Source organism: Salvia hispanica, chromosome 6, assembly GCF_029641045.1.
Source record: "Salvia hispanica isolate PSC_SH4W2 chromosome 6, Shi_PSC_v1, whole genome shotgun sequence".
In the NCBI taxonomy this organism is placed as follows: Eukaryota; Viridiplantae; Streptophyta; class Magnoliopsida; order Lamiales; family Lamiaceae; genus Salvia; species Salvia hispanica.
Window position 1 is genome coordinate 24953430 of NC_142697.1, and position 115703 is coordinate 25069132.

A 115703-nucleotide genomic window follows, 5' to 3' on the forward strand; every position below is an offset into this window, starting at 1 on the left:
TCTTTTCGGATTGTCCTATTAAAAATAATATTTCATAAAATAAAAATATCATTTCTATTTTTCATTACTCTTATTTTATTCTCTTATTATTAATTTAAAAAATAATATTACATAAAATCTCATGCTAAAAATGAAATATTTTATTTATAATGAAATGGATGGAGTACTTTTTTTCACTAGCTCGGCTCTTAAAAATAGCATAGTCATCAACTGCTTATAGGATTAGGGTATGGTCTGGTTCCTAATATTTTGGTCCTAGTAGGCCGTATATCACATTAAGACGAATACAATATGGAGTGTTGATTAAGTATATAGAAATAAAGTGATACAAATATCATGCACAAAGAAAGCGCATAAGAAAAGTTGGTGCAACAGCATTAACATTAAGGGGTTTAAATAATTGTGTAATGTCTCAAAATGTGCTTATCTTTTTAATTAAATAGTACTCTCCCTATTACGCTATAAATGTTATAAGTGCGTTAATTTTTTGTCATAAAATTTAAGAAATTGATATTTAAAAAGTTGAAATAAATAGAGTAAAGTATTCTTGAGAGAAGGAAAAGTATACGAGTGAAAAAAATAAAATATGTGGACAAATAAACTAAAGAAATGTTTTTTTCATTTAGAAGGGAAATAACGTATTTACAGTGGGACATCCCAACAATAAAAGTGACTCGCTTATGGTCCCACTCCCAAAAATAAAAGTGACTCGCTTATGGTAATACGTAAGGAGTATGACTCAACTAGGCCCATTTACTTTTGACACGTTGATAAACTAGGTAAGTCTTGCAAATCAAACAAATCGAAACTAATATATATGGTACAAATCTGATTGAGTTATCATAAATAAATAAATTCCTAAAATCATCATAATATTAAATAAACCACGACCCTAACTATATCCTTACGAATATTTTGTGTGGATTAAACTTTATAAAGGCAATATCACGAGCCTAGGTTACATCATTAAGAATACGACTTCGTGTTGGGCAATAATTGAACAATTGAATTTATAATATAAAAAATACGAATTGAAGGTTCGTTAATACTCCATATTTAGGATCGATAAGAAATATGTATATAATGCAAAAGATATGAATTTATTGTAGGACTATTAAATAAGCATAGCCGATATAACGTGTCGAATGAATTCGATTAGGTTTACTATAAAGTAAGAATTAAATATATTTTCGATGTGAGGGTATAACAAAAGTTTGAGTTAGGTGCTTGGGTAGGACACGTAGCAACAAGATATAAAAATAGATACAAACTTTTTGTTGGGTGTGGAATACTTCTCCAACAAATTCTTTTTCGAGTCAAACAAATATTAATTGAAATTGGGATATTCAAATTACTGAAAAATTGCCCAAATATAGAGATGGCCCATTTTGGGGGTTACATCTCCCTTTTTTGTCATAATTTTTAGCATAGCTGTCACGCTGCAGCTGGTGACACAAAATGGACTCATTTATTCCAATCATTATTTCATCCTACACTTTTATTAAAAAGGTTGGTTCTCTTTATGGAGTTGTAAATAAATTAAAAATCCACTCCTAACAAATTAATATTTAATTTGAACGTGATAATTATATTACTACTAGTTAATAGGAGTATATTAGTAGTAATATATTTCTATTCGTTTTCTTATCTCTAGTTTGATTTTGATGAAGACATAAGTTATTTAAATGACAATTTCAATCTATTTATGTTTGATATAAAATATATGATACTATTGTTTATCGCATAAAGTCGTGTGTGTGACGGAATTTTAAAGTCGTATGTGAATAGAAAATGCGTAAAAACGGATGCTACTCTATGCATAATTCAATCTTATAGAATAAAATAATAGAAATTATTTACGCATTTAAGACTCGGTGAATCCGATACCTAATAATAGTACCTTTCAATTTTCATCGTATTTATGATATGATTTTGTGGACTTCTTTTTGCAACACGTAGATTGGAATCCTTAAAAAGACACTATGCTACATCGCCATTTGGATATGTAAATCTAAATTCATATTCTTTGGTGTATTTTATATTTATGTTTGATGAGTATTATGCATAGATTGCCAAAGTGCTCATATTATTGTGATTTTCGAAGAATAGTATCTTGGATTTGATTTGGTCACTTAGAGCATCTCCAATGGTCGGCTAGCGACCGGCTAGCCGATTCTTCGCGCTGGCCGATCGGCTAGCCGAACCATTGGAGGCGGCAAGCGGCTAACCGGCGAGCCGATCGGCGTGGGCTGGCCGATTGGTGGGCGCTGGCCGATGCGCTAGCCGATCGACTAGCCGCCATTGTGGCGGCCCGATCGGCCAGCGCCGATTTTTGTTTTTTGTTTTTTTTTTTTTTTTACAAACCTATATAAACGCGATTTTCGTTTCATTTTCATTTGCACCACTTGTTTTAACGAGTTTTCTCTCTCTCTAACTTTCTGTACAAGAGCATCATCGCGCGATGAGTAACGCGGGTGGTAGCGGTGGTGGTAGTGGTGGTAGTGGTGGGGATGCTGAGGAGTACGAACGGAGGATGAACGAGGCTATGAATGCCTACATGAACCGCGAGATGGAGCGGTACATGCGTAGGGTGGAACAGCAGGCGATACCTCGCCCTCCACGAGTTGTCCACCGCCGAGCAGTGATTGATCGGGATCACGTAGCTGCACATCAGCGGCTGTACGACGACTACTTTACAGAGAACCTGCGGTTTCCCGCCAACATGTTCCGGCGGCGTTTAGAATGCGCAGGGAGTTGTTTATGCGCATCGTTGGGGCATTAGAGCATCAGTATCTGTGTTTCCGCTTCAGGCACGATGCGGCTGGCAGACCCGGCCACACCCCTATTCAAAAGTGCACGGCGGCAATAAGGCAGTTGGCCTACGGAGGCGCGGCAGACATGTGGGATGAGTATCTCCACATCGGTGAGTCGACAGCCCTGAAATGTCTGAAGGATTTCTGTGGGGGCGTGATAAGCATTTTCGGTGAGCAGTACCTTCGAAGCCCTACTCCCGAAGATTGTCAGAATTTGATGCAGATGCACGGGGAGAAGCATGGGTTCCCCGGGATGTTAGGCAGCATAGATTGTATGCATTGGGAGTGGAAGAACTGTCCGACTGGTTGGAAGGGGGCCTACACGACCGGCTACAAGTCAAAGAATCCCACGATAATCCTCGAGGCCGTAGCTGATTACCGGCTGTGGATCTAGCATGCGTATTTTGGGGTAGCCGGGTCGAACAACGACCTCAACGTCCTGAACTCATCTCCCCTCTTCAACGAGAAGTGCCAGGGCGTCGGTCCAGCCGTCTCATTTGTGGCCAACGGCAACCGGCATGATATGGGCTACTACTTGGCGGATGGGATATACCCTCGGTGGCCGGTCTTTGTGAAGACGATCAGACAAACAAGTGATGAAAAGAAGGCCTACTTTGCGGAACGACAGGAGTCGGCGCGCAAGGACGTGGAGCGCGCATTTGGTGTGCTCCAGTCTCGATGGGCGGCAATTAAGGGTCCAACGCGTTTCCCAGATAATGTACGCCTGCATTATCCTGCACAACATGATCGTCGAAGACGAAGGCGTACAACTGACTAGTTGGGTCAATGACAATGAAGCCGGTCCAAGCCACGGAACGGCCACCCCTAGTGTACAACAGGGGGTACCTCTTGATGAAGCCGGCCGCCTCAAGGAATTTGCCAACATGCGCCAAGTGGATGCTCATATTCAACTCCAAAAGGATATAATTGAAGAGTTGTGGGCACGGAGGATTGCACGGCGATAGTTTTTTTTTCTTTATTATGTACCTTTTTAAATGTAATTTTTTTTTATCTATGTACCTTTTTTATAAGCAATTAATGAATTTTCCCGTATATGTCTCGTAAATTTAATTCCGTAATTTAATCGTAATTTTAATTCCGTAAATGTAGTATATTTTGAATTATTTTTATTGCGGCTGGCCTATGGCTGACCTAAATCTGATGTGGCAGGTGGATTTTTTAGTGTTGCTGACGTGGCAGGGGAGAGAATGGCTAGCCTATTGCTGGCTATGTACTATTGCGGATGCTCTTAAGGCATTCGCAATATAGCCTCGTTCTTGAACATTATACAATGATCGGATGAGATGCCGATTTAACGGACGCTGCCTTCATAAGAGTTGGGTGGCACTAGGCCATTTTGCAGATTGTCTGATTACATTTCCAATAAAGTTATATTTTAGTACAAAATGTTTAATATTTTTTTAACAAGTACTGTTGTTAATTTTAAGTGGATGATAAAAGCTAGTGTTGCTATTTCAATCATGGATGAAAATAATAGAATAAAATTGTATAATAAATAAATAATTGTAATAATAAGAGCATCCGCAGCGGTGAACCTTTTGGTGTCCGTCCGTTCCGCTGAGCAGGCGGCGTCCGTCCGCCGCTGAAGCTCGTCCGTCCGTGCCGCTGAGCAACCCTACGTGGCACGTCCTGATTAGCCAACGGCTTAGCCGTTGGCAAATTCGATTTTTATTCTTATTTTTAAAAAAAATTCATAAATAATTCGAAATAATACCAAAAAAAATATTAGATTCCCAAAAAATAGAGCCGTTTATGGACGTTTTTTTTGGATTTTTGTGATTTTTTTTAATCCCAAAATCATCTATAAATATATACATTCATCATCCACTTTTCACATCAAATTATCTCTCATTCATATTTTTTCATACTAAAGCATCTACATCTTCCTCTCTCACCCAAACCCTCTCTAAAAATTCAAAAATGGATTTCACCAATCTCATTGCGGAAGCGGAGCGCGAAGAACAAGAATATTATGAACAATATCGTGCCGCCTATGTCGCCGCCAATACCCCCGCCCCTCCTCCTCAACCAACTAGAGCAAAACGTCGCTACATCCCTCGTGATCGAGAGGGAGCCCACGAAAGGCTCGTTGCTGCCTATTTTTCCGACTAGCCGCGGTATCCAGAAGATTACTTTCGGCGCCGTTTTCGCATGTCAAAACGGTTGTTTATGCGTATTGTCAACACATTGTCCATCCGCGTTGAATACTTTTAAGAAGGTGCAGACGCAACCGGTCGGCAAAGTCTCACGGCGTTGCAAAAGTGTACTTGTGCCATCCGACAACTTGCTACTGGGCAAACGGCTGACCTCTTCGACGAGTATTTGCATGTCGGTGAGTCAACTGGAATCATATGCCTCAAGAGTTTTTGCGACGGCGTTCGTTCTGCTTTCGACTAGGAATTCCTTCAGGCACCCACCACCGACGATTGTCAACGGTTGCTTCGTCTTCACGAAACAGTCCACGGTTTTCCCGGTATGCTAGGCAGCATTGACTGCATGCATTGGAAGTGGAAGAATTGTCCGACTGCTTGGAGGCACAAAGGCGGCGGCCCAACGCTTATCCTTGAAGCGGTCGCCGACTACTGCCTATGGATTTGGCATGCATATTTTGGTGTTGCCGGATCCAACAACGACTTGAACGTGCTATATTCTTCACCAATCTTCGATGATGTTTTGAATGGTGTAGCACCGGCGATCGACTTCACCGTCTTCGGAAATGCATACCACATGGGTTACTATCTCGCCGATGGTATCTACCCAAGGTGGTCGACTTTCGTGAAGTCGTTCAGCAATCCACAAGAGCAAAGAAGGATTCTTTTTCCGCAGCGTCAAGAGTCTGCTCGGAAAGACGTCGAAAGAGCTTTTGGTGTCCTTCAAGGCCGATTCAACATTGTGAAGTCCCCTTCTCGGCTTTGGTACGTTAAGAATATCGCCGACATCATGTACACGTGTATTATCTTGCACAACATGATTATAGCTGACGAAGGACCGAGGGCGGCTAACTTTTACGACGAGGATGAAGCCGGAAGCTCAACCGCGAGGTCTCCCCCGCGCCGAGGTGTGCATGCGACGGTGAACGAGAGGATCGAAAGAAGACACACAATGCGCGATACAAGAGCCCACACTGAGCTACAAAAAGATCTAATCAATCACATTTGGGCGAAATTCGGCAACGAGTAGTGGGTCTTTTTAATTTTATGGATTTTAATTGTGTAATTTTTAATTTTTAGGATTTTAATTATGTAATTTTTAATTGTTTTGTATAATTTGTAATAGTATTTCGGGTATTTTTAATGCATTTTAATATTGTGGAAATGTTTTTATTTAAATTGAATAATAAAATGGTGGGACCCTTGAGATTGTCCTTAGCTAAGAGCACGGATGTGGGTGTTGCGCTCTTAGCTAAGGACAAGGAGTAAAAGTGGGTCCGGGCCCACTTCCGGTCTCTTAGCTAAGAGCACGGATGGGGATGCTCTTAGTAACTGAGAGTTGTTGGCAATTGAAACTAAAAATATAACATATAACTGTCCCACATCGGTGTCAAGAGAAAACTGAAACTAGTATATAAGTCTTATGGGCCCTCCTCCTATCACCAATTGGTTTTAGGATGGAACCCATGGATTTTTATCATGGTATCAGAGCGGGTCGCCGACTGTGGGTTAAATTTGACTGATCCAGCAGTATATCTGGACTTAAAAATTTGGGCCAAGTGGTCTAGCCGATCGGAAAAAAAAAAAAATGGGCCGATTGTCCAATCGATTAGAAAAAAGTCCAACCCCTCCAAGGTTCACCCTGAAGGGTTTGAGGGAGAGTGTTGGCAATTGAAACTAAAAATATAACATATAACTGTCCCACATCAGTGTCAAGAGAAAACTGAAACTGAAACTAGTATATAAGTCTTATGGGCCCTCCTCCTATCACCAATTGGTTTTAGGATGGAACTCATGGATTTTTATCAAGAGTGATGGATAAAAAATGGTTGATGAACTGTTAGTGGAAAATGGAAGCAGGGAAATTTAATGATATATGGAGTTACTTTAATTTGGATAGACGATTCAAAATGAAAAGATAAAATATACTCCCTCCGTCCCACTTAAAATGGAACATTTGGAAATCGGCACGAGATTTTATGTAGTGTTGTTTTGTGAGTTGATGAGGAGAGAGTAAAGTAAGAGAGATGAAAAAGTAGAGATAGAGTTGTTTCTATTTTAGGAAATGTTTCATTTTTAATGGGACAAACAAAAAAGGAAAATGTTTCATTTTTAATGGGACAGAAGGAGTATTTTTTATGAATGGAGTCTGGGAAGAAACTAATTAAATTATAAACATTTGAATTTTTTTACTTGGGCGAGAGGAAGTAGTTTGATTTGATCCCTAGTCGTACAAGACATGATCTTATGGTCATTTTAAAATATATTCTACTAGTATATCCCTTCAAAAATATTTCTAATGAATATTGGTAATAACTAAACAAGGGCATTTCTTCAAATCAGCGTATGTTTCATTATAAACGAATTAAAGTTTAGGACAGAATAGTTATAAGGCAAACTCTTTTAAATTTATTTTTCCTCTACAAAAATAAGCAAAAAAAAAGATGGGAAAGGCATATTCCATTAAATTTCATTTTCCTCTACAGAAACAAGAAGGAAAAAGAAAAGTTATTAGGGGACACGTCAGTGATTAGGACATAGCTGCCATAGATTCCTGTGTACAAAACGTGTAGGAAAAATTTATTAAGGATAGGCGTGGGTCCCATTTGCTCTTTGTGGGGCCCTGGCTATCTACGTGCCCTTCAATGGATAACCATAAATCCTTTGATTTGGATTTGTGTAAAAAATTCTTAAATGTTTATATGAAAAGTAAAGGTATATTGCCCTTTCAATTAACTTTATAGTACTAATAAAATTAGGCAGGTGAAATTTTTTATGTTTGCGTAATATTTTATCTATTGGATTTCTTTGTATGTGTCAGGCTATTATCGAGTGTCCGTCATCATTGTTGATATTATTGAGGCATCAATTATTAAAGTGAAGATGTTGGATTCTTTTATTTACTTTTTCAAGCAAAGGTTTTTGTGTGATTTGAAAAATAAAATAAAATTAGAAGCTTCTGCAAAACAAAGCTTGAATATTAAAGAACATCGAGATTCAAGGGAAAATGAATAATCAATGTGACCCTTATAATTAGAAGAAAAATATTTCCTACAATAATGTAAAATCAATAAATAAAAAGGAAAGGGCACACAAACCCAAATTAACGCACCAAATCGGCCCACAATCTTGAATAGCTCAAAATGAGCCCAAATATCAATCAACATACTATTTTCTATGTCTATCACAAAATTGGGAACAAATTCAATCAAATATTGCAAACTTATTGCAAAAAATAAAATTGTTCAAAAGATTGTAGTTAAATGATATGTTGCACCATAAGGAATGAATGCGGCTCTATAAGCATATGATGTCAAATGGTTATGGATCAATGCTGGCGATCTCGACTGGCCTGCCTCGGCCGCTGATTGTAGTTAATCCAATCTCCGTTCCCTGCTACACTGGAATTGACATTGCGCGGCCCTTGCCTCCTTGGTGACCTCGCTCTAATGTTGTTACCTACCAAAGAAGAACAACATCAATGTTGCAGCTACAATGTGCTTATATATAATCATCTCAAATTTATTAAATATATTAGGGAAAAACAAAGTATTGTATGTAAGCCAAAGATATGACAAGTAAATTGAACAGCTGAAAATAGTATTGTGAGATGGTGAATATGTTTGTTCTTTTACCTCGATTATAAGGTTTCTTGTACATGATATAGGCCTCCTTAAGCCCGAACATCACATGATGTGCCTGCAAATAAACGAAGCACAGTATTTAAGTTGTCGATATGTTGAGGAAAAGGTATAAAGACATGATGTTCTTGGGAAATAAATGTTGTTACTAGTTAGAAATTATAGAAAGATAGAAAATGAGTACACGCACCTCCACTGCACGACGTGCAGAATCTGCAGTCTCAAATTCCACGAATCCGCAGCAGAAACCATCCTGAAAAGAAGCAGAATCGAGTCATGGAAATTTTTTGAGTGGGACAAAGATGATGTGAGAAAATCTTGAAATGAACCTCGTGTCTTCTGATCTGAACAGTGTCCGAAGATGTGTTAACTTGCCCGAATTGTTTAACAACGTCAACAATTCCCTCTTTCGTAATGTCATAAGGTAATCCACCAATATATATACCTTTAGCTGCAATGATCATCAGATAAATCAAAAGCCACAATTTATTTATAGCTATGAAACTTGTTGGCTTAAACAGAAAAATCACCTTCTGGATAGGCACTAGTACTAGGTATGCGTTGGCCACCACTTGGAGACTTAGGTGCGACTTTGCTTGAGGAAGACACGCCGCCACTAGGAGGTGCTGATGCCTTCTGTGAAATGACATCACGAGGAGATGATGGTTTAGCCGTTGGCGATGCCACTGCTTGTTTGCTAATATGTGGAGTAGCTGCGGCGACTCTAGGAGAAATAGCCGGAATCTCCTTTGCAAGCTTTCACACAACATCAGAAATATTTTTTATTATACAAGTCTCATTATCAGAATATGAATTCAAAAAATGATAACCATCGTCTAACATACCACAGAAGCATAAGTGATTTTCGGGGCTACATTTACAGCATGTGTGACAACTGAGGGAATTTTCTCAGTTGTAGCCGGTTTGACAGCTGAGCTCACTTTTTCATTTGTAGCAGGTGCATCAACTGACAGTGGTGTTGCACCTTTTGGCAGTGAAGCAGCTTTTTTTTCACCTGAAGGAATAATAGAAGGTGTCGAAGGAGCAACAGCAGTACCATTTGCAAGCTTTTTCGGTGAGACAGGAAGATCTGATGCTTCCTCAACTTTCTTATTCTGAATCGCTGCTTTGAAGTTTAAGGCTGTATTGCCATCAGAAATGTTGCACAAAGCTGCACAGTTAAAGGCCAGAGTCGAAACATTTTACACATAACACAGAAGAATAAATCAATCTGAGTAGGAAATCAGCAAATCGAGTAAGATTGTAAATGTACAACACTAGGGAGCACGATTCTACCAGAATCCGTAGTCGCAGCAGCCTTAGTTGCTGACTCAGACACATCAGAAAGCCGAAGAATATCGTTCAAGACGAAGAATCCTTTTTCCTGTTTTGCCAAGAAAAAAGTCTGACTAAAATTGCATTTCACATTATTATCCTTTCTGGTCAAGCAACCAGTTACAGCAACAATGATCCCTCCCCCCATAGATTCTTGTGCATCTGTACTTTTGGCCTCCACCGAGCAATACTTGTAATTGGAAGACATGACCCTTTCACTTATTCCCTACACAAACAACAATCGTAGCACATTACAAAATCAGATCGAGTGCATTATTAATGTTAAGAGGAACAAAATCAACCATGAAGAAACGTATTTTGCACTTGGCAGCGAGCAATAAGATGCTTACACTTAAGGTTGTCACAGGCCTCAGAGAACCGTCCGCCTCAGCCCAGCCTTGCAGGCTCGACTCTTGGTAGAACTTATGGAGATTCTCAGGACATTGATTGAGTATCACATAAAATTGCTTCACGAAGGCATCTGCCACGTCAGCAGGACTGGGATGTTGTTTATCTTCCATTACTGCACAAACATATACCAAAGAAACCAACAAATAATTAGGAACAATTTATTCGATAACGACAAAGTTTCGCACGTGGATTGTGCGAGTTAATAACTCTAGATAATAAGTGCATAACAGAACAGCACATGTAAGACATCATGTAGGATTTAATGTAAACAAAGTCTAACTCAATGGAGACAGATAAGCGAATTCACAGAATTTTAAATCTCTGTGCAAATAAAACTAGTAAGCCACAGAACACAGCAACAATGGGATCAGAAAAAGTTGATCTCCATTGAAGCCTTCTTGGATTGACGAACAAATGAATACTCACATCAATGGCTGATATCAGAAATGCTTGATTATCAATTTGAAGCAAGAGAATGAAAATTTTTTATTGGCAGAGTAGCTGAAAAGAATTATTTAAACAAACAAGGTATTCATTGGATCTATTAAGGACTTTTGGTGATTGCAGAAATCAAATGAACAGGAACATACAAAACACACACATAATGTAATTTTAGTTAAAAAAATCAAGTCTTGCATAATCAGATGCGAGAATCAGAAGCATGAATCCATCAGTTATTCAGTTAATGAGTAAAAGCAATCGAGTAAGAAACATTCCGATTTGAGAAAAAAAAAACAGGATTTTACAACCAGTGAACTCACACAAACTCTACTTCATGAATCAATAGAAGAATTGAAAAAAAAACATGAACGCCCAAAGAGGATCCACGAACTCGTATCTCCTCCATCAACTAGAATCGAAGTTGAGCAAATTCAAGACAAAAACGAACAGATGCACAGCAAAAAATAATAAAAAAATGACATAAAACGTGAGGGAATGAGAGGCGTCAATCACGAGGCAAAATATTATAAAAAAAGAGTTCAACTGTGCACATACATTGAAGAAAGAGACAGCGACGCCGCAAATAGAAGAAGAGAATCGTCCCACGGCGAAAAGAGAGAGGGTTTGTAGCAGCTCTTACAATTCCAAATACAAAGGCAAAAATGCATATAAAGGGGAAGAGAATCCTAGAGCCATATTTCACAGTAGCGGAGAATTGGTTGCGGGTCAGGGTGGGTCACACTTCCGGATCCGGGTGGGGCCCTTCTGTCTCTTGCATGGATTTGACTAGGGTTGACGTTTTTCTCTCTCTTTTTGACTTGTTTCCTTATTTAAATCTTTTTATATTATTTCTCGGTGGCATATTTTCCCCGCTCTTCACCCAAATCATTTATTTACTTACTATTCATAGGCCCATACCATTTCTTTAATTTTTGTAATTTTCAATTTCAATCAATGTTATTCTCTGCATTTAAATTTTAATCAGTCTTATTATTTATTTCAAATTTTAGACATTTTAAGTTGTAGCTGAAAATGAGATTGCAATGAAGTTGCTTACATTGTAATGTTATGGTTGAAATAAAAAATGTTGATTTGGCTGAAAATGAGGTAGGAATGAAGCTGATTAAATTGCATATGCTGTGTTTGAAATAAAAAAAAAATACTCCCTAGTAACTGTATAATGGAGTACATTTAAGATGTTTTAGTTTGGTCAAACATGCATTTGTCACCTATTATAATTATTTTGTGGGTAAAGTGTCACACTATAGGCAGTTCAAAAATAAATAGTAAGATAATTATGGGTAAATTTATACCCTGAAAATATCTATAAACTAAAATGTTAATGAATTTTAAAATAATAATTATTGTAATTCAACATGTCGCAGTTGGGTAACAAAACTATGCAGTACTATATGAACTTAATAAAGAGTTAATTAGCAGGTTTCATGCGTGATTATTCTTGATAGACGTGCGTTAATAATATATTGAGAAGTGGGTTTCGTGCTATAAATTTATCACCTCTATCATCACTATCGAATGAGCTATTAATAATATTAATTACTATAATTACTAAATTAGGTGTGCAATTATTTGCCTTGCACATGGCGTATATATTTAACTATATATTGATAAAATAATAATATTGCTTGAGAGAACTTGATAGTGTTTGAGGGCTGCCCATGCTGCTTTCATTTATATTTTAATTAACAATGCTTATTATAGTAGCTTATTTTTGTAGTATAAAATTAATAGATATAAATAACATTTGTTATAGCGATAGATTGATATTTTTAACAATAGATTCAAGATTTACATATTCGAATCAATAATTATTTTCGTAAAACCCCAAAAACAATAATTAACCAAGACAATTTTGGAAACAATTATAGTTGACCTAAAAATGATATGGAAAAACTGATTTAAAAAACATATTTTCAGTTAATACGACAATCTTTCATTGATTGTGGGTATCCAGTCATATTTATGAAATAAATCCGTAGATATTGCATATTAATTGGTATAATGTCATGAATATATTTATCCAGATTATCACGAATCTGGCAGCATACTATGTTATACTTGTATTGTATGCATCATTTCATAAAAATAATTATATATACAGAAATTATATAAATGTATTTTATGCATGTAGAAACAGATAATGAAAATCTAATTTCTTGTATACATACAGATCAACTAAATAGAAATACTTTTATGGTATATTAATTACGAATTATTTTTAGCAATTTGATCGTGAAGATCCCAAGGCGAATTATTCATTCTTCCAGACCAATGCAATGTAAAGCTTTTGACATTAAATACATACACAAAACATGTAGTGTTGTTCTCATGTATTGACGGTTGAATTATTGTATATTGATAGATCCACTTATAAGTGTTATATATATATTGAAAATGAAAATATTGAAATGTGATAATGTATAATGTTATATTGTTAGCATCGAATATATTATGGCTCATATTATATTGATACTTCAATCTAATTTTGTGTGCTTTATTATAATTTTTTGTTGATATTGGTAACGCAATAATAAGCTTCTTAATTTCATTTTAATGGACGTATAGTGACAAAGTTTTATCCATCTCAACACATCTATTAATATTTATAATACATAGAATAAAGATATATTGAAGAAGAATGTAGTTTTGCATTATTTTGTTAATAAAATTTCATCTCTAAATAAGTTATCTCCCCTACCATACATGCCAAGAGAATATTTTAACTGTTACTACATTTTACCAGAAACTTTTTACTCTTTAAAAGAATAGTACTCATATCAAACTCAATATGAATATATATTAAAGATCTGAATTTGAGGTAAAAATGGTCAAAAATAAAAGAATCTAAACGCCTAGACATACTTATTTTTCTTTCCAAATTTTATTCACATGCATTATTATTCTGAAGCCACATGAATATATTTACAATTTTTTATAAAATAAACTAAATAATTAAAACAGCTAGCCCCCGGCGAGGATCGAACTCGCGACCTTTCGCTTACGAAGCGAACGCACTACCACTATGCTACGGAGGCAACTTCTTGTTGTCAATTAAATCGCATTTATTTTTATAGCCTTGTCACAAATTAAATTACTTATTTGTAGAGTAAGATTTTTTGACAAAAATTATCTCTTACATCTAAACAATATATAAAAGGGGAGTTTTGGGAGATTTTGAATAATTATTTTATATGAGGGATGTAAATGCAATTAATATAAAATTTAGAAATTAATTCTAATAAATATATAATCTACTTAGTTGGTTTAGTGGAGATTAGTTTTCCATGTTTCATATATACGTGAGTGAGTGGGAGGTTATCAAAGATAATTCTTTTGGTTGCACTACTTCATTTTTATATAAACGTTACCTCTGCAAACTGCAGAGATGAGTGCATCTCCATTTTTCAATATCTACTACACGTATGACTGTACAAGATGGTGAGATTCGAAGAGCAGCTTTAGAGAATGTGCCGGCTACTAGATGAGGCAGAGCAAAAGTGGAAGGAAAAGTTTCAGAGGATGAGTGGTGAGAAAGAAAATAGGGAGAAACAAAATAAGAGGTAGGCGCCAAACTTTTCTCAAGAATAGGGCTACACTGTCAATTGTAAAAAATATTAGGAGTACAAAAATATGGGCATAAATATGGTGTAGATTTTTGTAGGGCTTTTCCTATTTTGCTCTCATTTCTCATTTTATCTTATTTTATAGGTCCAACAATAATTCATTATCACATATTCATCTTCCTCTCCGATTCTCAGGTAAATAATTATTTTTATTCTTTATTTGTCACTTTGATTGATGTTAATTTGTAGTCACTATAGCTTTATCTTCTTGATTTAGATGGCTAGAGAAGCCTCCACAAAAATATGTGGAGTGAATTGTTCGATTGTGTACTTTCACGGGTCTCATACATCTTATGCTTTGCTCTACAGATGATCGTTTTAATATATATTGATATTGATTTTGTGCATTGCAATTTGATTTTGTTCTTTATTTTATTGTAGTTTTAGGCGAGACATGCAGCTTTACCTACGGGTTCTATTGAAGAGTGACAAATTATGGAGAATTGAAGGTTTTAGTTTATAATTATGAGAGTTTTAAAAATGACGAGTAATTATCCATTATATTGAATTCTTAATTGTGATAGATTTTTATCTTCCTACTCCATAATTTATTGTTTAAACATTATATATTATGTGATTTGTTTCAAATTTATTATGCTTCAATGTTGATTTGTATAGATTTTTTATTCTCATATAACTAAAATGGTTACTCATATTGTTCATTGTTAATATTGATTCTAATTTATTTAATTAATTTAAATTTAAAATTAATATTTTAAAAATATATTAATCTGTGCATAGCACAGGCGTGATTATGCACAGGCGTGATACTAGTTATTATAATATTTGTCTCTCCACGATAAATTCTAACTTACTAAATACCACTGTTCATACAAAAAATATTTCAATTAATTTAGAAAATAGGTAATCAGTACATTAAAAAGAGAAAAATATCATTTAAATTTTTTGTCATAATTTATAAAAGTAGCTAATTAAATCATAATTTTCGTATATTTTTCAATTGTTCTATATAATTAAAATTTTGACGAAATTTATTATTTAAATCATAATTTTTGGTTAAATTCTAAATAAATTTAATATATTTTATATTATAATGGTCAATTTTCTATGATTATTATATATTTGGCGAAGTATAATAATGAAAAAGTACAAAACTCATTATATATTTTCTCAAAAATTGAGATACACGAAAAAATTATAATTTAATTAGCTAGTTTTGTAAGTTATAAAATTAATTAAAAATTGTGTTTAAGTAATTTATTTCTAATAATATGTTAAGAGAAAGCAAAGGGTGAGAGAAAAAGGAAAAAGCGTTGCTCCACAATTAGCGACTAGGTGGACTGGCGGGTGTGAAAAATAAGCTATAAATAAAGAGCGAGTACAAAATTTACAATTCCATGGCTGTTCAAAGCAAAAGTAGCGGCGCCGCCGCGTGGAGGGCGGAGGAGGCTATCGCCGGAAATTCTGAAGCTTTACAAGCGCTGAGGGAGCTCATTTCCTATCCTATGCTCTACTCTCGCGAATCCAAATCACTCGGCTTAAAAGTTCAACTCTCTTTCTCTGTCTCGATAAATCTATGAAGAAATCACTGTTGGTTAATTAATGTAGTCTTATCTCCCCGATTTTTCAGTGGCCTCGTGGTTTGCTGCTCTACGGTCCACCGGGCACGGGGAAGGTTTGTAGTTTTTTTGTTGCTTTTTTGGTTGTGTTTACAAGTAGGTAAAGATTGAACTTTTGATTAATTGATGAAAATTGGGATTTATAGACAAGCTTGGTTCGAGCCGTCGTTCGCGAATGTGATGCGCATTTGAGCGTTATTAGGTAATTTTTTGTTTCATTATGAGTGTCAAGTGTTGTGGCCATTTTGTTTCCTTGTTTGTTGGATTATTTATGCTTTTACTGGCTTGGTGAAAATGAGAACCAAATTGGAATTAGGTTAACTCTTTGAGATTTATTATTTCAATTCTTTATGGGAACTGATTATGTTAGCAAACTAGTAATTTTGAATGCTTTTCTGATGAAAATGGTCCAAGTTTGAAGGGTGAACAATCTTATTTATTTGCATTATCTTGCAGCCCGCATTCTGTTCACAAATCACATGCTGGAGAAAGCGAGAAAGTTTTGCGTGAGGCTTTTGATGAAGCGGCATATCATGCAAAATCTGGAAAACCTTCAGTTATCTTTATTGATGAAATAGATGCACTTTGCCCTCGTCGAGACTCGAGGTACCATTGATTATAAGATGGTTAAGAACTCCTTGCTATTTAACTGGATGCTAGAGTTACTAAGAAATTATTGTTTAGTATTCATTAACAGCTGCAATTAGTGAAAAGTAACTCTTTGTGGCACTGTATCCTTACTTTCAGGAGGGAACAAGATATTCGTATAGCTACTCAGCTCTCCTTGTTGATGGACAAAAACAAATCTTTGTTGGCGTCTGGATTGCATGTTCTGGTTGTTGCATCTACTAATAGGTACATCTAGGAGATTTCTTGTCGAGTCTGCAGTTTTGTGTTACCATGTCCTCAGTGGAATTGATAGTTTTACTTATTTTCTGGCTAGAGTTGATTCAATTGAACCTGCTCTGAGACGTTCAGGACGTTTTGATGCTGAGGTTGAAGTCTCCACTCCCAATGAAAATGAACGCATTCAAATCCTGAAGGTATTATATGTTAATTCTGTTAGAACTTATCTCAAAGTTGTTCTGTTCAAGTTTCTGCAGTTTATATATCCACCTATATTTAGTACTACTATAACTAATTGTATTAAGATGGTTATTTAACTTGAAATTTCAGCTTTATACAAAAAAGCTTCCTTTGGATACAACTGTGAACCTTGATGGGATAGCTGCATCTTGTAATGGTTATGTTGGGGCAGATTTAGAAGCTTTATGTCGCGAGGCTGCCATGTCTGCTCTGAAGAGATCCTCCAATATAGACCAAGATGCTAGTAAGTTTAGTATTACTATGGATGACTGGAATCTGGCTAAGTCTGTGGTTGGCCCCAGTATAACTAGAGGTGTTACTGTGGAAATTCCGAAGGTCTTCTGGGATGACATCGGAGGGCTAAATGACGTGAAGGTGAAGCTTATTCATCACAATACTGCTTTGCCTCTAATGTTGGCTGAATTTGGCAATATTTTTCATCGTTGTAACAGAAAAAGCTTCAGCAAGCAGTTGAATGGCCCTTGAAACATTCTTCAACATTTTCAAGGCTTGGGGTATCACCTGTCCGTGGTATACTTCTTCATGGGCCTCCAGGGTGCTCAAAAACAACCCTTGCTAAGGCTGCTGCTTGTGCTGCGCAAGCTTCTTTTTTCTCTTTGAGGTTTGATCTTATTCAACCACTCTTTGACTCTTTCCTGACCAACTATGAACATAATGGTTTAAAACGTCAGGTTCTTAAATCCATATTTAAATCCTATTTATCATATTCTATATCAGTGGTGCAGAGCTATATTCCATGTATGTTGGCGAGGGTGAAGCTTTATTACGTAATACATTTAGGAAAGCTCGATTGGCTGCACCAAGCATAATATTTTTTGATGAGGCTGATGTGGTTGCTGCAAAGAGGTGATTTCCATAGTTTATTTGATAAAAAAAGTGATGGGACTTCAGCGAAGTATATTATTTCCTGATACATATATATTTTTATTTGCAATGACAGAGTAGGGGCCTCAAGTGGCAGTTCAACAGTTGGGGAAAGACTTCTCACTACTATGTTGACTGAAATGGATGGTTTAGAGCAGGCTAAAGTGAGCTGATGCGATCCTTATGTAAATTACAGACATGATTATAGGCAAAAGTTTTCTAACAGCTCCCCCTTAATATGTATGTTCTTTTGCAGGGGATTCTTGTTCTGGCTGCTACAAATAGGCCCCATGCAATTGACGCTGCACTTATGCGTCCTGGGCGCTTTGATATAGTAAGTTTTCCACGCGCTGCACTAGATTTAGCTTTTAATAAACCTTCCAAAATAGGATGATAAGTTCCAACTTTAGTCCCTATTTCCTAGATTTGTGTTTGATTACATGTTGCTTTCACGTTGCACCAGATACTTTACGTACCACCACCAGATTTAGAAGGTAGGCACGAGATCCTTCGTGTACATACACGAAAGATGAAGATAGGCAACGACGTTGATCTCAGAGAAATAGCAGAAGATACCGAGCTGTTCACTGGAGCGGAGCTTGAGGGGTTGTGCAAAGAGGCAGGAATTGTTGCTCTGAGGGAAGACATATCCGCCACAGACGTGTGCAGCAGACATTTTGAGGCCGTGATGAGATCTCTGAGGCCAGCTCTTAGCCGAGAAGACGTCGATTCTTATGCCTCATTCCGAAAGAATCCGCCTGTAAGACTTTCTGCTGCATCTGAATCTGAGCACAAGCAGCAAAGCAGAGGGAGCAAGAGTCTACTGCTTGCTGCAGTTCCTGCTGCAATAGCTGTAGTTAGTATAGTTTTTTATAATAGTCTCAAAAATATTGTTACCTCTAGAGAGCAACGAGCTACTTGAACATGTGTTATATTTATTCTACAAGCTAAATTATTTATTCACTTTATTTTTGGAATTATTGGAAATTTGGAAGCTTCACTTTGTCATCCTCTTTATCTACTATTCATTTGAATATAGAGATCTGCAGCCATTTCATTGTTATACAAGCTGCCTTTCTGGACTGTAATGGTCAAGATTGGCTTTTTCTTACTTCAACTATATTATTTTATTTTTGTACTAAAATCTTTTTTTATTTCACCATAACTCACGCCAATTTTGAAATTATTATTCAATTGCATTACTTGGTCGATAGAAGCACACATATACAAGAAACAAGTACTAGTACTAACTATATCTTTCTATAATTGGTTCAATAATGGCAAAGACTAGCACTTATATTTGTTAATAAAATGGTACAATTATTGTGGCAAATATATGTATTTTCGCCTTAAACTATGTATTAACAAATCAGGTAAAGTATTAAGAAATAAATCAGCATGTATATAAGTCAACTGATACTTTGCTGATTTACATTTTTTTCAACACATATTTTTCAAACAAGAATAGTCATACATATTTTTCTATTTCCTTTTCATTAGATGATAGTTACTGGTATTAATACTATCATTAATAACATAGTCAGGCACATGTATTATAGCTGTGGAAATTCATTGGGCATGCCAAATATTACAGATATGGCCTCTTCCATTTAATTTTTATATTGCTCTCAGCCACCATTTTCTGAACAAATACAATCCACCACCTAATTCCAAATTTATAAAGTGGTCCATTCATCATAAATACAACATACAGAGAGGTGCTGTCCAAACTCAAAGATTATAAATTGATGTCCAAAAACACATTTTTTATCATTTGTTAGCATCTCCCACACTCATGCAATAAACAAGAGAGAGAAGAAACAAACATGGGAAACTCTCTTGCATGCTTCTCTCCCTCATCAGTCTCCAAATCTCCTCCAAAGGAGCTTCACCCTCCATGGATTTCCCCCTCAGCCCCCCACAGAAGATCAAGAAAATCGGCCACATCGTCTTCTTCTCCTCCGGCCATGAAAGCCTCGAACGTCTTCGATGAATCCTATATCAAGCAGCAAGCTCAGATTGCTTCCATGCTCTACCACCATCACTTGCAAAACAATGGAGGTGATCTCCTCCTCCAGTTGGACCGCTCCGTTTCGACCAAGAATCCACCTCCTTCTTCCTCTTCGAAGAAGCTTCCTAGGCGATCTCGCTCTGTCTCCAGTTCTACCCCTCTCTCTTCTATGCACCTCCCTAATCTCCAGGTTTTTTCATATTTTTTTTTATATTTTTTTAGTTATTGTTTTTGGATTTGATGGAGTAAAGTTTCTTTGTTTGACATTTTCTTGGATTTTCTTTGGATTGAATTAGTTTAGTATGAGACGTGTTCAATGAGATTTTAATTTTAGGCAAAGCTATAACTCAATCTAGACTAATGGAAATATTTATTATATAAAATTTTTATTGACTTTTGAGGGAGAAAATATGTGTAGTTTGGTTTGTAGTAACATCATAATTTAATGTCAATAACTTGCTTAGTTGCCTTTTACGGCCATTTATTTAGTTGCAGGTACATCTTGACCCTATGACTATTCACTTTAACCAAAAAAGAAAAAAGTACTGTGAGTAATTTTTAATCATTCCAATAATTTCAGGATGCTGCAAGAAATGATGGTAAAGAGAAGAAGAAGCATTTTGTGCTGGTTCATGGTGGAGGTTTTGGGGCATGGTGTTGGTACAAAATCATAGCCCTTTTGAAAGAAGCCAATTGTGAAGTTGATGCCATAGACCTCACTGGCTCTGGTGCTAACTTTTGTGACATCACTTCTATTAAAACTATAGCTCAATATGCCAAACCCCTCATTGATTTCCTAGCAAATCTTGCTGATGACAAAGAGGTATGGTTTTGTTTCTTGGATATGATATTATGCTGTGGTTTTCTTGAATGATTATGATGATGATCGATGCTTCGAAATGCAGGTGATTTTGGTGGGACATGATGTAGGTGGAGTTTGTATATCTTATGCAATGGAGATGAATCCTAGCAAAGTTTCAAGAGCTGTGTTTGTTGCTGCAACTATGCTCAGCAATGGCCATAGCGCCCTTGATGTCTTCTCCAAACAGGTTGGCATATAATCGCCTTTTCCACAAATCTGCAATGCGTTTTTTTAAAGCTTTTTTGCTGATCTGAGAATTTGTTCTGCAGGCATCCTTAACTGAGCTGAACCAACGTGCACAGAAGTTTGTATATGGGAACGGGAAGAAACAGTTGCCAACTGCAATGGAGTACGACAAATCCCTCCTCGAAGATTTCTTGTTCAACCAGACTCCATCAAAGGTAATCTTATGGTATTATTTCTGATTCATTTCTTGATATTGCATTCACCATTTCAAGGCTTCTCATCTTATAATTTTCTGCGTGTGTGTGTATTTATGTTATGCAGGATGTGGCATTGGCATCGGTATCCATGAGGGCTGTGCCGTTTGCACCAGTGACAGAGAAGCTCTGCCTTTCTGCAGAAAAATATGGTTCTATTCCAAGATTTTATGTCAAGACAGACTATGATTTCGCCATTCCTGAGCCACTGCAGGAGACGATGATAAAGTCAGATCCGCCTAAGCAAGTCTTCCAGCTCAAGGGCGCGGATCATTCGCCTTTTTTTTCGAAACCTCAGGCGTTGCTCAGGCTCCTGTTAGAGATATCAAACACCCCACATGTAAAGCAGGGGAAGGAGGCTTAGAAAACCTTTTTTGTAGCAGCCCTTCATTGTAATTAGATCTTATCACACATTGTTATGTTATTTTCACAATAAACTAGAGTATTGAACAGAAAATATTTCATTGAAAATGTTTTGATGCAACAATATGTGATGTCACATTATGTTATTTGTAGCAGTAAAGAGTATCAATAGCTAAGCACCTCAAAAAATCAACATTTTGAGCAAACCAAATCAAACAAAACAGAGATTCAACTGAAAACGGAGGCATGGAAGCCGTATATAAACGTCTCTCACAGGGTTTTCCATTCATCACTTCTTCCTCGGAATTTCAAGCCTCTTGCGGAAATCTTCTTCCATAAGAGGGATACCATCGCGCAACTTGATCTTCGGCTCCCAGCCCAACAGCTCATTGGCCTTCGTGATGTTAGGCTTCCTCTGGCGAGGATCATCTGGAGTGTTGTCAACGGTTATGATCTTCACGTTTGGATTGATCATCTGCAACACAACTTTCATGTTAGATTAGTTGAGAAAAAACCTATCGGGCTGAAATATGGCATAAACAGTTTTACAGTTAAAATTTCTGAAGGGTATAATCTAAAATGGCTTCAAAAGTCGAAAACTCTACCTCCTTCACTGTCTCCGCGAGCTCAGTCATTGTGAATTCACCTGAAAATGATGCTCTTGGTTAAGACCAAAAAAACCATCGTGGTCTAATGTAATCATGTCGGAATTTTGTGTACCTGGATTGCCGATGTTGATTGGCCCGGTGTTGTTTCCTTCCATCAGTCTGATAAGACCATCGACCTTACCAAAAAAAGCAAATAGAATGAGATGAAAGAGAATTATATGATGCACTTTTGATTGCATAAGAACATGATTCTCAAATACCATATCAGAAACATAACAAAAGCTTCTTGTCTGAGTTCCTGGTAACTGAACTGTCAAAGGTTCATCACTGGACACAACAACATTTCAGAAAGTTAATCTCTCATCTTAAACACATACAAACACAAGAAGAGAATCGGGATTAGACAAGCAACCGAGATTCATAGGATATAATTATTACCGTATTGCTTGAGCTATGAAATTGCTCACAACGCGGCCATCATCAATGTTCATTCGGGGTCCGTAAGTGTTGAAGATCCTTGCAATCCTTATCTCTATTGCAAAATCAACGTTTCGTGGTGGTTAGGAATACATGAAGTTGTTGCGTTTAACATCATTTTGGACAAATTACATTGTACTCAAAGCGAGAGAGGAAAATACCAATCCCATGCTGTCTGTGATAATCAAACATCAGAGTTTCTGCTACTCTTTTCCCCTCATCATAACAACTTCTAACACCTGTAATTTCATAATGGAGATCAAAACGGCCAAATCAGCACTTGTCTCATTCCAAATGCCTCACAATAAACACATGACGGTTCATCAACACATAAGTACCTATAGGGTTCACGTTGCCCCAATAGTCTTCGGTCTGAGGGTGCACCAAGGGATCGCCATAAACCTCTGATGTTGAGGTCAATAAAATTCTACACAAAAAGAAATGCAGAATAAATGAAGTCGTTCAAGAGAAAATGCTGGGAATTAAAAGAAAATGTAAACAAGTCTTGTTGAACCTTGCTCCCACACGCTTGGCCAGCCCCAGCATGTTTAGTGTTCCAATCACATTAGTCTTTATCGTCTGTTACGCCAAAAATTTAAATATCAACAATCAATGCATCTTTGTTGGTGAACTATATACATGCTTCTTCTGTGACACTTACCTTGACAGGGTTGTATTTGTAGAAAATCGGGGAAGCTGGGCAGGCGAGATGGTAAATCTGATCAACTTCAACTAGTAAAGGCTCCGTGACATCTGCAACGAAGAAATTAATGGACTTAAAACCAGAAGAGCAAAACCAAATAAAAGGCGAGAACGTAAGAAGAAAATGCGAAAAATGCGCACCATGTCGAATAAGCTCAAATCGCGGATGGCCAATCCATTGTTTTAGGTTGTCCTTCGATCCAGTGAAGTAGTTGTCCACAACAATTACCTAACCAAAACCCCACAATCAAACTTGGTTCACATATGTATAAAAACACGCACGCTATGTATTTTGTAAGAAAGAAATGCTCACTTCGTTTTTCTCATTCTGCATCAGCTTGTCGACCAAGTGAGAGCCAATGAATCCAGCTCCACCCGTAACCAAAATTCTCATGTTTGCCTGCCAATCATGTTCTAATTATGTGAAACTGAAAACGAAAGTGATTATAGGAACATTTCTTTATTGGTAATAGAAGATTTAGAAAAAAAATCTTGAATATTAAATTCAAAATGATCATAACAACAGCAAGTCCAAAAAGATTTATCAGTTCAGACAGAGTATATTTTTATAAAGAACACATTGCAAAGCCTGAGAGACGGAAACGCATAGCCACATTAAACACCATCGTAGACTACCTGGAAAAATTTGGCTTTTCTCAAAGGCGAAGGCTCGGGAGGTGGCTTGGTGGACACATGGTTGCTTCCATTCGATACTTGATTAGCCATTATGAGGTGCCTTCTTCAATTAAAACTCAAAGGCCAAATCTATGCACATAAAACAACAATCACCAAATATCCAAAATATATGAATGTTTAAACTGAGATACTAATAGAGGAAACCAAATAAAAACATAGTAACAATCCAATTCAAAATTCTTATATTCTGGTGCAGATGTTGCACACTATAATCATCCAATCACTCATAAACAGAAACTATCATAACTTGAAAAAAAAATAAAAAAAATTCAACAGCAGATCAAGACCAGATCAAAAGTAAACACTTGAAAAACACACAACACATGTAATAAAACATAATCTCATGTCAGAATTACTTCACTCACCAACATTAAAACTATGTAAGAGGAAACTAATCTACATAAATAGAAAATAAACATTCTCAAAATCCAATAATTGGTGGCTAACAAGAGTCTAATCTCTAGACAGAATCAAATCAGCCTGCATTTAAAACTAAAAATAAATGAACCGGCCTTCAACCAAATCCATAAACAAACAAATCAGCTTCACACCATTCATCAAAGCATACACTAAATCAAGATCTAACAAGGAAAAAAACTTAAAAAGGAAGAATCTTTGAACAAAATCAAGAGGTGATCACCTAGTAATTGCTGTAAGTATTTTGAGTGGAACTTGCACACTCTCTCACAGCAAAAACTTCACCTTTATATACTGAACAATTTGAAACCCATAAATTCACTAAACAAACAAAGGACGTATATTTAATTAATTCAATGAAAAATTAAATCAAGGAGACTCCTGAACCAGAAAAAAAGAGCATGCTTCATCATTATTCTATACCAAACGTACCAACAAGAGAGAGGGGGAAATCTTGAAAGTGAAGTAAGATTACACCAAATATTACTATGATTTTAAGCAATATTTATTTTTTTCAGCGTACCTTCAAGGTCACTCCACACCAGAACAAAACCAGAGGCAGCTTATTTTTTTCAAAAAATTAACCAAAATGGTAGCAGTAATAAATACAAAAAAATCTGCTCTAATTGTCCTTTCTTTCTCTTTACTAATCTTTTAAATATTGTTGATAATCCCCAATTTAAAAGGTTGTTATCACTTCGGCCGAGTTATGTGGGCTTTTATTTCTTGATATAGTTGACTTCTTGATATTGATGAAATATTTAAGAGTTCTTAAATACTTTTAATTCTGAAACCGAAAAAAATAATACTTTAAATTCTAGAGAAAAAGAGGGAAACCAAATATTTTGAACATGGCAGTAAATCTCATAATGATAATAGCGATGATTTGATTTGAAATTATTAATTCTTTTAATTATTTATCATTGTAGATTTGTAGCTAATACTCCAGGTAAATTTGCAATGGAATAAAAGAAACTAGTGGAGTACTACTATTTTGTTAGTACTTTATTATGAAGTGAATTTCTCCTTTTGTTACCCATATTATATATTTTCACATATTTGTAATTGTTCGTTATATTTGTAAACTGTTAAATTGAGAAATACGTGAATTGTAAAATTCATTATCGCCCCACGTTAGTCTATAGCCTTTGTTGCTAATTGTTGTGTTTATTACTTTGTTTTCGCTTTCAAATTTTTTTTTTAGTATTTTACTTTATAATTACGTTTAAACTTTAAACTATGAGTTAGTTGACTAATTGCTTTGAGCTACGTGGTCATGAATAGTATTTTATAAAGAACAATATGAATATGGAGGATTTGATATCTATATATAAGTGGAGTGGATTAGCCTTATGTTAATAGTGGATTAGGGTTGCTTTCTTATCCACATCAACATCTAATGAAGAGATATTTATATATTTGATTTGATCAATTGCTAAATAATTAGTAATATCATACTAAGACTAAATCTTAGTCATTAGATTAAAAGATCTAGTGATTTAAATAATGCCATATATTTAATTAAGAAAATTAATAAATAAAATTAGTGGGTACTGATGTCAATTCTTTCCTATTAAAATCATATTAAACTTTAAATTTACGCGACTCTCTCGATTTAAATTATTTTTTCACAAAAAATATATCAAATTAAAGATAATTTTATAAGGATTCCAACAAGATGTCAATTGCATATGTTCTGACGACGTTCGGATGATGAAATTTGATATTTTTATTTTAATTTTCGTAAATATAGATAGCCAGATTTTTATCAACAAATACATCAAAAAATCTCAATAAAACCATGTAAAAATCTCAATAAATATGTGTTGATATTTTCTTGTACTAGTGTTGATATTTTTATGTCATATTGTTGATATTTGTAATACACTATGTTGATATAAAAAAAACATTCACGAAAATTATCATATGACATCATAATGACGATATTACCATTTTGTTGATATTTTGTCTACTATTTATTGAGATTAGTAAGATTTAATCTTATTCACTCATTTTAAAATCTAGAGGGAACATCTTTTTTGGTCCACAAACTTTGCCAAAGTATCATTTTAGGTCTGTGAACTTTGAAAATATCATTTGAGGTCCATCAACTATGAGTTAATATCATTTGAAGTACTTTTTTACTATTTCCAAGTTTTTCTGGACGAAAATACCCTCAATATCTTTAAGGGTATATATTTTTAATAAACTTATCATATACTCATATTTTTTTATAAATATCTTTACTATATATTTTTGATGAATTTTCTATATATAATTTGAACTTCAATATTAGCACTTAATTTTGTGACATGCAAGAAAATATCCTAATTCAATTTTTTATCTTAAAGAATTTTAAAATTGAAGAAGCAATTTTACTTGCATGTCACAAAATTAAGTGATAATATTGAAGGTCAAATAATATTTAGAAAATTTGTCATAAATATATTGTAAAGATATGTATAAAAAATATGAGTATATGATAAGTTTATTAAGAATATATATACACTTTAAGGTATTGAGGGTATTTTCGTCCAGAAAAACTTGGAAATAGTAGAAAAGTATTTTAAATGATATTAACCCATAGTTGATGGACCTCAAATGATATTTTCAAAATTTACGGACCTAAAATGATACTTTGGCAAATTTCGTGGACCAAAAAAGATGTTCCCTCTAAAATCTAAAGGTGGAGATTTGGTCTTGATTTTGGATTAGGGTGCTATAAGCATTAGAATATGACCCTCCATAAAATACTTAGTGAATATATTTATATGGAGTATATACAAAAAAAAGTTTAATTCGTTTTATATAATAAAAAACATTATAAGAGCATCTCCAAGGAGAAAAGATATATAGAAAAGGTATATCATCTATATATCTCCTTAGAAAGTGAAATATACCCTTCCAAAAAGAAACATACTCCAAAGGAAAAAGGTATATGGAAAGGTAAATGATTGTTTAAACATAAAATAATAGTACAAAATACATTAAAGAAATATAAAGTATGATGCCTTTTCAAATATCTTATTCTTTAGAGAATGGTTTTTCATGAAAAGAAGGCAAATGTGGTAGTTATAAAATTTTACCTCTCTATTAATGGAGAGGTAAAGATAGATACCTCTTCAAAATCAAAATGAGAAAAATTTAATACCTTCTCAAATACCTCTCTCATTGGAAAATAATTTTTCATAATAAAAGGTAAATATAGTAGTTATAAAATTTTACCTCTCTATTAATGGAGAGGTAAAGATAGATACCTCTTCAAAATCAAAATGAGAAAAATTTAATACCTTCTCAAATACCTCTCTCATTGAAAAATAATTTTTCATAATAAAAGGTAAATATAGTAGTTATATTAATTTATATCTCCATTTACCTTTCCCTCTCGTAGATACTCTAAAAGTATTAATTCCGATTTTTAGGTTGGTGAGAGGTCCTCATCATATTTTAGTATATTATGAAAGTGATTATGTTGAAGCATCATCTTTGACACTTTTTGGTAAAAATACAAAGTGCGCTACACAATTTGTAATTATTTGAGTATGTAACTAAGAGATTTAGTCATTTTTCATTTAAGTCGCATTCAATCGAGAATATCATTGAATAATTGAAGTTTTATGGAACAACTAACCTGCATATCTCAAGTCTGATTGAAGTATGTCTATATAGTATATAGTCCATATTTAATAAATTTCTACCGAAAATAAAAATCTTAAATTAAGAACTTATCATACATTTTTTTTAATACAAAGCTGACCTCCCCGATAATATCATTATATCAAGATATAAAGATTCACTACGTACTGAAGATCATGATGTTATGACATGAAATCACAATGCCAAATACTAAAATTAATTAAAAATCTTTCATTCACAAAATGGCATTTCTTCAGTTACAAAAGTTAATAGCTCTTTTATCTTTTTCATTTATTAAAAAACATTTTATTGTGTATACACCTAGAATATGCTAAAGTATATGCCTCGTAACCTAAGTACTCATATTTGTATGCATAATACACCGAACAAACGAGCATAGATAATAGATCCATTGCATAATTACCAATTACTCCCTCTATCGACCAATACAAGGCCAATTTTAATTGGACACAAATTTTAAGAAATGTAATAGAAAGTGAATGAAAAATAGAGTAATAATTTTATATTGAAATGTGAGTGGAATAAAGTTAGTGGAATATGTGGTCCATAGATAAAAGCAGTAAAAAAACAAACAAGACATTTATTGGTGACGAACGAAAATGGCAAAATGAGACACTTATTGGTGGACGGAGGAGGGAGTATATGTTTTATTATAATCTATTATTCCAAAAGTGTCTATTTTTATAAGACGAAAAGAGTATATTTAAAATTAATGAAAATCCTGGTTTGTATAGTCAGTTCATTTATTTCATAAATTTATTTGAACTTAAAACTATAGAGTAATTATAGTTAGGGTTTATAAAATTATTGCTGTTTTGAGAACTTTTCTTTCATAAGAATCTCATGATTTAATGTAAAATTAGATGCATAATATTAGTACTAGACAAAACAAAGAGGGCTGAGGTTAATCTTTGTGAATTGGTTCAGTGGTAGTGTAACAATTCGTGGAGCCAAATTTCTCCGGATTTGAATTTAATGTGACATAATATTTAAATTTATATTTAATTGACTGAAAAAGAGAGAGTTGAGATTAATGAGATAATTAGTCTCGGTTATGAGTAATTCGATTTACTCCCTTCCCGCTATTAAATGTCACATTTTTCTTTTTTTAGTCAATCCATCAATAAATGTCTCATTTCACTTTTGCTATATTTAGTAAGTGGATTCTATGTTACATTAACTCATTCTACTCATATTTTATTATTAAACCAATAATATGAAAGTATGATCTACGTTCCACTAACTTTTTTTATCACTTTACTTTACAAATTTAAAACAATTTCTTAAAATCTGTGCCGATGAGATATATATGGATTTTAATCATGGATGGATGGAGGGATTACTATTTTGAAGCGAATTTGGTTATTTTCACATAGTTTAGGGATCTCTAAAAATAAAATCATATCCCTCACGTTTCTTTTAAAAGTGAGGCCCACTTTATATGTATTTGCATCTTGGTGCCTCCAAAGAAATCAGCTATAGCCAATCCGAAACTGCTAGCTCCACTCGCGCACGATCACTCATTGGCTTTCCTTCCACTAAATTCCGAATTCTACACTGCTAGCTCACCTGGAAGATTTCATAAATGTCTGGAAGAAGTAATCTCATTCTCCATAATACTTTTCATGGCTCCATACTGTAGATCTGATCAACAAAAAAGTGAAGGTAATTAGAAAAGTATGGTCTTGAATTCAACTCATTTCACTTCACTGATGCGTGATTTGATTTGTTTGCTCAATTGTATATAGAGGTGTTGATTTGATTTGTGGACTATGATCTTTTTTGGTGGAGGGTTATAGGGCTGAGATGATTTATGTGGAGTATCATAATTAGGGAATTGTGATTGCAATAATGGCTGATGCAATTATTTCAATTCATGAAGAATAATTCAATTCCCATGATTATTGATGTTGGTAGCTGCTGCTCTTCCATTTTTGTATTAGGTTAACACTAATGTTTGAACAGGGAAATATAGTGTAGGTTAGGAATTTGTCTTGGAGCTTCATTGGATTATTTGTCTCTTGCAGCCTTGGATTGAAGCCAAAATGTAGTTTAAGAAACTGAAAGTTGATAACCTTTTTTAGATAATTATAGTTGGAGGAAATTTGATTCTCTACATAGTTGAAATCAGGCTATCTATTGGATTTATGCATAGACATACAGAATTTAGTGATGATCAGGTTCTGATTGTCACTTCTATCTGCATTGCCTGGATTAAGATGGTAACTTTTGATTGATAGATATGGGTCGTGGCGTTAGCAGTGGTGGAGGGCAGAGCTCGTTGGGTTACTTGTTTGGTAGCGGTGAGGCTCCAAAACCAGCAGCGGAGAAAGCACAAGCTTCACCGAGTGAGAGTAGGGTTGCTAGTAAAGAGCCTTCGCCAAAACCTAATGCCGGTCCTCAGCCAGTAGACGTTAGCAAGCAGATTCCGGCTGGGATTCACAGTAGCACCACAAACAACTATGTTAGAGCAGATGGTCAGAGTACTTGCAATTTTATCACGGTATGTCTCTGGGGAAACAAGATTCTGTGTTTGGTAGATTTTGATGAAGTTACTTGATTTTGGTTTTTTAACATTATGAAGTTACTGATATCTTTTGTTATCTTGATTGGATTATGATATGTTCTCTTACAATCTGATTACTATGTGTGATTCAATTATTGGGATTGGTAATGACACTTCCTTTTTATTAAAGAAATATCAACTAAAATTTAGTTCTCACATGAAGGATGAATTCAAACTGATCCTTTTGATATCTGATATATGAGAGTTGTATGTTTCCTTATATAGTGATTGGTGAGAGCATACTCGTCATCTTTCTTGTATCATTTTGCATTCAATTGTTCGTATTTTGTGTGATTACAACTTCTGTTTTGTCTCAGGATCGACCATCGACTAAAGTTCATGCTGCTCCCGGAGGAGGCTCTTCTTTGGGTTACCTTTTTGGTGGCGGCAGCAGCAACTAAGAAACGACCCCAGCTCTGTGGCTGGGATCACCAAGTGTGTTTAGAGAAATTATTTGTAAAAAGAAGCAGCAATATATTTTGCGCCTTTGCTGCAAGCCTTGTGAGATGATTCTATTAGAGTTCGAGGTTCTGGCTTATTTGTTTGTAAATGTAGCAGCAGAGTATGGTATTGTGTCTCTGCTGCAAGATTTGTCGATTGTTTTGTTACAGACAGATATGAATTCGTTGGTAAATTTGAAGTGTGAATCGAGAGATCTTTGTTGTGTTTGGATGCATAATAAGCATCTCTCATAGTGACTTTTCTGTAAAACAACTATACGATATTCTTCTATTGTACTTTTGTGTGTTCATGACATTTTCATTTGTCATTATTATTCTTAAACAGGTAATATTACTCTTTGCTGCCTGAAAAAAAAAAACTCCCCAAAACCATAACCTATCACAAAAGAAGCTATCAACACATAAAATTACGATTACAAAATCAGAAAGGATACTAAATTTTGTTAAAAAAGAAAAGCTCTTTGCCTTATTTTAAATGGGAAGAACTCTGGTGGTAAGATGCAGCACATGTTGATTTCAGGCTGCACGTGGTGGGGGTGGAGGAGCGGGAATGATTCCCCATCTCCTACGAACATCTTCCAAGTCCTCATCAAAATGGCGCTCATAATACAAACACATCAGATCAGTGCATTTCACGCCTGCCCGGAGAGCCCAAGGGAAGTAATGCTGGTAGAACAAACTCCTCTGACTTGGGCTGAATCGAGCAGTACCCCCTGCAACAGATAGGGCACACATGGGGAGAAGCATCTGTTCAAATTCTATGACCTTCAGCGCTGATTCGCCAATCAAATTGGTAGGTAGGTCAAACAGGGTGTGCCAGAAGTCATGCACTTCACGAGCGCGTGCTGCAACATACGCTATCTCTTCTGTTTCCATGAACCTGACAGGTGGCCTGTCATCAGGAGAGAAATTTCTGGATCCCATAAACTTAGCATATGCAGCACCAAATGTGTTTGGTGGAAGGTCCCATGCATGCCCTACGTTAGCAGAGATGACACGAGGGCGCTCCAGTAGTACAGCCTGTGGAGAAGATCAGGTAAAGCTTATTCATCAACTAAGCTAAAAAGAAGACTTTGTCATAGATGCCCAGTGGTAAGTGTATTTTCATACATCCCATTTGCACGTCATGTCTAATCAAACTTCTAAGCCGAAATCAATAGGAGCAAATCTAATGACATTTGCATTGCATGTAGTATGTTAAACTATGTTTAGATGCCTAAAGATAGAACCTCCTATATGGTGGAATTGAATTTGAGAATGCCAGACATTCTTTCTCAAAGGTGCCAAAATGATCCTCCAACAGAGTCTTGCAACTAAAAGTTTCTACACCATCTCTATCCAGGTAATGCTACTTAACTTGGTGGTAAGGCCATATACGTCCAAATCCATTGCACTCATATATTCATATTTCCAACATTCCATATAATATTGAATAAGATCCAACCATATTTAAAACTGAGATTGCAGAAAAAGCAAGGTATACGTTGTCGCTTTGTCTAAAATATAAGCCAAGTAAGGGCATTCCACCTTATATGAATATCTCTAGATGTGGTGAAAACAGTTTGCCACTTATATCACTTTTAAACAATCTGATCTAAGCACAACGAGCCACATATGTACACTCTGTACGTCAAAGGAAGCCATTTGAGAAACTAAAATCCTCGATAAGCGAAAACAATGTAAAAGTTCTGAGAGTAAATATAACAGCATCAAAAAAATACCAGCAATGTTGTGATGAATTAAAAGCTCACCCTGCCTTCTGGGCTCCTCTTCATTCTCTCAAGAACCCTTTCAAATGCAGGCTTTCCAGTCGTCTCCCCGAGAGCAGCTATCAAATCAGCTCTTCGCGGATCCAACAACGCTCCAACAGCTGATCCAACTGCCACAGCAGCCTGCTGCCATCCCTTCAGTTTAACTCGACCACCTGTCATCATATCCCTGCTACATCAAAAAACTTCATCAAACTCAAGCACAAATGAAATGTCCAAACAACCGCAAAGAGAAACATATGCAATTGCACAAATTGGTTGTTTTTTTCCCTACAGTGAACCAACATTTGTGATTGTACTGGAGAAAACAATCCTGGGTTACCAAAGAAAAAGGATTCGCGCTTTGAGCATGAATGCGATGCACCAATTAATTAGTAAATCGCCACACACAGTGGTAACAAATTACAGCTAATGCAGACTATCCAAACATAATCAGAAAAAAATCGAGCCACATGTGCGATGTCTTTCTGCAACCAGCAACAATCAGCAGAAAAAATAAATTGAATCAAATTGATAGAGTCCCCCTATTCCGTGTATTCAGTAATTTGAACCCTAATCCAGCATAAACCCGAGCTCCTAATTCAATAACAGAAACGGATGAAATTCGAGCCCTAATTTCAATTTGACACTCGAGCCCTAAATTTGACCATTTGAGTAAAACAAGAACAGCTAACCTGAAAGATGAAGAGGGATCAGAGGTTGGCGGTGGGGTTGATGGGTCGTGATCGTCGAGGACTTAAGGCGGCGGAAGTGGCGCCGGCGACAACTGCTGTGAAGTGAAGTGGGGACACTTGTTTTACTTAATTTTCTCTTTCGATCCTTTCTTCTTTAAATACTGTTCTGTTTTTACATTAATTAAGTGCTAATTCTGTAATACAAATAATTTCCTTTAATTAAGTGCATAAATTTTAATTAATTAATTAATTAATCAAGATTGTAGTCTACAATCGTTTTCAACGTTTTAGCTTCGGATGCAACTGCTTTGAAGCTTCTCCTCTCTCTCTCTCTCTCACTCAAAGAGAGAAAAATGGACTTCTCCCCCAAGTCCTGGCGTGCTCGGAAGCCTCCGCCGCCGAAAAATTCCGACCTTTATTCCACGGTGGTGATCCACGACAAAGACGGCGCCGCATCCAAAGAGCCTGAGCCCGGAGCGGACATCTACGCCACGATGTTGTACAAGGACGACGCCGCCGAGGACGAGGAGGAATCGCTGCCTCCTCTATTGAAGCGCCTCCCCAAGGACTTCGGCGGCGGCGGGGACGACATCGACGACTCCGACGACGACGCCTCTATCTCCGGCACGATGATTGTCAAAACCGATCGGAGGAAATCGAGCTTCTCCGGTAGGAATTCCAGTGCCTCATCTTCCTATTCTAAGCCGCGGAGCGTGGCTGCAGCTCCGGTTTGGGAGAGGAGAAGCCCTAGGGGAGGAATTGGGAGCGACGAGGAGGAAGAGGAGGAGGAGGAGAAGGATGGGGATTTCTCGACGTTTGTGGTGAGGAGGAGAGATGAGGACGGGGAGAAGGAGGATGAAGATGAGGGTATGGGGACGATTGTGAGGAAGGGGGGTGGTGGTGGAGGCGGGGGGACGATGCGGAGGGCGGTGGAGAGTATGCAGAAAGTTGGAGATATTGGAGGGATGGGATATGGGAGAGGGAAGAAGAGCAGCGGTGGTGGTGGAGATGGGGTTGGCGGCACGAGGACTCACGGAAGTGGGAAGATTTCATCAAGCTCGATAGCCGAGTGCATTGCCAGAGAGGATCCTTCTACCAAGTATGAGTTGCTCCATGAGCTCGGTAAAGATTCAAATGTTTGAGTTTTGCTTGCTTGGTTCTTCTCTCTGGTTGAATTATGATTATTGAAGTGATTTACTGCTATAGATTTTCCGACCAGGTTGACGCATTATAAAGTTTGTCGCTATTTATTTCATTGCAACAGAGGAAGGAAATAAGCTTTGTGATAAATCTTATTCCAGAATCTTCACTCAAGAAATGTCTGGGAATTGCAATATTTGAATTACTACTTGTTTAGCAGTTACTACCATAGAAGAAATATGAGCCTATATGCCTTACTTTAATTTTCATTGCAACAAATGGTTTAGCTACTTTAAATTGATATTTTATCAGGGAAGGGCTCATATGGGGCAGTCTACAAGGCTCGAGATTTAAGGACCTCAGAATTAGTTGCTGTCAAAGTGATATCATTGTCAGAAGGGGTATGAATGCAATATGTCGTCACTGAGGTCTTACCTTGTTTGTGGAATTTTGCTTTTTAATCATGGAATATTATTGCAGGAGGAGGGTTATGAAGAAATTCGTGGGGAAATTGAGATGTTGCAGCAGTGTAGTCATCCTAATGTTGTTCGTTATCTTGGGAGCTATCAAGGAGAAGAGTTTCTCTGGGTATGAGGAAGAGCATCAGCTTTTACCATTTTTATTATATGCTGTTTGTGGCTGCACTGTTTTTCTTTTGGGTGGGTGCTGAGAGTAGCATCCTTTACATCATGTGCTAGTTGCGCCCAAGGTTTTGATATTGATGATAACCACACATATTTAGTGAATTTACGGATTTGCTGGCAGATAGTAATGGAGTACTGTGGGGGTGGAAGTGTTGCTGACTTAATGAATGTTACCGACGAGGCTCTTGAGGAGTATCAAATAGCATATATTTGTAGAGAAGCTTTGAAGGTACTTGTGATTTGTTGATTGTTGTTTGCTAATAAAAAGTGTATGAAACACTTCATGCTTGTTTATATATCACAAACTTCACTTTCACTTTACTATTATCACTATTTATCCATTTCCAAGTCCATTTGCTGTAAAGAGCTATATTACAAGAAATTGCTTTGTTGGCATCCAAATGGATGCATGGATCTGGCCTCTGATTATTTATTGTCAATCAGGGTCTATCATATCTGCACTCAATTTTCAAGGTGCATAGAGATATAAAAGGTGGTAATATTTTGTTGACTGAGCAAGGAGAAGTCAAGCTGGGTAAGTCTTACCATTATCTCTTCTTGTACTAGTTTTTCGGCTCCTCTTTCCCAACTTTGGGCTAGTTAATGTCGACGGTTGGCTTCATGGATTTCAGTTTGGACTTTGGATGTATAGATTTAGCATTCTATTTCTTGAACCAGTGAGATAATGATATTTACAGGTGACTTTGGAGTGGCTGCACAGTTGACAAGAACTATGTCCAAGCGCAATACGGTATATGCACCTATTTGCATTTGTCTTCCTAATCAGAATTGGTTTAATTATCTCCCTCATAGTTGTTTCTCCTTCTTTTCTTTAAAGAATAGATATTGATAGGTAAATTCCAACATATTAAATGAGCCATCTTGAAATTTGATGATGGTTAAGCAGAAAGATTTTTTAGCATTTTGTTTGATCCACTGGTCAGATTAATTAATCATCTGATGAATGACTATTTTCAAAGAATGTTGATCCAGTCGGGCATGTGACACATGCCACAAATAGTAAGACCCATTACTACTAGTTGATCATCTGAAGAATGTCTTTTACCTAGCAATGCTGCATAGATTCTTGGACCTTATGTGAGACCATCACTAAAGTGTGCTTGCCATTTTAAGATATTGAGACTTTTTGCAATAATGAAATGCTAGGAATGTAGTACTCCGTATATGATACTGGGTGGCCCATGTTAGTGAAGGGAGCCTTTTTAAGTTAGTTGTGTTCTTGGAGAAAAGCTAAATCCACTCTTGATTTATGTATAAGGATTTACCCTGTGGGAGATCTATCTGAGACAAAACTATAATATATAAAAGCACTTCCTGCATTTGATATGTCATTTTATGCTGTCTAACCAGAAAATAATCTGTAAAAGAATTTTATTTATCCCCTTTTCAAGATTTTTTTCATCTCAAGTTTTTGTTACTTAGTTCATCGGTACGCCACATTGGATGGCCCCTGAAGTTATTCAAGAAAGCCGTTACGATGGAAAGGTATATTCTCTGGTTTCGTGCTCATAAAAGTTTGTTGATGAGAAGTCTTAGACCGGTCATTATTTACTAGTAATTTAATATCATGTCATTTTTTTCCCAGGTCGATGTGTGGGCTCTTGGAGTGTCTGCAATTGAAATGGCCGAGGCATGTTTCATTAATTTTTTCTCTTGTTCCTGTCAGTGACAATTGCAAATCCTACAGATTGTGTTGTTTCACGATATTATTGCTAACTTCATGGATGCTTAAATTTGGTTTCCAGGGACTTCCTCCAAGAGCAGCTGTTCATCCTATGAGAGTAAGTTCACAGACTTCAATAAATGGTTATGCTAAACTGACCAGTACAATTCAGTCCGAGACCTTTCATTGAGAAAATATCTAAGGGAATAAGTGCGTCATTAGCTAAATTTAGGGGCTAATACAGTTATAGTTATTCTTGAGAAACTTGCTTGTAAACCACCATTGTTTACCCATCTACCCATATCCCTTCATATTTGTGGGACCTCATGATTGTGTAGGATCCAGATTGATACTGCAAGTGCTCTAAGGTTATTGCCAGTGGTGCATTTATTCGGCACCTACATGTACCAATATACTTAGCATAAAATGTGAAGACAAGATTTAGTTAGAACATTCTCTTTTGTGATTCTTGAATCCTTCATAACGCATCTGTGCTCAAGCTATTGTAGTCGTTTTGTGGATGTTATTATGTGCTGGTACCTACAAACAAGACATTACTTTTATACTTGGTTCCTTTTTATAGCAATATATTACTTTTGGATGCTTACCTAATCCAACGTTGTGGTAGGTATTGTTTATGATTTCAATTGAACCTGCCCCAATGCTTGAAGATAAAGAGAAGTGGTGTGTCTTCTATTCTCTTTACTTTCAGCAACTGTTGAGGACTTTCGTCATTAAGTGTTGATGGTCCATCGTTTATTTAGAACTATGCTGGTAGTTACATCATGGTCATATTTTTTTGGAATTTTGAGACTTGAGTATCCCAATATAGTAAATACATGGACTGCATTTTTTTGCTTGCAGTCTGTAATGTTTGATTATTCATTGTTGCAGGTCGCTTGTATTTCATGACTTTGTTGCAAAGTGCCTGACGAAGGAGCCACGACTCCGACCCACAGCAGCTGAAATGCTGAAGGTATGGTGTCGCTTACTTACTCTCAGTGCTAACTGAATCCAATGCATAATCTTTATGAGTTCAGATGTTTCACGTTGACTCTTAGATGTTTCTGGTGTGTCTTAATTCTCTTGGGGAAAGTTTTCTATGGCGCTTGATATGGAATCCACTTTGAACAATTGGATCTAGTGAATTGAACCTCTCTTTCATTTTTCAAAGAAAGCTGTCACGTGTTTTGATACGCTGATGGATGTTTATTCTCTTATAATTACTGTTATATTTTGCGCAACCCTGATAGTAACGTTATTCAAATGTTGCCTTTCGAAATGTACACATTCCATACTCGGATTGAAGTTATTGTAATTTATTTGTATCCATAATACATGGTTTACTTAATCTGTATCATGCTTTATTCTCGTTTAATTCATAGGTATGCAAAATTATCTCTTCTACTTCAATTCTTACATCATTTTCTCTTTTCCTTTTGATCACATGAAGCACAAATTCATTGAAAAATGTAGAAGTGGAGCATCAGCAATGGTCCCAAAGATTGAGCAGGCAAAGCAAGTTAGGGCATCAATGGCATTGCAAACACAAGAAGTACCTTCAGATAGGACACTGTCGAGAGAAGGGGTATTTATAGTATTCCCTTTTGGATTATTTGTGTCGGCAGGACAACTGTCAATTCACAATACTTTCTCTTTTACAAAACGTAGAAGTGGAAAGTTACTCATTTTCTATAATCACAATATCTATTCCGTCTATTTCAGCCGGCAGGAGATTCAAGTGAACCAATACTAAATACTGTTCCATCAAAACGTCCGGATGGGCAGCAAGCTTCTGCACCTGGCATAAATGATACAGTAAAAAAAGCTGTAGAAGGTAAAATCCCTTGTTGATATCAATAAAAAATCTGATAGCTCTCTTTTAGAGCATTTTTCTAACATTTTTTGTAACTCGTCACCAAGTATTGCATAAATAGCAGAAGAAAGGGATGACAATCTTAGACATGAATGATCACTTTCAAATAAAATAATATTATACCATAGTCTTGATCGCATTTGAATAGAAAAGGCAACATAATTTGAAAATTGTGGAAATTTTTGATGAAATTACTGAGTGATAGTATTAAATAACCTCTAATATGGATTTGGCTGTTTCAACTAGCTCCTGAACCTGGTGAAGTCAGCTAGCATTTGCAAATATATCTATGATAGTTTTTAATTGTAAAATCAGCTCACCGTTGCATGTTCAACTTGTATTATTAGCAACTTTGGGCGCTACTTTACTGGAGAACTTTTTTTAGCAAAATCATAAACCCGTTGATTTTAAATTTTCTTATCAGGTGATTTTGGAACTGTAATAATCCATGATAGAGCTGATACTGGAAAAACTGCTACTGTGCCGCCATCTACACGAGCAGAAGATTCCGGTCCTGCTACGGGACATGTTGGAAAACCCCCAGTCAGTGGACCTGGTGATAAAACTAAAGACTCTCGGTAACTTAATTTCTTATATTTCTAATACAGACATAGAACTGATGCTTGTTAGTGGAGGGCGTTGTCATTTTTACTTTTGCCTTCTGATATGGAATCACTGTTAACACTTCACGTGATTCTTTAAATATTTTCGTGTAAGGAGGAAAGACCTCTTTATGTTTGCTTATATGGAGGATGGGTTGATATTTCTCCTTTAAACAAAGTCATCATGAAACGGCCTTACACTCACTTACACTGTTGTACAGACGAGTGAAATATTTAAAAATGGAAGAAAAGAAAGAATACCTCACCTCACTCCCTTCAGTATCAGTATCATGAACTCTTCCTTATCCCGATTTTCTTGTGTTTTGCCTACTTTAGGCAGAACTTTCTCACTTAGATGTTCTCTAGCAGTCATCTCTATCACTAAGGTTTCCAATACACACCGACTCATGCATCATAACTTGCCAGGATTGGGACTCCTCCCATCACTGGAATCCCGACAACGGAGCAAAATACTGAAGTAAATAGCATATCACAAGTAGCTGTTGGCAGTAGCTTGAGCGATCCTTTAGCTGCTAGTGAAACTGTCAGTAGAAAAGCATTAGACAAGGTAGTTTGATCTTCCAAGTTCAACTTCCACATTTAAATAACCTACGGTTGTTTAATTTTTGCTTATTTGGTCATCTTTTTGAGCAGCTTTGGTCCATATACACTGCTGGTAATACAGTACCGATCCCATTCTTAAGGGCAACCGACATATCCCCAATTGCACTCTTATCCGACAACGTGCTTGGGGGATGGCCTGGGGATAGCAGCGAAAGCATAGCTGTGGAGGCAATGCATGAGCTCTTTTCTGGTGACACCCAGCCTAAGAAGGGTAGAAGCAGACAAAATGAGGTCCTCTTTGTCCTAGTCTTGATGAAATCATTCCTATTTCCAGTAATTTCTTCGACATTCGGGTAATATAGCTAGCTCCTCAACTTGTTACAGGTGCCCCTGCCCCCAGGCGTGTATCAGAGATTGAATTCCAGTCCGACTCTGATGAATCTTGCTCAGGCATTATCATACCACAAAATGTATGTATTTCAGTTAATCCCTGGTCTCATTGTCGACAGATTCAGCCTTCTCGCCTTCTTAGATTCGTTGTGATGTTTCGTTGCAGGTGCTATGAGGAGATGCCGCTTCAAGAAATGCAGGCAGTGCAGGAACAACAGACCATTCAAAACCTTTCTGATACCCTTCGGACTATTCTACGATTGTAGTGTTTCTAATCTTTTTTGAAATAGAATCTTGATTGTGTGCTGTTGCAAATAGTTTTTCAAGGTTTACTGACTGAATTCAATGCACACCATTTGAAATGATTGTAATTCTGAAACAGTAATTTTTTTTTGCCAATTTTGTAATTGTAGAACCTTCCATAAAATGAATGTGAAAGTAAACATCAAACTGAGTGCAACTGTAACATAAACTAGAAATTTGAAAGTAAACATCTCTTAAATAAAATTATAATTTGTATTAATCTTTTGAAGTGAGAAGGAACATTCAGACAAGTAAAATTTTGTAACTTTCTTGAAACCATTAATTTATCTTTGAATTCTTATTATAGAAGGCAGTACTATAAAATTAGGCGAGAAATAAAAAAGAAAAAGAGATAAAATCCGGATTCAAAAGTATAAAAGAAAAACTATGGCCTCGTCTGTGCGTGGAAATTGAAGAATCTACGCCATATTTTCTCATCCTGCTTTGAAAATATGAGAGCTTATAGGATTTACAGCTGCTTACAACACAGAGGTGTAAGGAGATTATGTTCTTCTTTTACTGTTTTTTCTCGCATTCTTGAATACGACCCCTCATCAAAACCGGGTCTTTATGCCATTCTTGGCGCCATCAATGCTACCTGCATTTCTCCCAAACCCACATGGTGGTTTGCGTCTATCACCGCTTTTCGCCACTTACACGCCACTTCTTCTATTCATAACCACGACGGTGCTGATGGTAAGCTCTTCTGTTCTATTTTGTTGGTTCGTTTCTAGTGCCTGTCATGTGTTTGATGTATTGTCTCCAGTTTTTTATGCTACTTTGTGCTTTATTTGGGTGGAAATTTGTGTTCTTGAAGCCAGAGTTATTTAGTCTACGCCATATTACTTTAGGGCTTGTCCTTGACTTGGATCATGGCCTTCCGGCATTTTCTGGTTAGTTTTGATAATGTTCGCTTGCATTTTATGTATGGGTGAAGAAGCGTCAGATGAATCTAATGGAGAAGTTGAACCAATTGATTCGTGGGAGGAAGAGGATGAAGCTGAGCCTGAGGTGTGGTTTGAATTTGATGATCATTGCTATTTAGCTGGATAGTTTGCAATCTTGATTCTTTGTTAACATGAAAGTGTGGAAAAACTGTAGGTTGGTGATGGAGGTGATGGTGGTGGAGTTGTTCTTAACAATTGCCCTTGGGGTGAGAAAGCATTATCTATAGCTCAAGAAGTTCTTCGGGAGTTTAGTGAAGAGATGCAGCTCTATGCGTTCAAAACGTCTCCTCGAGGTTACATCTATGTGAGACTAGATAAACTTTCAAATGAGTAAGTCTCGTGTCGTGTTAGTCCTAGTAATCTTGGAACAAATGTTAGAGTATGATTATCGTTTACTGTTTTCTGTCCTTGATCAGATACGGGTGTCCCAGCATGGATGAGATTGAGGCTTTCAGTCGCCAATATAAGAAATCATTGGATGAAGAAATCCCAGATGATTTAGCTCTTGAAGTAATATTTACTTGTTTTGACTGGCTCTACTACTTTCATGTTTGTACATCTGATTCTATTTCCTCGATTTCTTTTTGGAGGTATCGAGCCCTGGTGCAGATCGGTTGCTGAGAGTCCCAGATGACCTGCTGAGGTTCAAGGATATGGCAATGATTGTCAACTATTTGGAAGATTCAGATACCAGATCCCCAGAAAAGGAAGCAGTGTACCTTCTCGACTCCATTGAAACAGAGTCGGAATGCTGTGTTTGGAAGCTGGCAGACGTGAGGGAGAATCGAGACCCTGCAGCTAAGGGAAGGCCAATGAGTCGCAAACAGAGAGATTGCAGGCTAAAACTACCGTACCATGTGATAAAGCGGGTAAAACTTTACATTGGTTATTAGTGAAGGCAGTAAGTCTCTCAGTACACAATTTTTGAGTGAAAATATACCATGAAATGTTTAACAAGATTCATGGGGAACCCTTCTTCCAGTTTTGAGTTGTAATCCCTCAAATTCCCGTCTCATGAATTGATCAATGAAAAGTTTTTAGTAGCAGTATCTTATAGTTGTTGAATTCTATATTGCACAACTGTTATTCCTCTCATCTCTCTCTCTCTCTCTCACACACACACACACACAGCATAGTCAGTCACCAGATAGGAAAAACGAGCCATGAAATTGGCAGTTGAAAATAACATAGTCTAACTGGATAAGTCCACAAACGATATATACATTAGTTTTATACACACCAAATCTAGTAGTTATGCTGCATATTCACACATTGCAGCAGAGAGAGGCAAAAGGGTATTCGGTAAACACTAAATACTCATCCCAGGCTCAAACCTCGTCTGAAATGCCTATTAAGTGAATCCCTCTTGATCTGGACAAGCTTGTCGTAAACACACCATGGAAAGCTGATGTAGTGATCCCTCCTATTCATCCCCACATTGTAGCAGCCGTAGAAAGAAGAATCATAAGTCACGTGATACCAAGCCGAAGCCATTGCATAGGCATCCCGCGATTCGCTTCCGTTCTTAAACCACGACCTAGCCTCACTCCTAAGGGCCCTCACGGCTGCCCCAATAGCATCTGCATCTTTCCTCCGATCAAAAGTCTTTGACGTCTTCATGATGGCACCGCTCAGTATCTCAGCCTCAGTCTTGATGCCATAGTAGTCCATCAAGTTCCCCAGCTTGTAATCATACTCAGTCTTATACTCAAAGGCTTCGTCAATGTACTCTCTGAATCCTTCGACTTCCATGTCACTATCGTAAGATTTTATAGCCACTTCTATGGTGAAGCTCTTCACAGAAGATGTGTGAGGGGCGATATCCTTCACCTCGCGGTAGAGCTTCCCGATGACCCGCTCCGATTGGTACGTCGTCTTGTCGGGCTTGTCCATAAAATCTGGGTACTCTTTCACACGAAGGTAAGGAGGGATTTCTGCAGGGATTCCGGTCTTGGGAAAGTCGACTGCAACTGAGAAAAGTCTGGCCAGCTCTACACATGGACTGCTTAATGCCATGCTAAACTCTTTGTCAGCAAAGACAGTATGTGCATTGGCTATGATCCCCAAACTGTCGTTAACAATGTAATTTGTGAAGTATTCTTCAACTTCCTACACCACAAATTAACATTTTATTTTAGAAACATAGCTTTGTATCAAGTATTGCAAATGATGATTATTACCTCAATGGTGACATCGTGATCAAGTTGTGTGTTAGGAGCAGGATCATAAGTCATCGGAGATTCTTGACGAGGTGGAATCAACTGAGGATCCCAACACACGAAGTATATGTCTCCATCCAAATCACTCCCAGAGCACTCATTTGGATGAGGTCTGATTAGCAACGCAGTATGTTTTAGAATGATTAGATGAAATTGAACACTGTGATGCTGTGAAGGAGTCAGTTCTTACCTCTTTCCTTTTTGTGGGAAGACGACACAGTCCACCATGTGGCTTAGTTCTGGCACGTTGACAGCTCTGAGAACACGGACGTCGCCCGGGTGCAGACACGGGTTCTTAGCCACAGCTACCTTTCCTGTAATGGTGTACTTGAAGCCAGTTGAATCCCCACTGCTTCCGGTGCCTGAAAATTGCACAAACACCTGTCCGTATTCCAAGGTGCCAGTTTCATCCATACATCCCATCATTTGGCGAGCTTGTGGGACGAATATTCTTGCCTTCACCCGTAAATCGAGCAGCTTTGCTGAGCGGAAATTCTGCAGCATCATTGAGAGAAACGGCTCTTCATCAGGCTTGTAGCCGCATTTCAACATTTCTTTCAAGATGTTGGTATTTTCTCCGGGAGCCATCAAGTCCAGTGCTTCCTCAGCTTTTAGTGGATCGACTAAGATAGCATCGAGCTGAGCTACTGCCTCCCTCTGCTTCACCAGAAAGACGCGATCACTCACTCCAAGGGTGGACAAGAGTGTGATGATCTGGCGATTCATGAAACACGGTTGATACTTGCTCCATGATAGAACATCTAGCTTCGTGTTGTCTGATTGATACTTCAGCATACTATCCCTCAATGAGAGCTTTACCCATGAAGTGGGATCAACTGCAACGACACCTTTGTAGCCACCGTACCTGATCTGAAAGGCAGATGGAACACTACCTCTGATTTTACATTTATTAGCAACCCTTCGAGCAAAATCAGATGATATTTTCCCTATCCCATCAGAAAAGGTATATGTGGTCCCATCTGTAACAACCTTAACATCAGGGATTCTTTCAACCTCTTCCCGAGCAACACTTAGTGTTTCTGTCGACGAACCAAAGGACTGACCAAGCCTTGCAGCATACTTTGCGACATTCCGTATGGAACTGAAATCACCCATCCACTGCCTTATATAATCAGCATTGAGGTTTCTAGCTGAAGCAGCAAACATCCAGAGGGAATTCTCCCTCAACTGACTCGAGGAGAATGCAAGAAATTCAAACTTCTTGTCCCCTATTCTTATGCCATTCCTCAAGGTAGAAAGTACTCTCTCGTACAGCTTTGTCCTTCCATTGCCAATAGAGGTGGCTACCCTTGGGGATAAATCAGTCGAATACATCTTATCCCACTCCTCGTCAACGAACGAAACACGAAGGAAATTGTCAATGTGGCCAGAAAATTGGCGGAGGACACGGTTTGACATGTTCACTTCAGGTCCAGCGAAGTAGACTTTGGTTGGAGTAACTTGAACCCGGTGAACATACACCAGACCATCATCCAAACTAATGGTAGGAGATTTAGGTAGTTCCTCGGATGTTTGGTACTTACGGTATTGCTCACGAAGCCATGCCACAGGATCATAGCAGCATTCCTTTAGGTAGTAAAGCTTCTCTAATGCATGCTCTATGTATCTAATATCATGCATTTCGGGATTCACACAACGGAAAAAATCTCTATCTAGCTTCATTCCAGGAATGCATCCGTTTTGCACCAATGTGCAGACCTTGAATAGTAATCTGTAAGGCAGCTCAACCCCATGCGGGGGTTGTACAATTGGAACCAGAGGTGAATCTGCAGAGAACGGGGCTCCATTCTCTAAGACCAATGGTGTGTCACTTACACTGTAGTATACAAAGTTGTGCTTAAAATCTGGGAGCTTCATGCCGTGAGGAATCTGGAGACACATGCCAGAAGATTGTCCGATACATGATGGAGTGAAATCTGTCGTCCTAATCCACTGATCATCCGGAATATCCTTGAAAAAACTATAAATTGAATCGAGCTTCTTGTGGATCCGAGGAGCTCCATATAACTGAAGAATAAAGGCATAAATATATCAACCTACTTCAAAAGTTCCCAAACACATGGATTACACTATCATATATCATAATCAAACAACACTATCATATATCATGATCAAGGTGTATGTAGTAGCTGCAAGAGCAAAGAACAGCTACAAAACAAGGTAATGTAGTAAAAAAAATTCTATTTTCAGGTCCAGAAACTGAAGTTCATTCAGATAAATGATGTAATAAGTAGATAAGCACTGGACCTGTATGAGAAGAAGCTTTGCAGTTCGACCACTCGAATTATGCAGCACAATTTGCCATATATTTTCGTACGACAGCTGAAGCCTGTATTCAACATTACGATGGCTCAAAAAGAAGTGAAATTTCTTCAGCCCTGCTCCAAATTTAACAGAAACATCTTGAGCTCTCCATAGCACAGAAAACTTTTGTTTAGACACCTGACACCCAAAATTCAGAGTCACACCATCCATCTCATGTTTAAATGATTTAGGATTCACAAAGTTGGTATCCTGTTCAAAAGCCTTTAAATAAGAGCGACTAGTTCCCAGATGATAATAGAGGCCAATATTTGCCAAATGTATGATATCCTCAGCATATTCTCTACTTGTAAACTGGACTTTGGCATAAGCCCTCGAACCCCTCTTCCCCGGCCTCACTTCTAGAGCCTCCACAGCTCCCGGGCTCGTACGGTCCTCCAAGAACTTTTTCACTTCTTCAGCAGCAATAAGTTTGGGGAAACCAGAAACATGAAGTGTCTTTCTCATTTTCACAGTGAAAACTGCAATTTAATCACAAATGCAGTTTAATCATGAGTAACAAGAGAACCAAAAGCATATCCAAGGAAACAAGATAACTAGAAAAAGCTAATTCATGTTGATTAGGTTAGGACTGATTTTTTTATTTTCTTTTTCTCTTTTTTTTAGTATTTTCACCATAATCACCACCAATAATTCAATGAAGACAAGAAAAGGTCTAATACTACAATTTCATTTCATACAAGAACTTAAAAAATTTCAAGAATCTACATAATCACAACAAGTCACATTTTACAGATGGATCTAACAAATATGTGTATGTTATGTGGGAAAAATTCAATCTTAGAGAGTGATCATTACATACATATACATATACACGTAGAGGGAGGTTTGAGAGAGAAAAGAAACTACCCTAAAATCGAAGAGAGTGAAGTGGGAAGTTGGAAGTATTTTAGTACAACGAGAGTTGAATGATCAAGGGATGAGCTTCTTCTACCAAACCCATTCCAAGAAAAGATTCAACTTTGAGAGAGAGACAAAGGGATGGGTGAGAGACTGAGAGTTGAGAGTGACTCACTGTGTTTCAAGTCAATAACGTTTCTTCACATTACACTATGTAAAGTGGATACCACAAAGATTCTTTGAAAACATAGTTTAATCATTTAATTCATTGCTGACGAATGGAGTCTTGCGTAGCCCTAAATATATTGCCCAATTAAAGGAGAGAATATGATGCAAATATTTTTATCAATCTTTAAAAATTGGACGAGTTCATGCTTCAATCAGAAAAGTAATCTTGTTTTTGTCATTTTTATATTCTTTCTACAAATTACTTTATAGTTATTTTTTATTCTATCTCATATTTTATCAATTTTGGATTAAAACAACCTGCACACTTTCCTAGCATTTATTATTTATATATAGCCCTATAAAAATTTATGCCATTATTTCCACTTATCTACAACACTCATGAGGTATCTAAAGTTTATAAAATTCATGCCAAAACGGAGTAGATCTGAAATACTATATCACTTTCGAGTTTCTGTTTTTATTTGATAATAATATAATCACTATATTTAGAAAATAATTGGAAGAAAAAACTAATTTGGTCGTACATATGTAAATTATGAAAGCTTGACTAGTGTATTTGTTTTAAATCCAACATGGGTCCCAAAATCTTAAAAGATTCTAAAGGAAGAGAAAATAAATGACCTAAGACTTCTCGCTTAAGAAACTTTTATCCATCCTTTCCTCCCCCACCATTATATTTTAACATTCGTACACGATAAATAATAAACAAATCATTTTTTAATTTACCATTTCTTGAGTTGTACTATTAATTGTAAAAAAAGTACTAGCATGGAGACTATCAATTAACTTCTATTAATGAGATTCTATTCCATTGGCGTAGGACTAATAGTTCTCAATTACTTCTAATAATCTAAATTTTGTGGAGTCCAAATAAGATTATATTAATAATTTGATGTATTAATTATATATTAAAATAATAAATATATTAAATAAATAAATTAAAAAGATTTATTAGCCTTTAATCTTATTTTTTATTTTTATATTTGAATTTTCTTTCTATTATTTTTAAAATTTGAATTAAAGTATGCACTAATTGCATTTATGGTTCCAAAAAAAGAAAAAATTATATACAAATCATAAATATATGACCACAATATTATGCACTTTCCATATACTCCCTCCATTCCACCGTAACAGAGGCATTTCGTTTTGAGCACTCATTTTGAAAAAATAATAGTAATAAATAGTTAAAGTGAAGAAAGCTTCATTACATTATTCTCTCTTTTACTTTTCTGTCTCCACTTTAACTATTTATTAGTATTATTTTTTCAAAATAAGAGCTTAAAACGATACGCCTCTATTACTGTGGAACGAAGGGAGTACTATATAAGCACCCATATATTTTAGTTAAAGCCATAAATAAGCTTATTTTTTTTCAAATAAATTAGTTTTTGGTTGTATAAAATTTAGTCACGTAAATTTGTTAGTTCTTGAAAATCCGCTGGACAAGCTATTGCTGTGTGTGTCACCGCATAGGATGAAATCTCTACCCTTCTTTTTCACTCTCAGTGCTGATTGAAGAACACAAGCAAAAATAAACAAAGATTTCTTCTCCTTTTTTCATAATGGAGTAGAAAACTGATGACATGTGATGTGACGAATCCTTCCATATTTTCCTCCCTCTGTTTATCTCACTGATCCAGTACCAATCTCTTTTTATTTGCACACTCTTTATATACCAAGTAATTACATTTTCGAAGTATTGTATTTCCTTCTTTCTATAATAATAGAGTTATTTTGTCACTCTGATACTTTCCATACTAATAGAGTCATTTTCCCTTTTAGTAAAAATCAACACATTTTTTACCATACCTACTTTACATTCTCTTACTTTATTCTCTCTTATCTCTCTACCTTTTTCATTTGCCACTTTTTTCCCCTTTCCTTAACTCACCTAACACAATTTTTCTTAATCCCCGTACCAAAAAGAAACGCCTCCATCACTATGGAACGGAGGAAGTAGTTTTTATGTTATTGAGTTTGCACTAGCAATAAATAGTGAAGTAAGGGTTTGAGTAATTTATCTGGTTTGCCTGTGTGCATTTAATATTCATCATATAATTCAGAATCATTCTTTTATGTGCGTGTGTTGTAGTAGTATGTTTTCTAGAATTTTGAGATTCCATGATTTTATAGCCTTTGATGTATGTCAATATTTTATTTTCAGCTATGTTATGTTGTTACTGTTGAAAGTGGTTATGGTGAAGATTAGTATAGTAAGGAGTAAGTTATCATGGTTGATTTGAAACAATTGTTACTCTCAGTTACTTGGAATGTGGTTGCTTAGCTAGTGACCTTTATTCGTTATCGTCGTTGCAGACAGCTTCAGGTGAGATGGGAAAGACGATTCAAGTGTCCGGCTTCCCTTGGCTTTATTCTGCTGAAAGTATCAGAAAGTTCTTCTTTAAGCATACTGAATTGCGTAAACTATTTGGTCCTATATATGCTATACAAGTAAAAAATGGGAAACAAGGATCGAGGGCTTATGCTGTAATCCAATTTGTGAATAACCTCGATGATAGGACATTAACACGTCTGACAATTGTGGCCATTTTATTTTGAAATTCTGGGATGCACAAGATATTGTGCCAAATCCTAGAACATATGACAATGTTATGGATGGTGTATATCTGTTTTTGGGATGCCAGTTATCAGAAGAGAGGTTTTCAGTGCTGTGGATGGCTGCAAATGTTTCTATTAAATTTGGAACGGGGCTGAAGATTATGCACTTATTATTGTCTCATAAATCAATTGAATACAAGCTTCAGCTCTACCATGATAATATATGGCAGGTTGTGTTGTATGATTCAGGCAATCAAGCTGCTAAGATGCTTCTCATACAGGTCCGATTTGAATATTACTTTGCTTGATCTGTTATCTTATGTCCCTTCGTATTCATTTATATATGTATACATATCAAATGAAATTAGTAGTAGTTACATTGCATTCTTGTTGTTTGTGAAATGTAACTGTTGATTGTTTCTATCTGTCTTAGATCACATTTTGTCGTTTCGAGTGTAAGAAAAATATGCTGAAGAACACTGGATTTCTGCACATTATCATCATTTACAGATCACCTTCTCACTTGATTTTACTGATATGTTTTTGTCTTCTGTCCTGTAGTTATATGGAGCACCGCGAATATACAAGAAGCTTGCAGACTCTAGGTATAGCTATTTCCATCAAACTCCAGATGATCAGTGGGTCCGAACAACTGATTTTACCCCATCATCGTGTATTGGACAATCTTCCGGTATATGTATCCAACTTCCTAGTGACATTGAACTTCCAGATTTTGAAAGACACTTTTTATACTATAAAGAAAGTAAAACACCTTTCACATTGAAATATGGAGTGCCATTTTGTGAAAATCTGGATCTAGTTCCGATTATGCAACCTCCTCGAGGTCTTGAGTTGCCATATAGACTACTATTCAAGGTCTGTTGTTTGGTACAAACCGGATGTCTTCCAGGGCCGAAGCTAGATGAAAATTTCTATCAGTTGCTTAATCCAGAAAGATATGATATTGCATACCTTGAGCAGCTTTTGGAAAAGCTTTACTATTTGAAGGAGTGCTGTTATAATCCTCACTCATGGCTTATCGAGCAGCATCAGAGCTACAGTGCCTTCAAGAAACCGAAACCTCATGTTGTGGATGATGACCTGGTGCATATTCACAGGGTTCAAGTCACTCCAACCAAAGTGTATTTCCATGGCCCGGAAGTGAATGTATCAAATCGCGTGTTGCGCAACTTCCATGATCACATTGACAATTTTCTTCGTGTTTCATTTTTGGAAGAGGACTGGAGTAAGATGTATGCATCTGATTTAGCACCAAGGGGAGCTGATGGGGATGAGAACACAAGAACAAAGTTGTATTCGAGGATACTTTCAACTCTGAGGAATGGCATCACTATTGGGAGCAAGAAATTCGAGTTTCTTGCGTTTTCCTCGAGTCAACTAAGGGAGAACTCCCTCTGGTATAAGGAGGTGGATGGGCGACTTCAGTTCCATACGGAACGTGGCAAAATATGCTGCGAGGCTTGGCCAGTCCTTTGGTTCATCCACGGAGACGCTAAGTGTTACTCAGAATGAGGTTGATAAAATCCCCGACGTCGAGGTTGTAAGAGATGAAACAACATATATCTTCTCTGATGGGATTGGAAAGATATCAGTCGACTTTGCACAAAGAGTTGCGATAAAAATGTGGACTCAGAAGCAATATACCATCTGCCTTCCAGATCAGGTATGGTGGCTACAAAGGGGTCGTGGCAATCGATCCGAATTCATCAGTGAAGATGTCACTGAGACTGAGCATGTTGAAGTACCAATCAGATGATACAAAACTAAACGTCCTTGGATGGAGCAAATATCAACCTTGCTTCTTGAATTGCCAAATCATCACACTCTTATCCACTCTTGGAGTCGCGGATCATGTCTTTGAGAAGAAGCAAAGTGAAGCAGTAGCTCAGCTGAATGATATTTTATTCGATCCGTTCAAGGCTCTAGAAGCTTTGGATCTCATGTCTCTAGGAGAAAACACTTACATCTTTAAGGAAATGTTGAAATGTGGGTATAAACAAAGAGCCGTTTCTTGCAATGATGCTGCAAACTATCCGCTCATCACAACTGTTGGATTTGCGGATCAAATCTAGAATATTTTATCCGACAAGGTAGAAATATGATGGGATGTCTCGATGAAACAGGCACCTTAGAATATGGACAAGTATTTGTGCAATATTCTGGCACCGGGCAGAGGAGGTTCTACGAGGAATCCATTGATGAGTATACATCTAGTGACCGTAATTACATTGTTAAAGGAAAGGTGGCTGTTGCTAAGAACCCATGCTTGCACCCTGGTGATCTTCGGGTTCTAGAAGCTATTGATGTTCCAGCATTGCATCACATGGTGAACTGCATAGTTTTCCCTCAGAAAGGAATGAGGTAAACACTCACTTGTTTCTGGTTTCTTGCATTAATTGTATTAACATAAGATTGTTGAAGGCTGATAATGTTGTAATAACTGACCACATCCAAACGAATGTTCTGGGAGTGATTTGGATGGAGATATATATTTTGTTTGTTGGGACCCTGACATGATTCCACCGGAACAATTCCCACCTATGGATTACGATCCTGCCCCAGCCACACACCTCGATCATGAGGTTACCATTGAGGTACATTACTCTATCTATCTTTCATGAATCATTGTATCTTCTTTGCAACTTTATATTTGTAAGTTTGGTATGTTTTATGTTCTTGTCTGTGTTATAGGAAGTCCAAGAATACTTCACCAACTACATCTTGAATGAGAGTTTAGGAATGATTGCCAATGCCCACATTGTCTTCGCTGACAAGGAGCCATCCATGGCCTTGAGCAGTCCTTGTTTGGAGCTAGCTAAGTTACACTCAGTGGCAGTCGACTTCCCCAAAACCGGCAGACCTGCACAGATCCCTCCTAAACTACGCGTCAAAGAATACCCTGATTTCATGGAGAAGCTCAACAAGCCCACTTGTGAATCCAAGGGTGTGATAGGTAAGCTTTTCAGGGAGGTGAAGGATCTCGCCACTGACACAACTTCCTTGAAGTTCACAAAAGAAGTGGCTAGAAGCTCCTACGATGCTGACATGGAAGTTGATGGTTTCAGAGACTACATTGAGGAAGCATTCGACCACAAAACCCGCTATGACTGTAAACTGGGGAACTTGATGGACTACTATGGCATCAAGACTGAGGGTGAGGTATTGAGCAGAGCTATCATGAAGATGTCAAAAACCTTTGACCGCAGAAAGAGCACTGAAGCGATTGGTGCTGCAGTGAAGTCTCTGAGAAATGAAGCCAGATCATGGTTCAAGAAAGGAACCAAATCGGGCAATCAATATGCAATGGCCTCGGCTTGGTATCACGTGACATACCATTCTGATTTTTGGGGTCATTACAACAAGGATATGAAGTCGAAGAGGAATCACTACATTAGTTTCCCATGGTGTGTTTACGACAAGCTTGTCCATATCAAGAATGAGAATGCAAGAAACTCTCACTCAAAAAACAGCTCAGGTCAAGAAGGAATCAAGAAGAAGAATGCAAGAAAAGACCACTCGAAAAGCAGCTTAGATCAAGGAGTCAGGAAGGAGAATGCAAGAAAAGATCACTCAAAAAGCAGTTCATGTCAGGAAATGATGAACAAAGAGAATACTGCAAGTAAAGATCACGCAACAAGCAACTCAGATCAAGGAGGATGCAAGAAAATATGGATGAAAAAGGAGTTCAAAGGTCTTTCCTTGAAATGAGTATCTTGAGATGAAAGTTGCCATGTGGAGTACATATTTAAAGACTTAAAGAGCATTTGGTTCTGGTCATATTTAAACTAGACTTGTATTTGTGTATCTCATTATCTAAGCTAGAGATGCTTCAGTTTGAATGCAGTGAGATTGTGATTTCTGAGTTTGGATGAGTTGGAAAGAGAAGTTAAAACAAAAACAGTTTCAAAAAGTCTTAAGAAGCAAATGGAATATTGTAAAATAATCATTTAATATATTTTTAATTTAATAATGTTTAATTACTTATTTTCTAAAGCCTGGTTTTGTACAAGTCAGTTTCAAAGATCAAAGTTTCGAAGGTCCAGTCCAATTATACTTCAAAAAGTTTTCAAATCCCAAATATTTACCTATTGACACTATTATAATACTAATACTCCTTATAAAATATACTACTAGTCTTGTTTTAACAGTTCTGTTTAAACCTAATATCATTCCCTTGTAATGTCTGGACTTGGAAAACCGGTTTCTGTGATTTCTGCAAAATGTAAAAAGAAGAAAACACTTTAACTGTGGAAAAATGTCTCACTATCCAAAACTTACATTCCATCTATTACACAAAATTTTACAATCAAACACATGAACACTGCAGCAACCACTCTAACAAGACTCTCACCTTTCTATGTCTGCTGTATCGCGTCGTGTCAACAATCTTTTCTTCCAAACACTTGGTAATCGAACAAGATAGATGGCAAAATATAGCCCTAGAAAGACGTTGAAGGAGGCCAAGAACTCAGTTGGCAAATGTGGATGCAGAATAACATTAACTCATGAACTCGAAGGAATTAAAGTTCTATATTCCTTCTCCGTGATTGATCTTATGCCGTGGGGATCCGACTCAACATCCTCCATGCCTTCTTTCGCGGGGTAGCCTAGGGCTCGTGCTTGTAGCCATTGGTCTATCACACCACAGCTGATGGCATACTTGATCGAGCGCTCCAAGTAGCCTTTATCCGATATGAGATGTGGCTGAACGGTCAACATTCTCATCAAACCTGAACCAGTATCAAGGAAAGAAATATCAGCTATCAGCAGAGACAAACATTAAGGTAGTTATGGAAGTAGCCCGTGTAAGAGAAACAACATTTCATTAATAAGATGCACAAAGATATAATGCCATGTTATGAGTGATGGAATCATAGTGTCCGGAATGAACGGTCCATAAAAAAGTCAACAAGTATAAGTTTGTTCAGTTACCTGCAACAATGCCATCTCCTGATGCAGACATGTCGGAGGTGTATGGAGTAACAGGCGCATCCTCCATTCCAAGAACAGCACCATTGTGCTCCTTGGTATAGTAATGTATCTTGGAAGTCCCATTCGTTACAAACAGAATCTTGAGACCATCATGCCAGAGCTGAGATACGACTTCTGGAGAATAATGAGTGAACTTAGACTTGCAGTTGTCTTTGGTATCAAATTTTTCTGATGGTATTATCCCACAGAGAAATTCAAGCTCTTGCTTCGTGACCTCAATGATATCAGCAAGATTCCAAGCTCTCTGTATGAATATCTTGGTTTCTTCACTAGATTGCCAGAGTGGCAATGGAAGGTTGAGATCGAAAAATATTACACTTCCAAGCTTCTTAGAGATCTTGATAGCTCGTAGTGCTGTGGATCTCGTGTTCCGGTCAAGGAGACTGGATGCATTGAAGTAAAACATTTTTGCCTGAATGTTTCATACCCCATCAGTAAATACACAATCTACAAGCTCGAGCACAAAGTAGAGCATGCTCGATAAACAACAAGATAGTGCAAGTAAACTATATGAACTATCTTTTTGGCAGAACGACAAACCATTGTAGCCTAAATGATCAATACCTTATGAGTTATGAGTAAACATGCAATGTTCAAGCTCGAGCACGAATTAGAGCAAGCATGATAACGACATAGATGATTGATGAAATAGATCAAATTCTTCAAGAACTAAAGCCGAGATAACTAACCTCTTTCAACACATCAACATTGATCTCAGACTGCGACAAACAATCCTCAGCGCACGGCTTGGAGCTAGTCATCCTCAAGCCACCCCTCTTAACAACCTTCATGCGTGAAACAGCCGTCTCCCTACTATCATCTATGCGTACTGATCTCGTTTGCACTCTGTTGCTGTTGAGAAAATGCAACAAAGACTGGCCAAACGCATCATCCCCCAGTTTTCCCATGAAGGCGACCTTACCCCCCAAACTTGCAAGAGCTACTGCAACATTACTTGCAGATCCTCCAGAAGCCCTAACAAACTTCTCCGGCTCCCACAGGACGTCCTTCTTGCTCTCGTGGAACTCATAGTCGATGAGTCTGTTGGCCCGCCTTCCTGCTGGGACAAATGCGTGTTGAGCTGCACCAAAACAACAAACTAGAGGCGGCCATCCGTAGGTGAAGCTTATATCCTCCCCATCATCTATGTCAAGCTCTAGCTCCTCTTCACTGTCTTCATCCAAAGTCGAGATAAACGTCTCCCCCTCACCATCACTCAATTCTGTCTCACTACCTAGACTATCTGCGACATCAGCCTTCTTGCTGCGCCTTCTCTGCCTTGTCGGCTTCTTAGTCCCACCATCTTCTTCCAACGCCTTGGATGTCGATGTAGCTGCACAGAAACACAATTAGATTCACATACCAATTCATCCAAATTCGAGCAAGATTCAACCTTTTTTTCGAGTTCTAGGCTTGGTTTTCTTCGAATCCTCAGCTGAATCTGCAGGTTTGAGCAATGCTTCATCTCCAACACTGTCAGTGACTGCAGAAACTTCATCTGGAATCTCCACTACTTTTTTGGTTCTTGTAGAAGCTCGCTTAGTAGTTTTTCGAGTCTTTTTCTCGACAACTACCGCTTCTCCATCCGATTCAGGTTCAGGTGAAGAACCGGTTGTTTTACTCCTAGAGACTGCCATAACTATATTTCCCTTTAATCCAAAATCTTGAATTTTCCATAAGTTTATACAAGGGGAATTCCCTTTCGATTGCCACCTGCATAACCTGCTCAAACAAAATGTAACAAAAATCTGAATACATCTGGAATCACTTCAAACAGCAGAAAAAATACCGAATTCCGATTAAGCAAGAGATAAAAGAGCTAACTTTGCTTTCATTCACACAGATATTTCAAGAATTTGTTTAATATTTTCAGAAGAGAAAGATGAAGAAGAGACCTGGGTATCAAAGAAAACTGTGTGAAAGAAATTGATGCCATCCCATAAAGATTCTACAAAACCCCCACAAAATCTTGGAAAGGGGTTTAGGGGAGAGAGTTCAGTGTCGAGCTAGTAGAAATAGTAGATAATTCTGATATCAAATTTATTTATTTATATTAATGTCTTAAGGCAATTGGAATCAAATGACTTTTATATCCCTTCATCGACAACAGTCTCACCAGTCACCACTAGGCACTAGGTTTCATTTCAAGATTGCTTTTTCTTCATAAATTATTAAACTTAACTTTCAACTTCCTCCGCCATAGATACCAAATCTTTAGAATTAACTGCAAAATTCACGTGGGTTAGCAAAATTAATGCAAAATACAACATTGGGACTCGCTGACAAAGCATTTCTTGGGATGAATTTTATCAAACAGGTGGTGCCCGTTAAATGCGGTAGGAGAGCTGCCAAGACTTCATTTGCAGGTGATCCTTTTTGCCACTTTAAAACATTTTTCCCATTGATATGAACTTCTTCAAGTAGTTATGATCTGCAGAAATCATACACCAATGAAGAATGCGTGTATGTTTGAATTAATGAACCAGTGTAAATTGGAAGGACAGCCTCTGTGTGTGTGTTGTTGAAATAGTAGAATATATTTTATTTGCTGAAATTTAGTGAGACAAAATTGTCAATGAAAGGGAAGAAGAAGGTGCCACCGAAGAATTCGACAGAAATTCTTGCTATTCGAAGTTTGGAGCTTATATTTTCTTCGATCTATATATGATCTGTATTTGCATTTCATCTGCATTTGTATTTATATTTGCAACAATAGATCCAATGCAAATTTGTATGCTAATGAGGTGATTTTGCTCCCGACAGCAGCAAGATTGTGCCTCTCCCGCCGATTTCATGATGCTCCGGTGGAGGTTAACTCCGAAGAGCAGGAAGTTGTGATTGCTATAGGAAGCAATGTGGGTGACAGGGTTCATAATTTTGAGGAGGCGTTGCAACGGATGAAGAAATCAGACATTCAGATCACGAGACACGCCTGCTTGTACGAGACTGAACCCGCCTATGTAACTGACCAGCCTCGGTTCCTCAATTCTGCTGTTAGAGGAACCACAAAGCTCGGCCCTCATAAGCTGCTGGCGGTGCTGAAGGAGATTGAGAGGGACTTGGGCCGAACTGCTGGCATTAGGTACGGCCCTAGGCCAATCGACTTAGACATTCTGTTTTATGGGAGTCGGACTGTCAACACCGATTCTCTCACCATCCCACATGAGAGAATATGGGAGAGGCCTTTTGTGATGGCCCCCTTGATTGATCTGCTGGGGGTTCAAGCGGATAATGAGACGGTTAAATCTTGGCACTCGCTGTCGAAGCATCCGGGTGGGCTCTTTGAGGCATGGGAGGAGCTGGGAGGCGAGTCACTCGTTGGGAAGGATGGGATGGAAAGAGTGTTGCCAGTCGGGAACCGGCTGTGGAGTTGGTCTGCAAACACCTCTGTCATGGGGGTTCTGAATGTGACTCCTGATAGTTTTAGCGATGGGGGAAAGTTTCTGTCTGTCGAATCAGCAGTTTCCCGGGTTCGATCCATGCTTGCAGAAGGTGCAGATATAGTCGACTTAGGGGCACAATCAACGCGTCCCATGGCATCTAAGCTGTCTCCTGAGCAAGAGCTTGATAGACTGATCCCCGTCTTGGAAGCTGTCAGAGATATGCCGGAGATGGTGGGGAAGCTGATATCTATCGACACTTTCCATTCGCAGGTTGCATTAGAGGCGGTCAGCAAGGGAGCTCATCTTGTCAACGACGTGTCTGGTGGAAAGCTGGATGCGAATATGCATCATGTGGTGGCTTCCCTTGGAATTCCTTACATCGTGATGCACATGAGAGGTGATCCATCCACAATGCAAAATCAAGAGAATCTAGTGTACGATGATGTGTGTAGTGATGCGGCGTCCGAGCTTTGCACGAGGGTTAGAGATGCTGAGATATCCGGTATTCCAGCATGGAAGATGATCATAGATCCTGGGATCGGATTCTCCAAGAATACTGAACAAAACTTGGACATTCTCATGGGGTTGCCAGCCATCCGATCTGAGATTGGTAAGAAGAGCTTAGCCTTGGCCCACGCCCCGTTGCTAGTAGGGCCTTCGAGGAAGAGATTCTTGGGAGAAATCTGTGGTCGGACCGTAGCAGGTGAGCGAGATCCAGCCACTGTTGCCGCTGTCACAGCTGCAGTTCTGGGTGGAGCAAATATAGTGAGAGTGCATAATGTGAGAGATAACAGAGATGCTGTCAAACTCTGTGATGCCATGCTTCATAGGAGAAGAAACAGAGACTCTTAACCATGTTCACTTCCCTTTTTGTGTTCTTCCATTTCAGTTCACATTGACAAATGCTTTTTGACAATCATGATTTATGGACATACCAAACTGTATTGAAATTTTGTAGCAAGAAAAAGTAACAGCTTGCAAGATGTATCTTGGACAATTCTTTCCATTTTTTGATATCCCAAAATATGTAACAATCGCATGAAAAGAACAAAGGATAGCATTGAATCAAAGTGATTCTACAAATCATGGAAGCTAGAGTTGATTCTGTGTTTAATCCAAGGCTCAAGCAGTCTGATTCAAAACCTCAGCTTCAGCCTTTGCCATAGGATCATCCTTAGCATCAGCATCATCCTTCTCGCCTTCTCTCTCCTCGGCCATCTTCTTTCTGTGCAAGTCTTCAGCTGCCTCCATCGCTGCTCGTTGCTCTGCTTGAAGCTGCAACATTTCCTTTTCTTGCTGCTGCCTCTCGAACCAGGTGTCAGCATCCTCCCAAACTGCCATTTTAACAAACAGATTAGTCCGAATTCAATGTCTATTAAGCCCCATAGGCCATTATGCAGTAATCTGCCATTTTTCATCCAAAACATTATCAATATGCTGTGTGTTCCTTCTTCATTCTAATTACTGAAGTTAGGATTTTGACCATAGCAATAAACTGATTCTAACATTCTATATCGCATAAGAACTGCTTCAACATTTTGATATCCCTAGCTAAATATCTTGAGCAATACCAAAAGTTTTTGATTCAATTCGCCTCAAATCCGAAAGCAAACAATTCATAGGCGATGCTTCACAATTCACAGATTTAGCCCTAGAAGTAGATTTTGAATGAACACAACTTCAATTTCCGCCCAAAGTCACTAAATTCTCAATTCAACAACCGAGTAGCATAAACCCTACCAAAAATCTCAAAATCTTCCATCGAGCAGCATTCAATTAAAAAATTATATGAAATCGTAACCGAATTCAAAACGTAGAAAAAGAAGCTTACTAGGTTTGGCGGCCCAGCCCTGCTCTCCACCCTTGATTTTCTCGGGAAGCGCATAATTGACGGTGAGAACGCGGCCGTAGAGTTCAGCGCCGTCCATATTGTCCATGGCGGAAGCGGCGTCTTCTCTCTCTAGAAAAGTGACGAAGCCGAAGGAGCGGTGCTTCTGCGTGGCCTGGTCCAGCGGCGTCTTGACATCCTTAATGTCTCCGAAGGGGATGAAGGCGGCGTGGAGTATTTGCTCGTTCACTTCCTCGGCCAGACCGCCGACGTAGAGAGTGTTCTTCTGCACTCCTTCATTCATGGCGATTTCTTCCTTTCTCCGCGAATCGCGTAATTTGCTCGTTTAGACGATCAATGGCGGTAGACGAGTGCCGTCAAATAGGTTTTCGCTGAATTTTCATATTCACCCCTTAGCTTCTGCGGAGTATAAATTTGGGAAAAATTTATATTTTTCACCAAGGTCCTTGCATTATCCTTTTTAAGTTATTTTGCATGCTTTATGTTGGTTTCTTTTATTTTTATGGATTATAATAGGATTTGGATTTAGTAGGGATGATTCGATGAACATTCAGATTTTGGATTGAACTTTTGTCCAATCTAAATTGATTTAAATCTAATTCAATCTGAAATTCTGAATTCTACAAAATTCTAACTTAAAATCCAAAATCAGTGCGTTTCTGAAAAATCCGAAGTTACATAAAAACGTAGTATAAAAATCCAACGCTAAAAATCTGAAAATTTAACAATCCAATACTAAAATCTAAAATTCTACTATTAGAATTCTGTAACATATGTTACTTGTTCGATTTATCTCTATTTTATTCTCTTTCCACTTAACAAACAAAATAATACTGCTGCATTAAATCTAGTGTTGCCCAAAGAATAAGTCAGCTTTCTTGGGACGAAGACAGTATAAATATATTTCAATTTGCAGGTTACTTCGAAATTTAAAATATCCTATCCGAACATATGAAATATTTAAAAAATCCGATCCGAACCGAATCTGAAATAGTTCGAATTGAATTTAAAATTTTAGTTTGGTTCAAATCTAATTCTCAAATTTTGGAAATTTTTTATCCCCTTTAGAGCATCTCCAATGCAAATAGGCCAGCTATAGGCCAGCCACTCTCTCTCCCTGCCACGTCAGCAGCACTAAAAATCCACCTGCCACATCAGATTTAGGTCAGCCATAGGCCATCCATAGGCCAGCCACAATAAAAATAATTCAAAATATACTACATTTACGGAATTAAAATTACGATTAAATTACGGAATTATATTTATGACACATATACGGGAAAATTCGTTAATTGCATTAAAAAAAGGTACATAGATAAAAAAAATTACATAATAAAGAAAAAAAAACTATCGACGTGCAGTCCTCCATGCCCACAACTCTTCAATTATATCCTTTTGGAGTTGAATATGAGCTTCCACTTGGCGCATGTCGGCATATTCCTTGAGGCGGCCAGCTTCATCGAGAGGTACCCCACGTCGTACGCTAGGTGGCCATTTCGTGGCTTGGACCGGCTTCATCGTCATTGGCCCAACTAGTCAGTTGTACGCCTTCGTCTTCGACGATCATGTTGTGCATGATAATGCATGCGTACATTATTTGGAAAACGCATCTGACATCCCACAAACGCGTTGGACCCTTAATTGCCGCCCATCGAGACTGGAGCACACCAAATGCGCGCTCCACGTCCTTGCGCGCCGACTCCTGCCTTTCCGCAAATTAGGCCTTCCTTTCATCACTTGCGTGCCTAATCGTCTTCACAAAGACAGGCCATCTAGGGTATATCTCATCCGCCAAGTAGTAGCCCATATCATGCCGGTTGTCGTTGGCCACAAATGAGACGGCTGGACCGATGCCCTGACACTTCTCGTTGAATAGGGGCGACGAGTTGAGGACGTTGAGGTCGTTGTTTGACCCGGCTACCCCAAAATATGCATGCCAGATCCACAGCCAGTAATCAGCTACGGCCTCGAGGATCATCGTGGGATTCTTTGACTTGTAGTCGGTCGTGTAGGCCTCCTTCCAGGCAGTCGGACAGTTCTTCCACTCCCAATGCATACAATCTATGCTACCTAACATCCCGGGGAACCCATGCTGCTCCCCGTGCATCTGCATCAAATGCTGACAATCTTGGGGAGTAGGGCTTCGAAAGTACTGCTCACCGAAAATGTTTATCACGCCCTCACAGAAATACTTCAGACATTCCAGGGCTGTCGACTCACCGATGTGGAGGTACTCATCCCACATGTCTGCCGCGCCTCCGTAGGCCAACTGCCTGATTGCCGCCGTGCACTTTTGAATAGGGGTGTGGCCGGGTCTGCCAACCGCATCGTGCCTGAAGCGGAAACACAGATATCGACGCTCCAAAGCGTCAACGATACGCATAAACAACTCCCTGCGCATTTTAAAACGCCGCCTGAACATGTTTGCGGGAAACCGCGGGTTCTCTGAAAAGTAGTCGTCATATAGCCGCTGATGTGGAGCTACGTGATCTCGATCAATCATTACTCGGCGGTGGACAATCCGTGGAGGGCGAGGTATCGCCTGCTGTTCCACCCTACGCATGTACCGCTCCATCTCGCGGTTCATGTAGGCCTCCATAGCGTCGTTCATCCTCCGTTCGTACTCCTCAGCATCCCCACCACTACCACCACTGCTACCACCCGCGTTACTCATCGCTCGATGATGCTCTTGTACATAAATTTAGAGAGGGAGAAAACTCGTTAAAACAAGTGGTGCAAATGAAAATGAAACTAAAATCGCGTTTATATAGGTTTAAAAAAAAATCGAAATTGAGCGCTGGCCGATCGCTGGCCGGTCGGCACGCCACAATGGCGGCCAGCGCCACGCGATCGGCTAGCCCTGGCCGCTTTTTTCGCCGATTTTGCGCTGGCCTACTCCAATGGTTCGGCTAGCCGACCGGCTAGCCACACGAATCGGCTAGCCGGCATTGGAGATGCTCTTAGAGCATCCACAATAAGAATAGGCCAGCCACTCTCTTCCCCTGCCACGTCATCAGCACTAAAAATCCACCTGCCACATCATCATTTTACTCAAATAGGCTAGCCTAAGGCCAGCCACAGGCTAGCCGCAATAAAAATAATTAAAAAACAACTACATTTACGGAATTAAATTTACGATAAATTACGGAATTAAATTTACGAGACATATATGGGAAAATTCATTCATTTCATTTTTTAAAAAAAGGTACATAGATAAAAAAAAGTACATAATTTTTTATAAAAAAAAATGGGCTTCACACACGAGCCCCGTCTCTCTCTACTCTTCATCGTCGTCGCCGCCGTCCTCGCCGCCGCCACCTGGGACCTCCACATCGGTGGCATCTGAACCCCCCATCTGTGCCCTCGCGACATCCAAATCGACCCGCATGCTCTCGAGCATCGAGTGAAGAAACCTCTTCTCCGTGGGGTCAGTGGCTGCCTTCCAATCCTGGAAGACCTTGTACATCTGCTCCCGCGTTTTTTTACGCGAGAAGAAGGTGTACGTGGGTAGGGGGGCGGGGGCTGCCGACTGGACCTCCTGGGGCGATAGGGGGGAGGATCCCCTCGCTGCCCGTTGCGCCCGCTTTTGGCCAACCGGGTGAGTGCGGGTCGCAAATGATGGAGGGGACGGAAACTCCTCAGTATCCGGGGGGAGGTCGTGGGAACCGCCGCTGTTGCCGCCGCCGTAATCGCCGGAATAGTTCAACTTCTGCTTCTTCGGCCACCCAGCGTCGACCCCCGCCCGAAACTTCTCGGAGTCCTTCAGCACCAGATAGCAGTTCTAGAAGGTGAACTCCTTATATTTCCCCTTCACGGGGAACAGACTCTCCGCTATCCTCCGGCAGTCCTCCTCCGTCTGCCCACTACTCCTCATGCGGAGGGCGTTGGCGTACAAGCCCGAAAATTGGCCGACCGCGGCCCTGATGCGTTCCCACCCCTTCCGGCACTCCTCCCCGGTGTAGTCCTTTCCGTGCGGGCAGTTCTTCCTGTATGCTGCTCTAATCTTAGCCCACATGTTGACGATCCGCTGGTTGTTCGCAACCAGCGGATCGTCGCAAACTGACAACCACGCCTTGGCCAGGGCGACATACTCATCTTCCGTCCACTTCCTCCGTGCGGGGTGTCGTCAACATCCGGCTGCGACGACTCGCCGACCACCTTGCTCTTCTTCTTCGGCGCGGCCCGACGACCCCCCTGATGGAACCGGCAGCGGAAGCGGTGTTGAACTTGATTATCATAATTTTACAATTATTAATCACACCAATAAATCACATAATAATCAGATCTATTTAGCAAATTATTTAGACAAAATCTATTCGCGTAATTATCACATGTATCATGCTCATAACTTGAATTAATCATGCTTTAAGAATATTGAAACCTAAAACAAGCTTTTCTACGGAGCAGAAAAGTACCTAATTAATTCTCCAAAAAATTGAAGATGGCTAGCTTCTTCTCCACGTGATGTTTTGAATACTAGACCACAAATCTTCTCTCTGGTCCCCGAACTGTACTACTACTCCAATATCAGTGTGGGCTGATCTTACTAGAATACTATGACTTAAATAAAGAAGACAGAAGAAATCCTTTTGGGAATAGGAGTGGAATTCGAAAATTCCTACAGCTGGGGAGGCTTAAATTTTCGAAAATTACAAATAATGAAATTGTGTTATTTCTGTCTCCTTTATTCTCCTATTTATATTAAGTTCCTTTTGGGCCCAGACAGGGATCTATGGAAGGTTTTGGATATGGGCTCATCCAATTTACTTTTTACTAATTAAATTGAACCCACAATTTAATATAAGTTATAATTGGAATATTACGAGCAACCACTACAGAAGTAATATTGAACTCTCCCCATCCAAATCCGAAATTACAAGTAATCCGGGTTTCCGTTTAACTTTCATTTCCCGCGCTTAAGATTAAAATGTCCATTAATTAATTAATGTCTGCTATTGACTTAATTAATTAACTTCTTGTTAATTCCAAGAGTGGACTTAGCATGAAACGTTGATTTATTATTCATAGAGTAATCAAACTCCAACTAGCTAGGTTCCGAATAATAAAACATTGTTTCGCGCTCCTCTTGAGGACATTATCAAACGAGACTCAGCTCGCGCATGATTCAATATAATAGCAATCCTAGCACCGCTAGATATTGATCACCACTACCCAATATATCAGGATAATTGGGTTACGAAAAACCCGCACCATTTGATAAGTCAAAGTAATGCATAATCAATACCGTATGCTCAATACTAACCTACTTTGATTAAGAAACAAATATTTATCAAGACCTCGCCTTTCAGTAGATAGCCTAAGGACAAGTCTTGCTGTTAGATCCGTTCAGTGCTATACCACACCAATGTCATCTTATTTCAGTAAGGCTTAGAAATATGCAGACTGACATTGCAACCTTTCTCGATGGATAGTCAAATTCCATCTAGGTTATGAAATTCATCTTTTTCTTTGTTTAGAACTGACCGTGTTACCTTAAAGTGGACGACGCCCACAACCGGTCTACTAAAACAAAGACTTAGACTTTGTTAAGTTAACTTATACATTTAAACATGTATTAACATCTATTAAATGTAAAACATAACAACATTATGACAAAAATAATCTGTTTTATTCATTGGAAAATAAAATAAGAGTTTTCAGTATTCAATCACTCGAAACGTGATTTCTAGTATACAAACTCTAACACCCCCACCCCCTAAAGTGTCCATCTCCCCGATATCGAACCCCAGCTCATGCAATGAGAAACGGTCATCCCAGTGAACTGCGTCTCCACTGGGGTCGACGTGTGAGACGAAGCTGTCAAAAAATCAAGAGTGGGACGATAGACCGTGCCCCCCCCCTCCGATGACCCCTGCAACCCGGGATGCATACCAGGCTGCTACATACCGGGATGCATCCCTCCTTGAGCGTCCGCCATCAATCCCATCATCTGCTGTAGCATCTGCTGCGGCATCTGGGGCATACCCATCTGCCCCTGCATCCCCCCTGCGCGCCCGCCATCAACCCCATCAACTGTTGCCAAGGGTTGTTGTACCCTTGGCCCATCTGCCCGCCCATCTGCCCTCATCCAGACCCCACGGGTACCGTGAGAGTCTGAGATCCGCTCGTCGCCAGACTGAACTCGTTGTTATTGTCCATCGCTCGATGTTGCTCTTGTACATAAATTTAGAGAGAGAAAAAACTCGTTAAAACAAGTGGTGCAAATGAAAATGAAACTAAAATCGCGTATATATAGTGTTTCAAAAAAAATCAAAAAATAAAAATAAAAAACGGCGCTGGCCGGCACGCCACAATGGCGGCCAGCGCCTGGAAATTGGCGTGCGCTCGCCGGTTTCTACGCCGATTTGTCGCTAGCCGGTCCCAATGGTTCGGCTAGCCGACTGGCTAGCGACGCGAATCAACTAGCCGGTGCACTAGCCGCCATTGTGGATGCTATTAAGAGTTAGGGTTGCAATAGTGGTATAGAATAACCAATCATTTTTTGTAGACAAATGGATGTAAATTTAAAAGTCTTGCTACCAATGACTCGAACTCGGGAGTTTTGACCTATGGCATTACATAGTGCTTGGCTAACTTACATCCACATATTGCAATCAATCATTTATTACGAGGAATTGCACAATACTCCTTTTCTTTTTCTATACATTCGAGCCACTATTGGTCAAATAATTTGTGGATCAATCAATTATTTTGAACATTTCTTAATATTTAGATATTATTACTCTTATTTGATAAGAAATGACTTTGTTATTTACAATTTTTAGATATCGAACACCAAAAGTATGTCACAATTTTCTTTTTTAACATCTACCAAAAAATATCATTTTCTATTTTGATAATACTACCATATACCCATTCGTTAAACTCAAGCCTCTAATATAAGAACGTTTCAATTTTCAACAATTTGATTCAGTTTCTTCACTCATACCATGTCCAAATAATTATGTCTATCAAACATTTGTTCAAACATATGCCTTAAAAGAAATGTTCATTTTCTATGGACGAAAAAAATATAAAAAGCATTTTGTATGGGTTCATATAAATTACAAAAGTTTCTACTCCAAATCACACAATAATTCAACCTGATAAAAACTAAAAAATATTCAAATAAATGTAAACAGATTTCACCTGCAAATAAGGCTCCTTATATTTATTGCGATTGTATCAAAATATTTATACCAAGCAACGCCCACATTAGTATTGGACCGCTTAACTTATAAAAAGGGCATTCATTTTTAATCATTATGCTTCGCTATTTATTTGGGCCTACGAATTTATGTAAGCTTTCGAAAGAGATAGGACAATTTAATCCAATTTTCACTTATATTCGGTCACAATCATATACCCCCAAAATATTTTAATAAGAATTGATTGCACCCCTAATATGGGGAATACGTGTTTGACACTTATCTGAATGGTAAAATATAGCACATTTCTTTTTAATTTTGTCCAATATTTGAGATTACTTTCCAAATCCACAAATGGGGAAAGTTCTACTCAATTGTTCAATCTCCCCTTTTCACTAAACTCATTTGACTACAATGAGATTTCACAGTCATGTGTACTTTTAATATATGAAGAGCAATGGTGACTAATCAGTATATTTTTTAAATTTTCTATATACAATGTTCATTTTGACATATACAATTGTAATAAGAAGATAAAAGAATATGCTCCAACAATATTCACATATATGTATATTTTTTCAATAATCAAAAGAACCTTTGTGACTTGTGTCACATCACATGCACAAAACAAGGTCGCATGTCTAAGGCCTTAATTTATATACATGATCCCAATTAGTAGAACGTGTTAAACTACGTGCAGGAAGGATTAAATGTAGCCAAAAATAGGTGACAGTTTGCTGTAAATCCATGTTCTTACAACAAATAATCAATCATGGAAGGCTTGTTCTAACCATGTTCTATTCAAATTCAATATATATTTATATTTTTATTCCACTCTTTATCTGTCAGCTCATCTACACACAACTTTCTCTCTCACTGAGAAAAAAAAGTACATTCTGTAAGTATTTGATTTCATGTGGGGTGTAAATTATTTAATTCCATCTTCAAACATCCAACACGTCGCAGTACTATTTTCATTATTTTCAATAAAAAGTTAACGCCAGCCAATTTGTCCAGCTCTTCGTCGGTGCCATTTTTTTTTACTATTTGCTTATTTATGGTCTTATGGAGAAGAGGTTTAATCTAAAAACGAATTAAATTCTTTAATAGCCATGTCTCAATATCACTGTTTTATTTCTATTCAAATTTAAAATTCTGACTTATTGATGCCAAAAAATGATTCAAATTTACGAAACTTGAGCAGGAGGGTTCGATATGGCCTTAAAAAAGTTTGAAATTCAAAATTTATACGAAATATATTTGCATAATTTCTACCTAAAAATGATGATGGTTTGCTATATATTTTAGTAATGTCAGTATTTTTACAAATAATCTAAATTGTAGAGATATAAAGGATGATTTACTTCTTTTGTTGCTATTCATGGACAATTAAATTGTTTGATTTTGTTTGTCTCAAATGCATGATGTGTGATTGGACCGGTGGAAAATATTATCATGACTTAATAAAGGGGTCATAATTTTCTTCTTCTTTGTGATAAAGACATTACAAGAATTTTTAATATTCAAAATCTCACTCCAAAACAGCCCATGACAGTTGTATGAACTACAAAGAGCAAGGGCATGGGCTTAATTTGATTCTAATTTTCAAAATTTGAAAAATATTGGTGAAAAGTTGTTTCACTATTTTAATCCATTAGATTACAAAAGCAAAAAGGTGTCATTTTTAGATCCAAAACGAACAAGGATTGTACCATTTAATTTCAAATAACTCTTAGCAAGCACAAATTTAATGGAATGGGCTCATCGTCTCATGGAATTGATGATTATTAGTATAAAATTATGTCAAAATTCCAAATTTCCATCCACAAATCAGTGAGATATTTGTTGCACATTATATCAACCGACTTTATCCCAACAAAAAGGGGGAGAAAAAATTTAGAATCTTTAAATATCTTCAATGAGATGGTCAACAAATACTACTACTACTACTTAGGAGTAGTTAATTACACTTAAAAATAAAAGCAAATTGCTAAATAATTCGTCAGTGAAACACATTTTTAAAAATTTTAAAAATACATTACCAATGATACATGGTGGTATATTCAGTCGATATAAAATACTACATGGATATAATGACGAAGGACAAAATAATACTACCATCTAATTAAGTTTAAAAGGTGTTTTGTTCATTCTTCGTAATTTATGTTTCAAATTTTGTAAAGATAAAACGCACCAAAATTTTTGACCATGATTTACCCTAAAAATAATTAAATAAATTACAATAAAGGAGAAATAAATACAAAGACCAAGGCCCTCAAGACTCCATTCTTCTCTATATAAGCCAACCTCAAAATTCAGAAATAGCAGCCCATCCCTCTCTCTCTCCTCAACCTCAAGCATTGCAGATTCGCAGGCTACAATGGCGGAGCAGAAAGCGACACCGCTGCTGAAGGACGAGTTGGACATAGTGATTCCGACCATCAGAAACCTTGATTTCTTGGAGATGTGGAGGCCCTTCTTCGAGCCCTACCATCTCATCATTGTTCAAGATGGCGACCCCTCCAAAGTCATCAACGTCCCTGAGGGCTTCGATTACGAGCTCTACAATCGCAACGACATCAACAGGATTCTCGGCCCCAAGGCCTCCTGCATCTCCTTCAAGGACTCTGCTTGCAGATGCTTCGGCTACATGGTCTCCAAGAAGAAGTATATCTACACCATCGATGACGATTGCTTCGTGAGTGTTTCGATCGTTTCGTTTTTGTTAATTTTTCATGTGTTTGTGGTCAATTTCGATTCAAGATCGGATCTTTGGCGTTTTGCTTTTGTGTGTTTGGTTGGGAGTGATGTGAAAGATTGGATCTTTGATGATGGGTTTGGATTTTTTCTCTTGGGATGTTTGGGGTTTAACGTGGGTTTTGAATTTGTGTTTGGATCCGATTTTGATTTGTTAGTTTCTAGTTCGATTTGATTCAATTTTGTTGATTTGTGAAAATTCAGATTAGTTGCTCATGGTTTGTTGAAGTATTTTGATTTGTTCAAGATGTTGATATAATGCATATACTATGCTGATTTATCTTGAGAAGTTTAGATCTAAAGCTTTGATCTTCATATTATGAATAGCTCAATGGACATGTTTATGCTATGTGTGTGAAAGCATGAAAAAAATTGAAATTTTGTTGACATTGTTCTGAAATATTTTATTCAACTTCTACGAATTTGTGCATTGTTGACATTATCCTCACCAATGTGTGCAGGTTGCCAAGGACCCGACTGGGAAAGACATCAACGCTCTCGAGCAGCACATTAAGAACCTCTTGAGTCCATCGACTCCCCATTTCTTCAACACCCTATACGATCCGTACAGGGAGGGTGCGGACTTTGTCCGTGGCTATCCTTTCAGCATGCGTGAGGGTCAACACACTGCTGTCTCTCACGGCCTATGGCTCAACATCCCTGATTATGATGCTCCCACTCAGCTTGTCAAGCCCCGTGAGAGGAACACCAGGCACGCCTCACTGAAGTTCTTAAGACTGTTGTGATACGTTTATAACTTGTGATCATTGCTAATTGTTCTTGATCTCAATGTGTGTTTGCAGATACGTGGATGCTGTCCTGACGATCCCCAAGGGAACCCTCTTCCCGATGTGTGGTATGAATTTGGGATTCAACCGTGATCTCATCGGACCTGCAATGTACTTTGGACTTATGGGAGACGGCCAGCCCATTGGGCGATACGATGACATGTGGGCCGGTTGGTGCACCAAGGTACAACTCCTGCACTTCGTCGTACCATCTTCGTTCCTTTGAAACTGTAGGGGTGCTTAATAAAGAAATGTGATCTTTCCATTCGTGCAGGTGATATGCGACCACTTGAACCTTGGGATCAAGACGGGGCTGCCCTACATCTGGCACAGCAAGGCGAGCAACCCGTTTGTGAATCTGAAGAAGGAATATAAGGGAATCTACTGGCAGGAGGATATCATCCCGTTTTTCCAGGCGGTGAAGCTCCCCAAGGAGTGCACGACTGTGCAGCAATGCTACCTTGAACTGGCGAAAGAGGTGAAGGCGAAACTCTCAGACATCGATCCCTACTTCACTAAACTGGCTGATGCTATGGTGACATGGATTGAGGCTTGGGATGAGCTCAACCCTACTGGACCAGGAGCTTCCTCTGCTGCTCCTGCTGCTGCTGCTAAATAGATTTGCATCAAAATTTATATCAGTAATTTTAGTTTCTTTACATTACTGTCGTTTATTTTTAATCCTGAGTTGGTTAGGGGTTTGATTGGAGAGACGTTGGTTAATTTATTTAACCTTTTATAATTTATTAAGATTTTTGTCTTGAGGGATTATTTCATATTATGTCAATTTGGATTCTTCGAGTATTATTCATATATATTTTTCCATCCACTGTTCCTTGATAATTTCTGTCCATTTGAAGCTTTTGATCTACATATACCAATACATTTCCAAGTGTTGCAAACTTAGGTGTTAAGAAAATGGTTCCAACCAATATCACTAGTCTTGTCAGTAGTGTAGAATGTACAAAGCTGAACTCGGTGAATTACCTTTGGCCTATTTTATTACTGCTACTGTTATTTTCACTTTCAACATAATTTGAAAAACAAATATGCGAGCATCAAAATTGAAATTGGTATAATTATACCATGACTGACTTTGAATAGACTGAATTGTCTTTTACTTTGACATCCAAAGAAAACTGAATATAGGATATCATTACACTGATATGTACATATATGTTTATGCATGTTGACACTTTATTGAATCAGACTCTTCAGCTAAGTCAGATGATCAAGACTTAGTACTACAATATAGTCCCATTGATATTTGGACTGCCTATAAATCTTGCAATGTCTATAAATATTGCAAGACTTCTTCATCATGGTAGATAGACCAGCAGCTGGTCTTCGCTAGCGATGGCCAAAGCTCCCAAGTTCGAAGTGTCAGTTGTAATGCATGAAACTCTGCTACCTGAAAGAACAATACATATACAGACCTCAATCAGATGCTCCTCCACAAGATTTTGATGGACTGGGAATTCTGGGGAGGGAGAAGCAGTGATCAAGGATTTTTCGACTATAAAATTAAAACTGGAAGGGATTGCAGGAATGAATGAGGATGATCAAAGATAAAAAAATATTAGTCAATTGACAAAAATTCAAATAGCATAACTTGCAAAATCATCAAGTTAAACATCTCTTTTAATTTTGTCTAAATCAACAAACTAAACATCTTCACGTTGACCAAAAGCCTTTCTGCTGGAATGCCAGATAGACTGAAAAAGTTACCTTTGAAGGTTTGTAGGTTTCCTAACTTCTTCCCTGTGGATAACTCCAACGTGTAAACTTGACCATCGCGTGTCGCGATAATTCCATGACCAGCAGATGTGGCAGTAGCAGCAGTAGTTCTGCAGGGAGAATTTCTACCAATTAGGAGAAGACATCGTTGATTTGGATGGGAGGCAATGAACTTCCTAGATTGACTGATTTTTCATATTTAAAGTTCAGAGAATAAATATACCCTTCATCCAATACGCTTCCAGTGATCACCATATTGTTGACCAACAAAGCAAGCCTCCAACATCTGCGTGCGTTTTCTTTTTCTTGCTCACATGAATGATAAGATTCATCATCAAGGTCAGAGGCGGTTGAAATCAGAAGCCAAGCAGCAACATCTTTATCCTCTGCTGAAAAGAGATGATTATCACTACATCCGAAAGACCACATTTTTGTGGCATCCATGATTTCAGCTACCAATGCCTCTGTCTTATACTCTCCTTTTCTTTGCCATCTGAAGATACTGACAGGGATAAACTCCATAACTGACATGTCTGCACAAGAGAACCTTGACACAAGGATGCGCTTGTTGATGTCCCTGTGCATGATGCAGAAACTGTTCTTTTACCAGAATATTGGTGAAAAGCAAAAGAGACCAATGTATCCATGTTTAATCAGAATATTTCCGAGGGAAAAAATTTTCCATGCTGCAAAGCCCCATTACTGAAATAGAGTACTTAAGAATCTCAGTGCCTGAGCAGAGCTCAATTCTTAGTTATCACCGAAGAAAATATACATACTGAGCAATGGACATAATTTATGCAAGGCTTTCAAGTGAGTAAGCATAAATATTGGATTGCAAAACCAACTACAATAGATAGATGGCACATAGTTGAAATAACTGACAGTATGATATATTTCTAAAAAGGAAAAGGAAACAGACCATATGCCAAATGTCCCGAATCCATTGTGGCCAATGATCAAAGCAGCAGACTTTGGAACTTTATTCATCTCCACTATACAAGGAAACATGCAGTCAAATGTAGGCAAATTCCAATCTTCTTTCTGTCCACTACATATTAGGAAGCACGAGAGTTACAAGGAAATACGGATTATCCAGATATGAAAAATAAACATCAAAATCATTGAGACATAATTAAGCATTTTAACGGTGCCCTACTAAAGTCAATGCATTCAACCAAAGTCATGAGAACCATGCCATAAAAATTATCAACTGTGAACACTACTCAGTTTCCATAGCTTGAGCTTGATGTGATTTTTACAAAAAGGAAATGCATTGAATCACCTCCATGCGGAGTTCATGTTCCACAGCTTTAGCTTCCCATCCTCCTCGGCTGCCAGAAGGAAATTAGGTTCACAAACTAATAAACTACAAACACCTTGAGCTGTTTTCAGTCTTGTCACTAGTGAGGCATATCCACTGTTTAATTTCACAATTTTAACTGCATTCTTCTCAAAGCCATCTGAAGTACAAGCAGAGCACAAACACTCCAATTTACCATCCCTATAAGCAAAAGCACAAAGTTACTTTAAGAATAATGTAGGCATTTGTGTACAGAATGGGACATATGTGGAACCATTACCTGCAGTGAGGGATTTTAATGCTGTTTAGTAAAACAAGCGATTCACCATCTGGAGTTAGTTGCAATAAAGATCTCTCAGAGGCAATCTGTAGAAAAAAGTCATAAATTAAATATTCTGAAATGAGCAAGTCAAAGTAATAACATCAGGAAAAGAGAGGAACAAGGAAAAATGATATCATCATTCATCTTACATCTCTGCCAATTGTATCTTTGGAAATTTGTGAGGATATTGGCACATGACCAACTAATGAAGGACTCCCCATATTTTCTCCTCTCTTTGAGGTTTTGTAAACAAAGAGGATATCATCCTTGTGCTCTGTGTATCCACATTTAACACATGTGAAAATCTCATTCTCTTTGACAATCAGCTGCACCATTGAAATCGGCATAGGGTGAATGTAGCATGAAAAAAGCCCAAGATCACCCTGTGACTTCAGTTTGTGCTGGATGTTTGACCTTGAATCATAACTCATTTTGACGTTTCCTGTCAGAGTGTAGGAACTTGTAGTTGGTAATTGTAGATTTGAGGGTGCATTCTCACAATCTGTAGTTGGTATCATGTTATCAATGGATGAGTTGTCAAATCTGGCTTGCTTTGAGTTGGCAGTAACTTCGCCAGAGACAGCATCTGCTACAGCCTTTGATGTAAGATCAGCCTTCCCAGTATCTGTTTATGCATTCCATGTCACTTTATCAATGACTGTATTAGTTAAACAGGACCTTTTTACATCTCTTGACATGCTACACTGCTTCAGAATCCTCAGTTATATAGGTACAAAGCTCTAAGTTTCAAACTCAGGGAATTTGAGCCCAAAATTTAGGTTCACCAGTGATAATTAGAATTAAACAGGACAAGCATAGGGGAAGCTGATAAGCAAGGTAAAAGAACCCAGCATACTTAACAGTAAACAAAGACTACTGTGGATGAGAGCAGCTGAAGCTTCAAGCAATGAAATTCAAAGATTAATTCTTTAGGTTTTTGGTTAATATAAACTTCAACTGTTCTATATGCTGACCTTTAGTACAATGCTATGTATAATCGATAATACTTCAGAAACTGTTTTATGATCTCATTAATTGAAAATGAGTCTCAAGCACAATACGCAAACCAAATGCCCTTAACTAGTCCATATTCCAAACAGAATTTTGCCAACACCAATAGAAAATTTTGATTCGAAACCATTACCAATTTTAGGCCTCTTAAAAAGGTAACAATGAAAAGATATACCAGGCTTGCTAATTCCACTATGACAAGGGAGGCCACACATTTCACCATTGATTGTCATCTGTGCGGGAGAGTATAGATCATGTGAAAATCGCCCAGATTGGACAGTATCAGCATGAAGAAGCAACTCTTGAGTACTATAATTATCAAAACTATCAGGCACCACAGGGTATAAGTTGACAGAGGTGCAGACAGCTGAATCACGAACAGCACAGGGGATACATGCCTTTTCATTCTTCCTCTGCATAGCTGAATGCTCAACTAGCCCTTTCACTGGAAAGTTTGTAAAATAAAATTATAAATTCAGGACTGATTATATTGGGTTTATAACAAATCCTGAGGAACCCACAAAGAAAGCAGCAAGGCAAGTGCCTCGGTTAAAAATAAAAAATAAACAATTGTCTGATTCGTTAAGTGATAGCTTAACACCTTACCAGTAGTTGAATCATTCATGGTAGGGCTGGGCATGTCATTGTTTTCATGAGATCTTTGAGTATTCAGAGATATTTTACTTTTCTTTTTCTTTCTAGAGAATGTTTTAAGTAAAGGAACTGCTCTAGGAAGTAGAATTTCCATCATGGACTTGGCTATTTCATCACCAACTGATTCAGCATCACACTCTTCTGAGTTTGTGTTATAAGGAGAAGCTTTGACTATTTCATCTTCCAGAAGTGAGTCAGTCACTAGAACCTCAGGATTCTTAACAACATTGAAAATTGCACCTTCCTTAGTTGAGGGCTCAAACACATCTTTGTTTTGGGAGGAAACAGAAGAGCTATCTGCTAAAGAAACAAGTATGACATAACTCAAAAGTTAGGGGAAAATAGGAAACTAAAGCACTTTTAGCCAGTGAGTGCTTGTAAGATAGCTTAACTGCAACCAAACAAATTAGAGCTACAATACCTCCAGATTCCAAAGTGTCAGCTACGCAAAGATCAGCACTGGCAACCGGTATGTCATGCTGCACATTAGTTGCTCCATCCCTATCTTCTGGTATTATGTTATTTTGGACCCCAGTACATGAGGCACCACCACTCTATCATGAATATACATAGCTAATTAGATTTATGATCTAGCTACACATAAATTTTCCCCTCAATCTACAGAAAATATATTAACTTTAACATCATAAATAAACTTACAGATTCTTGTTGTTTGTGCAGGTTATCAATATTGCTTTCTATATGGTTCACAGAACTAGTTAGTTTTTTTCCTTCAGAAAGGGACTCCCCTATATTTAGATGATCAAATTTGTCAAAAGTATTCAACTTTACACCTCCGTCAGCAATAGGTATACATTTTTGTGGCCTTAACGACCCTGGAGTATAACAAACCCCAGGGACCTCGTTTGCAGCAGCAAAAGTTGAAAGATCAGCGCTTCTACTATTTGATTGATCTCTCTGCTTGGAGGTTGAATAGCTACCATTCTTAGTGTTTTCTTCCTTCTGAAGTAGTTCTAAAGGAGTCCCATTAAGTCTTCGTCGACCATTTCTGCTTTTCTTCCCTTTAGCCTGTGAAATGACCAAACATGACAGCGAATCAGGTCCAGGATCAGGAGCTGATGGTTCGCCTTGCAGCTGATAATTAGCCTCGTGAGATCCAGCTGAAAAGTTTGATATGGTCAAACTCTGTTCAGCAGGCCCACCAACATTAGTGGCCAATTCCCTCAGTAACCTCAGAACAAATGTGTTTTTGAATCCAAAAAACTGCATGTTGCATAAAACAGAGGAAAGTCATATTGAGTTGGCTATCCACCCAAGAAGAAGGAAGTACTTAAAAGCAAAGGAAAAGTAGTTAAGTAGATGTACCTCTACTGCATCTATCTTACACGAAAATCTCCTTGCATGCAACGCCTTTGAAGAACCCTTCTTCTGAAAACGTTCCCATGCAATCTCTGGCGTGTCTCCAGAACACAACTTGCCGTCAGTAGAACTGATCTGTATGATGAAATCCAATCTTATTAGACTATCACATGGTCATATACACTGATGTAAAACTGCACCAGATTTTTATGCCTACTCACCTTAAACAATGGGCCTTTAAGACCCTCAATAATTTCCATTGAGTAGGTGATCCCATTTTGAGTCCTCACCGATTTGTAACCAACAGGATAAGGGTAGCGGTCTTTACCCTGAAAAATGCGACAAACTATCAAATACAAATGTCAGAGATTTGCAACACCGAACACTAAGCATAAGTGTAGACAGCTGCAACACTCCTCATCTAAATAACTTGGTTAACACAAGGTCCTTAAAAATTGTGGTGCTCACAAGTCACAAGTAAAGAACAACTACTTTGTTACTAGAACTCAATGTATAAAGGAAAATAACATAAAAGACGGTCATCATCAAGTTGCCAAATGAATTGCCTCTCTTGCTGCACCACATATCATATGTAAACCACATGCATTTCGGCACAATCAATTAAACACTCAAACAACATTACAAATAAAACATACTCCATAGTACTCTTCATTTCTGAAAGCAAATCTAGTCTAAAACAAAACAATTTGATCTAATATGGATGAAATTGAATTAGTGAATCTATAAAAAATGGAATTCCAACACAAAGTCGGGTGAAAACAGAAGTGGATAGCGACAACAAATCACATGCGTTTCTACTGAAATTGAAGCTAAATGCCTTGTAATAAGTAAATCGGAATCAAGAGAACGGCAGAAAATCAAAGATATAAATAGTAGAAAGATAAAATCAAACCCTAGATGAACTCCAATACTTCTTATCCCAGGCACCATTGTAAAGCTTTCCGATTGATATTATTTCAATGTCGTCAGATTTATCATCCTTCCTTGTTTTCCCCATTAATCCGAACAAAATCGTCGATCTAAGTGCCTGTGTGTTGAGAATTTGAGCTAGATAGTGTCTCTGTGTGTGTGGTGCGTGTGAGAGAGAGAAGGCGGGAATGATTCGTTCCACCACGGCTGATAAATTGGTACTCGCGCCATATTTCAAACTCAATAAACTTATTTTAATTTGCTTTTTCAAACCTATATTTGTTTTTCTAAATTCCATAAATTTCGTTTACAAAAATATAAAGCTGATTTCAGAAGCATCATTCACCAAAAAATTAAAACAGGTAATCAAAAAGTTTTATTTGAACATTAATCTGGAAAAAAAGAGTTAATATGACAAATTTAATCTTTTGATAAATACGTAACAAAAATATTTGGAAAAAATTATATACGCCGTTGCCGGGGATCGAACCCGGGTCACCCGCGTGACAGGCGGGAATACTTACCACTATACTACAACGACCTGGTTGTTAGATTGGTCAGAATATTATTCTATATTATATAAAGGGAATTAATGGGCAACATTAGATCAAATAAATCAACGTTTTCCCACCTTCAACAAATGCATCCAATTCCGATCATATCATATTACATCTTCAAAAGAGAGATAATTTTCTAACCATTCCAGTATGTTATAAACTATAAAGAGTTCAAGTCTTTCGAATATTGTAGGCATGTGTATGCGTGCGCGCAATGACGAATATGAAACTGAACTTGTGGGGTCGCACATAATTAAGAAGATAGTCGCTAGCGTCAAAAAGGAGAGGTGGTTGATGATCATTGTTAGGAATGGATAACAGACAAAGAAGGGGAGTAAACCTCAACCCCAAATAAATGGAGTGGAGTTATGAACTGAATAGTTGAATTTAATAGAGTTTTCCATGTGTTGGGTTAGGTCTTCATTTTTCATCTTAATTCTCTTTTTACTTGTTTATTATACCAACCAATATTTATTTACGCACATGATTAAGAAGATTGTCGCTAGTGTAAAAAAGGAGAGGTGGGATGATCATTTGCTAGGAATGGATAGCAAATAAAGAAGGGGAGTAAACCTCAATCCCAAAAAAATGGAGTGGAGTTATGATACTATATATGTGGTCGTGAATTCAGTGGCAGACGCAGAAATAAACGTGAGTAGGGGCTAAATTTTCAATATTTACCTTAAAAATAAATTTATAGGTAATTTAGATTATTAATAGGGCTTTTATATAACAATGTGTATAAAATATGAATAAATTTTATAACTTTGTAGTAGAAAAAAGTAAAAAAAAATGAATTCATTAGGGGCTAAAGCCCCTCCCCAATTGCATGTAGGTCCGCCAGTGGTCGTGACAACATCAATAGTCAAATTTAATGGAGTTTTTCCATGTGTTAGGTTAGTGTCTTCATTACTTATCTTCTCTTTTTACTTTTATGCTTACCTGTTTAGTATACCAACCAATATTTATTTACGTACATTTGAAAACTGAAACTCATTTAATTTTCTTCTTGATTTGCCTTTAATTACGTCAAAGGAAGAATAATGCCTTACGTAAAGTCATATTTGGGATATATCTCGCCAAAATTACTCCCAATTTGGTGCAATGATGATTTATCCTATTTCATGATTCACAATCATATCATCAAAATGATTCAAAATGAGCACTTCGATCACATTTCTTCCAAAAGCTAGCCAAGAAAACGATTGAAAGTTAACACACGATAAAAGGTTGACAAAAGATAAAAGTTGTAAAAAAGCGAAATCCTTAGCGAGATATTTTTTTCACAAAAATCATTTCCAATTCCAAATATCCAATCACGATCTAGAAAGCCAGTACTATACAACATTCAAATAAATAAACAAAAAAAAATCAACATAGCAAATGCAATAAAAAAAAATAGGCGTTGCGTAAATAGCTTTACACTGCCGCAGCGCTGGAAAGTGGAGCTCCGATTCGGATCCGATCCATATCCGTAGTCCCATAAACGGGCAAACCGGTCGAGCAAAAATCCAAATTGGGCAAATCAAATAGATCCGAACTCGAATCCGAATCTTCGCCATCATCAAATTTCCTTTGATCATCTTCATCATCAGCCGTCCATTTCGCCGTAGGGTTTCTAAAGCTCCCGTTGTTGAATCTCAGCCGCCCGTTCCCAATTTCCCCAATTTTTAGCTGAGAAGCCGCCTTCTGCCGATCGGAAAAGCCCTTCAAATCCGCGTACGACGTTTTCGTCGGTGTTTTGGCGTCGCCGGAATTCGCCGATTTCGAATCGCAATAACTCTCCGTGATTCTGAAATGGCTGATGCTGCTCCTTCTCCGATCGTGATCGTCGTCGACGGCGGCGCTCGTCTTCGATTTCTTCTTCTTCTTCGAATTCGCCTGATTGAAGAGAGAATTCAGGAACGTGGCGAGCCGGCCGCCGGGGGAGCTCGGCTGCCTGCATTTCTTCTTCTCTCTCATCAAAATCGACGGGAGATTGTGTGCGTTGATCGCCGGCATGTCTAGGCTCATTCGGGAGGCGGCGGAGGAAGAGAAGCTGTGGTAGCATGGGTTCTCATCAATGCCGGCGAAGTAACGGGCCGCGTCGAAAACGACGATCTCGCCGGAGTCCTTCCGCCGGTGGGAGGAATTTTTGGACGTAACGGACATGATTTTTGGTGTTTAAAAACAAACCTAATTTTTTTCCCTCTTTTTCTTTAGGTGTGAAGGACTTAGCATGTTAGTGATACTATATTTATATGTGTGAGTATGTGTATATTATTAATATATTTATGTTTGAAAATATAGGACATTAGTATTAATTAATGTACGAAACTATGGGAATTAAGGTTGTGGAGATATGTGGAAAAAGGTTTACTTCGAAATGATTTTCTAGATAAGGTCCACTTTATACTTTTATGAGATTATCGTTTTTCCTTTTTCAAGCTTGCTTTTATTTATAATTTGGCCTTATTTTTGTCATACATATTGAAATAAGGAATGTTGTTTTATAGGAGTAACATGTAATTTTCCCATTTTGTTTGCAATGCTAAGTTTTAAAATCATTTTATCATCCATACAAAATTACAAATTGTACAATAAAACAAATATTCTTTTTTTTTCGAAGAGCTTACTTAATTGTAATTACATTAGTATTGTATTGAGTTTAGGAATGAAACTTTTTATCCTTAGACATGTTTTGAAATCAAAAGATTGTGGGGAGCAAAGAAGATGTGTTTCTTTGGATGCTCATTATCTTGATACCTTGATTTTTAACAATAAGGCTTTTATTAAAAAAATTGGTGGGGCTTTGAGATTTAAGTGGTAGTGGAATTAGCTAATTTGTACAATGAATACATCCATCTGCTTTGTTTGTGGATATATCAGATAAGGAGATAAGCCTATTTTTAAATATATTCCAGCAGTTTCCATTTCATAAAAAAAAATTCAAGTAAATTTCTTTTCTAAATACTCCATCTATCAAATTCAAAATGTCTCAGTTGCAGTGCATAAACAATTAATGAAACTATATAGTAAGCTATTCCAAGATTTAAAAGTTTGATTTCATTACTTGCATTCCCTCTGGAACTTCTGTAGTCCACAATTTGACAATATTTTTTTAGTACAAGTTTTAATTGTGTTTGTGTTTATATTGTTTGTGAAAACAGATGGCATTCTATATCATTACTAGTATTTATTTTTACGGGCACGAGTGTAATTAATGCAATTATCACATAATATGTTGTAGAAAATTCTGTTTATTTATTAAAAGCGTGACACAAATCCTAACATGCTTCGCTAATTAAAAAATTTACTTTTTGGTAGTAGTGCAAGCCATGATAGTTTCTAAATTTAATATCATTTAGATTAATTGTCTTTGTAGTGTGAAATTACTATTACACAACTTAAATCTACCTAATTTTCTACATCACCTTGCGGATTTTTAACATTAACATTAATTTCTACAAAATTTGCCCAAATTAATTAAACTTAACTAGAAATTTTAATTGCAAAAAAAAAACAGAATAATAAAACATGATCTATCTTGCAAATGTAATGTTTAAAAAGTTGTATGATTATTGCTACTTAAGTCATGTGCATTGTGGAAAACATAGAACAACACCATATATTCTATTCATCACTATTTTAATTTTCTAAGACATCCCATTCATCACTATTACTAAAACCATTTTATTTCACACACTTACGCTAATTTGCATCATAACCTTTGTCTCTACACAGTACACAGCAAAATTCGACTTTAATTAAATGTTACTACTACCACTACTACTTAAAGCAACCTCGTCCGCGTGTTAATTCATAATTTCGGAAAATTGACATTATTACCTTTTTTTTTGTTTAGGGGTTTATACCGATTAACATAATTCTCAAATACTTTTATCAAAGGTAAGATTTAATTAAAATGAAACTTATAGTAGATTTTTTTATATTAGGCGATATGCATTCAGTCAATATATACCCACTTTTTTTACAGTTACTAATTATTTACTATTAATTCAATGTTAATCACGCCACTTCGTCAATCGTCATAGATAACTAATTGACACTAGAGTCTAGACATACATGCAAAACCATCTAATATCCAGGTAATATATACTCAAGTACTCAACCAAGACAGAATAAAAAGAAACGACAAACTAAAATAAGATATGATCATGTATCGCTACAATACACGTGATATATTAACTTTCACCTAACCCTCATAAACCCTAGAAACGAACGATGCACACGAGCCACTTCTTTTTGCTCGATAAATTTTATGTCTAATCCTTGCCCTAATCAAGTCATTATCATGCCTATCTCATATACTCAACATATAGATTATGATTGCCAAACACCTCTTCAAGAGCCTACCTAGGTTAGGGTAACCCTATTAAATTTATCCTAACTTAAGTGCGATCATGATTAGGACTCGACAACGCATATTATTAAACTTTAAACCCAAAAAAATGTTAATTTTGTTATATAATTTGGATTCAAATAATGAAATTCGAAATTGAAAATAGTAATACACTAAAAATCGAACCAGTTTCGATTTCAAAAACGAAAATACCAAACTAAATCAAACCGAATGGTTGAACTTGGATGCCTTTTCCGTGGGCCGTTCACCTGACACGTGTCATTGTCCCGTGATCTTGCCACCCTGGCTATTGTTGTTGTACTCTCTCGTCTCTATGCACTTCTAATCTAGTTAAAATACATGATACAACATGTTTGGTTGCTTTCTTTTAGTGTGAACCATGCATTTGAAAAAAGGCTGAAGTCCATGACCAATTTTATGTCACAAGTTGATTGATGTCAATTGTGAGCCAAAGAAAAAAGAAGTATCCCAACACCTTATCGAGATTTTGATCTGCTCTTGCATATAGGGCACAACTGGGCCATGCCTAGGCTAGTAATATATGCTTAATGGTAAGATATCATAAATTAACCAAAATATGTCCACCAACGACAATACCTTGTGCTTTAGGAGGTGTACCTTTTAATTGATGCTATAAATACTTATTCATTACATCATCTCCGATGGAACGGAGAGGTAAGGTTGGATAACTACCATATTTACCTTTTCTGTATGAAAAATCATTCTCCAAGGGAAGAGGTATTTGATAAGGTATTATACATTTTTCCATTTTGAAGAGGTATAATGGAGAGGTAAAATATTATAACTACCATATTTGCCTTCTTTTCATGAAAAATCATTCTCCAAGGGAGAAGGTATTTGAGAAGGTATTACACTTTATATTTTTTAATGCATTTTGTAGTATTATTTTATTTTTAAAAAATCGTTTATCTTTTTATATACCTTTTTCCTTTGGAATGTGTTACTTTTTGAAATGGTATATTTTACTTTTTGAGAAGGTAAATAGATGATATATCTCTTTTATTTACTTTTTCTTGTTGGAGATGGTCTTGCCTCCATTCACCAAGAAGGCCGATGTGTATACATCCTGATTTGAATTATAGGATTATCCAGAAAATTATGAAGTCGAAATCTTCCAAAATTCTACATACCAGCTAATATAATTGTTCTCAAAGACGTGGCGTAGCATACACCGTACATTGAAAGTGTCTTCACAATGATCTTGTCAAAATATAAAATATAAAGATTGAAAAAGAATAAGAATAATTAGAAAAGATCAGAAGAGCCCTTTAATTATACATACAATGTGGTGATAATTATGGATCCTATTCGATGTTTGCAGACAAGAGAGCAAATCATGATTTGCATTTATAAATAGAATAAAGATAAACGTACGTTATATATACATATACAGTGATGGAACCAGAAATTCGAATAAGCCGATGCTGAACTTTAAATAAGAAAGGAGGAATATTATATTGGCCAACGGTAGACCATCATAGAATGGACTGTTGAGCTAAGAAAAACCGATTCTTACCGCTTCCGATAATCCCTTCGTCCCATTAAAAATAAAGAGTTTTCCCTTTTAAATTGTCCCACTAAAAAAGAAACCTTTCTTTACCAAAAAAAAAGAAACCTTTCATAAAAAGGAAAGGGAAATTGGTCTCTAAAACCATGAACTTTGCCTAAAATTTGGTATTTCCCATGAACTTTGAAATTGGTATATAATATCACAAACTTTGCATTTTGTTTGGTATTTCCCACGGCATATTTATTACTATATTTGACTAACTTACGAGACTTTTATCATACTTGACACAATTAAATCATCGTGGTTTTCAACGTGACTTTTTATGCTACATGTTATGAACTTAAAAAGTGGTTTCAAATATTATAAAACATATCACGGTTGCCTATGTTAAATAAGATTTTGATGAAAATATCTTATTTGAGTGAGTTCGGGAAATACCAAACAAAATGCAAAGTTCGTGATATTATATACCAATTTCAAAGTTCATGGGAAATACCAAATTTTAGGCAAAGTTCATGGTTTTAGAGACCAATTTCCCAAAAGGAAATAACATCATTTCTACTTTTTTCATCTCTCTTACTTTATTATCTCCTTATTAACTCACAAAACAACACTACATAAAATCATGTGCCGAAAAGCAAACGTTTCATATTTAATGTGACAGGAAGAGTAATAAATAATAATAATAATAATAATAATAATAATAATAATAATAATAATAATAAATAAATAAATAAATAAAAGTTCAATAAATATATATTTTCAAATTTATACAAATCATATAACATAAATTACAACTCAAATTTATAACTAATTATTTTCAAAATCAATAAAAATAAATTATAATTCATATTTTAATTTCATAATAACTAAAATTGTAATTTTCTGAATCAGATAGTTAAATACAGTTCAGAGCTTCAATTTACTGAAGTAAAAAACTTTTCTTCATATTAATTGAAAAATTAGTCGATATTTTAATTAGATTCTTCAAATAAAATACCTACTTCAATAACACCTTCACCCACCACCGAGCTGCCATCACCTCCATCCACCACAGAGCTACCATCACCTTCACCGACTACCAAGCTTCAATCACCTTCAGCAACAACATGGTAGCCATCATCTTCATCCACAATGAAACAACCATCATCTCCAGTCAACACAGTTGTCATTACCTTCATCCACAATGAAGCTGTCATCACCTTCGATCACCATAGGGCTTCCACCACCTCCAGCCAACACAAGGCAGTCATTAACTTTTCACATCAGGATTAGCTTTAACTTCATTCACATCGATCCATTTGTTGTTGATAAATCGGGTCAACTTATGTGGTTGATTCTAAGTGGATGTCTCTTATTCAAGATTGTGAAGGTCAACCACATGTGGCCGGCAGTGGCGGACGCAGAAAAAATTATTGGCAGGAGCTGCATTATACCCTATTTATATACTACTAAATAAATATAATATAATAAAAAATAATACTACTATATTTTAAAAAAAATCACAAATACAACTATAAAGATGATAAATATTTTATGCACAAAATTATTCTAATGCAACAATCAAAATATTACTATGTCGTAAATGTAAAAAAAGAGAGACAATATATAGATCTAATTTGAACTAAACTCCAAATCGAACGAAAAAAAACTCCAATTCTAACATCAAACTCAAATCAAATAATAGTCGGCCTATTTACCTAAAGAAAATAAAAAATTAAATGTACATTATTATAGATAGACTTATCAATTTTGTGTAAATTACTGTAAATATAGTGTCAAATAAATAATGAAATGTTATGTTAGACACAAGATTATAAGATATATATTCAATAGAGTTAATAGGCCTGCTTAATCGGTTCTCCGGTTCTCGGGTACCCGGAACCGGAACCGAAACCGACCGGGTAATTGAGGAACCGGGAACCGGAGAACCGGTTCCGGTTCCGGTACCGGTTCTAGTATTTTTCAAACTTTTCGGTTCCGATTCTACCCGGAATCGACCGGTTCTTACCCGGAACCGGATAATATATTAATTTCAGATTTTTAATTTTAGTTTTAATAAAATTTAATATTTTTACTTAAATAAAAGTAATCCTATTCCTAACTTCCTAGCCAACAACTATGGAGTACATATTTTTCATTTGATATCTCCTCATTTTGTGTATTCAATTGAGTTAGAAATATATCAAAAGAATGTGCTTCAAATATAAATTCGTTTGATATGCTTTCAATTACTAACATATTGTATAGTTTATCTAATTTTTTTCGATTAACCTATATAGTGTATATTTTGATGCACATCTGTATCGTTTAGAAATATATGATAAAATCAAATACTACTACTTTAAAATTATATTAAATTATAAGCCTTATATACACATAGACTATATATATATACTGGGTGAAAATAGGCTAGCATATAGAAAATTAAAAATAACAACACTACTAGTTTTGTGAATATCTCAATCATTGAAGTAATCAATTTCATGACTCATTTTTCCTTCTTAATGTTTTATTTGTTGGCAAAATACTCAATCATTGAAGTAATCAATTTCATGACTCATTTTTCCTTCTTAATGTTTTATTTGTTGGAAGGTATTTTGCTGAGTGAATACAAATAATAATGTAATAAAGATATTAAAGAATTGAAATTTCATAATTTGTGGACTAGGTTTATTTTGTATACCACTTTTGAGACGTAGTTGGGCATAAATCACGTGATTAGTGGTCAAGAACTATATTTGTACTCCATGTTAAAAGTTACTATTGTATTATTTTAGATTTTCAATATTTTGATTTGTATTTTTGTGTGTTTATTTAAATTTTTTGGCATTAATTGTTATATTTCTAAATATTGAATTATTTAAATAAATCAAAATTAAAACTATAAATCGGTTCCGGTTCGGAACCGGAACCGACCGGTTCTTACCCGACCGGTTCCGAACCGGATCCGGCCGGATCCGATTCCGGTTCCGGTTCCAAGATTCATGAAAATTTGTAACCGGGTACCTGGTCAACCGGACCGGGTAGAACCGGAACCGGCCGAATAAGCAGGCCTAAGAGTTAATATCAATTACTAATAAATTATTACTATAACCTATCATTGATGAAGCCATTAATAAAAATTTGATACCTTATGAATTGTAATTTTGGTACATTGTATATACATTCAAATGATTAATGGAATAGTGCTAAATTAAAAGCTATATTATCAATTTAGAATTATTACACTCCCTAATTGAAAATTGAACACATACATTTTAACTCTTAGGCCTGCTTATTCGGCCGGTTCCGGTTCTACCCGGTCCGGTTGTCCAAAAAAACTTGGAAATAGTAAAAAAGTACTTCAAATGATATTAATCCATAGTTGATGGACCTGAAATGATATTTTCTAAGTTCACGGATCTAAAATGATACTTTGGTAAAGTTCGTGGACCAAAAAAGATGTTCCCTCTATTTTTTAAAAAAAAAGACATCTTCTTCTTCCTTCAAACAAGCAGCCATTTTTATCTCTGTAATTTCACCTCTGCAATTTTTTAATTCTAAAGTTCAGCCCCTTCTACCATTCTAATTCTAATGATTTACCCTCCAATAATATTAATTTGGGGAAGGGCTTAAGAGTATTTATGAAATTTTTTCAAAAAATTGAAGTGGAAAAAAACACAAAAAAAGTTCTTGGGAGGGGCTTAAGCCCTTCCTCTCCCCTTACTGTGTCCGCCACTGGTGGCCAGTGAAATTCAACGAACTAACCTATGTGGCTGATTTAATCGGACCAACCTATTTGGCTCGATCCAGTTGTTATTGATAAACCGGATCAACTTATGTGGTTGATTCTAAGTGGACGTCTTTGTGAAGGTCAACTACATGTGGCCGGTGAAATTCACCGGACTTACCTATGTGGCTGATTTCACCGGACCAACCTATGTGGCTCATTTCACCGGTTAGTTATGTTGACAATTTTGTATTTAAGTAATCTAGCTGGCATGTTAAATTTTTCTTTTTCTTATTATGTTCTTTTCTCGTTCATCAATTCCTCACTTTGTTTCTTCTATCGAATTCGTGTTTATGTGTATGTGATAACATGTTTAGGTGTTTATGTGTATATGATAGCACTTTAACATGTTTATCTATATTCAGAAGATATGTTCCGCTTAGTTTGGCGTTGAAAGGAATGTTTTTGCTTCTTCTGAAGGAAGCCGAATCCTCTAAGACTATTATGCATTCAAGGATCATTGTGGTTCAAAGTTTCATGACATTTCACTCAAGGCAAAAGCAAGTGTGAAGCCTGTCTCTGATTTAAATCGACAGAGTTACATAAATTTAAAGTTTTAAGATGATTTTGACGAGAGAGAATCGACATTAATACCCTTTAAGTTTATTTAATAATTTTTTTAATTTTAAATATAATCCATGTGACATTATTTCAACCACTGGATCTCCTAATCTAATGGCTAAGATTTAGTCTTAATTTGTGATTGCTAATTAGTTAGCAATTGATCACTCCCCAATACATAACGGCTCACGTTAAAATGTATTTAGTATCAAATCCACAACGAAGACCAATCCTACACCATTAGATCTTAAAATGAGTGGATGAGATTAAAACTCACGGATTTCAATAAATAGTAGATAAAATATCAATAAAAGGGTAAAATAGTCAATCTGTTATAGCATAATAATTTTCACGATATAGTATATTACGAATATCAACACAGCGACATGAGAATCTCAGCACAAGCACATGAAATTATCAACACAGTTTCATTGATATTGTACATGCATTATATTGAGATTGTTTGGTGCAATTATTGATATAAAATCTCCTTTCAACATATTAGAAAATTGAAATAAAAACTAAAAAATTTCATCAACCGATCATCATAGGAACATATGCAATTGAGATCTTGTTAGAATCCTTATGAAATTACCTATAATTTGATATATTTTTTACGAAAAAATAATTTAAATCGAGAGAGTTACGTAAATTTAAAATTTTAAGATGATTTTGAGGAGAGAAAGTGATTAATTTTAACTATATATCATATATAAGAATTGACATTATTATCCTTTGAGTTTATTTAATATTTTTTTTAGTTTAAAATATAATTAATGTGGCATTATTTCAACCACTAGATCTCATAATCTAATGACTAAGAATTGGCCTTAATTTGGGACTGATAATTAGTTAACAATTATTTTAACCCTATATATAATATTTCTAAAACTTAAATTAAATCCGATTAAACTTAAATTAGTTTTGTTGTTAATTTTATTAAACTAAATTTGAATTTAAATCAATCTTTGGAGAGTTTAGCCATTGTTCTCAAATCTTTAAATTTCCAACTTTGACGTTCAGAATTCAGATTAAGAAACAAACATAGTGATTAGTTGTGTGTTGTCTACTGGTAAAGTAGTTAATGACCGATTCTAAAGATATTATATCTAAGATTTATACTAACCAAAACAGCGATGGGGCTCTTTTATCAAGCTTTTGAAAATAAATTGAATAATTAGAATCTCCTTTTATGTAGTCTTTAATAATATCGCGAGCAGGGAGAGCGAAAGGGGCCGAAACATTTGTAATGGCCCAATAAATGAGGCCCAATAAAATTAACCTCTTCATATTATAAGCCCGGCCCACTTCATTAAACCGTTTAAATTGCTAATTACACTAGCAACTTTCTCGCTATAACTATGCTGTAATCTAATGTGTAACAAACTAAGAATTAGAGTTCTACTTTTCCAAAAATTCTAATAATGCATATGATGCGACAAGATAATATACAGTATAAAATATTTAACTGGTACAGGAATTCAAAACTTGTGGACTTAAAAAAAGTACGTTACAGCTCTAATTCTACTAAGTAGGAAATAAATAAAACCCTAAAAATATTTCAGTGCATATATATACCCCAATCTCTGAAAACATCTGAATACAAAAATTTGAATCATAAGCCAAAATTATTGGAATCGTTCCAAAATCTCCCCTACTAAACTACGTCGTCTAATTCAGCATGCATATGCAATGGGTGTTGGATGAATTGGTGTGGTATATTCATATCATAATATATGAACAGTAAGAAATAGCATTCTTATTGAGACTAGAACTCATAGGGAAGAAAATAGATTTATGGATGGAATCAAATATGCAGTATTTACAGACAAAAGTATTCAGTTATTGGGGAAAAATCAATACACTTCTAATGTCGAATCAGGATCAACTAGGACAGAACTAAAGCATTCTTCTTCGCCTATCCTTTTTCCATCATTCAAATGCGATATCTTTGCCTCGATATTTTAGATGGTATTAACGTTGCATGCTACAAAGAGATCGTCAGTGGCGATGAATCGGCCGAGTGTGCGATTTGTCTATGTCGAATCAATGGAGACGACGAGGTTAGAGAGCTGAGATGCGACCATTTTTTTCATAGAGGTTGTTTGGATAGGTGGTTGGGGTTCGGCCACTTTTCTTGCACGGTGTGTCGGAGTAAATTGAAGGCGCCTCTCATGGCGGAGCACCACCGCGAGGTGGTGTTCCTTGATTTTTGCCAACCCGGGTACCGGGACCGGGACAGGTTGTGGCTGCGGTGAGGCAGCGGCCAATGATGGTTATAATTTATTCAGAAATTGAGTAATGTATTTTTTTTGATTTCTTTAATGTTGTATTTTCCGTGTCGGTATCTTGTGTTATATTTACCGGAGTACTATATATTATGACTATCAATATTCCAATTGAACAAGATTGTTTTAATGCAAATTTAGTGTTATGAATGTTGTGTGTTGAATAGGGGCGATGCAATAGTTGTGGAGCCCATCACAACGGAATTTACTAGTATTTCCATATTATATGAAAATCACGGAGCTAGGTTCGTCGATATAGTACTAATTACTATGAGATCAAAAGTAATGATAATGAATTAGGAATAAGCAATATTTTCACGACTTAAATCCTCCTATCGATGTTAAATGTTGGAAATATTGCGTAGGTCGTTATTATAGAAAGAAAAGAAGAATTTATTAAATTGGGAGTATAATAAAGTATGAAGATTAAATTTAGTAACTTCATAATGAATAAACTAATTTTGACCCCTAGTTTGCTAAAAGTATCGTGTGATATGTGAGAAGTAGCCAAATGGGAGACAGAAAAAATGAGTCTCCAATTTATTAGATTAATGTAGAATAGCATTGTGAATTTAGTTACACCTACAATAGTGGGAGAGTTTTACATGCAATAAAAAAGTAAAATAATCTTCCTCCATTATTCGTGAAAGTACCGAAACACATGTGCAATTGAAGATATTAAATCCCCAACTAGTCATATAATTACCAAATTAATGTTCTAGAAAAAGGGTAAATTAATATGTGAATTATTTAGATGGCAATTATCCACTCTAATAGTATATGGAGTAATAAAATACTAAGAAATTGTAGGCATTTTATTCGAACTATATGAAGAAGTGATTCGTTCCGGTTATTTGGTAGTAGTATCAAACTGTCGACACAATCACGTGTAGAGAGGATTAGATCGAGATAGCTCTTCAATTCTAGCTTATTTATGACCAAAACATTATGAAATGTTGAGTATATTTTTTTAATGATATGGAGTAGAATTTTGGCTATTGTGTTAGATCTGTATAATTATGTGATTTAATTCCTTAATTAATTATTGATGGTTTTATAATCTTATGATGATATTTAACATGTTTTAGTCATTAATTTGTATGTATACAAGTACTATTTTGTATACTTATCCGTAACAATGATGGGCTATTTTTGTCAAGCTATTGAAAAGAAATTAAATATCAGGATTGCTGCTTCTTCAGTCTTTAAATTCATTACGAATAGGGATATGCGAAAGAGCGTGAATCATTGTAACGGCCCAATAAAATACACGTAATAAGTGGGTCGACAAATGAACCTGTTTTGATCATTATATAATGGCCCAATAAAAGTAACCGCTTCATATTATAAGGATTTCCTTTTCTATTTTATGTTCTTAAACAAGATTATTCTCTTTTACACTATAAATTTTACTTATACAATTTAGCTACTGCAACACTATGCTATAAGTATTAATTTCATTTGTCAACGCTAACCATTAAAACTTCACATTAGTCAAAGTTTGCTACTCCTACTTGTATATACCTAATTAATACTTCTCCCATCCTATTAAAAATAAATATTTTTTTTGGATTGTCCCATTAAAAATAAAATATTTTCTAAAATAAAAATAATTATATATTTATATTTTCTTCTATGTTATATTATTCTCTTATTGTTAACTCAAGAAATAATATTAAATAACATTAGGTGACGAAAAACAAATATTTTATTTTTAATGATACAGAGGGAATACTATTTTTCAAATTTGAATTGAACAATGTCTTCGCGAATTAATCGCATAATATTTCGTTGAAAACATAAAATGACCTAGTGACAATTTAAACTCCTAAATTATAGACTATAGTAGCTGGGTAGTCAACTATGCCTAGTAACAGAATTTAGATGACAAATGTAAATTAACCAACAATAGAAACAGACTAAAAATCAAATAGCAACAAAAAATTGTATACAAAAATAAAATGGGTTCTTATATAGTTGATCATGCTACATACTTTCTCGTCCCTATCCCTATGTAATAGAGGCGTTTCATTTTTAGCACTCATTTTGAAAGAATAATAAATAACTAAAGTTGAGAAAAAAAAAAGAGAGAGAATAATATAAAGAAACTCTTCATTTTATTATTTTCTCTCTTCCTTTACTTCCTCTCCACTTTAACTATGACACGCTTCTACTCCACTACATAGGAATTAGGAACGGATGGAGTACATGAAAGAGTTAGTGCTCAAAATGAAACGCTTCAACTAAAAATAATTATTCGTCATGAAATAAGTACTACTGTAATTAATTCTCTAGGAAAACGGATGAATTCGAAAATGGTACTTTTTGTACCTCATTATGCTGAATTCGTTATAAATTTTCATGATCTGAATTCTAAAGATGAAAATAATTCATATTCTTATCTAACTAAGGATCGAAAAATGTTACCGGTTGGTAAATATTAACGAATACAAATTGATGGGTTATTTATTTATTTTCGAATCGAATGGGTCGACCTGCAAATAAAGTTTATAAATTAGAAAAAAAAAAAAAAGATGCGTATTTATTAATCATATGATATTACTCCACTATTATGTATGTACAGTTTTTTCTACCTAGGAAAGTGATCTCATTATTATGCATTTGCATGTGTACAGTCTACCTACCTAGCTACTCTTATTGAGCTGCCTATTACTACTATTGTGGCTAGCCATATCTTTTAAACAATTTGGACGTGGATAATAATATATACTCACCGTTGTGTGACATTAAAATGATATAAATTTTAATAAAATATCACTCCATAAATATATAATTAAGAACTAAAACGTGACCTTATGAGAAATGATAGTAGATTTTATTCAAATTGTTTGACTTTGAATTTGATCAAATAATTATTGTTCTTAGCCGTATATATGCAAAGAGAAGAATTTCATTCCTATAGTACCACAGCCAGGGAATAGGGCAAGTAGATATTCAATTTTATTTACTCCGTATATCATATAACGTGAGCTATGAACTAATAGAAGAGTAAGAACTAGCTTGCTTGGCTATGCAAGTTTAAATTTTTTAGTATAATAATGATCCACTTTTATAGTTGCTCGACCGTATATCATAATTAGCACGCGTGAATGAATGGTTTTTCTCCAACTAGCTAATCTTATATGTAGTACCCCTATTAGTAATTCATAAAAAGCCTTATTTTTTGTTAGAATTCTAAGACATAGTTGACAAGTTAATTTATACTCCTTATCCCATCGATTATGTTTCAGAACAGAAAAATAAATTTAAGTTAAAATTTTAAAAATATGTACGTTACTCTAAAATTCAAACCATTGGCGTTGGAGTGTTATTTTAGGTGACAAAGTAAAGGAAATTAACCTAAGCATTAAATTTTATTATTGTATAAAATTGATTTAACTTTTGACCATCGTACATACTGTACATTATTTTTTACGGTTTTATTAATTAGGCGGCTACATAAATGCAGTTGAGCGGTGAATAAAAAACACAAATTTGTTTATATTTTTCATATGAAAAATTTAAGCTCAAAATATGCTTAGACTTAGGCCCTAAACCCCCTATTTCTTTAGACCTACGAGAATTTCCTACCCTTTTCTTTACTGGAGTATTAATTTAGCTTGCACTCACAATGGAATTTGATGAATATTTATGTGAACCTAGCTCAATATAAAGTAATTTACAATTGCGAAACTATACTCTTTTAAGTCATGCTCAATTTTGCATCAAATTCCAATAATGATTATATATATTAAAAGTCAAGCAAGTCCCCGCAGTTTAAGGAAAATCATGTTGAAAGGTCATTGTTCCAAATTTTAGCAACACTAATTAATAAATGCTCCTAATATTAACATTAATATTAGATATATACATGCATTTTTTTATTAATCCAAAACAATTAATTAGAAAAAACGCATAATTACTTCAATGACAATTCGCCTAAATTTCATTCATTTTACAAGCATATTCAATTTTTTTTGTGCTATTATGTTTGTCGTGCTCAAATTAACTGGGTAGATATTAAATTAAAAGAAACTACTAGTATAAATTAGTCACTTAATAAAAGAGACAAATAATCAAGTACTCCCTTTGTCCCACTAGAAATGAAACATTTTCCTTTTTGGATTGTCCCATTAAAAATGAAACGTTTCTTAAAATAGAAATAACTTTATCTTTATTTTTTCCTCTCTCTTACTTTACTCTCTCTTCTTTAACTGACAAAACAACACTATATAAAATCTTGTGCCGAAAAACAAACGTTTCATATTTATTTATGACGGAGGGAGTATTATACTGCTAATATATTTTTGTAATTTGTCGGAAGGAGACACAATAGGCTAGGTTAGAGAAAAGACATAGCCAATGAGAAGTGGACACGTTGGGAATACGTAACGTCTCACATCGTCCTCTCCGAAAAAAGTAATCAAAGTGGGTTCAGAGTGTCCAACCTTCTTGGATGTCCGAGATTTTGATTAAATATACATACATAAAAATCATTTTGTGGAGTACATAAAATTCTTAGAAAAATGTGATAACTTTATATGCTCCCAATTATTTAACCTATAACGTAAAACATTTTTACATGAATAAAGAAACACTAATAGAATCATAATTTATCTATAAGCTGGGGTGAAGGTAACATAACCCTATATTTTTATGATGCACACTTATGTTATGTGTATGTATCTATATCTAATTTAGGGTATAGTGGGACCCTAAGTTCCTAACATTATCCCGAATATCTAGGGCTAAAGCAAGTGGTGAAAGAAGATAAAGTTACATAATCTGCTAAATTTAATTGGGGGTTTTCAATTAGTCATCATTCATTTACCAAACATTCTTTCTTCTTTTTAATAAAGAAATTCCTTTTGATAAGTTCCCCTTAATTTGATATTGATAGACTCTCTGATCTCCATATTTCTGTCTCTGGAATATTATGTCAAAGAAATTCCTATTGATGTTAGTTTTGTTTATTTTTTTACCTATCTCATAACATGTCTCATAGTTTTGGACAAAATTTAACTATTAAAATAATGATAACATACATGATTGATCGAATAACATTTTAGTACTATTGATACGTAGAAATACATGATTTTCAAGCATGAATACCACGATATAAAGATAATAATTAGGTGTGGAAGTGACAATTGGTAAGAAACCACCTGAAGATGCTCCTATTCTCCCCTGCAATTTTTGGTGGCCTTTCAATATCCATCCACAACTTTTTTTGAAAAAAAATTAAAAATAAAATATAATGCTTTCGTTTTGTTTTATACGTGGATGTTAGCTCAAACCTAATCGACTCACCTCCATATATCAGGAATTGGGAATTCCACAGAAAAAAGGAATAAATTCATCAAATATTTTTGATGGATTTATGTCGTCTCTTTTTTGGTCGGATATTGATGACTTTTATCGGATACTTTAGCATCGTATACTAAACGCTAGTACTTTTTTTAGAAATGATGTATGTGATTAAGATATTCTGCATATTAAACTATATGCTAAACCTAGTTAGGGTTTGGTAAAGATAAACTAAATAGTACTCCATATAAATTATGTAGATATATATATATATATATGTTCCACACTTGAAGATTCATCCAATGTATTGTAGTATTAATGTATGAGGAATCAATAAATGTATTTAAATGTAGCATACAAAACCATACTACATCTTAATTTGCTCACAGATAACTTCCAATAGTTATTGCAGATTATGCTAAATTTTAAAACTTTATAAGGATTATAATGTCCAATCTGTTTGATTAAGATATTAGCACTAAAAATACATATAGTTACCAATGAATCAAAAAAACAATTTTTAGTTTGTAGCTGTCTGATGTGAAAACCTGACAGATAATTAACAACAGACTGCAAACAGTCATAATTTTTACAAAGAAATGTGAAGAATTTAGAATTTTACATCCAAACAACAAAGGCATATAAATATGTCTACCTAAAGAAAGCTAAGACCTGCCCCATTAAATATCAGCAATTCCTACCAAGAAAAACAGCAGCTGAAATAAGAAGTTAGGAGAAAAAGCCCAAAAACAAAAATAAGAAAACAGAAATTCTTGAGCACCACACAACCATAAATGTGTATTTGAACCAAAAAAGGATAAGTTCCTCTTCTGTTGTGTTGGTTTGTTCAGAAACTAAGAAGGTTTTAAATATCAAAGCTTCTTGAAAAGTACACCACATATATATAAAAAAATGGGGAGAGGGAAAGTGGAATTGAAGAGGATTGAGAACAAGATAAACAGACAGGTTACTTTTGCCAAAAGAAGAAATGGTTTGCTGAAGAAGGCCTATGAACTCTCCATTCTCTGTGATGCTGAGGTTGCTCTCATCATCTTCTCCAACAAAGGCAAGCTCTATGAGTTCTGCAGCTCTTCTAGGTATCTGCTTCTCTCTCTTCTCTCTCTTTCTACACTAGCAAAAAGCACCAGTTTTTGAGCTTGTCTGAATACATAGGGTTTTCCTTAAAGAAAAATACATGAAAATTTAATCAGCTCCTTTATAATGGTTAATAGGTTATTAGGTTTTGTGCATAAGAAAAGTTGAGAGTATCAAGATATGCCCAAAAACTTGATATATTTTGTGTTATTTTCCTGGATTAATTTGGTGTGATCTAAGCTGGAGATGATTTAATTTCCTTGATCTTCTACGATTGTGCATAGGAACGTCAATCCGTCCAACCTGTTCGTTATCGAGTTATTTGATTGTTGGTTAATTAGGTTGTAATTTTATCGAGTTAGAAATTCTCAGCTCTAGCCCTAACCTTTCAGATGTTTGCTAATCCGTCGGGCCAACCAAATTTGGAAATTTTTGATAAATTTTTGTACATATTATAGATTAGGTATTTTATATTTGTGCAATATTATTGAATCAAAATTCCAAAAAGTCATGAGCATAGATTTCAACTATTGAATTAAAATATAACTTCAGAATAAAAAGTTAAGATGCTACAATCATTCAACTCCCATATTTTTTAGTAAACATTTGAAAAACCTAGTTGGTGATCAGAATAACGAAGTGATAATGTGAAATTGGATTCATTTTACTTTTGACTAAGATTATCATAATTAAAAGCTGCAAACATATTCGTAATCAGAACCTTTTGTTCTCCCCTTTTGTCAATTTAAATTTTTATTTGTTTTTTTTTTGTTGCCTATACAAATTCTGCTGATTGGGTCCGTATACTCTCACACAGAATATTTGCCAAAACCTTATAATTTTTCTTTTCTCCCGTGTGAATATATGATTCTGGATTGTTATTCTCTCTATATTCATAAACGCCTAATTTTACAGTAAAGTAGAAAACATTTGTATCTGTATGACTGCGATTACAATTGATTATATACATATAAACATTTCACCATATTTTCCTGGCTCAAGTTAATTAATTTAGTTTTATTTATGGAATGATTTGACCGTTAATTCTGCGTACATAAATTTCTTGTATGGGATCAAAGATTCCATCTATTGTGTGAATAATCTCCCTTGATTTCTTTGATTTGAAAGCTTATGCCTTTGGAGTTATTCATTCTACAGTTTTAACCAGTGGTTCTTAATTAAACTTTTTAGTGGTGTTTAATCTTCTTTTAGGGTTCAGAAACAAATCTGCCAAACTGCAAAAGGGTAATTGAATTCATAATATATAGTATTATCTTCATGTTATTGAAGGTGCATGTATATATTAATTTCTTACTAACCATTAAATTTGGAGCCGGGAAATTTATTTAAAATTTTCCAATGATCAATTATACATCATGAATATTTTTAAAAAAATTAATCATGAACTGTATTATTTGTACCAGGTTGTATCGCAGGTGCATTTATTTGCGAAAACATTGATCGAAGTATAATTATGAGTATATCTTTATTTAATTCATTATTTACTCGAAATGAAACGAACTTAAATTGCTTCAAATGTGTATCGTTAGAAATTAAGGTATCTACTCTAATAATTGAAACATGAAGATAGTTTGAATATGTTTATGTTTTATACATACAAGTCCAAATAAAAATGATCAAATATTTTATTTATAATCTAATATGCGTGCACTATGCTTCTGGAACTTAGCATGGCCAAGACACTTGAGAGATATCACAAAAGCAGCTATGGCCTAATTGAATCTCAGCAATCTCCTGATGATGAAAGGGTAACTAATCAATTATTTCTCTTATATATCAATTATCTCTCTTGTATACTAACTCTTGAATATAAACATTTTCAACTGAATAAGTATGTGTTATTCTATAAGCAGAGTAGCTACTTGGAGTGCTTAAAGCTCAAGTCAAGAGTTGAGGTTCTACAACAATCTCAAAGGTATTTCATTATGGAATAAATATAGAGTATCTAGTATAAGCTCAATAATTCGTAGATTTGTTTATAATAATGGATAATATTTTTAATTTGTATATAATGTGCTAAATAATTTTTTTTCTCTCCACAGGCATCTTCTGGGGGAAGACTTGGGAAAGTTTGGTGTAAGGGAACTTGATCAACTCGAATGTGTATTAGATGCATCTTTGAATCGAATAAGATCAAAACAGGTATATATCTTTTGCTATTATCTATATATCTCAAACTTTGTTTTTACTATAGTAATGTCACATATTAACATATACAAATATTTTATCTATATATTCTCGAATGTTTACATAAATAATGAGTACTATTGTTAATTAAATAGATATTGTAAGTTCAATTCAATTTAATAAATAAAAAGATAATCTAAAGGCTTTATCATCTTAATGTGATGTATTGTAAAATACTTCTTGTACTACCATTGTCTGTTTATTCTATAGCCTTGTCATGCTACAAACCTGCAGATATTCATCTGCATCGAATATATGACAGTAATTTAACTTTTATGAAAATATATATCAATATATTACATCATTTTATTTTTGAAGTACATATGTTGGCCGTTTAGTTATTATCTGATTTATTGAATTCTGTCTTATAATTTAATACCTGTTCAGACACAACACATGTTCGAGCAGCTTTCTGGTCTTCAAAGAAAGGTATGTGATGTGCTGCATTATTGTCACATACCATAATATAGTTGACTGTTACAAATGAAATAAAAAACAGCCGTCGTCGGTTAAATGAATGTTTTCAATGTTTTGTTTTTTTTTCAGGAAAAAGACCTGATGGATATTAATAGAGCTCTCAGGAAAAAGGTCCCCCCTAAATAAAATAAAATACATAGTAACAGCAATTTTTTATATTTTCTTGTATTGAAGGTCCAAAGCCCAAATGCCTAATGCATTTCAAACATTAAAGTAAAATTTTAACAAAATTATTGCAGCTCGAAGGAGGCAGTGATCAACCAGTACCCTACCGGCCGCAGCCAGCTGCTCGGCCTCAGGTGTTTTTCGAACCTCTTGCTGCCAACAACTCAACCCTTATTAGGTACTCCCTATAAGTTGGTGCTATAGAAATGATTCGGATTTAAATATCTTCTTATTTTACAATTTTTCTTTTTTTAAAAAAAGAAATAATTCTTCTTCTTCTTGTTCTTCTTCCGAACAGGTACAACTCTCAGGTGGCGCAAAATAATGCTGAGGGTTCTTCACAAAATGTGAACGCGATTTTGCCTGCATGGATGCACTGAATTTCTCAATAAATACAAAAAAATGCAGCCAACTTATTAAAATTAAAGTTTTTTTAGGGGAAGGGGGTGGAAATAAAATGGGATTTACGCTTATTTATGGGATGAGCAACCTCAGGTATGGAAGACAATTTGCATGTATTATTAAGATCTTATATGATGTCTGAAAAAAAATACTCACTACGAAATCAGTATTTTTATTTATATATGTATATGCAGTTTAAAGTATACTTATGTGTGAAGGTTTACAATAAATTAAAAATGAGTTTGTGGGAAATGTTGTCTTCAATATCATATCTAAAATATCTAAGTAGCTGATAATTTTAATTATTTTCCCAATATTTATTTATTTTCCACATAAACATATCAGAGATTAAAGTCAGAAAATAAAAATAAACTATGACTAAAATCATTTTACCCACGGCCACACACAAATAAATGTCACTAACTACTTAGAAAACGTTTAATGAATTTACCTATATATATATCTAACCATGCATTCGATACATCGTTATGTGTGAGACATTATGTGTCAAAAATTTCAGTGACCATGCTACAATTATTGTGGTTATGTAGTAGAAAATGATTAATGATATTATTGCAAAAATCGGATATGATAGTGACCGGAGATCTGGTATGTCTGAAAACATCCAAGTATTTCGGTTTAAAAAAAGTGAGGTTATTAAGTTTATAGAGAGACAGACTTGCATCTCATATGTATTTACTTCTACTTTGTACTTACGTAGCCAATTCATTACTCAACTGTAACAAATCATTTATTACAAGGAGCCTATTATATTAACAATACAGCATCCACGTAGAAGAATATGCTATGTGTATGTGTATAGGGTAAGGGGGTCACCTTTGAATAAAAGTTTTTCCTACTATAGTTAATTAGTAATTGAATGGTGCCATTGTTAATGTATGATCTATAGTTGTCAAATTGAATCTAACGTTATATAAAACGTTGTTACATTCAAGTTTAAGATCCAATAACAAAACTACTCCATATGTAATTGTATTGTGCGAAGAAGGAGATACTATATAATATGCTCCTACATTCAATTAAGGTGATGTAGTAATTGTTAATATTGTGAAAAAAAAGTTCAAGCATCAAGGTATAATTTTCCAAATAATATCCAAGAATGCTGCTTCTTTATATGTCTGATAGTACATTATTATATTAGTAGCCTAACTATATTCTACGAGAAAATAGTAGTACTATTATTTGGTACTCCCCAACTTATTCTACGAGGAAAATCTTTCAACCATGATTTAATAAAATTCGCCATCAATCAATCACTATTCAATTATTGAATGTCCATTAGTTAACTCGCACACGCTATAGCCTATAATATAATTGCATATTCATATACTATATATATATTGAAATGATAGTTTCTGAAGTAACCATCGTTATTTAAATATAATTGTATAAGAATATACTAAAATGACAATCACAATTAAGACACAATGTAACATCAATGAAAATCCTTATATTTAGAAGTAAATTTAATCTTAGTCTATCACGTGGCAGACTTGTTTGCCTATGTATAGTAGATTGCTTGTGTAGATTGTTATTTTAACTATGGTGTCACTATAGTGCTCTCATTTTGTATCACAGATTGCATCACATATTACTTCTCTAAGTTGTCATTTTAACTATAGTGTCACCATAATGCTTTTGAACACTATGGTGTCACCATAGTTAAAATGACAATCTAAGCAAGCAATCTATGATATATAAGCAAACAATCCGTAAATTGAGTGGGAAATATAAAAGTTCATGCTAGCCATGGAAATAAAAGCAGTTGTTACTTAATTGAGTTTAATTTGCGCCAAGTTATTGGAAACTTAGGGGGATCAAAAAAGAACTCATTTATATTGGAGTTATATAATCTAATTAATATGTGTTCTTACCGTACTTTGTTTATTTATCTTCTTATCAACTGCTTCTTAATAGTATTTGTATAAGCTATATAGTAAAAACTAATATTGCAAATAAATTATGTCCGCCCCAAAATAGTGTAGTATTGGATCTAAAAGTTTGGGGTGTAAAAGGAAATATGTTGAAACAATTTATGAATAGTAGATGGGAATCATATTAAGTCGTAATAATTCATGATAAACGGTCCCCCATCATATTTAAATGTATCTCCTTAACTATATTAGGCATAAAACATCTCCCCGAGTGTTATAAAAATGAACCATTTGCCATAAAAACTAAAAATTGATGAACAGCTTTCATATTGTATAAGTAAGTTTAACTAAGCATAGCAATATACAAAATAATGTCATAAAAATGTGCTAATAGTAGGATAAAAAAAATACTACATGAACTTTTAGTGTGTAACCAATTTCCTACAATCATGTCTTCCGGCATAACTAAATTATGCATGGCGTGTGTAATGACAAATCAATGTTGTTCTATCAAAGTCATTTTGGTATAGTTAGATATTTCGACATGCCACCTTAGACCAAGAAATTATCGTTTGGACTTTCTAGCATGTCATTTTGGATTCAATTTGAATGTAAATTCGATTTTATGAGAAATTGACTATACTATATTTTTTTTCGATCCTATTTGAAGTAGAGGGTAGAAAATTGAATTTTTATAGTTGATGTATTTTGCAACTATTAACTCTACAAAAATATTGTTGTATAGCAGCTGTACAGACCTCCATCCTAGGAGTACAAGTACGTAACAACATTTAGTACAAGCCTCCCACCACCTGCCTATAACAGCAAAAATTAAATGTCATAAAATAGCACAACAAAATTTATAAGTAAAATTAAATGTCATAAAATAGCACAACAAAATTTATGTTGAATTCTCGTTTTAATCATTGAGTATTTTAAATTTATAATTTAAAATGCAAATCGATTCTGTTTCAGGATACCTAACTCATCTCGTAGCTTTAGTTATTTATTTTTGGTGTGGAGGGGTCCAAATTAGACCTTGACGTTCTCATTAAATTTATTTATTCTCCTACCAACTCAACCTTTTTAATTTCTCTCTTTCCTAGAAAGGTCCAATAATTTTCATCCTATCCAAAAAAAAAATTATTGCGCACTTGAAATTTCCACCAATATACCCTAATTAAGCCCCTCTTAACCACAGAAGCTTACTACACATAGTGACCAAAATGCATATACATGAAAGTGGCATATTAAGTAAAAATAAAATTGTACTAATACTTTCTCGAAAAAACGACAACTCGTTGTTTTTTCTAGTTTTAATTAATTTACTTACATTTTGTTGGTTTGTACATGCATAATTTAATTCTGACTGCTAATAATTCGTAGTCTTTAAATGCTCTCTCTTCAATCCGCCCCTACCCATTTTCTTTTCCTTTAACTAGTACTGTATAATAATTATTAATATATACTTTAGCTTAGAAATTAAATTCTCGGTAGGAAGAAATAAATAACTTCTATCAGAAGCAATAATCCCCTATTAAATTACGGAAAAAAAAAATTATGCTGTACTTAAATTCACATCGACATGCATTTGATTCACTTAAAATTCTCATATCCACCGTTTTTATTGACATTAATAACGATAGCCGTAATTTCAGAGCTGTACTACTGTTTGGTTTGTTATTCGGAAGATAAAAAATAATTACTTTAGTTATCCCAACAATATTTAGAGTACTATGAAATTTAATAAGCCCAATTATCCAATAAGGTAGTTGGTTAACATTGTTAGAGTGTGTGGACTAAGCTGAAAAAGAGGGATTCATATTTATTGTCTAAATCTCTTATAGAACTATAATGTTCCAATTTCAAAAAGTAAAGTACCCCAAATAATAGACCAACTATGATAATTCAACTTTGAAGGTACGAGGAAACATAAAAATCCATAACTATAACGTAATAGTCCTAGAAAAAATAAATTTTCACATTGAACTATGCAAATTATTATTTATCTTGTTTCTATTCAATCACTCTTATTTCCTATATTTAAATATAGTATTTAGAATTAGAACGTACGCAGCTGGATAATTATTCTTTTTTGCAATTTTAGGGTATGATCTTCCCAACAAGATATTTAAATGTATAAAATATAAATATAGGTAGGTAAAATGGTGGATACATTAGTTAATAATGTTAATTAGGGAGGTACAGGAAATCGTATGGGTAGGAATTAATGTGGTATTGTCGGTTTAAATTTGGTTCAACCTGTTGATATTGGGATTTGATCAATTACATGCATGTTAACATCATTCAAGTACTCCCTAATAATTGCAATTGAATATGAACAAGTGGCGAGGTATGAAATCTTTTTTGTAATTCATACATGTTGTTTTTCACTTATTAAAACCATTTTTTTTTTACTTAATTATGAAAGTGATAGCACACACATTATTTATGTGTATATCTACATGTATAGAGAAGCTAGGTCTCCCATGCCGCCAGCCGCTTACCCACCTCTTTCATATCTGCACGTAATAAAATATATAATTTAACAAACTAATAAATTTTAATTGTGAATTAATTTTTTATTAAATGAACGAGTTCTAATATCTCAAGAATTATTATTGTCATTATTAATTCTAGAAATCACTTGAAATATGAAGCTTAATTTGTTTATGTTTTTTTTATAACTTCAATTAAATCCATAATACGAAAAATTGATTTTTAACTTTTATCTGAATTATTAATATAACTAAAATTATTTAAAATATTATAATCAAACTAAATACGTAAAGAAAGACAAAAATATCAAATATAACCAAACGAGATCGTTGCTCACGTAAAGAGAAACATAATTTTAGAAGATATATGGCATCCGTCGGTAAAATATACCGCGTCTATCCATAATCAGTAGTCTATTTTTTTTTTCAATCCTTCATAAATATCAGTCACTTTAGCAAGTTCCTATTTCTAATATTCTTGGTGTAAGTTATTACTAATATATCTCTAATCATTCTCTCACTTTTATATCTTACTTTATTAATTTTACATTATATCATCTATTATATTTAAAAAATATTGGTAAAATAGATGAATATAGGATATTCGTTAATCATTAGACTGGATGTCGAACCATTTTGTGATATGTGTTATAACTAAAAGAGGAAATATGATTTTTTTATTTGCAAACTTTGTCAAAGTATTAATTTTAGTTCTCAACATTTGAAAATGTTTTCCGAGGTCCATAAACTTTGATTTAATATCATTTAAACTAATTTTTAATTATTTCAAACTTTTTTTTTAATAAAAATACCCTTAAATCAAAAAGGGAAATTTTGTCTATTTGCTTTCGCATTCGTTAAAATATTGAGAGTATCTTTTTTGGTCCGAAAATATTATTTTTTGTCTGAGCTTTAATTCCATATGTGGTTCAATCGCATTAAGCCTTTCTCTCTCATCCTCTCTCACTCTTCAACACAATAATTCCACTTCCTCTCTCCCTAATTCATGAAGTTCTGCTACCAAGCTTAAGTCCTTAACTCTTGATAATAATTCTCTCTCTGGAAGAATCTCCAATTCTTTAACGAGTTTAGTTTTTCTTGAGGAGTTGGACTTGATACACAACAAATTTGAAGAAAACATTGATGAAATGGACAATTTGTTGTTTTTAAAGAGGATGAATCTTGAGAAGAATAATCTTGTTGGTTCGATTTCAGATTCAATTCAAAAACTTTTAAATCTCTTTGTTTTAAACCTGAACAACAACAAATTCTGCCGTGGAACCCAATGATTGTCGAAAATGTCACCTCATTGAAATCCCTTGATCTCTACGAGAACAATCTCACTAGAGAAATCCCACTTTCTCAAGGAATTAAAGCTCTGACAAAAAATGATATTTTGGCAAGACCAAAAAAGATGTTTTCTTAATATTTTAACGAAGAAGACAGAGTAAATACAGTGAAATGTCCTTCATAGACTTGACGGTATTGTCGTCCAAAAAGAGTTTGGAATAGTGAAAAGGTGCTCAAACAACATTACATAGAAGTTAATAGACCTCTATAAATATTTTAAAATGTCACGAAACAAAATTAATAACTTGGCAAAATTGACGGAAAAAAAAATGTTCCTAAAAAGAAATCTGAATCAATTTTACTTGAATGACGACTGACCTAAGCAAAGTAACCCATCACTGTCATTAATATACAATTAAGACTGAAGTCAGTGGGCAGTTAGGACAAGAAAAGATAAGATAGAATTGATTACTAGAATCTAGCTGATGGTTAGATTGGTCTGTCAACAGTAATTTGGAAATGAAAGACAACAACTCAATTCACAACACATCCGTACTTACGGTTTAAGGCTTTAAGCAAGAAAATGTTTAAGTTAACTCTGTGTCTGAGTGAAGAACTGTGAAACCACATAACCGCTAGACAATGACTAGAATCCTACATCGAAACACCTCTCCACCACTCACAGCTTGACACCACATCCTTAATAAACCTAGCTGTCCCACCACTCGTCTCTGCTCTCACATCACTGCCCTACTGCGCTTGCTTTAGCAGACACCCATGTTGAAAATATTTTACTTCAATTTTTTTTTTTTCATAAATATACTCAAAAGGTTTAATAGGGTACTATAAAATATTCCATCTTTATTTTCACAATTTGGACAATAACGATTGATTTTTTTTTTTTTTTTCATTTTTTATAATTATATAACACTACATCATTATACTCATGTACAGATATACTCCTTCCAGGGATTTCGGGACCTAAACGAGTTTAAATGCAAAATTTATAAATTAAGAGAGATAGAAAGAAGAAGTGATTGGAGTATTGTTAGTGGAGAATGTAGCACATTATAAGACAGAAAAACTTACCGAAATGGAAGTGAACTATTTTTGTAGAATGAATTAAAATGAAAAAAGAAGATTATTTTTATACCACAAAGAGAGTAGTATAAACTTTGTACTACTATATTAGTGACTCATTCTATCGAGTAACTTTTTTAACCAGTTTTTTTTCACAAAGTCAATCGTAGTCTACATTATTGAAGGTAATACTCTATATTTTGGCTATTGTTTGTAATTGAAAATTTACTACTTTTTGTGTACTCCTACGTGACAACTGAAAAAAGACTCTTTGTTGGGACTAACATTTTAAATTAGGATAGACAACATAAGATAAAAAACAATTAAGTTGCCCTAGGAAAAGCAAAAATGGTAAGAGTAGATTGAAACATACATTCCTGAATTTTTTGTTACCATTGGAGTAAATGGTAGAAGTAAAAGCACTATGTTATTATATGAGTGTAGGTGAAAAACAGACCTCTATATCTCAGGGTTTCCTTTTCTAGCATTTTATTTCTTCAATTGGGATTCATAGAGAGAGAGAGAGAGAGAGAGAGATGGGGAGAGGGAAAGTACAGCTTCGGAGGATAGAGAACAAGATCAACAGGCAAGTAACTTTCTCAAAGAGGAGAGGTGGATTGCTGAAGAAGGCGCACGAGATCTCTGTGCTCTGCGATGCAGAAGTCGCCTTGATTGTTTTCTCCCACAAAGGAAAGCTCTTTGAGTATTCCACTGATTCTTGGTAGCTTTCTTTTTACCTCACATTCCTTTACTCATACTTGCAGATTTCAACCTTTTGTGATGATGCAAGATCTGATTTTTTTTATTTTTTTTTAATTTCTCTTAAAAACTAGGGTTTCTCTAGCTTTCTCTTTTACCGATTTTCTTGTTTGTTTCAAATGGTATTTTTCTAGATCCTTTAGTTTCTATTCACGATTTTTTTCAATTTATGATTAGTATTTCCTATTTTGGTATAATTGAAATATAGAGATGAACTTTCCTATTTTGGTCGAATATAAGTGTACGCATATCGGAAAACCCTGAATAATTCTAGGTTTTTTATATTTATACATACCAAATCAACCTTAAATCTCTAATGTGTTTTAACCCATTTTTACTTGAAAAATTAATTCTACTTTTCCTGTATATAACCTATTGTCTTTCTTCAAAATTTGGAAATTGGTGAATTTCATCAAACGACCACACAATTCTTGAAACCCTTTGGTGATGACAGCAATTGTAATTTTCTCCTTTTTGCTAACCTGAAAGGAATTTTTTTCTCAAATTAAAGTGCTTAAATACAGGATAACAGTAGTTGTGAGAAATCGATTGATGCAATGGGACACAAATTAAAAAGAAAATTAATTGTTGATGTGCAGAACATGTTTATATTCTTGGGTCCAGTTTTTATCCATTGTATACATTGATAGTCCACTCATTTCTGGCATTACATTGTGTGTATATATATGTATGTGTTTACTAAAAATATCATGAATTAAAATTCAAATAAAATCTTAAGCTAGTTGCAACTTTCAGTTCTTGACACGAAGCTCTCTAGATTCTGTAGGTTATAACGTTGTTCCTCAGCATCTTGGAAATTGAAATATCAATGCAAATCTACATGTATGCTTTTGTCGTTTTATAACTATGAAAATGAAGCTCCTGTAATTCTCTTCATTTTGGTGGGGTGGGGTGGGTGGGGGTCTCTTTAGATATAGGAGAGTCACAGTTCTTTCTTGACAAGACGGGAATCATGTTACAATACTGTTGATGATGTTTGTTCAATTTCAGCACTTGAAAGCAATCTATCATATATGGAAGGTTAATTTATTTATTAATTTTTCGGTGCATTAACTATACAAGTTATAACAAGTCTCCTCCTTCTATTATTTCGGTTGTAATAATGCATGCTTGATGTTAATTTTAACATGGGAAAATAATTGAGAGAAATTGTTGCATGTAAATTTTAACATGGGAAAATAATTGAAGTAGTCTATTTAGTCCAAACATATAGAATAAGGGAGATTTCGTTCAGACATTATATCCCACCATTCTTCAAAAATTGCTACGGCCATTATATCCTAGGAGTATGTTATTTACCTGAGATTAGAGGAATCTAGCTAGTAGTAATAAAATCTACACATGCACATTTATTTTTTGTACTGGTGAAACTTAATTTTCCCAACGTCATTCCAACTTCAAAAGTTAAGACCAGGTAGAGAAAGTACAATAATTGCTGGGTTTTAATAAGAAACCGTGGTGTTGTTGGAGAATATATGATGCACACTAGTGTTGTACAATATATACTGCAGTGGCAAATTTCATGTGTTTATAATATTACTTGAAATTGTAAATTGGTAGCTAGTGCAATTGATAAACAAGCATAGTACTACACCAGATCAAAAAATGTATAATTAATGCCTATTTGGGAGCCAAGTTGTTTCAGGATGGATGGTGGGGTATTTACTGATTTATATATTTAAATACAACAAATATTTTGGATTCACATTTGGGATCAATGCATGACGTAGGCCCCAATTTATTACATTTATGATGGATAGGGTGCCTATTTATTTGAAATATTGCAAGTACCTACTAAAAATGAAATAGAAGAAAATGACTCATGCATATACATTAGAAAAAAAAAGGAACACGTGAAAATAGTAGAAAATGATTGAAAGGAAATGTTTCCATAAAGGAGTAGGTTACTGAAAATTTATGAGTTTGAGTTCTTGAAGTTGTCATAATTTTGATTATGTTAATGATTGAAGGGGGAATTAAACCCTTCAATTCATTTTAATTATATGCTCTCAAATTATTTAGAATGATGCGGTTTGTGAATTTCGTAAAATGTAGTAATGTTAATTTATTTTTGGGTGCATAGCAGCATGGACAGGATACTGGAGAAGTATGAGAGATACTCATTTGCGGAAAGACAGCTAGTCTCCAACGAGCCTCAGTCACCTGTAATTTTCTAATTATTTTATATTCTTACTATATTCACTTGTGTGTGTAAATATTTAGAGCTTCTAAATATGAGGAGTAGCATAAATTATTTTCTAATGATTTTTATATACTATATTAACTTCCTTTATAGTATATGTGTGTGTGTGTATTATATAGAGCTTCTAATAAAATTATATGTGGCATGTACAGGCTAATTGGAACCTAGAACACAGCAAACTCAAGGCGAGAATTGAACTCTTGCAGAGGAATCATAGGTATGTTATGTATATATATTAATTAATTAGCATAAATTTTGTGATTCCGTCTTTAATTACATAATTAAAATATTCTTAGGCACTACATGGGGGAAGATCTTGACTCAATGAACCTCAAAGATATTCAAAATCTAGAGCAACAGCTGGAAACTGCCCTCAAGAATATCAGATCCAGAAAAGTATATTCATATCAATTTAAATATTTTTTACACTACTATTGCACCACCTTATTTATATTTTGATGTTACAATGCAGAATCAACTTTTGTTCGATTCCATCTCCGACTTGCAGCAGAAGGTTTATTTGTCTCTTTACCATAGTTGAATCCCATCTACATAGTAATTAAAACAAATCAGGAATATGTTCTAGTTAGGGTTTTCTCTTTAATTTGAATTCACATAACATGTTCTTAATCTTGTGTGTTTGACTATATATATGCCTCTTTATTTTCTCTATTGTTACAGGAAAAAGCAATACAAGAGCAGAATACCATGCTTACAAAACAGGTGCATAAACCTTCTATTTAGGAGAGAATGAAGAAATGCATTACATATTGTATCAAAACTATATTTGTAATTAATTTTATCTAATATGATTGTTGATATATGTAGATCAAGGAGAAAGAACAGGACATGGCCCAGCAGCCATGGGATCAGCAACATCACAACCACCGACCACCACCACCACCGCAGCAGCCACCCTTCATCATGGCACCTCAATTTCCTGGCTTGAACATGGGGTAATTAACTAATAAGAACTTAGTTAAACTTGTACTACTGAGATTTAAATCCTTCATTATAATAATAATATAATGATATTTTTTTAAATTTATTTAATTTGGATGGATGTAGAGGTGTGTACAACGAAGGAGAAGCAATGGAGGCTAGAAGGAATGAGCTAGATCTCACACTTGATTCCTTCTACTCATGCAACCTTGGATGCTTTGCTGCTTAAATAATCCACCTGCTCTTTAATTAGGGAACTAATAAGGTTTCTGGTTTTTGTGTTAATCACTGTTCATGCTTCTATTTGGTCATCATACTAAGACCCTGCAGGAGTATGCTTAAACCATTCCGACGATCGTGTGTAATTTTAATTTCTGCTGCACTTATATATTGTATGATGTTATCACTTTGAAAAACATTTTCCTGACTTCTGTAAAATTATTTAAAACATGCTTTTATTGATAATGTTTATGCTATCTGCCAAATATAAATCCCCAATTTAATTAGTACACTGAAGATTAAAATTACACATCAATTTCTAATATTTGGGCCCAAATTGCTATTTTCGAACTGGTAGTGATCCAGCCTGGCCCATTGTAGTTTCGAACCTTCCAACCCGGCCCAATGTATTGAGAAAGGACTGTCAACCGACAGTGGTGAGTTTTCTTAACTTACTTTACCATCATTGCTTCTTTTTTTCTTTATTATTCTAATACTATTGATAACATGTTTAATTCTCTACTTTTAGAAGTCTTTTCAGAAAATTTGCACCATTTTCTTTAGTCTGATCTTCTAGTCTAATTTGGTTTTTATTTTATTTTACTACATTATCGCAATTATTTTTTGGGTACGCCTCAAATTAAAATTGTGGATTAATAAATAAATCTGGGATGGATACATTCAATATGAAAATATTACATAATTAGCGAGCTAGATAAAAGTTTAATGTTGCATTAAAATATTAAAGACATCGTAATGTATCTCTAATGCTCTCAAAAGAATCTAGAAATATGACTACTAATTCTAAAGGCGTCTATTGATCATGATCAGACACCAAGTCAATAACTTAATTTGGTTTAGGTTTTCTCATGATTATCAATTGAAACCATCATTACCTACACCAAATCCAGTAATTTATCAATTGCTAGTTTGATTGTGGATGGACACCACTTAATTAGAACTTTTCAGGAATCAACCATAATCAAGCTATATTAATTGTAATTACAATGATTTAAAAAAAATCTAAAAATAGACTCAAACTATTGCTCAAGGAATATATATTTGCTCTATGTTTTCAGACATTCAATTTCAAGAAGTTTTTTTCTCTATTTTCTCACCACTTATCTCCTAGGATACGGTAACATGCTGCGAATCTTGTCAAACACATATTAAAAAGTAATTAGAATTAAAGAAGGAATATATTTAACTACATGTATTATTAATAACCCCAAAAAGAATTTGTAGATTAATTAAGAACAGCTAATGATGGTAAGAATATGGGCCTACCAAAAATTGATGATAGTCACGTTCAAGTGTAGGCCCTTGAAAGCCTAAAGAAATTAAAAGATGCAAAGAGAAAAAATCATTAGACAAAAAAGAATGAAAAAGAAAAAGAAAATGTGTCCCCATGCAATCATGCACTTAGTTGTTGTTTGCCTCACTCAAATATACATTCCTTTTCCACCTCATAAATACATAAACCTTCATCTCAAACTCATAAATCCAATTCACAAAATCAAAAAACATGGTCAAAATCGGCACAAAACTGCCTAATTTCTGCTTAAACCGGATTAGGCCTCTAGCCCGGGTTCGTTCGCCTCCCAACAATGCTAATTTTGCCGATCAAGAGAAAAAGGACACTTGTGAGAAGCCAGCTGCCAATGGCCGGAAAATAATGATCGTGGTGGATCCGAGCGCTGTGGCTAAGAACGCAGTGCAGTGGGCCCTCAGCCACGCCGTTCAAAATCAAGATTTGGTGGTTTTGCTCTATGTCATTAAGCCTTCAAAACAAGGTTAGTTAATGGTGTAATTTGAGTTTAATTTATTGATTTGGGAATGTCAATTTGCTAGGGAAGATAACTTATGTGACTTAAATATGATTAAAAATGTGTGTTGTTATCATATTTTATCTTATCTCATCTTTCTTATCGAACAGGTGCAGGGGATGGAGAGGTTAAAAATGATTCAAGAATTCCTGCATTTCTCACTAGTATGAAGAGTATGTGCCAAGTGAAGAGGCCTGAGGTAAGTTGAATTTATTTTATTTATTAATGATGATTTAATTAGATTGAATAGTTGATTTAATTAAAAATGTGGGAGATAGGTGTGTGTGGAGGTTGAGGTGGTGGAAGGGAAAGAAAAGGGCCCTGCTATAGTGGAGGCGGCTAGGAGCCAAGAGGCGGCGCTACTGGTGGTTGGGCAGAAGAAGCGGTCAGTGACGTGGCGGCTAATGCTGACGTGGGCGGGGGGAAGGGTGGCGGCGCCCGCAGCTGGTGGTGGAGTGGCTGAGTATTGTGTACAAAATGCTAGTTGTATGGCCTTGGCTGTGAGGAGGAAGAGCAAAAAAGTTGGGGGATATCTTATCACTACTAAAAGGCAAAAAGATTTTTGGCTATTGGCTTGATCAATTTTGTTTCAGTTTAATTTATTTTTGTGTGTAGTTACATTACTTGGTTTGTAATGGGGAAAATTGAATTTGATGATTGAGTAGTTGTATATAAAATTGATTGTGTTTTGGTATAGAGAGATTAGTGTGGTGTACGTAGGATGTGAAATGTAGTTAACATTATTGGCATATAAACAAATAAGTGAAGTTGTGTTTTATAAGTTGGGTTGGGATTGCTAATGCAAAATCTAATTTATAATTACTGTTGTAATTTGAATTCTCTGTATTAAGTATTTAATTGTATATGGATGTCGTTGATGAAATATTTTATGTTAAAGAATTTTATAGTAATTGACTAAATCGAAGAATTTGTACAATTGACTTTAATTAAGTGTAGTAATTAACCTCGATTCATCGGATGTAGTTCTATAACTCCAATTGAATTTGAATGTATGAACAACAACTAATGCAATATCAATCACGAACAGAAGATTAACTTTTTGTTAATTCCATAAATCGCACAATTAACACTTTTTTTAATAGTATATCACACGAAGAATACGGTGGACTCAATAGTTATTTTATATAGTACTACATGGTTATAGTACTAGCTTCAAACACAAGAAATAATGATTGTAAAACGACACAAGAAACAATAATTGAAAACCTCATGTACATCTATATTTACTGGAAATCCTTTATATCGATTCTTCTTACTTAGATTATGTGTCATTTTCCGTGCAATTTTCCAATTTAGTATTACTATTAAATTACTTTTATTTAAGTTTTTTTTGTCACCTTCTTGAATAATTATGTGAAACGGTATAGTTCCCACATATGACATCAACGATTACGCCAAAAACATCGAAAAAATTGACTGTTTAGAAATAACCTGAAATCCGCACAGTACTTACGAAACGAGGTGAAGAATAGTTAGACATTGTTTCTTCATTTTACTAGTGATTATCTGTCATTTTTTGTAAGCTTTTCCAATTTGGTGTTACTACTACTCAAATGATGTAGTTCTCATAGATGACATTGACGATGAAGGAGTTTTTGCACCTCCGCGAAGAGGATGGTGCATTGCTGGTCCATCGAAGGTATGCCCTCACTCGATTGCATGTCTGCTTTTCTTTCGTTGTGAGAGAGACTAAGTTGTTAACACAGTGAGTTTGAGGGAGAATGATTGTGAAATGAGAATTGCCTTGCTAACAACCAACTCTTCATGTAATCTAAATATGGAGGCAGAAATACACACAATCAACTTTGTTTTTACTCGTAATTTTGGCTGGATGATCAGTTTTCTCACTTGCCTTATTACATTATTAGCATCAAAAATTTAATGAGCCATGTTTATTATTTTATCATGTAGTCACTTTGTTTAGTTATTAGAGTATTATTTATAATTAAAGACTATTAAGAGCAAAAAATGGCTGTAAATAGAACTATCCATCAC

At 35.7% G+C, this 115703-nt stretch overlaps 18 protein-coding genes, 1 long non-coding RNA gene, 2 other non-coding genes and 1 pseudogene across 33 annotated transcripts; 12 read left to right on the plus strand and 10 right to left on the minus strand.

The window, feature by feature from the left end:
- Positions 1-8087: 8087 nt before the first annotated feature.
- Positions 8088-11465, minus strand: LOC125208187 (nuclear transport factor 2-like). Of its 2 annotated transcripts, none has more exons than XM_048107771.2 (9): positions 11368-11465; positions 10311-10483; positions 9922-10186; positions 9471-9796; positions 9156-9381; positions 8955-9076; positions 8816-8878; positions 8620-8683; positions 8088-8443 (listed from the first exon to the last, which is right to left on the minus strand). In XM_048107771.2, the coding sequence occupies exons 2-9, from the start codon at positions 10479-10481 to the stop codon at positions 8313-8315; spliced, it is 1368 nt and encodes a 455-aa protein (XP_047963728.1). In that variant the 5' UTR covers positions 10482-10483; positions 11368-11465; the 3' UTR covers positions 8088-8312. The 2 variants fall into 2 exon arrangements, with proteins under 2 accessions (XP_047963728.1, XP_047963727.1); XM_048107770.2 differs by lacking the exon at positions 11368-11465 and adding an exon at positions 11133-11276.
- Positions 11466-13796: 2331 nt separating this feature from the next.
- Positions 13797-13868, minus strand: TRNAT-CGU (transfer RNA threonine (anticodon CGU)). Its single transcript has one exon. It is a non-coding gene; the product is annotated as a tRNA-Thr (tRNA).
- A 276-nt stretch (positions 13869-14144) lies between these two features.
- LOC148923415 (uncharacterized) lies at positions 14145-14964 on the plus strand. Its single transcript, XR_016132484.1, has 3 exons — positions 14145-14393; positions 14542-14591; positions 14838-14964. It is a non-coding gene; the product is annotated as an uncharacterized LOC148923415 (long non-coding RNA).
- An 822-nt stretch (positions 14965-15786) lies between these two features.
- CDC48B (cell division cycle 48B) lies at positions 15787-19007 on the plus strand. The gene is made up of 12 exons (XM_048102716.2): positions 15787-15961; positions 16048-16092; positions 16183-16238; positions 16493-16642; positions 16784-16891; positions 16980-17079; positions 17213-17497; positions 17575-17744; positions 17861-17989; positions 18084-18171; positions 18264-18341; positions 18471-19007. Exons 1-12 carry the CDS (start codon positions 15815-15817, stop codon positions 18927-18929), a joined length of 1815 nt encoding a protein of 604 aa, XP_047958673.1. The 5' UTR covers positions 15787-15814; the 3' UTR covers positions 18930-19007.
- Positions 19008-19664: 657 nt separating this feature from the next.
- MES15 (methyl esterase 15) lies at positions 19665-21807 on the plus strand. The gene is made up of 5 exons (XM_048104956.2): positions 19665-20208; positions 20599-20841; positions 20924-21067; positions 21150-21281; positions 21388-21807. Exons 1-5 carry the CDS (start codon positions 19834-19836, stop codon positions 21682-21684), a joined length of 1191 nt encoding a protein of 396 aa, XP_047960913.1. The 5' UTR covers positions 19665-19833; the 3' UTR covers positions 21685-21807.
- Positions 21766-25252, minus strand: LOC125205814 (UDP-glucuronic acid decarboxylase 6). 3 transcript variants are annotated; one of them, XM_048104958.2, is made up of 13 exons: positions 25107-25252; positions 24107-24235; positions 23784-23870; positions 23612-23699; positions 23430-23521; positions 23283-23347; positions 23107-23195; positions 22930-23007; positions 22730-22823; positions 22552-22618; positions 22404-22467; positions 22289-22329; positions 21766-22158 (listed from the first exon to the last, which is right to left on the minus strand). In XM_048104958.2, exons 2-13 carry the CDS (start codon positions 24194-24196, stop codon positions 21973-21975), a joined length of 1041 nt encoding a protein of 346 aa, XP_047960915.1. In that variant the 5' UTR covers positions 24197-24235; positions 25107-25252; the 3' UTR covers positions 21766-21972. The 3 variants fall into 3 exon arrangements, with proteins under 3 accessions (XP_047960915.1, XP_047960916.1, XP_047960914.1); XM_048104959.2 differs by having other exon boundaries at positions 25016-25136; XM_048104957.2 differs by lacking the exon at positions 25107-25252 and adding an exon at positions 24807-24932.
- Positions 25253-29748: 4496 nt separating this feature from the next.
- LOC125207268 (protein SPIRAL1-like 1) lies at positions 29749-31562 on the plus strand. Of its 3 annotated transcripts, none has more exons than XM_048106536.2 (3): positions 29749-29905; positions 30481-30743; positions 31124-31562. In XM_048106536.2, the coding sequence occupies exons 1-3, from the start codon at positions 29866-29868 to the stop codon at positions 31205-31207; spliced, it is 387 nt and encodes a 128-aa protein (XP_047962493.1). In that variant the 5' UTR covers positions 29749-29865; the 3' UTR covers positions 31208-31562. The 3 variants fall into 3 exon arrangements, with proteins under 3 accessions (XP_047962493.1, XP_047962494.1, XP_047962495.1); XM_048106537.2 differs by having other exon boundaries at positions 29784-29917; XM_048106538.2 differs by lacking the exon at positions 29749-29905 and adding an exon at positions 30032-30149.
- Positions 31563-31644: 82 nt separating this feature from the next.
- On the minus strand, positions 31645-33867 carry LOC125207267 (coenzyme Q biosynthesis Coq4 family protein / ubiquinone biosynthesis Coq4 family protein). Of its 2 annotated transcripts, none has more exons than XM_048106534.2 (3): positions 33711-33867; positions 33019-33205; positions 31645-32287 (listed from the first exon to the last, which is right to left on the minus strand). In XM_048106534.2, exons 2-3 carry the CDS (start codon positions 33199-33201, stop codon positions 31784-31786), a joined length of 687 nt encoding a protein of 228 aa, XP_047962491.1. In that variant the 5' UTR covers positions 33202-33205; positions 33711-33867; the 3' UTR covers positions 31645-31783. The 2 variants fall into 2 exon arrangements, with proteins under 2 accessions (XP_047962491.1, XP_047962492.1); XM_048106535.2 differs by having other exon boundaries at positions 33019-33208; positions 33711-33860.
- Positions 33868-34010: 143 nt separating this feature from the next.
- Positions 34011-41009, plus strand: SIK1 (Protein kinase superfamily protein). Its single transcript, XM_048106532.2, has 18 exons — positions 34011-34832; positions 35163-35251; positions 35331-35438; positions 35616-35723; positions 35939-36029; positions 36193-36245; positions 36938-37000; positions 37101-37145; positions 37261-37296; positions 37807-37862; positions 38073-38154; positions 38632-38766; positions 38904-39015; positions 39479-39632; positions 40083-40224; positions 40311-40511; positions 40605-40690; positions 40777-41009. Exons 1-18 carry the CDS (start codon positions 34064-34066, stop codon positions 40874-40876), a joined length of 2430 nt encoding a protein of 809 aa, XP_047962489.1. The 5' UTR covers positions 34011-34063; the 3' UTR covers positions 40877-41009.
- A 137-nt stretch (positions 41010-41146) lies between these two features.
- Positions 41147-42916, plus strand: LOC125207266 (uncharacterized). 2 transcript variants are annotated; one of them, XM_048106533.2, is made up of 5 exons: positions 41147-41609; positions 41851-41924; positions 42015-42190; positions 42277-42370; positions 42451-42916. In XM_048106533.2, exons 1-5 carry the CDS (start codon positions 41366-41368, stop codon positions 42751-42753), a joined length of 891 nt encoding a protein of 296 aa, XP_047962490.1. In that variant the 5' UTR covers positions 41147-41365; the 3' UTR covers positions 42754-42916. The 2 variants fall into 2 exon arrangements, with proteins under 2 accessions (XP_047962490.1, XP_088916648.1); XM_089060522.1 differs by having other exon boundaries at positions 41854-41924.
- A 92-nt stretch (positions 42917-43008) lies between these two features.
- On the minus strand, positions 43009-47450 carry RDR1 (RNA-dependent RNA polymerase 1). Of its 2 annotated transcripts, none has more exons than XM_089060521.1 (5): positions 47225-47450; positions 46348-46883; positions 44270-46107; positions 44041-44191; positions 43009-43969 (listed from the first exon to the last, which is right to left on the minus strand). In XM_089060521.1, the coding sequence occupies exons 2-5, from the start codon at positions 46867-46869 to the stop codon at positions 43178-43180; spliced, it is 3303 nt and encodes a 1100-aa protein (XP_088916647.1). In that variant the 5' UTR covers positions 46870-46883; positions 47225-47450; the 3' UTR covers positions 43009-43177. The 2 variants fall into 2 exon arrangements, with proteins under 2 accessions (XP_088916647.1, XP_047962782.1); XM_048106825.2 differs by having other exon boundaries at positions 47272-47449.
- A 1743-nt stretch (positions 47451-49193) lies between these two features.
- On the plus strand, positions 49194-53896 carry LOC125204677 (putative RNA-dependent RNA polymerase 1; annotated as a pseudogene). The gene is made up of 4 exons (XR_016132231.1): positions 49194-50294; positions 50575-52394; positions 52477-52628; positions 52726-53896. The product of XR_016132231.1 is annotated as a putative RNA-dependent RNA polymerase 1 (transcript).
- Positions 53897-54255: 359 nt separating this feature from the next.
- On the minus strand, positions 54256-57068 carry FLN2 (fructokinase-like protein). The gene is made up of 5 exons (XM_048102943.2): positions 56922-57068; positions 56420-56748; positions 55716-56359; positions 54967-55438; positions 54256-54764 (listed from the first exon to the last, which is right to left on the minus strand). Exons 1-5 carry the CDS (start codon positions 56960-56962, stop codon positions 54538-54540), a joined length of 1713 nt encoding a protein of 570 aa, XP_047958900.1. The 5' UTR covers positions 56963-57068; the 3' UTR covers positions 54256-54537.
- Positions 57069-57141: 73 nt separating this feature from the next.
- LOC125204325 (Dihydropterin pyrophosphokinase / Dihydropteroate synthase) lies at positions 57142-59396 on the plus strand. Of its 2 annotated transcripts, none has more exons than XM_048102945.2 (2): positions 57142-57392; positions 57790-59396. In XM_048102945.2, the coding sequence occupies exons 1-2, from the start codon at positions 57281-57283 to the stop codon at positions 59259-59261; spliced, it is 1584 nt and encodes a 527-aa protein (XP_047958902.1). In that variant the 5' UTR covers positions 57142-57280; the 3' UTR covers positions 59262-59396. The 2 variants fall into 2 exon arrangements, with proteins under 2 accessions (XP_047958902.1, XP_047958903.1); XM_048102946.2 differs by having other exon boundaries at positions 57793-59396.
- A 2-nt stretch (positions 59397-59398) lies between these two features.
- ATE1 (ATPase E1) lies at positions 59399-60653 on the minus strand. The gene is made up of 2 exons (XM_048102947.2): positions 60241-60653; positions 59399-59743 (listed from the first exon to the last, which is right to left on the minus strand). Exons 1-2 carry the CDS (start codon positions 60539-60541, stop codon positions 59532-59534), a joined length of 513 nt encoding a protein of 170 aa, XP_047958904.1. The 5' UTR covers positions 60542-60653; the 3' UTR covers positions 59399-59531.
- A 9055-nt stretch (positions 60654-69708) lies between these two features.
- LOC125207210 (putative UDP-arabinopyranose mutase 2) lies at positions 69709-71776 on the plus strand. The gene is made up of 4 exons (XM_048106455.2): positions 69709-70104; positions 70625-70875; positions 70967-71135; positions 71226-71776. The coding sequence occupies exons 1-4, from the start codon at positions 69787-69789 to the stop codon at positions 71568-71570; spliced, it is 1083 nt and encodes a 360-aa protein (XP_047962412.1). The 5' UTR covers positions 69709-69786; the 3' UTR covers positions 71571-71776.
- A 239-nt stretch (positions 71777-72015) lies between these two features.
- On the minus strand, positions 72016-78429 carry LOC125204952 (DNA binding protein). 2 transcript variants are annotated; one of them, XM_048103724.2, is made up of 14 exons: positions 78212-78429; positions 77520-77627; positions 77305-77433; positions 76639-77202; positions 76400-76532; positions 75931-76275; positions 75500-75769; positions 74463-74938; positions 74272-74357; positions 73974-74192; positions 73611-73739; positions 72912-73265; positions 72680-72798; positions 72016-72362 (listed from the first exon to the last, which is right to left on the minus strand). In XM_048103724.2, the coding sequence occupies exons 1-14, from the start codon at positions 78314-78316 to the stop codon at positions 72271-72273; spliced, it is 3129 nt and encodes a 1042-aa protein (XP_047959681.1). In that variant the 5' UTR covers positions 78317-78429; the 3' UTR covers positions 72016-72270. The 2 variants fall into 2 exon arrangements, with proteins under 2 accessions (XP_047959681.1, XP_047959680.1); XM_048103723.2 differs by having other exon boundaries at positions 75931-76278.
- Positions 78430-78697: 268 nt separating this feature from the next.
- Positions 78698-78769, minus strand: TRNAD-GUC (transfer RNA aspartic acid (anticodon GUC)). The gene has a single exon. It is a non-coding gene; the product is annotated as a tRNA-Asp (tRNA).
- Positions 78770-80032: 1263 nt separating this feature from the next.
- Positions 80033-81010, minus strand: LOC125208328 (suppressor). The gene has a single exon (XM_048107912.2). The coding sequence runs from the start codon at positions 80934-80936 to the stop codon at positions 80205-80207; it is 732 nt and encodes a 243-aa protein (XP_047963869.1). The 5' UTR covers positions 80937-81010; the 3' UTR covers positions 80033-80204.
- A 16281-nt stretch (positions 81011-97291) lies between these two features.
- LOC125207738 (MADS-box protein 04g005320-like) lies at positions 97292-101206 on the plus strand. The gene is made up of 8 exons (XM_048107206.2): positions 97292-97704; positions 99393-99471; positions 99577-99638; positions 99766-99865; positions 100298-100339; positions 100457-100498; positions 100627-100730; positions 100851-101206. The coding sequence occupies exons 1-8, from the start codon at positions 97520-97522 to the stop codon at positions 100930-100932; spliced, it is 696 nt and encodes a 231-aa protein (XP_047963163.1). The 5' UTR covers positions 97292-97519; the 3' UTR covers positions 100933-101206.
- Positions 101207-108196: 6990 nt separating this feature from the next.
- On the plus strand, positions 108197-112107 carry LOC125207530 (agamous-like MADS-box protein AP1). 2 transcript variants are annotated; one of them, XM_048106912.2, is made up of 8 exons: positions 108197-108438; positions 110581-110662; positions 110853-110917; positions 110997-111096; positions 111173-111214; positions 111382-111423; positions 111529-111656; positions 111769-112107. In XM_048106912.2, the coding sequence occupies exons 1-8, from the start codon at positions 108254-108256 to the stop codon at positions 111869-111871; spliced, it is 747 nt and encodes a 248-aa protein (XP_047962869.1). In that variant the 5' UTR covers positions 108197-108253; the 3' UTR covers positions 111872-112107. The 2 variants fall into 2 exon arrangements, with proteins under 2 accessions (XP_047962869.1, XP_047962870.1); XM_048106913.2 differs by having other exon boundaries at positions 110584-110662.
- A 1223-nt stretch (positions 112108-113330) lies between these two features.
- LOC125208200 (Adenine nucleotide alpha hydrolases-like superfamily protein) lies at positions 113331-114468 on the plus strand. Its single transcript, XM_048107784.1, has 3 exons — positions 113331-113654; positions 113798-113886; positions 113966-114468. The coding sequence occupies exons 1-3, from the start codon at positions 113387-113389 to the stop codon at positions 114263-114265; spliced, it is 657 nt and encodes a 218-aa protein (XP_047963741.1). The 5' UTR covers positions 113331-113386; the 3' UTR covers positions 114266-114468.
- Positions 114469-115703: the final 1235 nt, after the last annotated feature.

Coding starts and splice junctions, on each gene's coding strand:
- ATE1 (XM_048102947.2), bottom strand. CDS start 60,541: ATGAATGAAGGAGTGCAGAAGAACACTCTCTACGTCGGCGGTCTGGCC. Junction 59,744..60,240: donor GGGCTGGGCCGCCAAACCTA/GTAAGCTTCTTT, acceptor TTAAAATGGCAG/TTTGGGAGGATGCTGACACC.
- FLN2 (XM_048102943.2), bottom strand. CDS start 56,962: ATGGCATCAATTTCTTTCACACAGTTTTCTTTGATACCCAG. Junction 56,360..56,419: donor GCCTAGAACTCGAAAAAAAG/GTTGAATCTTGC, acceptor GTTTCTGTGCAG/CTACATCGACATCCAAGGCG. Junction 54,765..54,966: donor AGGAGATGGCATTGTTGCAG/GTAACTGAACAA, acceptor ATACTGGTTCAG/GTTTGATGAGAATGTTGACC.
- LOC125207266 (XM_048106533.2), top strand. CDS start 41,366: ATGAGAGCTTATAGGATTTACAGCTGCTTACAACACAGAGGTGTAAGG. Junction 41,925..42,014: donor AGGATGAAGCTGAGCCTGAG/GTGTGGTTTGAA, acceptor GAAAAACTGTAG/GTTGGTGATGGAGGTGATGG. Junction 42,191..42,276: donor CTAGATAAACTTTCAAATGA/GTAAGTCTCGTG, acceptor GTCCTTGATCAG/ATACGGGTGTCCCAGCATGG.
- LOC125208328 (XM_048107912.2), bottom strand. CDS start 80,936: ATGTCCGTTACGTCCAAAAATTCCTCCCACCGGCGGAAGGACTCCGGC.
- LOC125204952 (XM_048103723.2), bottom strand. CDS start 78,316: ATGGGGAAAACAAGGAAGGATGATAAATCTGACGACATTGAAATAATA. Junction 74,358..74,462: donor AAGATACAATTGGCAGAGAT/GTAAGATGAATG, acceptor TTTTTTCTACAG/ATTGCCTCTGAGAGATCTTT. Junction 72,363..72,679: donor AAACCTACAAACCTTCAAAG/GTAACTTTTTCA, acceptor TTGTTCTTTCAG/GTAGCAGAGTTTCATGCATT.
- LOC125207738 (XM_048107206.2), top strand. CDS start 97,520: ATGGGGAGAGGGAAAGTGGAATTGAAGAGGATTGAGAACAAGATAAAC. Junction 99,472..99,576: donor AATCTCCTGATGATGAAAGG/GTAACTAATCAA, acceptor TTCTATAAGCAG/AGTAGCTACTTGGAGTGCTT. Junction 99,639..99,765: donor GTTCTACAACAATCTCAAAG/GTATTTCATTAT, acceptor TTCTCTCCACAG/GCATCTTCTGGGGGAAGACT.
- LOC125205814 (XM_048104958.2), bottom strand. CDS start 24,196: ATGGCTAATCAAGTATCGAATGGAAGCAACCATGTGTCCACCAAGCCA. Junction 23,522..23,611: donor ATTTGAGCTTATTCGACATG/GTGCGCATTTTT, acceptor TCTTCGTTGCAG/ATGTCACGGAGCCTTTACTA. Junction 23,348..23,429: donor ACAAATACAACCCTGTCAAG/GTAAGTGTCACA, acceptor TTGGCGTAACAG/ACGATAAAGACTAATGTGAT.
- LOC125207210 (XM_048106455.2), top strand. CDS start 69,787: ATGGCGGAGCAGAAAGCGACACCGCTGCTGAAGGACGAGTTGGACATA. Junction 70,876..70,966: donor CCCCGTGAGAGGAACACCAG/GCACGCCTCACT, acceptor GTGTGTTTGCAG/ATACGTGGATGCTGTCCTGA. Junction 71,136..71,225: donor GGGCCGGTTGGTGCACCAAG/GTACAACTCCTG, acceptor CCATTCGTGCAG/GTGATATGCGACCACTTGAA.
- LOC125208187 (XM_048107771.2), bottom strand. CDS start 10,481: ATGGAAGATAAACAACATCCCAGTCCTGCTGACGTGGCAGATGCCTTC. Junction 9,797..9,921: donor TGCTGCGACTACGGATTCTG/GTAGAATCGTGC, acceptor TTAACTGTGCAG/CTTTGTGCAACATTTCTGAT. Junction 8,444..8,619: donor CAAGAAACCTTATAATCGAG/GTAAAAGAACAA, acceptor CTTCTTTGGTAG/GTAACAACATTAGAGCGAGG.
- SIK1 (XM_048106532.2), top strand. CDS start 34,064: ATGGACTTCTCCCCCAAGTCCTGGCGTGCTCGGAAGCCTCCGCCGCCG. Junction 35,252..35,330: donor TGATATCATTGTCAGAAGGG/GTATGAATGCAA, acceptor ATATTATTGCAG/GAGGAGGGTTATGAAGAAAT. Junction 37,001..37,100: donor AAAGCCGTTACGATGGAAAG/GTATATTCTCTG, acceptor TTTTTTTCCCAG/GTCGATGTGTGGGCTCTTGG.
- LOC125207267 (XM_048106534.2), bottom strand. CDS start 33,201: ATGATGACAGGTGGTCGAGTTAAACTGAAGGGATGGCAGCAGGCTGCT. Junction 32,288..33,018: donor AGAGGAGCCCAGAAGGCAGG/GTGAGCTTTTAA, acceptor TCTTCTCCACAG/GCTGTACTACTGGAGCGCCC.
- LOC125207530 (XM_048106912.2), top strand. CDS start 108,254: ATGGGGAGAGGGAAAGTACAGCTTCGGAGGATAGAGAACAAGATCAAC. Junction 110,918..110,996: donor CTCTTGCAGAGGAATCATAG/GTATGTTATGTA, acceptor AAATATTCTTAG/GCACTACATGGGGGAAGATC. Junction 111,215..111,381: donor TCTCCGACTTGCAGCAGAAG/GTTTATTTGTCT, acceptor CTATTGTTACAG/GAAAAAGCAATACAAGAGCA.
- LOC125207268 (XM_048106536.2), top strand. CDS start 29,866: ATGGCTCCATACTGTAGATCTGATCAACAAAAAAGTGAAG. Junction 29,906..30,480: donor TGATCAACAAAAAAGTGAAG/GTAATTAGAAAA, acceptor TTTGATTGATAG/ATATGGGTCGTGGCGTTAGC. Junction 30,744..31,123: donor GTACTTGCAATTTTATCACG/GTATGTCTCTGG, acceptor GTTTTGTCTCAG/GATCGACCATCGACTAAAGT.
- LOC125204325 (XM_048102945.2), top strand. CDS start 57,281: ATGCAAAATACAACATTGGGACTCGCTGACAAAGCATTTCTTGGGATG. Junction 57,393..57,789: donor TGCCAAGACTTCATTTGCAG/GTGATCCTTTTT, acceptor TGCTCCCGACAG/CAGCAAGATTGTGCCTCTCC.
- MES15 (XM_048104956.2), top strand. CDS start 19,834: ATGGGAAACTCTCTTGCATGCTTCTCTCCCTCATCAGTCTCCAAATCT. Junction 20,209..20,598: donor TGCACCTCCCTAATCTCCAG/GTTTTTTCATAT, acceptor CAATAATTTCAG/GATGCTGCAAGAAATGATGG. Junction 21,068..21,149: donor TTGATGTCTTCTCCAAACAG/GTTGGCATATAA, acceptor TTTGTTCTGCAG/GCATCCTTAACTGAGCTGAA.
- RDR1 (XM_089060521.1), bottom strand. CDS start 46,869: ATGAGAAAGACACTTCATGTTTCTGGTTTCCCCAAACTTATTGCTGCT. Junction 46,108..46,347: donor CAAAGCTTCTTCTCATACAG/GTCCAGTGCTTA, acceptor TTTATTCTTCAG/TTATATGGAGCTCCTCGGAT. Junction 44,192..44,269: donor TTCCCACAAAAAGGAAAGAG/GTAAGAACTGAC, acceptor GTTGCTAATCAG/ACCTCATCCAAATGAGTGCT.
- CDC48B (XM_048102716.2), top strand. CDS start 15,815: ATGGCTGTTCAAAGCAAAAGTAGCGGCGCCGCCGCGTGGAGGGCGGAG. Junction 16,239..16,492: donor GCGCATTTGAGCGTTATTAG/GTAATTTTTTGT, acceptor ATTATCTTGCAG/CCCGCATTCTGTTCACAAAT. Junction 16,892..16,979: donor GTTGTTGCATCTACTAATAG/GTACATCTAGGA, acceptor TTTTCTGGCTAG/AGTTGATTCAATTGAACCTG.
- LOC125208200 (XM_048107784.1), top strand. CDS start 113,387: ATGGTCAAAATCGGCACAAAACTGCCTAATTTCTGCTTAAACCGGATT. Junction 113,655..113,797: donor CATTAAGCCTTCAAAACAAG/GTTAGTTAATGG, acceptor CTTATCGAACAG/GTGCAGGGGATGGAGAGGTT. Junction 113,887..113,965: donor GCCAAGTGAAGAGGCCTGAG/GTAAGTTGAATT, acceptor TGTGGGAGATAG/GTGTGTGTGGAGGTTGAGGT.